The sequence below is a fragment of the Oncorhynchus nerka genome, linkage group LG27, assembly GCF_034236695.1.
Source record: "Oncorhynchus nerka isolate Pitt River linkage group LG27, Oner_Uvic_2.0, whole genome shotgun sequence".
NCBI classification, from domain to species: domain Eukaryota; kingdom Metazoa; phylum Chordata; class Actinopteri; order Salmoniformes; family Salmonidae; genus Oncorhynchus; species Oncorhynchus nerka.
The window spans coordinates 102204835-102308516 of NC_088422.1; the positions used below are offsets into that span (position 1 = coordinate 102204835).

General features: G+C 42.9%; 1 protein-coding gene and 1 pseudogene across 1 annotated transcript in view; one reads left to right on the plus strand and one right to left on the minus strand.

Moving 5' to 3' along the window:
- Positions 1–7875, plus strand: part of LOC115127130 (ras-related protein Rab-8B) — a 27795-nt gene extending 19920 nt beyond the window's left edge. Inside the window, exons 4-9 of the mRNA XM_065012490.1 lie at positions 2409–2486; positions 5792–5881; positions 6926–6989; positions 7053–7054; positions 7249–7299; positions 7441–7875. Coding sequence (XP_064868562.1) covers positions 2409–2486; positions 5792–5881; positions 6926–6989; positions 7053–7054; positions 7249–7299; positions 7441–7533 — 378 coding nt within the window. The 3' untranslated portion in view covers positions 7534–7875. The remainder of the gene's footprint in view (positions 1–2408; positions 2487–5791; positions 5882–6925; positions 6990–7052; positions 7055–7248; positions 7300–7440) is intronic.
- A 31449-nt stretch (positions 7876–39324) lies between these two features.
- Positions 39325–101688, minus strand: LOC135565440 (transient receptor potential cation channel subfamily M member 1-like; annotated as a pseudogene).
- Positions 101689–103682: the final 1994 nt, after the last annotated feature.

Here is a 103682-nt window from a genome sequence, read left to right on the forward strand (position 1 = left end):
GACCTCTACTAACTCTACTCTGTCTCCTCTCTGTTGTTCTACACTACATGACCTCTACTAACTCTACTCCGTCTCCTCCTCTCTGTTGTTCTACACTCCCTCTACTAACTCTACTCTCTGTTGTTCTACACTACATGACCTCTACTAACTCTACTCTGTCTCCTCTCTGTTGTTCTACACTACATGACCTCTACTAACTCTACTCTGTCTCCTCCTCTCTGTTGTTCTACACTACATGACCTCTACTAACTCTACTCTCTGTTGTTCTACACTACATGACCTCTACTAACTCTACTCTGTCTCCTCTCTGTTGTTCTACACTACATGACCTCTACTAACTCTACTCTGTCTCCTCTCTGTTGTTCTACACTACATGACCTCTACTAACTCTACTCTGTCTCCTCTCTGTTGTTCTACACTACATGACCTCTACTAACTCTACTCCGTCTCCTCTCTGTTGTTCTACACTACATGACCTCTACTAACTCTACTCTGTCTCCTCCTCTCTGTTGTTCTACACTACATGACCTCTACTAACTCTACTCTCTGTTGTTCTACACTACATGACCTCTACTAACTCTACTCTCTGTTGTTCTACACTACATGACCTCTACTAACTCTACTCTGTCTCCTCCTCCCTGCTGTTCTACACTACATGACCTCTACTAACTCTACTCTGTCTCCTCTCTGTTGTTCTACACTACATGACCTCTACTAACTCTACTCTGTCTTCTCCTCTCTGTTGTTCTACACTACATGACCTCTACTAACTCTACTCTGTCTTCTCCTCTCTGTTGTTCTACACTACATGACCTCTACTAACTCTACTCTGTCTCCTCTCTGTTGTTCTACACTACATGACCTCTACTAACTCTACTCTCTGTTGTTCTACACTACATGACCTCTACTAACTCTACTCTGTCTCCTCCTCTCTGTTGTTCTACACTACATGACCTCTACTAACTCTACTCTGTCTCCTCTCTGTTGTTCTACACTACATGACCTCTACTAACTCTACTCTGTCTCCTCCTCTCTGTTGTTCTACACTACATGACCTCTACTAACTCTACTCTCTGTTGTTCTACACTACATGACCTCTACTAACTCTACTCTGTCTCCTCTCTGTTGTTCTACACTACATGACCTCTACTAACTCTACTCTGTCTCCTCTCTGTTGTTCTACACTACATGACCTCTACTAACTCTACTCTGTCTACTCTCTGTTGTTCTACACTACATGACCTCTACTAACTCTACTCTGTCTCCTCTCTGTTGTTCTACACTACATGACCTCTACTAACTCTACTCTGTCTCCTCTCTGTTGTTCTACACTACATGACCTCTACTAACTCTACTCTCTGTTGTTCTACACTACATGACCTCTACTAACTCTACTCTGTCTCCTCTCTGTTGTTCTACACTACATGACCTCTACTAACTCTACTCTGTCTCCTCTCTGTTGTTCTACACTACATGACCTCTACTAACTCTACTCTGTCTCCTCTCTGTTGTTCTACACTACATGACCTCTACTAACTCTACTCTGTCTCCTCCTCTCTGTTGTTCTACACTACATGACCTCTACTAACTCTACTCCGTCTCCTCTCTGTTGTTCTACACTACATGACCTCTACTAACTCTACTCTGTCTCCTCTCTGTTGTTCTACACTACATGACCTCTACTAACTCTCCTCTCTGTTGTTCTACACTACATGACCTCTACTAACTCTACTCTCTGTTGTTCTACACTACATGACCTCTACTAACTCTACTCTGTCTCCTCTCTGTTGTTCTACACTACATGACCTCTACTAACTCTACTCTGTCTCCTCTCTGTTGTTCTACACTACATGACCTCTACTAACTCTACTCTACCTCCTCTCTGTTGTTCTACACTACATGACCTCTACTCTGTCTCCTCCTCTCTGTTGTTCTACACTACATGACCTCTACTAACTCTACTCTGTCTCCTCCTTCCTGTTCTACACTACATGACCTCTACTAACTCTACTCTGTCTCCTCTCTGTTGTTCTACACTACATGACCTCTACTAACTCTACTCTGTCTCCTCCTCTCTGTTGTTCTACACTACATGACCTCTACTAACTCTACTCTGTCTCCTCTCTGTTGTTCTACACTACATGACCTCTACTAACTCTACTCCGTCTCCTCTCTGTTGTTCTACACTACATGACCTCTACTAACTCTACTCTGTCTCCTCTCATGCACGATCGATTTTGTATTTCCACTTGATAACAGTCAAGACCCAAGCCCCTTACTTGACGACAGCACAGACATACAGACATTTCACCGGGTCATGTCTGGAATGGCGCTAGGTTGGGTCTTTTCCTGTTAATGTCACGGCGTGTCACTTCCTCTGACGTCACTTCCTGTCCTTTGTCCAACAGGGTATCATGCTAGTGTATGACATCACTAACGAGAAGTCCTTCGAGAACATCAAGAACTGGATCAGGAACATTGAAGAGGTATGAAGCTAGCCTGAAAACAAGTAGGTAGCCTGAAAACAAGTAGGTAGCCTGAAAACAAGTAGGTAGCCTGAAAACAAGTCAGGTGTGAAGCTACCGCAGCAGGTAGCCTAGAAACAATCAGGTGTGAAGCTACCGCAGCAGGTAGCCTAGAAACAATCAGGTGTGAAGCTACCGCAGCAGGTAGCCTAGAAACAATCAGGTGTGAAGCTACCGCAGCAGGTAGCCTAGAAACAATCAGGTGTGAAGCTACCGCAGCAGGTAGCCTAGAAACAATCAGGTGTGAAGCTACCGCAGCAGGTAGCCTAGAAACAATCAGGTGTGAAGCTACCGCAGCAGGTAGCCTAGAAACAATCAGGTGTGAAGCTACCGCAACAGGTAGCCTAGAAACAATCAGGTGTGAAGCTACCGCAGCAGGTAGCCTAGAAACAATCAGGTGTGAAGCTACCGCAGCAGGTAGCCTAGAAACAATCAGGTGTGAAGCTACCGCAGCAGGTAGCCTAGAAACAATCAGGTGTGAAGCTACCGCAGCAGGTAGCCTAGAAACAATCAGGTGTGAAGCTACCGCAACAGGTAGCCTAGAAACAATCAGGTGTGAAGCTACCGCAGCAGGTAGCCTAGAAACAATCAGGTGTGAAGCTACCGCAGCAGGTAGCCTAGAAACAATCAGGTATGAAGCTACCACAGCAGGTAGCCTAGAAACAATCAGTAGCAATACTCAGTCTTCTATTATTCTGTCTGTCTGCAGCAATACTCAGTCTTCTCATTATGTCTGTAGCAATACTCAGTCTTCTCTCATTCTGTCTGTAGTATTACTGAGTCTCCTACTTCTCATTATGTCTGTAGCAATACTCAGTCTTCTCTCATTCTGTCTGTAGTATTACTGAGTCTCCTACTTCTCATTATGTCTGTAGCAATACTCAGTCTTCTCTCATTCTGTCTGTAGCAATACTCAGTCTTCTCTCATTCTGTCTGTAGCAATACTCAGTCTTCTCATTATGTCTGTAGCAATACTCAGTCTTCTCTCATTCTGTCTGTAGCAATACTCAGTCTTCTCTCATTCTGTCTGTAGCAATACTCAGTCTTCTCTCATTCTGTCTGTAGCAATACTCAGTCTTCTCTCATTCTGTCTGTAGTATTACTGAGTCTCCTCCTTCTCTGTCTGTCTGTAGCAATAATCAGTCTTCTCTCATTCTGTCTGTTGCAATAATCAGTCTTCTCTCATTCTGTCTGTAGCAACACTCAGTCTTCTCTCATTCTGTCTGTAGTATTACTGAGTCTCCTCCTTCTCTGTCTGTCTGTAGCAATAATCAGTCTTCTCTCATTCTGTCTGTAGCAATACTCAGTCTTCTCTCACTCTGTCTGTCTGTAGCAATACTCAGTCTTCTCTCATTCTGTCTGTCTGTAGCAATAATCAGTCTTCTCTCATTCTGTCTGTAGCAATAATCAGTCTTCTCTCATTCTGTCTGTCTGTAGCAATACTCAGTCTTCTCTCATTCTGTCTGTAGCAATACTCAGTCTTCTCTCATTCTGTCTGTCTGTAGCAATACTCAGTCTTCTCTCATTCTGTCTGTAGCAATACTCAGTCTTCTCTCATTCTGTCTGTCTGTAGCAATACTCAAGTCTTCTCTCATTCTGTCTGTCTGTAGCAATACTCAGTCTTCTCTCATTCTGTCTGTCTGTAGCAATACTCAGTCTTCTCATTATGTCTGTAGCAATAATCAGTCTTCTCTCATTCTGTCTGTCTGTAGCAATACTCAGTCTTCTCATTATGTCTGTAGCAATACTCAGTCTTCTCATTATGTCTGTAGCAATACTCAGTCTTCTCTCATTCTGTCTGTAGTATTACTGAGTCTCCTCCTTCTCTCTGTCTGTAGCAATACTCAGTCTTCTCTCATTCTGTCTGTAGTATTACTGAGTCTCCTCATTCTGTCTGTCTGTAGCAATACTCAGTCTTCTCTCATTCTGTCTGTAGCAATACTCAGTCTTCTCTCATTCTGTCTGTCTGTAGCAATACTCAGTCTTCTCTCATTCTGTCTGTAGCAATACTCAGTCTTCTCTCATTCTGTCTGTCTGTAGCAATACTCAGTCTTCTCTCATTCTGTCTGTAGCAATACTCAGTCTTCTCTCATTCTGTCTGTCTGTAGCAATACTCAAGTATTCTCTCATTCTGTCTGTCTGTAGCAATACTCAGTCTTCTCATTATGTCTGTAGCAATAATCAGTCTTCTCTCATTCTGTCTGTCTGTAGCAATACTCAGTCTTCTCTCATTCTGTCTGTCTGTAGCAATACTCAGTCTTCTCATTATGTCTGTAGCAATAATCAGTCTTCTCTCATTCTGTCTGTCTGTAGCAATACTCAGTCTTCTCATTATGTCTGTAGCAATACTCAGTCTTCTCATTATGTCTGTAGCAATACTCAGTCTTCTCATTATGTCTGTAGCAATACTCAGTCTTCTCATTATGTCTGTAGCAATACTCAGTCTTCTCTCATTCTGTCTGTAGTATTACTGAGTCTCCTCCTTCTCTCTGTCTGTAGCAATACTCAGTCTTCTCTCATTCTGTCTGTAGTATTACTGAGTCTCCTCCTTCTCTGTCTGTCTGTAGCAATACTCAGTCTCCTCCTTCTCTGTCTGTCTGTAGCAATACTCAGTCTTCTCATTATGTCTGTAGCAATAATCAGTCTTCTCTCATTCTGTCTGTCTGTAGCAATACTCAGTCTCCTCATTATGTCTGTAGCAATACTCAGTCTTCTCTCATTCTGTCTGTCTGTAGCAATACTCAGTCTTCTCATTCTCTGTCTGTCTGTAGCAATACTCAGTCTTCTCTGTCTGTCTGTAGCAATACTCAGTCTTCTCATTCTGTCTGTCTGTAGTATTACTGAGTCTCCTCCCCCTCTGTCTGTAGTATTACTGAGTCTCCTCCTCCTCTGTCTGTAGTATTACTGAGTCTCCTCCTCCTCCTCTGTCTGTAGCAATACTCAGTCTTCTCTCATTCTGTCTGTCTGTAGTATTACTGAGTCTTCTCCTCCTGTCTGTAGCAATACTCAGTCTTCTCTCATTCTGTCTGTAGTATTACTGAGTCCCCTCCTTCTCTGTCTGTCTGTAGCAATACTCAGTCTTCTCTCATTCTGTCTGTAGTATTACTGAGTCTTCTCCTCCTCTGTCTGTCTGTAGCAATACTCAGTCTTCTCTCATTCTGTCTGTAGTATTACTGAGTCTTCTCCTCCTCTGTCTGTCTGTAGCAATACTCAGTCTTCTCTCATTCTGTCTGTAGTATTACTGAGTCTTCTCCTCCTGTCTGTAGCATGCCTCCTCTGACGTGGAGAGGATGATCCTAGGAAACAAGTGTGACATGAACGACAAAAGACAGGTGTCAAAAGAACGAGGAGAAAAGGTATGGAGGGTCTCCGAGTTTCAGGGTCTCTGTGTGTTTCAAATAAGCACCAACGAGTCTGAGATGTCTTGTTGCAGGCTGCGTTGGAAACAATGTGATAACGTTCCCGAGAAAAGAGAAACCCCCACACTGCTCTTCATAGTGTCTTTGGTGAAACCCCCCACACTGCTCTTCATAGTGTCTTTGGTGAAACCCCCACACTGCTCTTCATAGTGTCTTTGGAGAAACCCCCCACACTGCCCTTCATAGTGTCTTTGGTGAAACCCCCACACTGCTCTTCATAGTGTCTTTGGAGAAACCCCCACACTGCTCTTCATAGTATCTTTGGAGAAACCCCCACACTGCTCTTCATAGTGTCTTTGGAGAAACCCCCACACTGCTCTTCATAGTGTCTTTGGAGAAACCCCCACACTGCTCTTCATAGTGTCTTTGGAGAAACCCCCACAGTGCTCTTCATAGTGTCTTTGGAGAAACCCCCACACTGCTCTTCATAGTATCGTTGGAGAAACCCCCACATTGCTCTTCATAGTCTCTTTGGTGAAACCCCCACACTGCTCTTCATAGTCTCTTTGGAGAAACCCCCACATTGCTCTTCATAGTCTCTTTGGAGAAACCCCCACACTGCTCTTCATAGTCTCTTTGGAGAAACCCCCACACTGCTCTTCATAGTCTCTTTGGAGAAACCCCCACACTGCTCCTCATAGTCTCTTTGGAGAAACCCCCACACTGCTCCTCATAGTCTCTTTGGTGAAACCCGCCACACTGTTCTTCATAGTATCTTTGGTGTAAATGTACTCCCAGTTGTATGTTTGACAATACTCATAATATACAGTATGATCTATGTCTGTCAGAGTCAGCCCAGTTCTCCCTTCATGATGTAGTACAATTCCCTTTTGTAACAGAAAGGTAACATCACTTTTACGTTCTGTGCTATGCCTCTTGGAAAGTGTTGCATGTGGGGGTGGGGGGGGCTGCTGTTGATTCTTTTTAAAGGTACATCTGTTAATAACATGAATTGTTCTCATAATGTTTTATTTGTCACAGTTGGCGATTGATTACGGCATCAAGTTCTTAGAAACAAGCGCCAAATCCAGCCTGAATGGAAGAGGTGAGTTATGTTCCATTCTACTATTCATTTATACCTATTTATTCATTATTATGAATGTGGAAGAGGTGAGTTCTGTTCCATTCTATTCATTTATACCTATTTATTCATTATTATGAATGTGGAAGAGGTGAGTTCTGTTCCACACTATTCATTTATACCTATTTATTCATTCTTCTCTCAGTCTTTTTCCATTGAAAACAGGACATTTTTTCCTCTAATAAACGTGTTCATTATGTTTTGTTGTTGTTTTGAAACACAGTCCTTTTTCACACTGGGAAGAGACATAATGACGAGACTCAACAGAAAAATAGTGAGTTAATGTTTGTTGTTTTGCAGATGATGATGCTCATATGATGTGATGTATTCTTATCCAGAACGTAGGTTCCAACTGTTGTTGACAGCAATGGGATCTTAAGAGTGGTAATTGACCCTTTCCACCCCCCCGCTTTAGAACGACAACAGTCCTCCAGGAGGAGGTGGGCCGGTCAAGATCACAGAGACCCGGTCAAAGAAGAGCAACTTCTTCAGATGTTCACTGTTCTAGTGGATCCGTCCTCTCCTTTCCATTGGACTGATACAGCCTTTATCTGCCCTGCTGCTTCAACCTGGAGCTGAGCAGAATACACCCCCAACCCCTCACCTGGAACCAGGCTACCTACCTAGCACTCCTCCAACCCCTCACCTGGAACCAGGCTACCTACCTAGCACTCCTCCAACCCCTCACCAGGCCTGAAACCAGGCTACCTACCTAGCACTCCTCCAACCCCTCACCTGGAACCAGGCTACCTACCTAGCACACCCCCAACCCCTCACCTGAAACCAGGCTACCTACCTAGCACTCCTCCAACCCCTCACCTGGAACCAGGCTACCTACCTAGCACACCCCAACCCCTCACCTGGAACCAGGCTACCTACCTAGCACTCCTCCAACCCTCACCTGGAACCAGGCTACCTACCTAGCACTCCTCCAACCCCTCATCTGGAACCAGGCTACCTACCTAGCACTCCTCCAACCCCTCACCATGCCTGGTACCAGGCTACCTACCTAGCACTCCTCCAACCCCTCACCTGGAACCAGGCTACCTACCTAGCACACCCCCAACCACTCACCTGGAACCAGGCTACCTACCTAGCACACCCCCAACCCCTCACCTGGAACCAGGCTACCTACCTAGCACTCCTCCAACCCCTCACCAGGCCTGAAACCAGGCTACCTACCTAGCACTCCTCCAACCCCTCACCTGGAACCAGGCTACCTACCTAGCACACCCCCAACCCCTCACCTGAAACCAGGCTACCTACCTAGCACTCCTCCAACCCCTCACCTGGAACCAGGCTACCTACCTAGCACACCCCCAACCCCTCACCTAGAACCAGGCTACCTACCTAGCACTCCTCCAACCCCTCACCTGGAACCAGGCTACCTACCTAGCACTCCTCCAACCCCTCACCTGGAACCAGGCTACCTACCTAGCACTCCTCCAACCCCTCACCAGGCCTGGTACCAGGCTACCTACCTAGCACTCCTCCAACCCCTCACCTGGAACCAGGCTACCTACCTAGCACTCCTCCAACCCCTCACCTGGAACCAGGCTACCTACCTAGCACACCCCCAACCACTCACCTGGAACCAGGCTACCTACCTAGCACTCCTCCAACCCCTCACCAGGCCTGGGTACCAGGCTACCTACCTAGCACTCCTCCAACCCCTCACCAGGCCTGGTACCAGGCTACCTACCTAGCACTCCTCCAACCCCTCGCCAGGCCTGGTACCAGGCTACCTACCTAGCACACCCCCAACCCCTCACCAGGCCTGGGTACCAGGCTACCTACCTAGCACTCCTCCAACCCCTCACCTGGAACCAGGCTACCTACCTAGCACTCCTCCAACCCCTCACCAGGCCTGGTACCAGGCTACCTACCTAGCACTCCTCCAACCCCTCACCAGGCCTGGTACCAGGCTACCTAGCACTCCTCCAACCCCTCACCAGGCCTGGTACCAGGCTACCTACCTAGCACACCCCCAACCCCTCACCTGGAACCAGGCTACCTACCTAGCACTCCTCCAACCCCTCACCAGGCCTGGTACCAGGCTACCTACCTAGCACTCCTCCAACCCCTCACCAGGCCTGTTACCAGGCTACCTACCTAGCACTCCTCCAACCCCTCACCAGGCCTGGTACCAGGCTACCTACCTAGCACACCCCCAACCCCTCACCTGGAACCAGGCTACCTACCTAGCACTCCTCCAACCCCTCACCAGGCCTGGTACCAGGCTACCTACCTAGCACTCCCCCAACCCCTCACCAGGCCTGGTACCAGGCTACCTACCTAGCACTCCTCCAACCCCTCACCAGGCCTGAAACCAGGCTACCTACCTAGCACTCCTCCAACCCCTCGCCAGGCCTGGTACCAGGCTACCTACCTAGCACACCCCCAACCCCTCACCAGGCCTGGGTACCAGGCTATCTACCTAGCACTCCTCCAACCCCTCACCTGGAACCAGGCTACCTACCTAGCACTCCTCCAACCCCTCACCAGGCCTGGTACCAGGCTACCTACCTAGCACTCCTCCAACCCCTCACCAGGCCTGGTACCAGGCTACCTAGCACTCCTCCAACCCCTCACCAGGCCTGGTACCAGGCTACCTACCTAGCACACCCCCAACCCCTCACCTGGAACCAGGCTACCTACCTAGCACTCCTCCAACCCCTCACCAGGCCTGGTACCAGGCTACCTACCTAGCACTCCTCCAACCCCTCACCAGGCCTGTTACCAGGCTACCTACCTAGCACTCCTCCAACCCCTCACCAGGCCTGGTACCAGGCTACCTACCTAGCACACCCCCAACCCCTCACCTGGAACCAGGCTACCTACCTAGCACTCCTCCAACCCCTCACCAGGCCTGGTACCAGGCTACCTACCTAGCACTCCCCCAACCCCTCACCAGGCCTGGTACCAGGCTACCTACCTAGCACTCCTCCAACCCCTCACCAGGCCTGAAACCAGGCTACCTACCTAGCACTCCTCCAACCCCTCACCAGGCCTGGGTACCAGGCTACCTACCTAGCACTCCTCCAACCCCTCACCAGGCCTGGTAGCAGGCTACCTACCTAGCACTCCTCCAACCCCTCACCAGGCCTGGTAGCAGGCTACCTACCTAGCACTCCTCCAACCCCTCACCAGGCCTGGGTACCAGGCTACCTACCTAGCACTCCTCCAACCCCTCACCAGGCCTGGTACCAGGCTACCTACCTAGCACTCCTCCAACCCCTCGCCAGGCCTGGTACCAGGCTACCTACCTAGCACACCCCCAACCCCTCACCAGGCCTGGGTACCAGGCTACCTACCTAGCACTCCTCCAACCCCTCACCTGGAACCAGGCTACCTACCTAGCACTCCTCCAACCCCTCACCAGGCCTGGTACCAGGCTACCTACCTAGCACTCCTCCAACCCCTCACCAGGCCTGTTACCAGGCTACCTACCTAGCACTCCTCCAACCCCTCACCAGGCCTGGTACCAGGCTACCTACCTAGCACACCCCCAACCCCTCACCTGGAACCAGGCTACCTACCTAGCACTCCTCCAACCCCTCACCAGGCCTGGTACCAGGCTACCTACCTAGCACTCCCCCAACCCCTCACCAGGCCTGGTACCAGGCTACCTACCTAGCACTCCTCCAACCCCTCACCAGGCCTGAAACCAGGCTACCTACCTAGCACTCCTCCAACCCCTCACCAGGCCTGGGTACCAGGCTACCTACCTAGCACTCCTCCAACCCCTCACCAGGCCTGGTAGCAGGCTACCTACCTAGCACTCCTCCAACCCCTCACCAGGCCTGGTAGCAGGCTACCTACCTAGCACTCCTCCAACCCCTCACCAGGCCTGGGTACCAGGCGACCTACCTAGCACTCCTCCAACCCCTCACCAGGCCTGGTAGCAGGCTACCTACCTAGCACTCCTCCAACCCCTCACCAGGCCTGGGTACCAGGCGACCTACCTAGCACTCCTCCAACCCCTCACCAGGCCTGGTACCAGGCTACCTACCTAGCACTCCTCCAACCCCTCACCAGGCCTGGGTACCAGGCGACCTACCTAGCACTCCTCCAACCCCTCACCAGGCCTGGTACCAGGCTACCTACCTAGCACTCCTCCAACCCCTCACCATGCCTGAAACCAGGCTACCTACCTAGCACTCCTCCAACCCCTCACCAGGCCTGTGTACCAGGCTACCTACCTAGCACTCCTCCAACCCCTCACCAGGCCTGGGTACCAGGCTACCTACAAAGCACTGGGTCTTGGCCAGGCTAGGCTACTTATTGCTGCTGAACTGCCTGGCTATTCTGTAGGCTACAGAGGAAAGCGACTCGCCATTCCATTAAAAAAAATGACACGTTAGAGAACCGAAAACAATTCTGAAAAGAACAAGGAATGCCCCTCAACTGCACCCCTCTCTCTCCCTTCCCCAAAGGAGTTAGTCTAGGCATGCGTCCCAAATGGAACCCCACTATATAGTGCGCTACTCTTCACCAGAGCCCTATTATGCAGGCCCTGGTCAAAAGTAGTGCACTATATAGGGAATAGGGTGGCATTTTGGATGCAGAACATTTCTCCCCTCCCCCAACAGCTCTGATTGACAGTTGAACCCTGCGTTCTGTGTTCTTTAACTCACCCCTGGAAACACTTAGTTGTTTGTTCAGCTTCCTGTTTAGCTGAAGCTGCCTTCCCCCTGGCTTCCTGTTTAGCTGAAGCCGCCTTCCCCCTGGCTTCCTGTTTAGCTGAAGCTGCCTTCCCTGGCTTCCTGTTTAGCTGAAGCTGCCTTCCCCCTGGCTTCCTGTTTAGCTGAAGCTGCCTTCCCCCTGGCTTCCTGTTTAGCTGAAGCTGCCTTTCACCCTGTATTCACTCGATGCACAGTTAACTTTTTATTTTGTTGTCGCGTGTCTTGTCTTTCTTTACCTGCCTTTATCTTTCTAAGGGGAAAAAGATTGACACCTGAAGGATTGGAAGAGTTTGTTTGACGTGGATCTCGGGTTGGTTTGCTATTAGAGAAGAATATAGTCATTTTTTAAAGTGATGAATGAACATGACTGCAGGGAGAGATGGAGAGAAAAGAGAGTATTGTACTGCATGTTCTGCCCACACTAGAAAGGAAAACATAACTGTTGATTAGTGTTCTACCAAAGCTGATGACTTCATTGTGGTGGTTGTTTCACCAATGTCTTTATTTTTATTAATTTTTTAGTCTTTTAGTTTTATATAATCTTTATGATAATCGCACTGGAGATCGTTATGGATGTTTCAATGATTGTCAAAACACTGCCTCTGTCAAAAAGGACACTGGAGTCATTCGACGATGCATCCCTGGTCCAGAGCACTAAAGGCTAGATTCAGAGCCGCTCTTCAGAACCGCTCTTCAGAACCACTCTAAAGAGTTAAAGGATGCTCATTGCTTGGCACTTCAACTGATGACGGTCTCAGAATTGGCTTCACTCAATTGGACGTAATGAATGACTAGTTTTTCTGTTGTCACTTAGTCATGCACTTACAGAAGGTTTCTCAATTACTCCAATTTAAAACCACTGAGCAGTCTCTACTCAACTTAAACCCACTGAGCAGCCTCTACTCAACTTAAAACCACTGAGCAGCCTCTACTCAACTTAAAACCACTGAGCAGCCTCTACTCAACTTAAAACCACTGAGCAGCCTCTACTCAACTTAAAACCACTGAGCAGCCTCTACTCAACTTAAAACCACTGAGCAGCCTCTACTCAACTTAAAACCACTGAGCAGCCTCTACTCAACTTAAAACCACTGAGCAGCCTCTACTCAACTTAAAACCACTGATTAGCCTCTACTAAACTTAAAACCACTGAGCAGCCTCTACTCAACTTAAAACCACTGAGCAGCTTCTACTCAACTTAAACCCACTGAGCAGCCTCTACTCAACTTAAAACCACTGATTAGCCTCTACTCAACTTAAAACCACTGAGCAGCCTCTACTCAACTTAAAACCACTGAGCAGCTTCTACTCAACTTAAAACCACTGAGCAGCCTCTACTCAACTTAAAACCACTGATTAGCCTCTACTAAACTTAAAACCACTGAGCAGCCTCTACTAAACTTAAAACCACTGATTAGCCTCTACTAAACTTAAAACCACTGAGCAGCCTCTGTGGTTTGTCTTTTTAAAGCCTTGAATGTTGTTGTTGTGTGTTTTGAAGTTCAGACTTTCTTTAATTCTATTCACTGAAAACGGCCCTCAGTTTGCAGCACTGATTTGAGTTGACAGACCTTTCTGAAGAAACGACCACAACCACCACGGTAGCAGATACCGACTCATACAACGACCACAACCACCACGGTAGCAGATACTGACTCATACAACGACCACAACCCCCACGGTAGCAGATACTGACTCATACAACGACCACAACCCCCAGAGTAGCAGATACCGACTCATACAACGACCACAACCCCCAGAGTAGAAGATACCGACTCATACAACCCCCACGGTAGCAGATACCGACTCCTACAACGACCACAACCACCACGGTAGCAGATACCGACTCATACAACGACCACAACCACCACGGTAGCAGATACCGACTCATACAACCACCAGGGTAGCAGATACCGACTCATACAACGACCACAACCCCCACGGTAGCAGATACCGACTCGTACAACGACCACAACCACCACGGTAGCAGATACTGACTCATACAACGACCACAACCCCCACGGTAGAAGATACCGACTCATACAACGACCACAACCCCCACGGTAGCAGATACCGACTCGTACAACGACCACAACCACCACGGTAGAAGATACTGACTCATACAATGACTACAACCACCAGGGTAGCAGATACTGACTCATACATCCACCGGTAGCAGATACTGACTCATACATCCACCAGGGTAACAGATACTGACTCATACATCCACCAGGGTAGCAGATACTAACTCATACATCCACCAGGGTAACAGATACTGACTCATACATCCACCAGGGTAACAGATACTGACTCATACATCCACCAGGGTAACAGATACTGACTCATACATGCACCAGGGTAGCAGATACTAACTCATACATCCACCAGGGTAACAGATACTGACTCATACATCCACCAGGGTAACAGATACTGACTCATACAATGACCACAACCCCCACGGTAGCAGATACCGACTCATACAACCACCACAACCCCCACAGTAGCAGATACTGACTCATACAACGACCACAACCCCCACGGTAGCAGATACCGACTCATACAATGACCACAACCACCATGGTAGCAGATACTAACTCATACAATGACCACAACCACCAGGGTAGCAGATACTGACTCATACAACCACCAGGGTAGCAGATACCGACTCATACAATGACCACAACCACCAGGGTAGAAGATACTGACTCATACATCCACCACGGTAGCAGATACCGACTCATACAACGACCACAACCACCATGGTAGCAGATACCGACTCATACAACGACCACAACCACCACGGTAGCAGATACTGACTCATACAATGACCACAACCCCCACGGTAGCAGATACCGACTCATACAACGACCACAACCCCACGGTAGCAGATACTGACTCATACAACGACCACAACCCCCACGGTAGCAGATACTGACTCATACAACCCCCACGGTAGCAGATACCGACTCATACATCCACCAGGGTAGAAAATACTGACTCATACATCCACCAGGGTAGCAGATACTGACTCATACATCCACCAGGGTAGAAAATACTGACTCATACATCCACCAGGGTAGCAGATACTGACTCATACATCCACCAGGGTAGCAAATACTGACTCATACATCCACCAGGGTAGCAGATACTGACTCATACATCCACCAGGGTAGCAAATACTGACTCATACATCCACCAGGGTAGCTAATACTGACTCATACATCCACCAGGGTAGCAGATACTGACTCATACAAGTGCTTTTGAAAAGTAGCAACAAGCAAAAAACCTCTTGTGTTCTATCGTTGGTGCGTTCATGCAAATGTTGTTTATGGTGTTATATTTTTATACCGTATCCTATAAGACATTGGACATTGGCGTTTACTCCCAGCATGCTTTGTGAAACCACAAGGTAAACCACTTTCTACATGTTTCATTTTATTAGCTCTTTATTATCGCCAAACAAAAACATGTTGATTAGGACACTTTTTCCAGTTAATATCCTTATATCTGCTCTCTGCTGTTTCATCCTGCTCGTTCTGGTTTATAAAACCACTGTTGTATTATTCTGATCTGCTGCACTTTATCTTCTGTGTGTGTGTGTGTGTGTGTGTGTGTGTGTTCAGATTGAAGGTGCTTCTAACACATCTATATTTCATGTGAAGGGTCAGTAGTTTGATGAGGATTGTGTGTATTGAGGGTAAATTGATGTCTGTACCACTCCATGTCATGACAAAAGACACACCAGATAGGATTTAATTTATTTTTTATTTTAATTTACGGTTAGTCTAGCTGTCAAACCTAACTTTCTTTTTTTCTGAAAATACTTTTTTTGTGATGGAAAGAATTTGAAGGAGATCATACTCGGCACTGTAAAGTAAGCCGGGATGTTTATTTCCAGGTTGATTGTAAAAGATTGTAAAAGACGGTAGAAAGCAACTCCAATCCAGTTTCAACATATAACTGTTGTGTGTGATGCTCATCGTTGATTGGTCAAAACCATTCTTATTTAAAGTAACTGTCCAGTTCTGTTGTTAGGGTTACCTCCACACCGTTCTGTTGTTGGGGTTACCTCCACACCATTCTGTTGTTGGGGTTACCTCCACACCATTCTGTTGTTGGGGTTACCTCCACACCGTTCTGTTGTTGGGGTTACCTCCACACCGTTCTGTTAACTCACCGTTCTGTTGTTGGGGTTACCTCCACACCGTTCTGTTGTTGGGGTTACCTCCACACACCGTTCTGTTGTTGGGGTTACCTCCACACCGCTCTGTTAACTCACCGTTCTGTTGTTGGGGTTACCTCCACACCGTTCTGTTGTTGGGGTTACCTCCACACCGCTCTGTTAACTCACCGTTCTGTTGTTAGGGATACCTCCACACCGTTCTGTTGTTGGGGTTACCTCCACACCGTTCTGTTGTTGGGGTTACCTCCATACCGTTCTGTTGTTGGGGTTACCTCCACACCGTTCTGTTGTTGGGGTTACCTCCACACCGTTCTGTTGTTGGGGTTACCTCCACACCGCTCTGTTAACTCACCGTTCTGTTGTTAGGGATACCTCCACACCGTTCTGTTGTTGGGGTTACCTCCACACCGTTCTGTTGTTGGGGTTACCTCCATACCGTTCTGTTGTTGGGGTTACCTCCACACCGTTCTGTTGTTGGGGTTACCTCCACACCGTTCTGTTGTTGGGGTTACCTCCACACCGCTCTGTTAACTCACCGTTCTGTTGTTAGGGATACCTCCACACCGTTCTGTTGTTGGGGTTACCTCCACACCGTTCTGTTGTTGGGGTTACCTCCACACCGTTCTGTTGTTGGGGTTACCTCCACACCGTTCTGTTGTTGGGGTTACCTCCACACCGTTCTGTTGTTGGGGATACCTCCACACCGTTCTGTTGTTGGGGTTACCTCCACACCGTTCTGTTGTTGGGGTTACCTCCACACCGCTCTGTTAACTCACCGTTCTGTTGTTAGGGATACCTCCACACCGTTCTGTTGTTGGGGTTACCTCCACACCGTTCTGTTGTTGGGGTTACCTCCACACCGTTCTGTTGTTGGGGTTACCTCCACACCGTTCTGTTGTTGGGGTTACCTCCACACCGTTCTGTTGTTGGGGTTACCTCCACACCGTTCTGTTGTTGGGGTTACCTCCACACCGTTCTGTTGTTGGGGTTACCTCCACACCGTTCTGTTGTTGGGGTTACCTCCACACCGTTCTGTTGTTGGGGTTACCTCCACACCGTTCCAAACAGAAAAGCTGCTTTTCAACGTACTTAATTACCCATTTTTGGAAGGAAAACGAATACATTTTATAGGTCATATTTCATAGACATTTGTAAACACTGGACAGTTACTTTAAAAGGGTGAAGAATTGTAATTAAAAGTCATACAGCGTAACCTGTGTAGTGAGACGACGGGGGGCAGTGACTGACAGGGGGCAGTGACTGACAGGGGGCAGAGACGACCGGGGGGCAGTGACTGACAGGGGGGGCAGAGGCGACCAGGGGGGCAGAGAGAGACTGACGGTATAATAATCACTTGTTTTTTGTGGAACGATGCGTGAAGGCTTGAGTTACTACATGTAGTAGATATATCTGATAGAGAGCTGCTGTTGTTGTGATGCAGTGATGGCGAGGGACAGGAATTCTCATGGGAACGTCATGTAGCATCATGTCTGGAAATACAGATGTATGCAGACATTCTAGAATACTTTCTATCATGTTGGTGTAACAATGAAAGCATTCCTCCCATTTGTTTTCTATCACGTTGGTGTAACAATGAAAGCATTCCTCCCATTTGTTTTCTATCACGTTGGTGTAACAATGAAAGCATTCCTCCCATTTGTTTTCTATCACGTTGGTGTAACAATGAAAGCATTCCTCCCATTTGTTTTCTATCACGTTGGTGTAACAATGAAAGCATTCCTCCCATTTGTTTTGGCGTTCTTTCTCTTCAGATCTGAAAGACATGTTTAAATTGGTCTTTTCTCCTTATCAACGTACTTTGTACAAGCAGCTTGTTAATGAACTTTGTCTTCCGGCTCCTTTTTTGTCAACTCTGTAACATATCGATCTGATCAGTGTGAACTGATATTGTATAAAAATTAAATAACTTTTGTCTTTTTTTAAAATCCAGTGTGGGTGTTTTTTTGTTTGTTTGTTTGTTTCCTTCCTTATTATTTGTTATCTTCCTTATCGGAAGTTTACAAACACTGAGGTTGGAGTCATTAAAACTAGTTTACATACACTTAGGTTGGAGTCATTAAAACTAGTTTACATACACTTAGGTTGGAGTCATTAAAACTAGTTTACATCCACTTAGGTTGGAGTCATTAAAACTAGTTTACATCCACTTAGGTTGGAGTCATTAAAACTAGTTTACATCCACTGAGGTTGGAGTCATTAAAACTAGTTTACATACACTGAGGTTGGAGTCATTAAAACTAGTTTACATACACTTAGGTTGGAGTCATTAAAACTAGTTTACATACACTTAGGTTGGAGTCATTAAAACTAGTTTACATACACTGAGGTTGGAGTTATTAAAACTAGTTTACATACACTGAGGTTGGAGTCATTAAAACTAGTTTACATACACTGAGGTTGGAGTCATTAAAACTAGTTTACATACACTTAGGTTGGAGTCATTAAAACTAGTTTACAAACACTGAGGATGGAGTCATTAAAACTAGTTTACAAACACTTAGGTTGGAGTCATTAAAACTAGTTTACATACACTCAGGTTGGAGTCATTAAAACTAGTTTACATACACTTAGGTTGGAGTCATTAAAACTAGTTTACATACACTGAGGATGGAGTCATTAAAACTAGTTTATAAACACTGAGGATGGAGTCATTAAAACTAGTTTACATACACTGAGGTTGGAGTCATTAAAACTAGTTTACATACACTTAGGTTGGAGTCATTAAAACTAGTTTACATACACTTAGGTTGGAGTCATTAAAACTAGTTTACATACACTGAGGTTGGAGTTATTAAAACTAGTTTACATACACTGAGGTTGGAGTCATTAAAACTAGTTTACATACACTGAGGTTGGAGTCATTAAAACTAGTTTACATACACTTAGGTTGGAGTCATTAAAACTAGTTTACAAACACTGAGGATGGAGTCATTAAAACTAGTTTACAAACACTTAGGTTGGAGTCATTAAAACTAGTTTACATACACTCAGGTTGGAGTCATTAAAACTAGTTTACATCCACTTAGGTTGGAGTCATTAAAACTAGTTTACATCCACTGAGGTTGGAGTCATTAAAACTAGTTTACATACACTTAGGTTGGAGTCATTAAAACTAGTTTACATACACTTAGGTTGGAGTCATTAAAACTAGTTTACATCCACTTAGGTTGGAGTCATTAAAACTAATTTACATACACTGAGGTTGGAGTCATTAAAACTAATTTACATACACTGAGGTTGGAGTCATTAAAACTAGTTTACATACACTGAGGTTGGAGTTATTAAAACTAGTTTACATACACTGAGGTTGGAGTTATTAAAACTAGTTTACATACACTGAGGTTGGAGTTATTAAAACTAGTTTACATCCACTTAGGTTGGAGTCATTAAAACTAGTTTACATCCACTTAGGTTGGAGTCATTAAAACTAGTTTATATAAAATAAATTTGATTTGGATTTGATTTAGTGCTTAATGCCCAGTACATCACCAGGGGCAAGCTTCCTGCCATACAGGACCTCTATACCAGGCGGTGTCAGAGGAAGGCCCTAAAAATTGTCAAAGACTCCAGCCACCCTAGTCATAGACTGTTCTCTCTACTACCCCACGGCAAGCGGCACTGGAGCGCCAAGTCTAGATCCAAGCGGCTTCTAAACAGCTTTTACCCCTAAGCCAGAAGACTTCTGAACGTCCAATCAAATGGGTACCCATTATTACATCATTAGTATTTGCATATTAACCATCCCTGTATATAGTGTGGTATTAACTGACCCTGTATATAGTATGGTATTAACTGACCCTGTATATAGTATGGTATTAACTGACCCTGTAAAGTATGGTATTAAACTGACCCTGTATATAGTATGGTATTAACTGACCCTGTATATAGTATTAACTGACTCTGTATATAGTATGGTATTAACTGACCCTGTATATAGTATGGTATTAACTGACCCTGTATATAGTATGGTATTAACTGACCCTGTATATAGTATTAACTGACTCTGTATATAGTATGGTATTAACTGACCCTGTATATAGTATGATATTAACTGACCCTGTATATAGTATGGTACTAACTGACCCTGTATATAGTATGGTATTAACTGACCCTGTATATAGTATGGTATTAACTGACCCTGTATATAGTATGGTATTAACTGACCCTGTATATAGTATGGTATTAACTGACCCTGTATATAGTATGGTGTTAACTGACCCTGTATATAGTATGGTATTAACTGACCCTGTATATAGTATGGTATTAACTGACCCTGTATATAGTATGGTATTAACTGACCCTGTATATAGTATGGTATTAACTGACCCTGTATATAGTATGGTACTAACTGACCCTGTATATAGTATTAACTGACCCTGTATATAGTATGGTATTAACTGACCCTGTATATAGTATGGTATTAACTGACCCTGTATATAGTATGGTATTAACTGACCCTGTATATAGTATGGTATTAACTGACCCTGTATATAGTATGGTATTAACTGACCCTGTATATAGTATGGTACTAACTGACCCTGTATATAGTATTAAACTGACCCTGTATATAGTATGGTGTTAACTGACCCTGTATATAGTATGGTATTAACTGACCCTGTATATTATAGTATGGTATTAACTGACCCTGTATATAGTATGGTATTAACTGACCCTGTATATAGTATGGTATTAACTGACCCTGTATATAGTATGGTACTAACTGACCCTGTATATAGTATTAACTGACCCTGTATATAGTATGGTATTAACTGACCCTGTATATAGTATGGTGTTAACTGACCCTGTATATAGTATGGTACTAACTGACCCTGTATATAGTATGGTATTAACTGACCCTGTATATAGTATGGTACTAACTGACCCTGTATATAGTGTGGTATTAACTGACCCTGTATATAGTATAGTATTAACTGACCCTGTATATAGTATGGTATTAACTGACCCTGTATATAGTATGGTATTAACTGACCCTGTATATAGTATGGTATTAACTGACCCTGTATATAGTATGGTATTAACTGACCCTGTATATAGTATGGTATTAACTGACCCTGTATATAGTATGGTATTAACTGACCCTGTATATAGTATTAAACTGACCCTGTATATAGTATGGTATTAACTGACCCTGTATATAGTGTGGTATTAACTGACCCTGTATATAGTATGGTATTAACTGACCCTGTATATAGTATGGTATTAACTGACCCTGTACCCTGTATATAGTATGGTATTAACTGACCCTGTATATAGTATAGTATTAACTGACCCTGTATATAGTATGGTATTAACTGACCCTGTATATAGTATGGTATTAACTGACCCTGTATATAGTATGGTATTAACTGACCCTGTATATAGTATGGTATTAACTGACCCTGTACCCTGTATATAGTATGGTATTAACTGACCCTGTATATAGTATAGTATTAACTGACCCTGTATATAGTATGGTATTAACTGACCCTGTATATAGTATGGTATTAACTGACCCTGTATATAGTATGGTATTAACTGACCCTGTATATAGTATGGTATTAACTGACCCTGTATATAGTATGGTGTTAACTGACCCTGTATATAGTATGGTACTAACTGACCCTGTATATAGTATGGTGTTAACTGACCCTGTATATAGTATAGTATTAACTGACCCTGTATATAGTATGGTATTAACTGACCCTGTATATAGTATAGTATTAACTGACCCTGTATATAGTATGGTATTAACTGACCCTGTATATAGTATGGTACTAACTGACCCTGTATATAGTATGGTATTAACTGACCCTGTATATAGTATGGTATTAACTGACCCTGTATATAGTATGGTACTAACTGACCCTGTATATAGTATGGTATTAAACTGACCCTGTATATAGTATGGTATTAACTGACCCTGTATATAGTATGGTATTAACTGACCCTGTATATAGTATGGTATTAACTGACCCTGTATATAGTATGGTGTTAACTGACCCTGTATATAGTATGGTATTACCTGACCCTGTATATAGTATGGTATTAACTGACCCTGTATATAGTATTCTTACTTACTTATTGTGTTCTTCACATTTCTTCTTATTTGTCTTGTTTCTTTTCTTGTAATACATTCTTATTGATTATTGCATTGTTGGGTTTTTGGAAACAAGGCATTTCACTGTACTTGTGCATGTGACATAAAAACTTGAATGATTAGAAGTCACGTTCTGTTGTTGTCTGAAATGTGCTGTTCAAAACAACTTTCACCTTGGAAAAAACGAGCTCCGACTGGGGAAAAATAGGTTTGAGCGGTCATCCTACTGGGTCATCCTACTGGGTCATCCTACTCGGTCATCCTACTGGGTCATCCTACTCGGTCATCCTACTGGGTCATCCTACTGGGTCATCCTACTGGGTCATCCTACTCGGTCATCCTACTCGGTCATCCTACTGGGTCATCCTACTCGGTCATCCTACTGGGTCATCCTACTCGGTCATCCTACTCGGTCATCCTACTGGGTCATCCTACTCGGTCATCCTACTGGGTCATCCTACTCGGTCATCCTACTGGGTCATCCTACTCGGTCATCCAACTCGGTCATCCATCTCGGTCATCCTACTCGGTCATCCTACTGGGTCATCCAACTTGGTCATCCTACTGGGTCATCCAACCCGGTCATCCTACTGGGTCATCCAACTCGGTCATCCAACTCGGTCATCCTACTCGGTCATCCAACTCGGTCATCCTACTGGGTCATCCAACCCGGTCATCCAACCCGGTCATCCTACTGGATCATCCAACTGGGTCATCCTACTGGGTCATCCTACTCGGTCATCCTACTGGGTCATCCTACTGGGTCATCCTACTCGGTCATCCTACTGGGTCATCCTACTCGGTCATCCTACTGGGTCATCCTACTCGGTCATCCTACTGGGTCATCCTACTGGGTCATCCTACTCGGTCATCCTACTCGGTCATCCTACTGGGTCATCCTACTGGGTCATCCAACTCGGTCATCCAACTCGGTCATCCATCTCGGTCATCCTACTCGGTCATCCTACTGGGTCATCCAACTTGGTCATCCTACTGGGTCATCCAACCCGGTCATCCTACTGGGTCATCCAACTCGGTCATCCTACTCGGTCATCCTACTCGGTCATCCAACTCGGTCATCCAACTCGGTCATCCAACCCGGTCATCCAACCCGGTCATCCTACTGGATCATCCAACTCGGTCATCCTACTCGGTCATCCAACTCGGAATTCCAACTCGGGAACTCAGGCTTCTTCTAGAGCTCTGACTTTCCAACATTTTTTATGTGTAACCTTTATGTAACCTTTATGCAACCTTTATGTAACCTTTATGTGACCTCTATTTAACCTTTATGTAACCTTTATGTGACCTTTATGTGACCTTTATGTGACCTCTATTTAACCTTTATGTAACCTTTATGTAACCTTTATGTAACCTTTATGTAACCTTTATGTAACCTGTATTATCCTTTATGCAACCTTTATTGAACCTTTATTTAACTAGGCAAGTCAGTAAGTAATAAGAACAAATTCTTATTTTACAATGACGGCCTACCCCCGGGCCAAAACCGGACAACACTGGGCCAATTGTGCCCGCCCAATGGGACTCCCAATCCCGGCCGGACGTGACGCAGCCTGGATTTGAACCAGGGACTGCAGTGACGGCTCTAGCACTGAGATGCAGTGCCTTAGAGTTCCCAGTTGTCTTGAGCGCACCAATAGAATTCACAGCTGGCGACACCTCATCGTGATTGGTTATTTCCTCATCGTTTGCAACAATGTCAATGAGCGTCATCATTATCTTTCCTTGGCAGTACCTCAAACTGTCGTGATTACCAGCTGAGATCATCTTTATGAGTTGGTTTTTACTCCTGGCTCAGAGTCTGAGCAGTGTCTAACATCATCCTAAAACCTACTCTGAGCTGTGTCTAACATCATCCTAAAACCTACTCTGAGCTGTGTCTAACATCATCCTAAAACCTAATCTGAGCAGTCTAACATCATCCTAAAACCTAATCTGAGCAGTGTCTAACATCATCCTAAAACCAACTCTGAGCAGTCTAACATCATCCTAAAACCTACTCTGAGCTGTGTCTAACATCATCCTAAAACCTACTCTGAGCTGTGTCTACCATCATCCTAAAACCTACTCTGAGCAGTCTAACATCATCCTAAAACCTACTCTGAGCTGTCTAACATCATCCTAAAACCTACTCTGAGCTGTGTCTAACATCATCCTAAACCCTACTCTGAGCTGTGTCTAACATCATCCTAAAACCTACTCTGAGCTGTGTCTAACATCATCCTAAAACCTACTCTGAGCTGTGTCTAACATCATCCTAAAACCTACTCTGAGCTGTGTCTAACATCATCCTAAAACCTAATCTGAGCTGTGTCTAACATCATCCTAAAACCTAATCTGAGCAGTCTAACATCATCCTAAAACCTACTCTGAGCAGTCTAACATCATCCTAAACCCTACTCTGAGCTGTGTCTAACATCATCCTAAAACCTACTCTGAGCTGTGTCTAACATCATCCTAAAACCTACTCTGAGCTGTGTCTAACATCATCCTACAACCTACTCTGAGCTGTGTCTTAACATCATCCTACAACCTACTCTGAGCTGTGTCTAACATCATCCTAAAACCTACTCTGAGCTGTGTCTAACATCATCCTAAAACCTACTCTGAGCAGTCTAACATCATCCTAAAACCTACTCTGAGCAGTGTCTAACATCATCCTAAACCCTACTCTGAGCTGTGTCTAACATCATCCTAAAACCTACTCTGAGCTGTGTCTAACATCATCCTAAAACCTACTCTGAGCTGTGTCTAACATCATCCTAAAACCTACTCTGAGCTGTGTCTAACATCATCCTAAACCCTACTCTGAGCTGTGTCTAACATCATCCTAAAACCTAATCTGAGCTGTGTCTAACATCATCCTAAAACCTAATCTGAGCAGTCTAACATCATCCTAAACCCTACTCTGAGCTGTGTCTAACATCATCCTAAAACCTAATCTGAGCAGTCTAACATCATCCTAAAACCTACTCTGAGCAGTCTAACATCATCCTAAACCCTACTCTGAGCTGTGTCTAACATCATCCTACAACCTACTCTGAGCTGTGTCTTAACATCATCCTACAACCTACTCTGAGCTGTGTCTAACATCATCCTAAAACCTACTCTGAGCTGTGTCTAACATCATCCTAAAACCTACTCTGAGCAGTCTAACATCATCCTAAAACCTACTCTGAGCTGTGTCTAACATCATCCTAAAACCTACTCTGAGCTGTGTCTAACATCATCCTAAAACCTACTCTGAGCTGTGTCTAACATCATCCTAAAACCTACTCTGAGCTGTGTCTAACATCATCCTAAACCCTACTCTGAGCTGTGTCTAACATCATCCTAAAACCTAATCTGAGCTGTGTCTAACATCATCCTAAACCCTACTCTGAGCTGTGTCTAACATCATCCTAAAACCTAATCTGAGCTGTGTCTAACATCATCCTAAAACCTAATCTGAGCAGTATAACATCATCCTAAAACCTAATCTGAGCTGTGTCTAACATCATCCTAAAACCTAATCTGAGCAGTATAACATCATCCTAAAACCTACTCTGAGCAGTCTAACATCATCCTAAAACCTACTCTGAGCTGTGTCTAACATCATCCTACAACCTACTCTGTGCTGTGTCTTAACATCATCCTACAACCTACTCTGAGCTGTGTCTAACATCATCCTAAAACCTACTCTGAGCTGTGTCTAACATCATCCTAAAACCTACTCTGAGCAGTCTAACATCATCCTAAAACCTACTCTGAGCTGTGTCTAACATCATCCTAAAACCTACTCTGAACAGTCTAACATCATCCTACAACCTACTCTGAGCTGTGTCTAACATCATCCTAAAACCTACTCTGAACAGTCTAACATCATCCTAAAACCTACTCTGAACAGTCTAACATCATCCTAAAACCTACTCTGAGCTGGGAGTTTGTTGTTGTTGTTGTTGTTGTCTTCAACTTTGGCTGTTGTTCCCCGTCTCAGACTGTGTTCCGTCTGTTGTTCCCCGTCTCAGACTGTGTTCCCCGTCTGTTGTTCCCCGTCTCAGACTGTGTTCCGTCTGTTGTTCCCCGTCTCAGACTGTGTTCCCCGTCTGTTGTTCCCCGTCTCAGACTGTGTTCCCCGTCTGTTGTTCCCCGTCTCAGACTGTGTTCCCCGTCTGCTGTTCCCCGTCTGCTGTTCCCAGTCTGCTGTTCCCAGTCTGCTGTTCCCCGTCTGTTGTTCCCAGTCCGTTGTTCCCCGTCCGTTGTTCCCCGTCCGTTGTTCCCAGTCTGCTGTTCCCAGTCTGCTGTTCCCAGTCTGCTGTTCCCAGTCTGCTGTTCCCAGTCTGCTGTTCCCAGTCTGCTGTTCCCAGTCTGTTGTTCCCAGTCTGCTGTTCCCCGTCTGCTGTTCCCCGTCTGCTGTTCCCCGTCTGTTGTTCCCCGTCCGTTGTTCCCCGTCCGCTGTTCCCCGTCCGCTGTTCCCCGTCTGCTGTTCCCAGTCTGTTGTTCCCCGTCCGTTGTTCCCCGTCTGCTGTTCCCCGTCTGTTGTTCCCAGTCTGTTGTTCCCCGTCTGTTGTTCCCAGTCTGTTGTTCCCCGTCTGTTGTTCCCAGTCTGTTGTTCCCCGTCTGTTGTTCCCAGTCTGTTGTTCCCCGTCTCAGACTTTGTCTGTTGTTCCCCGTCTGTTGTTCCCCGTCTCAGACTTTGTCTGTTGTTCCCCGTCTCAGACTTTGTTCCCCGTCTCAGACTTTGTCTGTTGTTCCCCGTCTCAGACTTTGTCTGTTGTTCCCCGTCTCAGACTTTGTCTGTTGTTCCCCGTCTCAGACTTTGTCTGTTGTTCCCCGTCTCAGACTGTTCCCCGTCTCAGACTGTTCCCCGTCTCAGACTTTGGCTGTTGTTCCCCGTCTCAGACTTTGGCTGTCGTTCCCCGTCTCAGAAAGCTGCTGACACATAGTAGATATTACAACACCTGGATAGGGGAACGCGACCCATGATTAGTTGATTCTTAGAGTCAGGTTTACCAGCTTGGACTGGGCCAAAAGTGTGTTATAAATCAGGTCCAGAGGACCGGAGCTGCCCATCCCTGCTGTATGTTCTTCCCATGTGGATTGTTGATGTAATTAAGTTCCTTTTTTGTTTTCCTCAGCTGAGCTCTAGAGGGCGCTGTTACAACATTGTAAATCAAAGATAGACCGACATGCTGATACTCAACACAAGTATAATTCAAATAATTAAATTTTTTAATTTCAGAATTCAAAGTTATTCAATCTGTGTTCCAGAGGTCGTTATAATTGTCCCATTTTTAAGGATCAAAGAAATGTTTGGAAAAACTATGTCTTGTCTCTTGCCTTGTTTGTGTCATGATTTCCATGTTTAGATGAATACAAATATCCCTTATCTTTATAAGACGGCTGTCTGTATCTGCAATGTTATTTACCTGATTAATCAACATGAAATACATTTAATACAATAAACATTTAAAAACAAAATAAACATTTAACAACAACTCAAATAATCACCGCACTTTCGCCATTCGCTCGCTCAAAGCTGTCCCCATCGACTGGTATGATTTGGGAAAAAGAAAGATATGCAACGTTCCTGAGTCTCAGACAGTAGTTCAGCGCTGCTCTACCACACACCATTGGCTAGTTTATTCCATTCCACAGTGAGTCATGCCAGTCAGACATCATCAGAAGTCATTCACAGGTGTTCTGTCTTTGAGGCTTTTTGTCTTTCTGTCAGTCTCTATCTCTGTCTCCCCAGTCCTTCCTAACATAGCTGCTAGGTCTTTAATACTGTATGTCAGTCTCTACCTCTGTCTCTACCTCTGTCTCTACCTCTGTCTCCCCAGTCCCTCCTAACATAGCTGTTAGGTCTTTAATACTGTATGTCAGTCTCTACCTCTGTCTCTACCTCTGTCTCCCCAGTCCCTCCTAACATAGCTGTTAGGTCTTAAATACTGTATGTCAGTCTCTACCTCTGTCTCTGTCTCCCCAGTCCCTCCTAACATAGCTGTTAGTTCTTAAATACTGTATGTCAGTCTCTACCTCTGTCTTTGTCTCCCCAGTCCCTCCTAACATAGCTGTTTGGTCTTAAATACTGTATGTCAGTCTCTATCTCTGTCTCTGTCTCCCCAGTCCCTCCTAACATAGCTGTTTGGTCTTAAATACTGTATGTCAGTCTCTATCTCTGTCTCTGTCTCCCCAGTCCCCCCTAACACAGCTGTTAGGTCTTTAATACTGTCCGTCAGTCTCTATCTCTGTCTCTACCTCTGTCTCTGTCTCCCCAGTCCCTCCTAACACAGCTGTTATGTCTTTAATACTGTCTGTCAGTCTCTATCTCTGTCTCTACCTCTGTCTCTGTCTCCCCAGTCCCTCCTAACACAGCTGTTGGGTCTTTAATACTGTCTGTCAGTCTCTACCTCTGTCTCTGTCTCCCCAGTCCCTACTAACATAGCTGTTAGGTCTTTAATACTGTCTGTCAGTCTCTACCTCTGTCTCTGTCTCCTCAGTCCCTCCTAACATAGCTGTTAGGTCTTTAATACTGTCTGTCAGTCTCTACCTCTGTCTCCCCAGTCCCTCCTAACACAGCTGCTAGGTCTTTAATACTGTCTGTCAGTCTCTACCTCTGTCTCTGTCTCCTCAGTCCCTCCTAACATAGCTGTTAGGTCTTTAATACTGTCTGTCTGTCTCTACCTCTGTCTCTGTCTCGCCAGTCCCTCCTAACACAGCTGCTAGGTCTTTAATACTGTCTGTCAGTCTCTACCTCTGTCTCTGTCTCCCCAGTCCCTACTAACATAGCTGTTAGGTCTTTAATACTGTCTGTCAGTCTCTACCTCTGTCTCCTCAGTCCCTCCTAACATAGCTGTTAGGTCTTTAATACTGTCTGTCTGTCTCTACCTCTGTCTCTGTCTCGCCAGTCCTTCCTAACATAGCTGTTAGGTCTTTAATACTGTCTGTCAGTCTCTACCTCTGTCTCTGTCTCCTCAGTCCCTCCTAACATAGCTGTTAGGTCTTTAACCCTGTCTGTCAGTCTCTATCTCTGTCTCTACCTCTGTCTCTGTCTCCCCAGTCCCTTCTAACATAGCTGTTAGGTCTTTAATACTGTCTGTCAGTCTCTACCTCTGTCTCTGTCTCCCCAGTCCCTCCTAACATAGCTGTTAGGTCTTTAATAATGTCTGTCAGTCTCTACCTCTGTCTCCCCAGTCCCTCCTAACATAGCTGGTAGGTCTTTAATACTGTCTGTCAGTCTCTATCTCTGTCTCCCCAGTCCCAACTAACATAGCTGTTAGGGTCTTTAACACTACTGTCTGTCAGTCTCTACCTCTGTCTCTGTCTCCCCAGTCCCTCCTAACATAGCTGTTAGGTCTTTAATACGGTCTGTCGGTCTCTACCTCTGTCTCTGTCTCCCCAGTCCCTCCTAACATAGCTGTTAGGTCTTTAATACTGTCTGTCGGTCTCTTCCTCTGTCTCTGTCTGTCTCCCCAGTCCCTCCTAACATAGCTGTTAGGTCTTTAATACTGTCTGTCAGTCTCTACCTCTGTCTCCCCAGTCCCTACTAACATAGCTGTTAGGTCTTTAATACTGTCTGTCAGTCTCTACCTCTGTCTCTGTCTCCCCAGTCCCTCCTAACATAGCTGTTAGGTCTTTAATACTGTCTATCAGTCTCTACTTCTGTCTCTGTCTCCCCAGTCCCTACTAACATAGCTGTTAGATCTTAAATACTGTCTGTCAGTCTCTACCTCTGTCTCCCCAGTCCCTACTAACATAGCTGTTAGGTCTTTAATACTGTCTGTCAGTCTCTACCTCTGTCTCTGTCTCCCCAGTCCCTCCTAACATAGCTGTTAGGTCTTTAATACTGTCTATCAGTCTCTACTTCTGTCTCTGTCTCCCCAGTCCCTCCTAACATAGCTGGTAGGTCTTTAATACTGTCTGTCAGTCTCTACCTCTGTCTCCCCAGTACTTCCTAACATAGCTGTTGGGTCTTTAATACTGTCTGCCAGTCTCTACCTCTGTCTCCCCAGTCCCTCCTAACATAGCTGTTAGGTCATTAATACTGTCTGTCAGTCTCTACCTCTGTCTCTACCTCTGTATCTGTCTCCCCAGTCCCTCCTAACATAGCTGTTAGGTCATTAATACTGTCTGTCCGTCTCTATGTCTGTCTCTACCTCTGTCTCTGTCTCCCCAGTCCCTCCTAACATAGCTGTTAGGTCATTAATACTGTCTGCCAGTCTGTCTCTGTCTCCCCAGTCCCTCCTAACATAGCTGTTAGGTCATTAATACTGTCTGTCAGTCTCTACCTCTGTCTCTGTCTCCCCAGTCCCTACTAACATAGCTGTTAGGTCTTTAATACTGTCTGTCAGTCTCTATCTCTGTCTCTACCTCTGTCTCTGTCTCCCCAGTCCCAACTAACATAGCTGTTAGGTCTTTAATACTGTCTGTCAGTCTCTATCTCTGTCTCTACCTCTGTCTCTGTCTCCCCAGTCCCTCCTAACACAGCTGCTAGGTCTTTAATACTGTCTGTCAGTCTCTACCTCTGTCTCTGTCTCCCCAGTCCCTACTAACATAGCTGTTAGGTCTTTAATACTGTCTGTCAGTCTCTACCTCTGTCTCTGTCTCCTCAGTCCCTCCTAACATAGCTGTTAGGTCTTTAATACTGTCTGTCTGTCTCTACCTCTGTCTCTGTCTCGCCAGTCCTTCCTAACATAGCTGTTAGGTCTTTAATACTGTCTGTCAGTCTCTACCTCTGTCTCTGTCTCCTCAGTCCCTCCTAACATAGCTGTTAGGTCTTTAACCCTGTCTGTCAGTCTCTATCTCTGTCTCTACCTCTGTCTCTGTCTCCCCAGTCCCAACTAACATAGCTGTTAGGTCTTTAATACTGTCTGTCAGTCTCTACCTCTGTCTCTGTCTCCCCAGTCCCTTCTAACATAGCTGTTAGGTCTTTAATACTGTCTGTCAGTCTCTACCTCTGTCTCTGTCTCCCCAGTCCCTCCTAACATAGCTGTTAGGTCTTTAATAATGTCTGTCAGTCTCTACCTCTGTCTCCCCAGTCCCTCCTAACATAGCTGGTAGGTCTTTAATACTGTCTGTCAGTCTCTATCTCTGTCTCCCCAGTCCCAACTAACATAGCTGTTAGGGTCTTTAACACTACTGTCTATAAGTCTCTACCTCTGTCTCTGTCTCCCCAGTCCCTACTAACATAGCTGTTAGGTCTTTAACACGGTCTGTCAGTCTCTACCTCTGTCTCTGTCTCCCCAGTCCCTCCTAACATAGCTGTTAGGTCTTAAATACTGTCTGTCAGTCTCTACCTCTGTCTCTGTCTCCCCAGTCCCTACTAGCATAGCTGTTAGGTCTTTAATACTGTCTGTCGGTCTCTACCTCTGTCTCTGTCTCCCCAGTCCCTCCTAACATAGCTGTTAGGTCTTTAATACTGTCTATCAGTCTCTACTTCTGTCTCTGTCTCCCCAGTCCCTCCTAAAAGAGCTGTTAGGTATTTAATACTGTCTGTCAGTCTCTATCTCTGTCTCTGTCTCCCCAGTCCCTACTAACATAGCTGTTAGGTCTTTAATACTGTCTGTCAGTCTCTACCTCTGTCTCTGTCTCCCCTGTCCCTCCTAACATAGCTGTTAGGTCTTTAATATTGTCTGTCTGTCAGTCTCTACCTCTGGCTCTGTCTCCCCAGTCCCTCCTAACATAGCTGTTAGGTGTTTTACACTACTGTCTGTCAGTCTTTACCTCTGTCTCTACCTCTGTCTCTGTCTCCTCAGTCCCTCCTAACATAGCTGTTAGGTCTTTAATACGGTCTGTCGGTCTCTATCTCTGTCTCTGTCTCCCCAGTCCCTCCTAACATAGCTGTTAGGTCTTTAATACTGTCTGTCAGTCTCTACCTCTGTCTCTGTCTCCCCAGTCCCTCCTAACATAGCTGTTAGGTCTTTAATACGGTCTGTCGGTCTCTACCTCTGTCTCTGTCTCCCCAGTCCCTCCTAACATAGCTGTTAGGTCTTTAATACTGTCTGTCGGTCTCTTCCTCTGTCTCTGTCTGTCTCCCCAGTCCCTCCTAACATAGCTGTTAGGTCTTTAATACTGTCTGTCAGTCTCTACTTCTGTCTCTGTCTCCCCAGTCCCTACTAACATAGCTGTTAGATCTTAAATACTGTCTGTCAGTCTCTACCTCTGTCTCCCCAGTCCCTACTAACATAGCTGTTAGGTCTTTAATACTGTCTGTCAGTCTCTACCTCTGTCTCTGTCTCCCCAGTCCCTCCTAACATAGCTGTTAGGTCTTTAATACTGTCTATCAGTCTCTACTTCTGTCTCTGTCTCCCCAGTCCCTCCTAACATAGCTGGTAGGTCTTTAATACTGTCTGTCAGTCTCTACCTCTGTCTCCCCAGTACTTCCTAACATAGCTGTTGGGTCTTTAATACTGTCTGCCAGTCTCTACCTCTGTCTCTACCTCTGTATCTGTCTCCCCAGTCCCTCCTAACATAGCTGTTAGGTCATTAATACTGTCTGTCCGTCTCTATGTCTGTCTCTACCTCTGTCTCTGTCTCCCCAGTCCCTCCTAACATAGCTGTTAGGTCATTAATACTGTCTGTCAGTCTCTATCTCTGTCTCTACCTCTGTCTCTGTCTCTGTCTCCGCAGTCCCTCCTAACATAGCTGTTAGGTCTTTAATACTGTCTGTCAGTCTGTACCTCTGTCTCTGTCTCCCCAGTCCCTACTAACATAGCTGTTAGGTCTTTAATACTGTCTGTCAGTCTCTACCTCTGTCTCTGTCTCCCCAGTCCCTCCTAACATAGCTGTTAGGTCATTAATACTGTCTGCCAGTCTGTCTCTGTCTCCCCAGTCCCTCCTAACATAGCTGTTAGGTCATTAATACTGTCTGTCAGTCTCTACCTCTGTCTCTGTCTCCCCAGTCCCTACTAACATAGCTGTTAGGTCTTTAATACTGTCTGTCTGTCTCTACCTCTGTCTCTGTCTCGCCAGTCCTTCCTAACATAGCTGTTAGGTCTTTAACCCTGTCTGTCAGTCTCTATCTCTGTCTCTACCTCTGTCTCTGTCACCCCAGTCCCAACTAACATAGCTGTTAGGTCTTTAATACTGTCTGTCAGTCTCTATCTCTGTCTCTACCTCTGTCTCTGTCTCCCCAGTCCCTACTAACATAGCTGTTAGGTCTTTAATACTGTCTGTCAGTATCTACCTCTGTCTCTGTCTCCCCAGTCCCTCCTAACACAGCTGCTAGGTCTTTAATACTGTCTGTCAGTCTCTACCTCTGTCTCTGTCTCCCCAGTCCCTACTAACATAGCTGTTAGGTCTTTAATACTGTCTGTCAGTCTCTACCTCTGTCTCTGTCTCCTCAGTCCCTCCTAACATAGCTGTTAGGTCTTTAATACTGTCTGTCTGTCTCTACCTCTGTCTCTGTCTCGCCAGTCCTTCCTAACATAGCTGTTAGGTCTTTAATACTGTCTGTCAGTCTCTACCTCTGTCTCTGTCTCCTCAGTCCCTCCTAACATAGCTGTTAGGTCTTTAACCCTGTCTGTCAGTCTCTGTCTCTACCTCTGTCTCTGTCTCCCCAGTCCCTTCTAACATAGCTGTTAGGTCTTTAATACTGTCTGTCAGTCTCTACCTCTGTCTCTGTCTCCCCAGTCCCACCTAACATAGCTGTTAGGTCTTTAATAATGTCTGTCAGTCTCTACCTCTGTCTCCCCAGTCCCTCCTAACATAGCTGGTAGGTCTTTAATACTGTCTGTCAGTCTCTATCTCTGTCTCCCCAGTCCCAACTAACATAGCTGTTAGGGTCTTTAACACTACTGTCTATAAGTCTCTACCTCTGTCTCTGTCTCCCCAGTCCCTACTAACATAGCTGTTAGGTCTTTAACACGGTCTGTCAGTCTCTACCTCTGTCTCTGTCTCCCCAGTCCCTCCTAACATAGCTGTTAGGTCTTAAATACTGTCTGTCAGTCTCTACCTCTGTCTCTGTCTCCCCAGTCCCTACTAGCATAGCTGTTAGGTCTTTAATACTGTCTGTCAGTCTCTACCTCTGTCTCCTCAGTCCCTCCTAACATAGCTGTGCTAGGTCTTTAATACTCTGTCCTCTAGTCCCTCCTAACATAGCTGTTAGGTCTTTAATACTGTCTGTCAGTCTCTACCTCTGTCTCTGTCTCCCCAGTCCCTCCTAACATAGCTGTTAGGTCTTTAATACTGTCTGTCAGTCTCTACCTCTGTCTCTGTCTCCCCAGTCCCTCCTAACATAGCTGTTAGGTCTTTAATACTGTCTGTCAGTCTCTACCTCTGTCTCTGTCTCCCCAGTCCCTCCTAACATAGCTGTTAGGTCTTTAATACTGTCTGTCTCTAGTCTCTCCCTCCTACTGTCTCTGTCTCCCCAGTCCCTCCTAACATAGCTGTTAGGTCTTTAATACTGTCTGTCAGTCTCTCTACCTCTGTCTCTGTCTCCCCAGTCCCTACTAACATAGCTGTTAGGTCTTTAATACTGTCTGTCAGTCTCTAGTCTCTACCTCTGTCTCTGTCTCCCCAGTCCCTCCTAACACATAGCTTTTACACTACTGTCTGTCAGTCTTTACCTCTGTCTCTACCTCTGTCTCTGTCTCCCCAGTCCCTTAACATAGCTGTCTGTCTGTCAGTCTCTACCTCTGTCTCTGTCTCCCCAGTCCCTCCTAACATAGCTGTTAGGTCTTTTAATACTGTCTGTCAGTCTCTACCTCTGTCTCTGTCTCTGTCTCCCCAGTCCCTCCTAACATAGCTGTTAGGTCTTTAATACTGTCTGTCAGTCTCTACCTCTGTCTCTGTCTCCCCAGTCCCTCCTAACATAGCTGTTAGGTCTTTAATACTGTCTGTCAGTCTCTCTCTACCTCTGTCTCTGTCTCCCCCAGTCCCTCCTAACATAGCTGTTAGGTCTTTAATACTGTCTGTCGGTCTCTAGTCTCTCTGTCTCTGTCTCCCCAGTCCCTCCTAACATAGCTGTTAGGTCTTTAATACTGTCTGTCAGTCTCTACCTCTGTCTCTGTCTCCCAGTCCCTCCTAACACAGCTGTTAGGTCTTTAATACTGTCTGTCAGTCTCTAGCTCTGTCTCTGTCTCCCCAGTCCCTCCTAACATAGCTGTTAGGTCTTTAATACTGTCTGTCAGTCTCTTCCTCTGTCTCTGTCTCCCCAGTCCCTCCTAACATAGCTGTTAGGTCTTTAATACTGTCTGTCAGTCTCTACCTCTGTCTCTGTCTCCCCAGTCCCTCCTAACAGAGCTGTTAGGTCTTTAATACTGTCTGTCAGTCTCTACCTCTGTCTCTGTCTCCCCAGTCCCTCCTAACATAGCTGTTAGGTCTTTAATCAGTCTCTGTCTGTCTCAGTCCCTATCATAGCTGTCTCTCTCTGTCTCTGTCTCCCAGTCCCTCTAACATAGCTGTTAGGTCTTTAATACTGTCTGTCAGTCTCTACCTCTGTCTCTGTCTCCCAGTCCCTCCTAACATAGCTGTTAGGTCTTTAATACTGTCTGTCAGTCTCTACTCTGTCTCTGTCTCCCCAGTCCTTCCTAACATAGCTGTTGGGTCTTTAATACTGTCTGTCAGTCTCTACCTCTGTCTCCCAAGTCCCTACTAACATAGCTGTTAGGTCTTTAATACTGTCTGTCAGTCTCTACCTCTGTCTCTGTCTCCCAGTCCCTCCTAACATAGCTGTTAGGTCTTTAATACTGTCTGTCAGTCTCTACCTCTGTCTCTACCTCTGTATCTGTCTCCCCAGTCCCTAACATAGCTGTTAGGTCTTTAATACTGTCTGTCAGTCTCTACCTCTGTCTCTGTCTCCCCAGTCCTCCTAACATAGCTGTTAGGTCTTTAATACTGTCTGTCGGTCTCTACCTCTGTCTCTGTCTCCCCAGTCCCTCCTAACATAGCTGTTAGGTCTTTAATACTGTCTGTCAGTCTCTACTTCTGTCTCTGTCTCCCAGTCCCTCCTAACATAGCTGTTAGGTCATTTAATACTGTCTGTCAGTCTCTACTTCTGTCTCTGTCTCCCCAGTCCCTCCTAACATAGCTGTTAGGTCATTAATACTGTCTGTCAGTCTCTATCTCTGTCTCTGTCTCCCCAGTCCCTCCTAACATAGCTGATTATGTGTCTTTACACCCTACTGTCTGTCAGTCTTTACTCTGTCTCTACCTCTGTCTCTGTCTCCCAGTCCCTCCTAACATAGCTGTTAGGTCTTTAATATTGTCTGTCTGTCAGTCTCTACCTCTGGCTCTGTCTCCCAGTCCCTCCTAACATAGCTGTTAGGTCTTTAATACACTACTGTCTGTCAGTCTTTACCTCTGTCTCTACCTCTGTCTCTGTCTCCCCAGTCCCTCCTAACATAGCTGTTAGGTCTTTAATACGTCTGTCAGTCTCTATCTCTGTCTCCCCAGTCCCTCTAACATAGCTGTTAGGTCTTTAATACTGTCTGTCAGTCTCTACCTCTGTCTCTGTCTCCCCAGTCCCTCCTAACATAGCTGTTAGGTCTTTAATACTGTCTGTCGGTCTCTACCTCTGTCTCTGTCTCCCCAGTCCCTCCTAACATAGCTGTTAGGTCTTTAATACTGTCTGTCAGTCTCTATCTCTGTCTCTGTCTCCCCAGTCCCTCCTAACATAGCTGTTAGGTCTTTAATACTGTCTGTCAGTCTCTACCTCTGTCTCTGTCTCCCCAGTCCCTCTAACATAGCTGTTAGGTCTTTAATACTGTCTGTCAGTCTCTTCCTCTGTCTCTGTCTGTCTCCCCAGTCCCTCCTAACATAGCTGTTAGGTCTTTAATACTGTCTGTCAGTCTCTACCTCTGTCTCTGTCTCCCCAGTCCCTCCTAACAGAGCTGTTAGGTCTTTAATACTGTCTGTCAGTCTCTATCTCTGTCTCTGTCTCCCCAGTCCCTCCTAACATAGCTGTTAGGTCTTTAATACTGTCTGTCTGTCTCTACCTCTGTCTCTGTCTCCCCAGTCCTCCTAACATAGCTGTTAGGTCTTTAATACTGTCTGTCAGTCTCTACTTCTGTCTCTGTCTCCCCAGTCCCTCCTAACATAGCTGTTAGGTCTTTAATACTGTCTGTCAGTCTCTATCTCTGTCTCTGTCTCCCCAGTCCCTTCCTAACATAGCTGTTAGTCTTTAATACTGTCTGTCAGTCTCTACCTCTGTCTCCCCAGTCCCTACTAACATAGCTGTTAGGTCTTTAATACTGTCTGTCAGTCTCTACCTCTGGCTCTGTCTCCCCAGTCCCTACTAACATAGCTGTTAGGTCTTTAATACTGTCTGTCAGTCTCTACCTCTGTCTCTGTCTCCCCAGTCCCTCCTAACATAGCTGTTAGGTCTTTAATACTGTCTACAGTCTCTACCTCTGTCTCTGTCTCCCCAGTCCCTTAACATAGCTGTTAGGTCTTTAATACTGTCTGTCAGTCTCTACCTCTGTCTCTGTCTCCCAGTCCCTCCTAACATAGCTGTTGGGTCTTTAATACTGTCTGCCAGTCTCTACCTCTGTCTCCCAAGTCCTTCCTAACATAGCTGTTGGGTCTTTAATACTGTCTGTCAGTCTCTACCTCTGTCTCTGTCTCCCAGTCCCTCCTAACATAGCTGTTAGGTCATTAATACTGTCTTTCTCTACACCTCTGTCTCTGTCTAGCTGTTAGTCTTAATACTTCTGTCTGTCTCCCTCCTATGTCTCTACCTCTGTCTCTGTCTCCCAGTCCCTCCTAACATAGCTGTTAGGTCTTTAATACTGTCTGTCAGTCTCTACTGGCTCTGTCTCTCCCTACTAACATCTGTCTTTAATACTGTCTCTGTCTCCGTCTCTGTCTCCCCAGTCCCTCCTAACATAGCTGTTAGGTCTTTAATACTGTCTGTCAGTCTCTACCTCTGTCTCTGTCTCCCCAGTCCCTCCTAACATAGCTGTTAGGTCTTTAATACTGTCTGTCAGTCTCTACCTCTGTCTCTGTCTCCCCAGTCCCTCCTAACATAGCTGTTAGGTCATTAATACTGTCTGTCAGTCTCTACCTCTGTCTCTACCTCTGTATCTGTCTCCCCAGTCCCTCCTAACATAGCTGTTAGGTCATTAATACTCTACCTCTGTCTGTCCGTCTCTATGCTCTGTCTCTACCTCTGTCTCTGTCTCCCCAGTCCCTCCTAACATAGCTGTTAGGTCATTAATACTGTCTGCCAGTCTGTCTCTGTCTCCCCAGTCCCTCCTAACATAGCTGTTAGGTCATTAATACTGTCTGTCAGTCTCTACCTCTGTCTCTGTCTCCCAGTCCCTCTAACATAGCTGTTAGGTCTCTGTCTGTCTCTCTACCTCTGTCTCCCCAGTCCCTACTAACATAGCTGTTAGGTCTTTAATACTGTCTGTCAGTCTCTACCTCTGTCTCTGTCTCCCCAGTCCCTCTAACAAGGCTGTTAGGCCTTTAATACTGTCTGTCAGTCTCTACCTCTGTCTCCCCCAGTCCCTACTAACATAGCTGTTAGGTCTTTAATACTGTCTGTCAGTCTCTACCTCGGTCTCTGTCTCCCCAGTCCCTACTAACATAGCTGTTAGGTCTTTTACACTACTGTCTGACTTGGTTCTCTGTGCCCAGTCCCCTCTGGCCTTCACTTTTCTGGGGTTGGTGTTCAGGCTCTTAGACCTCAGTGATGGATACATCCTGTCCTCTGCCACAAGCAGAAGGCCTCCACCAGTATCTTTAGCCTCCGCTTCCTGCTTCTCCTCACCTCCATCTTGGTTGCTCTCTGGCTGGCTCTTCCCTGGCTCCTGTGGTTCACCGTCTGTCTCTTTGGCCTCTGCCTCGTCCTTTGTATCTGTGGTGGTGGGGACTAGCTTCTCCATGGAGACTTTGGGCATGTGGCCGAACGAGCAGGGGTGGACTTTGTACTCGAAGCGCGCTGCCCAGTGACCCATGGTCGGAGATCTGGAGGTAACCGTTTCCTGTTCCCCTGTGAGGGGGTTGTTGACGTCTGTGGCCCAAGTAGCCCCCTCATCTCCCCATCCGCTGGGTTGTACACCATAGTGCTCCTGGATCTGGGCCTGGAGGTGAGACAGTCACTGTGGGTCTCTGGTGACTGGTACTGCAGGGACCTGACCCTCTCCAGAGGGTATGAGATGGCTGCTTCTAGCTTGATCTTCTCCGTGGTCACGCCTGCCTTCTCCAGGGCCGCGTCCATCGAGGCTGCAGGGCTGCAGGGCGGTGGAGAAGGCTCTGTAGGAACCTCAGGCCTCTGGGTTGGGGTTTCCTTCACTCCTTCGCAGACAGAGACACTGGAGCTGGAATGATTCCTCTCTCTGGGGCCCACCACGTCTAACGTGGCTCCGTACTCCTTCACAGAGGCCGTGATGCTGGTCGTGGTTTCTCTCATACTCGTTTCCTCTCAACCACCTTCCTCTGGCTCCCCTTCCTCTCAGGGCTCCTGATGTCCCCAGTCTCAGAGCGGGTGTCATCTCCCATCTCCAGGTGGTACCGGTACAGACTGTAGCCGTCAGAGCTGATGGACAGACAGACACACAGACAGATCAGTAAATATCATCCTTAATAAACACTAGACTACTGTACTGATCATCAGTAAACATCATCCTCTCATCATCCTTATTAAACACTAGACTACTGTACTGATCATCAGTAAACATCATCCTTATTAAACACTAGACTACTGTACTGATCATCAGTAAACATCATCCTCTCATCATCCTTATTAAACACTAGACTGCTGTACTGATCATCAGTAAACATCATCCTTAATAAACACTAGACTACTGTACTGATAATCAGTAAACATCATCCTTATTAAACACTAGACTACTGTACTGATAATCAGTAAACATCATCCTTATTAAACACTAGACTACTGTACTGATAATCATCCTTATTAAACACTAGACTACTGTACTGATCATCAGTAAACATCATCCTCTCATCATCCTTATTAAACACTAGACTACTGTACTGATAATCAGTAAACATCATCCTCTCATCATCCTTAATAAACACTAGACTACTGTACTGATAATCAGTAAACATCATCCTTATTAAACACCAGACTGCTGTACTGATAATCAGTAAACATCATCCTCTCATCATCCTTAATAAACACTAGACTGCTGTACTGATCATCAGTAAACATCATCCTTAATAAACACTAGACTACTGTACTGATAATCAGTAAACATCATCCTCTCATCATCCTTATTAAACACTAGACTACTGTACTGATCATCAGTAAACATCATCCTTATTAAACACTAGACTGCTGTACTGATCATCAGTAAACATCATCCTTATTAAACACTAGACTACTGTACTGATAATCATCCTTATTAAACAGTAGACTACTGTACTGATAATCATCCTTATTAAACACTAGACTACTGTACTGTACATGACAGAGCAGACCATTCAGTCTTAAACACTAGACTACTGTCCTGTACATGACAGAGCAGACCATTCAGTCTTAAACACTAGACTACTGTCCTGTACATGACAGAGCAGACCATTCAGTCTTAAACACTAGACTACTGTCCTGTACATGACAGAGCAGACCATTCCGTCTTAAACACTAGACTACTGTCCTGTACATGACAGAGCAGACCATTCCGTCTTAAACACTAGACTACTGTCCTGTACATGACAGAGCAGACCATTCCGTCTTAAACACTAGACTACTGTACATGACAGAGCAGACCATTCAGTCTTAAACACTAGACTACTGTACTGATAATCATCCTTATTAAACACCAGACTACTGTACTGATAATCATCCTTAATAAACACTAGACTACTGTACTGATCATCAGTAAACATCATCCTTATTAAACACTAGACTACTGTACTGATCATCAGTAAACATCATCCTTATTAAACACTAGACTACTGTACTGTACATGACAGAGCTGACCATTCCGTCTTAAACACTAGACTACTGTACTGATAATCATCCTTATTAAACACTAGACTACTGTACTGATAATCATCCTTATTAAACACTAGACTACTGTACTGATCATCATCCTTATTAAACACTAGACTACTGTACTGATCATCAGTAAACATCATCCTCTCATCATCCTTATTAAACACTAGACTACTGTACTGATAATCAGTAAACATCATCCTCTCATCATCCTTAATAAACACTAGACTACTGTACTGATAATCAGTAAACATCATCCTTATTAAACACCAGACTGCTGTACTGATCATCAGTAAACATCATCCTCTCATCATCCTTAATAAACACTAGACTACTGTACTGATCATCAGTAAACATCAACCTTATTAAACACTAGACTACTGTACTGATAATCATCCTTATTAAACACTAGACTACTGTACTGATAATCATCCTTATTAAACACTAGACTACTGTACTGATAATCATCCTTATTAAACACTAGACTACTGTACTGATAATCATCCTTATTAAACACTAGACTACTGTACTGATAATCATCCTTATTAAACACTAGACTACTGTACTGATAATCATCCTTATTAAACACTAGACTACTGTACTGATAATCATCCTTATTAAACACTAGACTACTGTACTGATAATCATCCTTATTAAACACTAGACTACTGTCCTGTACATGACAGAGCTGACCATTCAGTCTTAAACACTAGACTACTGTCCTGTACATGACAGAGCAGACCATTCAGTCTTAAACACTAGACTACTGTCCTGTACATGACAGAGCAGACCATTCAGTCTTAAACACTAGACTACTGTCCTGTACATGACAGAGCAGACCATTCCGTCTTAAACACTAGACTACTGTCCTGTACATGACAGAGCAGACCATTCAGTCTTAAACACTAGACTACTGTACTGTACATGACAGAGCAGACCATTCAGTCTTAAACACCAGACTACTGTACTGTACATGACAGAGCAGACCATTCAGTCTTAAACACTAGACTACTGTACTGATAATCATCCTTATTAAACACCAGACTACTGTACTGATAATCATCCTTAATAAACACTAGACTACTGTACTGATCATCAGTAAACATCATCCTTATTAAACACTAGACTACTGTACTGATCATCAGTAAACATCATCCTTATTAAACACTAGACTACTGTACTGTACATGACAGAGCTGACCATTCCGTCTTAAACACTAGACTACTGTACTGATAATCATCCTTATTAAACACTAGACTACTGTACTGATAATCATCCTTATTAAACACTAGACTACTGTACTGATCATCATCCTTATTAAACACTAGACTACTGTACTGATCATCAGTAAACATCATCCTCTCATCATCCTTATTAAACACTAGACTACTGTACTGATAATCAGTAAACATCATCCTCTCATCATCCTTAATAAACACTAGACTACTGTACTGATAATCAGTAAACATCATCCTTATTAAACACCAGACTGCTGTACTGATCATCAGTAAACATCATCCTCTCATCATCCTTAATAAACACTAGACTACTGTACTGATCATCAGTAAACATCAACCTTATTAAACACTAGACTACTGTACTGATAATCATCCTTATTAAACACTAGACTACTGTACTGATAATCATCCTTATTAAACACTAGACTACTGTACTGATAATCATCCTTATTAAACACTAGACTACTGTACTGATAATCATCCTTATTAAACACTAGACTACTGTACTGATAATCATCCTTATTAAACACTAGACTACTGTACTGATAATCATCCTTATTAAACACTAGACTACTGTACTGATAATCATCCTTATTAAACACTAGACTACTGTACTGATAATCATCCTTATTAAACACTAGACTACTGTCCTGTACATGACAGAGCTGACCATTCAGTCTTAAACACTAGACTACTGTCCTGTACATGACAGAGCAGACCATTCAGTCTTAAACACTAGACTACTGTCCTGTACATGACAGAGCAGACCATTCAGTCTTAAACACTAGACTACTGTCCTGTACATGACAGAGCAGACCATTCCGTCTTAAACACTAGACTACTGTCCTGTACATGACAGAGCAGACCATTCAGTCTTAAACACTAGACTACTGTACTGTACATGACAGAGCAGACCATTCAGTCTTAAACACCAGACTACTGTACTGTACATGACAGAGCTGACCATTCAGTCTTAAACACTAGACTACTGTACATGACAGAGCTGACCATTCAGTCTTAAACACTAGACTACTGTCCTGTACATGACAGAGCAGACCATTCAGTCTTAAACACTAGACTACTGTCCTGTACATGACAGAGCAGACCATTCCGTCTTTCTCATCTGGAGTCATTACAGTTGTTATTGAACCTGTTGATTGAGCTGTGACGGAGCAGAGAGGACGTGTCGCAGACCGAGGAGACCCCCGACTGGGTTCTGACCAGGTCGTTGTGGTCCACCCCGGCCAGCTTCTCCAGGGCGTTCATCATACGTCCAGAGAACTCCTCCAGCTGACCCAGTCGTAGGTCCACCGTCTGCAGGGAAGCCTTCATGGAGTGCTCCCTCTCGTTCACCTCCTCCAGACGCATCGACATGTTCTCCACCCTGAGAGGAGAGAGAGTCAACGGTACCACAACTCTTTACTCACCCTGCCGATCACACCAAATGTGTTGTGATTAGACCAAATGTGTTGTGATTACACCAAATGTGATTACACCAAATGTATTGTGATTACACCAAATGTATTGTGATTACACCAAATGTGTTGTGATTACACCAAATGTGTTACTAAATGATTACACCAAATGTATTGGGATTACACCAAATGTATTACTAAATGATTACACCAAATGTGTTGTGATTACACCAAATGTATTACTAAATGATTACACCAAATGTGTTGTGATTACACCAAATGTATTGTGATTACACCAAATGTATTACTAAATGATTACACCAAATGTATTGTGATTACACCAAATGTGATTACACCAAATGTATTACTAAATGATTACACCAAATGTATTGTGATTACACCAAATGTGTTGTGATTACACCAAATGTATTGTGATTACACCAAATGTATTGTGATTACACCAAATGTATTGGGATTACACCAAATGTATTGGGATTACACCAAATGTATTGGGATTACACCAAATGTATTGGGATTACACCAAATGTATTGGGATTACACCAAATGTATTACTAATAAATATGAATAACCGTAGCGAATACTGAGACAGTTCTACAAGGCTAATTTAAATGTAAGTAGTTCCCCCAAAGAGGAAAGACCATAGCTGTCCGGTCTCTGACCTCTCCGATGTGATCCGGATGCGTTCGTTGCTAGACGACTGCTCCTCGTCCTCCTTCTCTCTGAAATACTCCTCCACACACTGCTCCTCGAAGTCATACAGAGCCTTCAGCTCGTCAGCGTTCAGCAGCAGCTCTGTCAGAGAGAGAAACACACGTGACACGCTGGAGCCCGGGGTTGGTGGAGTTCAACTGCTTCTGAAACCTGGTAGAACGCACTGACATCAGTCTCGGAAGGACCAATCAGTCACCCCAGACAACCAACCAGACAACCAACCAGACATCCAATCAGTCACCCCAGACAACCAACCAGACAACCAACCAGTCATCCAATCAGTCACCCCAGACAACCAACCAGACAACCAACCAGTCATCCAATCGGTCAACCCAGACAACCAACCAGACAACCAACCAGACATCCAATCGGTCAACCAATCAACCAGTCATCCAATCAGTCAACCCAGCCAACCAACCAGACAGCCAACCAACCGGCTGGCCAGCCAGAATACCATTTCAGCCAGATAACCAGCTACCTAATCAATCAACCAAGTCATCCAATCAGTCAACCAATCAACCAGCCATCCAATCAGTCAACCAATCAACCAGTCATCAATCAGTCAACCAATCAACCAGTCATCAATCAATCAACCAATCAACCAGTCATCCAATCAGTCAACCCATCAACCAGTCATCCAATCAGTCAACCAATCAACCAGTCATCCAATCAGTCAACCAATCAACCAGTCATCCAATCAGTCAACCAATCAACCAGTCATCCAATCAGTCAACCAATCAACCAGTCATCCAATCAGTCAACCAATCAACCAGTCATCCAATCAATCAACCAATCAACCAGTCATCAATCAATCAGCCAATCAATCAGTCAACCAATCAACCAAGTCATCAATCAGTCAACCAATCAATCACTCAACCAATCAACCAGCCATCCAATCACTCAACCAATCAACCAGCTACCTAATCAATCAACCAGTCATCCAATCAGTCAACCAATCAACCAGTCATCAATCAGTCAACCAATCAACCAGTCATCCAATCAGTCAACCAATCAACCAGTCATCCAATCAGTCAACCAATCAACCAGTCATCCAATCAGTCAACCAATCAACCAGTCATCCAATCAGTCAACCAATCAACCAGTCATCCATTCACTCAACCAATCAACCAGTCATCCAATCACTCAACTAATCAGTCAACCAATCACTCAACCAATCAACCAGTCATCCAATCAGAGTCAACCAATCAATCAACCAGTCATCCAATCAGAGCCAACCAATCAACCAGTCATCCAATAAGTCAACCAATATCCCGAACACCACTGACGTAGTCCCTTTGTTGTCCCCGTCGTCCTGCTCTCCCTCTGTTCTCCTCTTGCAGCGACGACAGACGTATTTCAGAACGATGTAGATGTGGCTGAAGATGATGAGGGGCGGAGGGAGGAGGGGCCGGTCGTGGAACTTCATGATCAGCTGGTAACGCTGGAACTTCCAGATCTGGTTGGAGACGGACTTGACCTCTAAGAAGGTGTTGCTGTTGGTCAGAGGTCAGGACGGAAAAAGCGGATCAATCAGGGAGCTGTTTTTTACCAACAGGGTTAAATCTTCACAACACCACAACACAGTCAACTACATAGATGAACCAGGTTAAATCCCAATGTCTCCTACACAACACCACAACACAGTCAACTACATAAATGAACCAGGTTAAATCCCAATGTCTCCTACACAACACCACAACACAGTCAACTACCTAAATGAACCAGGTTAAATCCCCAGGTCTCCTACACAACACCACAACACAGTCAACTACATAAATGAACCAGGTTAAATCCCCAGGTCTCCTACACAACACCACAACACAGTCAACTACCTAAATGAACCAGGTTAAATCCCCAGGTCTCCTACACAACACCACAACACAGTCAACTACATGCATGAACCAGGTTAAATCCCCAGGTCTCCTACACAACACCACAACACCACAACACAGTCAACTACCTAAATGAACCAGGTTAAATCCCAATGTCTCCTACACAACACCACAACACAGTCAACTACATGCATGAATCAGGTTAAATCCCCAGGTCTCCTACACAACACCACAACACAGTCAACTACATAGATGAACCAGGTTAAATCCCAATGTCTCTGCACAACACCACAACACAGTCAACTACCTAAATGAACCAGGTTAAATCCCCAGGTCTCCTACACAACACCACAACACAGTCAACTACCTAAATGAACCAGGTTAAATCCCCAGGTCTCCTACACAACACCACAACACAGTCAACTACATGCATGAACCAGGTTAAATCCCCAGGTCTCCTACACAACACCACAACACAGTCAACTACCTAAATGAACCAGGTTAAATCCCCAGGTCTCCTTCACAACACCACAACACAGTCAACTACCTAAATGAACCAGGTTAAATCCCCAGGTCTCCTACACAACACCACAACACAGTCAACTACCTAAATGAACCAGGTTAAATCCCCAGGTCTCCTACACAACACCACAACACAGTCAACTACATAGATGAACCAGGTTAAATCCCCAGGTCTCCTACACAACACCACAACACAGTCAACTACATAGATGAACCAGGTTAAATCCCCAGGTCTCCTACACAACACCACAACACAGTCAACTACATAGATGAACCAGGTTAAATCCCCAGGTCTCCTACACAACACCACAACACAGTCAACTACATGAATGCATAATGCATGATGTAATGACTGTAGCTGTCTGTAATGTCTGTAATGACTGTGATTATCGCACCCTGAATGGAGAGGGTTTTCATTGGACCGACTGCTCGCCACAAAGTTATGACTTCATTTCAGACCTCGTGCTGCTCCCTACCGTTCCGTTACGCTGGTGTCAGAAGTGGGATCCACGACTTACTTGAAGACAGCGATGAGTAAGTTGACCAGGAGGATGTTGGCAACCAGCAGGTAGCAGGCCATGATGGCTGGAGTGAGCCAGGCTCCGGGGATACAAGGAGGAAGCTTCTTCCCATCCTCATCGTACATGTTATCACCACATGGTGCTGGAAACAGGCTCAATGTCAGTCCACAGTACTACTACTGATACTACTACTACTACTACTGATACTACTACTATTACTACTACTGATACTACTACTACTTCTACTACTGATACTACTACTGACTACTGATACTACTACTACTACTACTACTACTGATACTACTACTACTACTACTACTACTGATACTACTACTACTACTACTACTACTACTACTACTACTACTAATACTACTACTACTACTGATACTACTACTACCACTAATACTACTACTACTACTGATACTGCTACTGTCTACTGATACTACTGGACTACTGGTCGATAACAGCTAATACTACTACTACTACTACTGATACTACTACTACTACTACTGATACTACTACTACTATTGATACTACTACTACTACTACTACTACTACTACTACTACTACTACTGATACTACTACTACTGATACTACTACTACTATACTACTACTACTACTACTGATACTACTACTACTACTACTACTGATACTACTACTACTACTGATACTACTACATTTAACATTTACATTTAAGTCATTTAGCAGACGCTCTTATCCAGAGCGACTTACAAATTGGTGCATTCACCTTATGACCTCCAGTGGAACAGTAGTGCATCTAAATCTTTTCAGGGGGAGGGGGGGTGAGAGGGATTACTTTATCCTATCCTAGGTATTCCTTAAAGAGGTGGGGTTTCAGGTGTCTACTACTACTACTACTACTGATACTACTACTACTACTACTGATACTACTACTACTGATACTACTACTACTACTACTACTACTACTACTACTACTGATACTACTACTACTACTACTACTGATACTACTACTACTACTACTACTGATACTACTACTACTGATACTACCGATACTACTACTACTATACTACTACTACTACTACTGATACTACTACTACTACTACTACTGATACTACTACTACTACTACTGATACTAGTACTACTACTACTGATACTACTACTATTACTACTAATACTGATACTACTACTACTACTACTACTACTGATACTACTACTACTACTACTGATACTACTACTACTACTACTGATACTACTACTACTACTACTACTGATACTACTACTACTGATACTACTACTAGTACTACTACTACTGATACTACTACTACTACTACTACTATTACTACTAATACTACTACTGATACTACTAGTACTACTACTACTACACTACTAATACTGCTACTGCTGCTAATATTACTACTAATACTACACTACTACTACTACTGCTACTGGTACTACTACTACTACTACACTACTCCTACTGCTACTAGTACTACTACTACTACTACTACTACTACTACTACTAATAATACTGCTACTACTACTACTACTAATACTGCTACTACTACTACTACTAATACTGCTACTACTACTACTACTACTAATACTACTACTACTACTGTTACTACTACTACTATACTACTACTACTACTAATACTGCTACTACTACTACTAATACTACCGTTACTACTACTACTACTACTACTTCTACTAATACTACTACTAATACTACCAATACTGCTGCTACTACTACAACAACAACGACTACTACTACTACTACTACTAGATAGTACTTTGCCATGAAAATACTCTTTAAAAGTATTTTCATGGTAATCGAAGAATTTCTAAAAAAGTTTTACTTAAGCAAAGCAGTGAAATATAGTCAAAGTGAAATATATTAAAATATCTGGTCTGATTACTTCGATAGGCTACTATGGCAACTTTAAAAATACTTTTTTTTTTTACAATTTATTCTTACCACTCTTTTCCAAACCCCAAAGGGCCCTTCCAGCAGGGAATTAATAATACCAGAATGAATGGCTAAAACAACTTGTACATTTGCTGTATAAAAGCAAAAAGGTGGTTTTGTCCAGTATATTTTGTACTGCGGTAATACATCATGTAGGATTGTATGAGTGTACAATTAGATACTTACGATTGATTTCCATTGCATAGACTACCAATCAACCATGTGACGGAAGTGGAAAATGGAGAGAGAGAGGAATAAAGATAGAGAGACAGGGAGACAAAGAGAAAGAAGGAGAGAGAGAGAGAGACAGAGACAGAGAGAGAGAGACAGAGACAGAGACAGAGAGAGAGACAGAGAGAGAGAGAAAGAAGGAGAGAGAGAGGGGGCAGAGACAGCGAGAGAGAGAGAGAGAGAGAGAGAGAGTCTGACAGAGACAGAGAGAGAGAGAGAGAGAGAGAGACAGAGAGAGACAGAGAGAGAGACAGAGAGAGAGACAGAGACAGCGAGAGAGAGAGAGAGAGACAGCAGAGAGAGACAGCGAGAGAGAGAGAGAGAGAGAGAGAGAGAGACAGAGAGAGACAGAGAGAGAGACAGAGACAGAGAGAGAGAGAGACAGAGAGAGAGACAGAGACAGCGAGAGAGACAGAGACAGAGAGAGAGAGAGACAGAGAGAGAGACAGAGACAGAGAGAGAGACAGAGACAGAGACAGAGAGAGACAGAGACAGAGAGAGAGACAGCGAGAGAGAGAGAGAGAGACAGAGAGGAGACAGAGAGAGACAGAGAGAGTCTGCCGAGAGGAGAGACAGAGAGAGAGAATGCAGAGACAGAACATTGAGAGAGATTACAGAGACAGAGCTTGGACAGCGAGAGAGAGAGAGAGAGTTTTATAGAGAGAGACAGAGAGAGACAGAGAGAGTTTTATAATGGACAGAGACAGATAATGGAGAGAGAGTTTTATAATGGATTGGTGTCAGAGAGAGGGCAGAGACAGAGATCTCTGGTTTTATAGAGACAGAGAGAGAGAGAGAGAGAGAGAGACAGCGAGACAGAGAGAGAGAGAGAGAGAGAGAGAGAGAGAGAGAAAAAACATCAGAGCAACAGAAGAGAACAACAATACAACAACCCAAACTAATAATCAATAACCAACATGAGTCTGCCGAGAGGAGGACCCTGCCTCTCCGTTGAGTAGGATTTGATTCAAATCATTTGGATTAAATTGAATGCAATGTAATACAAAATAATTATAATCATCCCTTCAGTTTTCACTTCAGTAACATTGATTGGTTGCCATTAGTTTGCTCACCAATCACACCGATTAACTATAGAGAAGTTCCATTGCCATAGAATGCTTGGATCCCATCCAATATGTCAGATCAGTAGCTAAATGGATTGGTGTCTGATCTCTGGTCGATGTTGTTGTGTCTATACTGTCTATAGAGTTTTATAATGGATTGGTGTCTGATCTCTGGTCGATGTTGCTGTGTCTATACTGTCTATATAGTTTTATAATGGATTGGTGTCTGATCTCTGGTCGATGTTGTTGTGTCTATACTGTCTATAGAGTTTTATAATGGATTGGTGTCTGATCTCTGGTCGATGTTGCTGTGTCTATACTGTCTATAGCGTTTTATAATGGATTGGTGTCTGATCTCTGGTCGGTGTTGTTGTGTCTATAGAGTTTTATAATGGATTGGTGTCTGATCTCTGGTCGATGTTGTTGTGTCTATACTGTCTATAGCGTTTTATAATGGATTGGTGTCTGATCTCTGGTCGGTGTTGTTGTGTCTATACTGTCTATAGAGTTTTATAATGGATTGGTGTCTGATCTCTGATCGATGTTGTTGTGTCTATACCGTCTATAGCGTTTTATAATGGATTGGTGTCTGATCTCTGGTCGATGTTGTTGTGTCTATACAGTTTTATAATGGATTGGTGTCTGATCTCTGATCGATGTTGTTGTGTCTATACCGTCTATAGCGTTTTATAATGGATTGGTGTCTGATCTCTGGTCGGTGTTGTGTCTATAGAGTTTTATAATGGATTGGTGTCTGATCTCTGGTCGGTGTTGTTGTGTCTATAGAGTTTTATAATGGATTGGTGTCTGATCTCTGGTCGATGTTGTTGTGTCTATAGAGTTTTATAATGGATTGGTGTCTGATCTCTGGTCGATGTTGTTGTGTCTATACTGTCTATAGAGTTTTATAATGGATTGGTGTCTGATCTCTGGTCGATGTTGTTGTGTCTATACTGTCTATAGAGTTTTATAATGGATTGGTGTCTGATCTCTGGTCGATGTTGTTGTGTCTATAGAGTTTTATAATGGATTGGTGTCTGATCTCTGGTCGATGTTGTTGTGTCTATACTGTCTATAGAGTTTTATAATGGATTGGTGTCTGATCTCTGGTCGATGTTGTTGTGTCTATAGAGTTTTATAATGGATTGGTGTCTGATCTCTGGTCGATGTTGTTGTGTCTATAGAGTTTTATAATGGATTGGTGTCTGATCTCTGGTCGATGTTGTTGTGTCTATAGAGTTTTATAATGGATTGGTGTCTGATCTCTGGTCGATGTTGTTGTGTCTATACCGTCTATAGTATTTTATAATGGATTGGTGTCTGATCTCTGGTCGATGTTGTTGTGTCTATAGAGTTTTATAATGGATTGGTGTCTGATCTCTGGTCGATGTTGTTGTGTCTATACCGTCTATAGTATTTTATAATGGATTGGTGTCTGATCTCTGGTCGGTGTTGTTGTGTCTATAGAGTTTTATAATGGATTGGTGTCTGATCTCTGGTCGGTGTTGTTGTGTCTATACCGTCTATAGTATTTTATAATGGATTGGTGTCTGATCTCTGGTCGGTGTTGTTGTGTCTATACCGTCTATAGTATTTTATAATGGATTGGTGTCTGATCTCTGGTCGGTGTTGTTGTGTCTATACTGTCTGATAGCGTTTTATAATGGATTGGTGTCTGATCTCTGGTCGGTGTTGTTGTGTCTATACCGTCTATAGTATTTTATAATGGATTGGTGTCTGATCTCTGGTCGGTGTTGTTGTGTCTATACTGAGTTTTTATAATGGATTGGTGTCTGATCTCTGGTTGGTGTCTGATCTCTGTGTTGTTGTGTCTATACTGTCTATAGAGTTTTATAATGGATTGGTGTCTGATCTCTGGTCGGTGTTGTTGTGTCTATAGAGTTTTATAATGGATTGGTGTCTGATCTCTGGTCGATGTTGTTGTGTCTATACTATACGTCTATAGTTTTATAATGGATTGGTGTCTGATCTCTGGTCGATGTTGTTGTGTCTATACCGTCTATAGTATTTTATAATGGATTGGTGTCTGATCTCTGGTCGGTGTTGTTGTGTCTATACTGTCTATAGCGTTTTATAATGGATTGGTGTCTGATCTCTGGTCGGTGTTGTTGTGTCTATACCGTCTATAGTATTTTATAATGGATTGGTGTCTGATCTCTGGTCGGTGTTGTTGTGTCTATAGAGTTTTTATAATGGATTGGTGTCTGATCTCTGGTCGGTGTTGTTGTGTCTATACTGTCTATAGTATTTTATAATGGATTGGTGTCTGATCTCTGGTCGGTGTTGTTGTGTCTATATTTTATAATGGATTGGTGTCTGATCTCTGGTCGATGTTGTTGTGTCTATACCGTCTATAGATTTTATAATGGATTGGTGTCTGATCTCTGGTCGATGTTGTTGTGTCTATACCGTCTATAGTATTTTATAATGGATTGGTGTCTGATCTCTGGTCGATGTTGTTGTGTCTATACCGTCTATAGTATTTTATAATGGATTGGTGTCTGATCTCTGGTCGGTGTTGTTGTGTCTATACCGTCTATAGTTTTATAATGGATTGGTGTCTGATCTCTGGTCGATGTTGTTGTGTCTATACCGTCTATAGCATTTTATAATGGATTGGTGTCTGATCTCTGGTCGGTGTTGTTGTGTCTATAGAGTTTTATAACGGATTGGTGTCTGATCTCTGGTCGGTGTTGTTGTGTCTATGTCTATACCGTCTATAGTATTTTATAATGGATTGGTGTCTGATCTCTGGTCGATGTTGTTGTGTCTATACCGTCTATAGTATTTTATAATGGATTGGTGTCTGATCTCTGGTCTGTGTCTATACCGATGTTGTTGTGTCTATAGTATTTTATAATGGATTGGTGTCTGATCTCTGGTCGGTGTTGTTGTGTCTATAGTATTTTTTATAATGGATTGGTGTCTGATCTCTGGTCGGTGTTGTTGTTGTGTCTATAGTCGGTGTTGTTGTACCGCTATTTTATAATGGATTGGTGTCTGATCTCTGGTCGGTGTTGTTGTGTCTATACCGTCTATAGTATTTTATAATGGATTGGTGTCTGATCTCTGGTCGGTGTTGTTGTGTCTATACCGTCTATAGTATTTTATAATGGATTGGTGTCTGATCTCTGGTCGGTGTTGTTGTGTCTATACCGTCTATAGTATTTTATAATGGATTGGTGTCTGATCTCTGGTCGGTGTTGTTGTGTCTATACCGTCTATAGCGTTTTATAATGGATTGGTGTCTGATCTCTGGTCGGTGTTGTTGTGTCTATATAGTTTTTATAATGGATTGGTGTCTGATCTCTGGTCGGTGTTGTTGTGTCTATACCGTCTATAGTATTTTATAATGGATTGGTGTCTGATCTCTGGTCGGTGTTGTTGTGTCTATACCGTCTATAGTATTTTATAATGGATTGGTGTCTGATCTCTGGTCGGTGTTGTTGTGTCTATACCGTCTATAGTATTTTATAATGGATTGGTGTCTGATCTCTGGTCGGTGTTGTTGTGTCTATACCGTCTATAGTATTTTATAATGGATTGGTGTCTGATCTCTGGTCGGTGTTGTTGTGTCTATACCGTCTATAGTATTTTATAATGGATTGGTGTCTGATCTCTGGTCGGTGTTGTTGTGTCTATAGTATTTTATAATGGATTGGTGTCCGTCTATAGTATTTTTATAATGGATTGGTGTCTGATCTCTGGTCGGTGTTGTTGTGTCTATACCGTCTATAGTATTTTATAATGGATTGGTGTCTGATCTCTGGTCGGTGTTGTTGTGTCTATACCGTCTATAGTATTTTATAATGGATTGGTGTCTGATCTCTGGTCGGTGTTGTTGTGTCTATACCGTCTATAGTATTTTATAATGGATTGGTGTCTGATCTCTGGTCGGTGTTGTTGTGTCTATACCGTCTATAGTATTTTATAATGGATTGGTGTCTGATCTCTGGTCGGTGTTGTTGTGTCTATACCGTCTATAGTATTTTATAATGGATTGGTGTCTGATCTCTGGTCGGTGTTGTTGTGTCTATACCGTCTATAGTTTTATAATGGATTGGTGTCTGATCTCTGGTCGGTGTGGATTGTTTTTATAATGGATTGTCTGATCTCTGGTCGGTGTTGTTGTGTCTATACCGTCTATAGTATTTTATAATGGATTGGTGTCTGATCTCTGGTCTCTATTTTATAATGGATTGGTGTCGGTGTTTGTTGTGTCTATACCGTCTATAGTATTTTATAATGGATTGGTGTCTGATCTCTGGTCGGTGTTGTTGTGTCTATACCGTCTATAGTATTTTATAATGGATTGGTGTCTGATCTCTGGTCGGTGTTGTTGTGTCTATACCGTGTATTTTATAATGGATTGGTGTCTGATCTCTGTGTCTATACTCGTCTATAGTATTTTATAATGGATTGGTGTCTGATCTCTGGTCGGTGTTGTTGTGTCTATACCGTCTATAGTATTTTATAATGGATTGGTGTCTGATCTCTGGTCGGTGTTGTTGTGTCTATACCGTCTATAGTATTTTATAATGGATTGGTGTCTGATCTCTGGTCGGTGTTGTTGTGTCTATACCGTCTATAGTATTTTATAATGGATTGGTGTCTGATCTCTGGTCGGTGTTGTTGTGTCTATACCGTCTATAGTATTTATAATGGATTGGTGTCTGATCTCTGGTCGGTGTTGTTGTGTCTATACCGTCTATAGTATTTTATAATGGATTGGTGTCTGATCTCTGGTCGGTGTTGTTGTGTCTATACCGTCTATAGTATTTTATAATGGATTGGTAATGGATTGGTGTCTGATCTCTGGTCGGTGTTGTTGTGTCTATACCGTCTATAGTATTTTTATAATGGATTGGTGTCTGATCTCTGGTCGGTGTTGTTGTGTCTATACCGTCTATAGTATTTTTATAATGGATTGGTGTCTGATCTCTGGTCGGTGTTGTTGTGTCTATACCGTCTATAGTATTTTATAATGGATTGGTGTCTGATGGTCGGTGTTGTTGTGTCTATAGATTTTATAATGGATTGGTGTCTGATCTCTGGTCGGTGTTGTTGTGTCTATAGAGTATTTTATAATGGATTGGTGTCTGATCTCTGGTCGGTGTTGTTGTGTCTATACCGTCTATAGTATTTTATAATGGATTGGATCTCTGGTCGATCTATACCGTCTATAGTATTTTATAATGGATTGGTGTCTGATCTCTGGTCGGTGTTGTTGTGTCTATACCGTCTATAGTATTTTATAATGGATTGGTGTCTGATCTCTGGTCGGTGTTGTTGTGTCTATACCGTCTATAGTATTTTATAATGGATTGGTGTCTGATCTCTGGTTGTGTCTATACCGATGTTTTATTGTTGTCTCTATACTGGTCGGTGTTGTTGTGTCTATACCGTCTATAGTATTTTTATAATGGATTGGTGTCTGATCTCTGGTCGGTGTTGTTGTGTCTATACCGTATAGAGTTTTTATAATGGATTGGTGTCTGATCTCTGGTTGGTGTCGATGTTGTTGTGTCTATACCGTCTATAGTATTTTATAATGGATTGGTGTCTGATCTCTGGTCGATGTTGTTGTGTCTATACCGTCTATAGTATTTTATAATGGATTGGTGTCTGATCTCTGGTCGATGTTGTTGTGTCTATAGAGTATTTATAATGGATTGGTGTCTGATCTCTGGTCGGTGTTGTTGTGTCTATAGTATTTTATAATGGATTGGTGTCTGATCTCTGGTCGGTGTTGTTGTGTCTATACCGTCTATAGTATTTTATAATGGATTGGTGTCTGATCTCTGGTCGATGTTGTTGTGTCTATAGAGTTTTATAATGGATTGGTGTCTGATCTCTGGTCGGTGTTGTTGTGTCTATAGTATAGTTTTATAATGGATTGGTGTCTGATCTCTGGTCGGTGTTGTTGTGTCTATACCGTCTATAGTATTTTATAATGGATTGGTGTCTGATCTCTGGTCGGTGTTGTTGTGTCTATACCGTCTATAGTTTTTTATAATGGATTGGTGTCTGATCTCTGGTCGGTGTTGTTGTGTCTATACCGTCTATAGTATTTTATAATGGATTGGTGTCTGATCTCTGGTCGGTGTTGTTGTGTCTATACCGTATTTTATAATGGATTGGTGTCTGATCTCTGGTCGGTGTTGTTGTGTCTATACCGTCTATAGTATTTTATAATGGATTGGTGTCTGATCTCTGGTCGGTGTTGTTGTGTCTATACCGTCTATAGTATTTTATAATGGATTGGTGTCTGATCTCTGGTCGGTGTTGTTGTGTCTATACCGTCTATAGTATTTTATAATGGATTGGTGTCTGATCTCTGGTCGGTGTTGTTGTGTCTATACCGTCTATAGTATTTTATAATGGATTGGTGTCTGATCTCTGGTCGGTGTTGTTGTGTCTATACCGTCTATAGTATTTTATAATGGATTGGTGTCTGATCTCTGGTCGGTGTTGTTGTGTCTATACCGTCTATAGATTTTTATAATGGGGTGTCTGATCTCTGGTCGGTGTTGTTGTGTCTATACCGTCTATAGTATTTTATAATGGATTGGTGTCTGATCTCTGGTCGGTGTTGTTGTGTCTATACCGTCTATAGTATTTTATAATGGATTGGTGTCTGATCTCTGGTCGGGTGTTGTTGTGTCTATAGTATTTTATAATGGATTGGTGTCTGATCTCTGGTCGGTGTTGTTGTGTCTATAATGGATAATGGTTGTGTCTGATCTCTGGTCGGTGTTGTTGTGTCTATACCGTCTATAGTATTTTATAATGGATTGGTGTCTGATCTCTGGTCGGTGTTGTTGTGTCTATACCGTCTATAGTATTTTATAATGGATTGGTGTCTGATCTCTGGTCGGTGTTGTTGTGTCTATACCGTCTATAGTATTTTATAATGGATTGGTGTCTGATCTCTGGTCGGTGTTGTTGTGTCTATACCGTCTATAGTATTTTATAATGGATTGGTGTCTGATCTCTGGTGTTGTTGTGTCTATACCATCTATAGTTTTTATAATGGATTGGTGTCTGATCTCTGGTCGGTGTTGTTGTGTCTATAGTATAGTTTTATAATGGATTGGTGTCTGATCTCTGGTCGGTGTTGTTGTGTCTATACCGTCTATAGTATTTTATAATGGATTGGTGTCTGATCTCTGGTCGGTGTTGTTGTGTCTATACCGTCTATAGTATTTTATAATGGATTGGTGTCTGATCTCTGGTCGGTGTTGTTGTGTCTATACCGTCTATAGTATTTTATAATGGATTGGTGTCTGATCTCTGGTCGGTGTTGTTGTGTCTATACCGTCTATAGTATTTTATAATGGATTGGTGTCGATCTGGTCGGTGTTGTTGTGTCTATAGTATTTTATAATGGATTGGTGTCTGATCTCTGGTCGGTGTTGTTGTGTCTATACCGTCTATAGTATTTTATAATGGATTGGTGTCTGATCTCTGGTCGGTGTTGTTGTGTCTATAGTATTTTATAATGGATTGGTGTCTGATCTCTGGTCGGTGTTGTTGTGTCTATACCGTATAGTATTTTATAATGGATTGGTGTCTGATCTCTGGTCGGTGTTGTTGTGTCTATAGTATTTTATAATGGATTGGTGTCTGATCTCTGGTCGGTGTTGTTGTGTCTATACCGTCTATAGTATTTATAATGGATTGGTGTCTGATCTCTGGTCGTCGGTGTTATAGTATTTTATAATGGATTGGTGTCTATACCGTGTTGTTGTGTCTATAGTATTTTATAATGGATTGGTGTCTGATCTCTGGTTGTGTGTTGTTGTGTCTATACCGTCTATAGTATTTTATAATGGATTGGTGTCTGATCTCTGGTCGGTGTTGTTGTGTCTATACCGTCTATAGTATTTTATAATGGATTGGTGTCTGATCTCTGGTCGGGTGTTGTTGTGTCTATACCGTCTATATTTTATAATGGATTGGTGTCTGATCTCTGGTCGGTGTTGTTGTGTCTATACCGTGTATTTTATAATGGATTGGTGTCTGATCTCTGGTCGGTGTTGTTGTGTCTATAGTATAGTTTTTATAATGGATTGGTGTCTGATCTCTGGTCGGTGTTGTTGTGTCTATAGTATTTTATAATGGATTGGTGTCTGATCTCTGGTCGGTGTTGTTGTGTCTATAGTATTTTATAATGGATTGGTTGGATTGTACAGTTATGAAAATGTGATGAGACTCTTCCATGCGGACTGGTTTGTCTTCCTCTGGGCAGAGACTAAAACCACAACACCTCTTACTATCTGAAGCAGTGACATCATCCCAAAGAGGCACCCTATTCCCTCATTGCCTCTGGTCAAAAAGAGTGCACTGGATAGGGAATAGGGTGCACTTTGGAATACCACACAGTATCTCTAGCAGGCAGATGATCACTGGAAAAAAAGAGGACCAATCCTTTTCCATTTGTTAAGAGAAAAAACACACTTTCTTGTTAGTGGGATCACTTATTAAGGATAAATTAAGGATACATCATCCCAAAGAGGCACCCTATTCCCTCATTGCCTGTGGTCAAAAAGAGTGCACTACATAGGGAATAGGGTGCACTTTGGAATACAAGACAGTATCTCTAGCAGGCAGATGATCACACATATTATTAAGGATAAATCAATATGTATCTTTGGTCATTTTATTTACACAAACAATACATGGAGAGTTAGTCTTAATGCTAGTAATAATTCATGGAATACTTTACCGTTTTAAATACTATACCGTTTTAAATACTTTACCGTTTTAAATACTATACCGTTTTAAATACTTTACCGTTTTAAATACTTTACCATTTTAAATACTATACCGTTTTAAATACTATACCGTTTTAAATACTATACCGTTTTAAATACTTTACCATTTTAAATACTATACCGTTTTAAATACTATACCGTTTTAAATACTATACCGTTTTAAATACTTTACCGTTTTAAATACTATACCGTTTTAAATACTTTACCGTTTTAAATACTTTACCATTTTAAATACTATACCGTTTTAAATACTATACCGTTTTAAATACTATACCGTTTTAAATACTATACCGTTTTAAATACTTTACCGTTTTAAATACTTTACCATTTTAAATACTATACCGTTTTAAATACTATACCATTTTAAATACTTTACCATTTTAAATACTATACCGTTTTAAATACTATACCGTTTTAAATACTATACCGTTTTAAATACTAAACCGTTTTAAATACTTTACCGTTTTAAATACTTTACCGTTTTAAATACTTTACCATTTTAAATACTATACCATTTTAAATACTATACCATTTAAAATACTATACCATTTTAAATACTATACCATTTTAAATACCTAACCATTTTAAATAAACCTGTCCTGAATGTCTTTCATTTTAGTCCAATTGATTTAACTCAGTGGCTGCATGTGACCAATCAAATCATTATGAGGCCATTACACACTGTCACCAACACACTGTCACCAACACACTGTCACCAACACACTGTCACCTGTCACCAACACACTGTCACCAACACACTGTCACCAACACACTGTCACCTGTCACCAACACACTGTCACCAACACACTGTCTCCAACACACTGTCACCAACACACTGTCACCTGTCTCCAACACACTCACCTGTCACCAACACACTGTCACCAACACACTGTCACCTGTCTCCAACACACTGTCACCAACACACTGTCACCTGTCTCCAACACACTGTCACCTGTCTCCAACACACTCACCTGTCACCAACACACTGTCACCAACACACTGTCACCTGTCTCCAACACACTGTCACCAACACACTGTCACCTGTCTCCAACACACTGTCACCTGTCTCCAACACACTGTCACCAACACACTGTCACCTGTCTCCAACACACTGTCACCTGTCTCCAACACACTGTCACCTGTCTCCAACACACTGTCACCAACACACTGTCACCTGTCTCCAACACACTGTCACCAACACACTGTCACCAACACACTGTCACCAACACACTGTCACCAACACACTGTCACCTGTCTCCAACACACTGTCACCAACACACTGTCACCAACACACTGTCACCTGTTACCAACACACTGTCACCAACACACTGTCTCCAACACACTGTCACCTGTCTCCAACACACTGTCTCCAACACACTGTCTCCAACACACTGTCTCCAACACACTGTCACCCTTCTCCAACACACTGTCACCAACACACTGTCACCTGTCTCCCAACACACTGTCTCCAACACACTGTCACCTGTCTTCAACACACTGTCACCAACACACTGTCACCTGTCACCAACACACTGTCACCTGTCTCCAACACACTGTCACCAACACAATGTCACCTGTCTCCAACACACTGTCACCTGTCTCCAACACACTGTCACCAACACACTGTCACCTGTCTCTAACACACTGTCTCCAACACACTGTCACCAACACAATGTCACCTGTCACCAACACACTGTCACCTGTCTCCAACACACTGTCACCTGTCTCCAACACACTGTCACCTGTCTCCAACACACTGTCACCTGTCTCCAACACACTGTCACCTGTCTCCAACACACTGTCACCTGTCTCCAACACACTGTCTCCTGTACATCAAGTCTTTAACATGTTATTAAACCAATACGTGACTGTATTTTGATTGTGGATATTATTATAGTGTGACACGGGTTATATCATTAGGAATTAAACCGTGTTAGTGACCAAGGTTATATCACTAGGAATTAAACTGTGTTTGTGACCAAGGTTATATCACTAGGAATTAAACTGTGTTAGTGACCAAGGTTATATCACTAGGAATTAAACTGTGTTAGTGACCAAGGTTATATCACTAGGAATTAAACTGTGTTTGTGACCAAGGTTATATCACTAGGAATTAAACTGTGTTAGTGACCAAGGTTATATCATTAGGAATTAAACTGTGTTAGTGACACAGGTTATATCATTAGGAATTAAACTGTGTTAGTGACACAGGTTATATCATTAGGAATTAAACTGTGTTAGTGACACAGGTTATATCATTAGGAATTAAACTGTGTTTGTGACACAGGTTATATCATTAGGAATTAAACTGTGTTAGTGACACAGGTTATATCATTAGGAATTAAACTGTGTTTGTGACACAGGTTATATCATTAGGAATTAAACTGTGTTAGTGACACAGGTTATATCATTAGGAATTAAACCGTGTTAGTGACACAGGTTATATCATTAGGAATTAAACTGTGTTTGTGACACAGGTTATATCATTAGGAATTAAACTGTGTTAGTGACCAAGGTTATATCATTAGGAATTAAACTGTGTTAGTGACCAAGGTTATATCACTAGGAATTAAACTGTGTTAGTGACACAGGTTATATCATTAGGAATTAAACCGTGTTAGTGACACAGGTTATATCATTAGGAATTAAACTGTGTTAGTGACCAAGGTTATATCACTAGGAATTAAACTGTGTTAGTGACACAGGTTATATCATTAGGAATTAAATGGATTGTTATTGTGTTCGTGACCAAGGTTATATCACTAGGAATTAAATTGAGTGTTATTGGGTTAGTCAACCAGCAGAGGAAGTAAAGGACCACGCACACACACACACACACACACACACACACACACACACACACACACACACACACACACACACACACACACACACACAAGATCAGACTAGAACACCAGGTTTGTTCCTCTGGGATTGAGACTACAGAGATTAGGACCAGAACACAAGGTTTGTTCCACTGGGATTGAGACTACAGAGATTAGGACCAGAACACCAGGTTTGTTCCACTGGGAATGAGACTACAGAGATTAGGACCAGAACACAAGGTTTGTTCCACTGGGAATGAGACTACAGAGATTAGGACCAGAACACAAGGTTTGTTCCTCTGGGAATGAGACTACAGAGATTAGGACCAGAACACAAGGTTTGTTCCTCTGGGAATGAGACTACAGAGATTAGGACCAGAACACACGGTTTGTTCCACTGGGATTGAGACAACGACAACACACCACCATCACAACCATCATGGGATTAGGATTGAATTGATCATCCGCCCATGAAACAGGAAACAGAATCTTACTATTAATGCTACTCTTACGGTCTATGGAGTCAGCGAACACTTCCCCATAGATCATCCAGTAAGGCATGTAGAAGATGTTCCTGGCCAGACGCCATGTTGGGATCTCATCAGGGTGCAGGATGGCCTGCCGCGCCACACCGAAACTCATCAACACCACCAGCATGATCACCACGAAGTACAACATGTCAATCATCTAGAGGACATAGAACACAACATGTCAGTCATCTGGAGGGCATAGAACACAACATGTCAGTCATCTAGAGGACATAGAACACAACATGTCAGTCATCTGGAGGGCATAGAACACAACATGTCAGTCATCTAGAGGACATAGAACACAACATGTCAGTCATCTGGAGGACATAGAACACAACATGTCAGTCATCTGGAGGACATAGAACACAACATGTCAGTCATCTAGAGGACATAGAACACAACATGTCAGTCATCTGGAGGGCATAGAACACAACATGGACATAGAACACAACATGTCAGTCATCTAGAGGACATAGAACACAACATGTCAGTCATCTGGAGGACATAGAACCCAACATGGACATAGAACACAACATGTCAATCATCTGGAGGACATAGAACACAATATGTCAGTCATCTGGAGGACATAGAACACAACATGTCAGTCATCTGGAGGGCATAGAACACAACATGTCAATCATCTGGAGGACATAGAACACAACATGTCAGTCATCTGGAGGGCATAGAACACAACATGGACATAGAACACAACATGTCAATCATCTGGAGGACATAGAACACAACATGTCAGTCATCTGGAGGGCATAGAACACAACATGTCAGTCATCTAGAGGACATAGAACACAACATGGACATAAAACACAACATGTCAGTCATCTAGAGGGCATAGAACACAACATGGACATAGAACACAACATGTCAGTCATCTGGAGGACATAGAACACAACATGTCAGTCATCTAGAGGGCATAGAACACAACATGGACATAGAACACAACATGTCAGTCATCTGGAGGACATAGAACACAACATGTCAGTCATCTAGAGGACATAGAACACAACATGTCAGTCATCTGGAGGACATAGAACACAACATGTCAGTCATCTGGAGGACATAGAACACAACATGTCAGTCATCTAGAGGGCATAGAACACAACATGTCAATCATCTAGAGGACATAGAACACAACATGTCAATCATCTAGAGGCATAGAACACAACATGTCAGTCAGCTGGAGGACATAGAACACAACATGTCAGTCATCTAGAGGACATAGAACACAACATGTCAGTCAGCTGGAGGACATAGAACACAACATGGACATAGAACACAACATGTCAGTCATCTGGAGGACATAGAACACAACATGGACATAGAACACAACATGTCAGTCATCTGGAGGACATAGAACACAACATGGACATAGAACACAACATGTCAGTCATCTGGAGGACATAGAACACAACATGTCAGTCATCTAGAGGGCATAGAACACAACATGGACATAGAACACAACATGTCAGTCATCTGGAGGACATAGAACACAACATGTCAGTCATCTAGAGGACATAGAACACAACATGTCAGTCATCTGGAGGACATAGAACACAACATGTCAGTCATCTGGAGGACATAGAACACAACATGTCAGTCATCTAGAGGGCATAGAACACAACATGTCAATCATCTAGAGGACATAGAACACAACATGTCAATCATCTAGAGGGCATAGAACACAACATGTCAGTCAGCTGGAGGACATAGAACACAACATGTCAGTCATCTAGAGGACATAGAACACAACATGTCAGTCAGCTGGAGGACATAGAACACAACATGGACATAGAACACAACATGTCAGTCATCTGGAGGACATAGAACACAACATGGACATAGAACACAACATGTCAGTCATCTGGAGGACATAGAACACAACATGGACATAGAAGACAACATGTCAGTCATCTAGAGGACATAGAACACATCATGTCAGTCAGCTGGAGGACATAGAACACAACATGGACATAGAACACAACATGTCAGTCATCTGGAGGACATAGAACACAACATGGACATAGAACACAACATGTCAGTCATCTAGAGGGCATGGAACACAACATGTCAGTCATCTGGAGGACATAGAACACAACATGGACATAGAACACAACATGGACATAGAACACAACATGTCAGTCATCTAGAGGGCATGGAACACAACATGGACATAGAACACAACATGTCAGTCATCTAGGGCATGGAACACAACATGTCAGTCATCTAGAGGACATAGAACACAACATGTCAGTCATCTGGAGGACATAGAACACAACATGGACATCATCTGGAGGGCATAGAACACAACATGTCAGTCATCTAGAGGACATAGAACACAACATGTCAGTCATCTAGAGGGCATAGAACACAACATGGACATCATTTGGAGGACATAGAACACAACATGTCAATCATCTAGAGGACATAGAACACAACATGTCAGTCATCTAGAGGGCATAGAACACAACATGTCAATCATCTAGAGGACATAGAACACAACATGTCAATCATCTAGAGGACATAGAACACAACATGTCAGTCATCTAGAGGACATAGAACACAACATGTCAGTCATCTAGAGGGCATAGAACACAACATGGACATCATCTGGAGGACATAGAACACAACATGTCAGTCATCTAGAGGGCATAGAACACAACATGTCAATCATCTAGAGGACATAGAACACAACATGTCAGTCATCTGGAGGACATAGAACACAACATGTCAGTCATCTGGAGGACATAGAACACAACATGTCAGTCATCTAGAGGGCATAGAACACAACATGTCAGTCATCTGGAGTGCAAGGAACACAACATGTCAATCATCTAGAGGACATAGAACACAACATGTCAGTCATCTAGAGGACATAGAACACAACATGGACATAGAACACAACATGTCAGTCATCTGGAGGACATAGAACACAACATGTCAATCAACTGGAGGGCATAGAACACAACATGTCAGTCATCTGGAGGACATAGAACACAACATGTCAGTCATCTGGAGGGCATAGAACACAACATGTCAATCATCTAGAGGATATAGAACACAACATGTCAGTCATCTGGAGGACATAGAACACAACATGGACATAGAACACAACATGTCAGTCATCTGGAGGACATAGAACACAACATGGACATAGAAGACAACATGTCAGTCATCTGGAGAGGACATGGAGAAACATGTCAGTCATCAGAGGACATCATCATGTCAGTCAGCTGGAGGACATAGAACACAACATGGACATAGAACACAACATGTCAGTCATCTGGAGGACATAGAACACAACATGGACATAGAACACAACATGTCAGTCATCTAGAGGGCATGGAACACAACATGTCAGTCATCTGGAGGACATAGAACACAACATGGACATAGAACACAACATGGACATAGAACACAACATGTCAGTCATCTAGAGGGCATGGAACACAACATGGACATAGAACACAACATGTCAGTCATCTAGAGGGCATGGAACACAACATGTCAGTCATCTAGAGGACATAGAACACAACATGGCAGTCATCTGGAGGACATAGAACACAACATGGACATCATCTGGAGGGCATAGAACACAACATGTCAGTCATCTAGAGGACATAGAACACAACATGTCAGTCATCTAGAGGGCATAGAACACAACATGGACATCATCTGGAGGACATAGAACACAACATGTCAATCATCTAGAGGACATAGAACACAACATGTCAGTCATCTAGAGGGCATAGAACACAACATGTCAATCATCTAGAGGACATAGAACACAACATGTCAATCATCTAGAGGACATAGAACACAACATGTCAGTCATCTAGAGGACATAGAACACAACATGTCAGTCATCTAGAGGGCATAGAACACAACATGGACATCATCTGGAGGACATAGAACACAACATGTCAGTCATCTAGAGGGCATAGAACACAACATGTCAATCATCTAGAGGACATAGAACACAACATGTCAGTCATCTGGAGGACATAGAACACAACATGTCAGTCATCTGGAGGACATAGAACACAACATGTCAGTCATCTAGAGGGCATAGAACACAACATGTCAGTCATCTGGAGTGCAAGGAACACAACATGTCAATCATCTAGAGGACATAGAACACAACATGTCAGTCATCTAGAGGACATAGAACACAACATGGACATAGAACACAACATGTCAGTCATCTGGAGGACATAGAACACAACATGTCAATCAACTGGAGGGCATAGAACACAACATGTCAATCATCTAGAGGATATAGAACCCAACATGTCAGTCATCTAGAGGGCATAGAACACAACATGGACATAGAACACAACATGTCAGTCATCTGGAGGACATAGAACACAACATGTCAGTCATCTGGAGGGCATAGAACACAACATGTCAATCATCTAGAGGATATAGAACCCAACATGTCAGTCATCTAGAGGGCATAGAACACAACATGGACATAGAACACAACATGGACATAGAACACAACATGTCAGTCATCTAGAGGGCATAGAACACAACATGTCAATCATCTAGAGGACATAGAACACAACATGTCAATCATCTAGAGGGCATAGAACACAACATGTCAGTCATCTGGAGGACATAGAACACAACATGTCAATCATCTAGAGGGCATAGAACACAACATGTCAGTCATCTAGAGGACATAGAACACAACATGTCAATCATCTAGAGGACATAGAACACAACATGTCAGTCATCTGGAGGACATAGAACACAACATGTCAGTCATCTGGAGGACATAGAACACAACATGTCAGTCATCTAGAGGGCATAGAACACAACATGTCAGTCATCTGGAGTGCAAGGAACACAACATGTCAATCATCTAGAGGACATAGAACACAACATGTCAGTCATCTAGAGGACATAGAACACAACATGGACATAGAACACAACATGTCAGTCATCTGGAGGACATAGAACACAACATGTCAATCAACTGGAGGGCATAGAACACAACATGTCAATCATCTAGAGGATATAGAACCCAACATGTCAGTCATCTAGAGGGCATAAAACACAACATGGACATAGAACACAACATGTCAGTCATCTGGAGGACATAGAACACAACATGTCAGTCATCTGGAGGGCATAGAACACAACATGTCAATCATCTAGAGGATATAGAACCCAACATGTCAGTCATCTAGAGGGCATAGAACACAACATGGACATAGAACACAACATGGACATAGAACACAACATGTCAGTCATCTAGAGGGCATAGAACACAACATGTCAATCATCTAGAGGACATAGAACACAACATGTCAATCATCTAGAGGGCATAGAACACAACATGTCAGTCATCTGGAGGACATAGAACACAACATGTCAATCATCTAGAGGGCATAGAACACAACATGTCAGTCATCTAGAGGACATAGAACACAACATGTCAATCATCTAGAGGACATAGAACACAACATGTCAGTCATCTGGAGGACATAGAACACAACATGTCAGTCATCTGGAGGACATAGAACACAACATGTCAATCATCTAGAGGACATAGAACACAACATGTCAGTCATCTGGAGGACATAGAACACAACATGTCAGTCATCTGGAGGACATAGAACACAACATGTCAGTCATCTGGGGCCGATTCAGACTGAGGAAATCTATTCCTTTTTGACTCCTGTTGATCTAAGCACTTCTCAGTAGTTGGTATTCAGACTGAGGAAATCTATTCCTGTTGATCTCAGCACTTCTCAGTAGTTGGTATTCAGACTGAGGAAATCTACTCCTGCTGATCTAAGCACTTCTTAGTAGTTGGTATTCAGACTGAGGAAATCTACTCCTGCTGATCTAAGCACTTCTCAGTAGTTGGTATTCAGACTGAGGAAATCTATTCCTGTTGATCTAAGCACTTCTTAGTAGTTGGTATTCAGACTGAGGAAATCTATTCCTGTTGATCTAAGCACTTCTCAGTAGTTGGTATTCAGACTGAGGAAATCTATTCCTGTTGATCTCAGCACTTCTCAGTAGTTGGTATTCAGACTGAGGAAATCTACTCCTGTTGATCTCAGCACTTCTCAGTAGTTGGTATTCAGACTGAGGAAATCTATTCCTGTTGATCTCAGCACTTCTCAGTAGTTGGTATTCAGACCTACCGTATGCAGGTGCTTAACAGGATTTGCAGGCATGGTTCCCCTGCACGCACCTATATATATACACACATTTACCTATATATACACACACATTTACCTATATATACACACACATTTACCTATATATACACACACATTTACCTATATATACACACACACATTTACCTATATATACACACACATTTACCTATATATACACACACATTTACCTATATATACACACACATTTACCTATATATACACACACATTTACCTATATATATACACACATTTACCTATATATATACACACATATTTACCTATATATATATACACACATTTACCTATATATACACACACATTTACCTATACACACACATTTCATATTACAATAGCCAGCCAAGACAGTCAAAACCAAACCAAAGCCTCACCATTTTCCCGATCATCATGACGTAGGGTCCCAGGTACTTGTTGACCCCGAAGATGTCGAGCACCCTGATGTACCAGAAGATAATGTCCACGCAGTAGATGACCCGTCCGATGCCCAACAGGGGCTCGTTCTGCAGCCTCAGCATCAGGCCCAGGAGGAAGGTAAAGATGGCCGCCGCGTCTGTGATGTTCCAGTACTCTTCGGCCCAAACGTTGATCTTCTGCTTCAACTTCCCCGGCTCTGACATCAGGATCTGTATTGGGGCAGCAACAGCAGGGACGGACTAGGATCAGAACTGAGAAATCGGGCCTGGGCGTAAGACCCCTACATCGACTCATATTTTCCCTGGAGGCCCTCACACCGGTCTTTTTTTTAAAACTTGAGGGCCCCACATACTGTACATATTCTTCAATTGTTCTAGACATTCCCTTTCTAATTATCTCCAGTCGCAGGGTGATGGTGTGAGACGCTACCTGTCTGAGACGTTACCTGTCTGAGACGTTACCTGTCTGAGACGTTACCTGTCTGAGACGTTACCTGTCTGGGACGTTACCTGTCTGACTGTGATGATGCGAGACGTTACCTGTCTGAGACGTTACCTGTCTGAGACGTTACCTGTCTGACTGTGACGATGTGAGACGTTACCCGTCTGACTGTGACGATGTGAGACGTTACCTGTCTGAGACGTTACCTGTCTGACTGTGACGATGTGAGACGTTACCTGTCTGACTGTGATGATGTGAGACGTTACCTGTCTGACTGTGATGATGTGAGACGTTACCTGTCTGACTGTGATGATGTGAGACGTTACCTGTCTGACTGTGATGATGTGAGACGTTACCTGTCTGAGACGTTACCTGTCTGACTGTGATGATGTGAGACGTTACCTGTCTGACTGTGACAGTGTGAGACGTTACCTGTCTAACTGTGATGGTGTGAGACGTTACCTGTCTGACTGTGATGGTGTGAGACGTTACCTGTCTGAGACGTTACCTGTCTGACTGTGATGATGCGAGACGTTATCTGTCTAACCGTGATGGTGTGAGACGTTACCTGTCTGAGACGTTACCTGTCTGACTGTGATGATGTGAGACGTTACCTGTCTGACTGTGATGATGTGAGACGTTACCTGTCTGAGACGTTACCTGTCTGACTGTGACGACGTGAGATGTTACCTGTCTGACTGTGATGATGTGAGACGTTACCTGTCTGACTGTGACGATGTGAGACGTTACCTGTCTGAGACGTTACCTGTCTGAGACGTTACCTGTCTGAGACGTTACCTGTCTGGGACGTTACCTGTCTGACTGTGATGATGCGAGACGTTACCTGTCTGAGACGTTACCTGTCTGAGACGTTACCTGTCTGAGACGTTACCTGTCTGGGACGTTACCTGTCTAACTGTGATGGTGTGAGACGTTACCTGTCTGACTGTGATGATGTGAGACGTTACCTGTCTGAGACGTTACCTGTCTGAGACGTTACCTGTCTGACTGTGATGATGTGAGACGTTACCTGTCTGAGACGTTACTTGTCTGAGACGTTACCTGTCTGACTGTGACGATGTGAGACGTTACCTGTCTGACTGTGACGATGTGAGACGTTACCTGTCTGACTGTGATGATGTGAGACGTTACCTGTCTGACTGTGATGATGTGAGACGTTACCTGTCTGAGACGTTACCTGTCTGACTGTGATGATGTGAGACGTTACCTGTCTGACTGTGACGGTGTGAGACGTTACCTGTCTAACTGTGATGGTGTGAGACGTTACCTGTCTGACTGTGATGGTGTGAGACGTTACCTGTCTGAGACGTTACCTGTCTGAGACGTTACCTGTCTGACTGTGATGATGTGAGACGTTACCTGTCTGAGACGTTACCTGTCTGACTGTGATGATGTGAGACGTTACCTGTCTGACTGTGATGATGTGAGACGTTACCTGTCTGAGACGTTACCTGTCTGACTGTGACAACGTGAGATGTTACCTGTCTGACTGTGATGATGTGAGACGTTACCCGTCTGACTGTGACGATGTGAGACGTTACCTGTCTGAGACGTTACCTGTCTGACTGTGACGATGTGAGACGTTACCTGTCTGACTGTGACGACGTGAGATGTTACCTGTCTGACTGTGATGATGTGAGACGTTACCTTTCTGACTGTGACGACGTGAGACGTTACCTGTCTGACTGTGATGATGTGAGACGTTACCTGTCTGAGACGTTACCTGTCTGACTGTGATGATGTGAGACGTTACCTGTCTGAGACGTTACCTGTCTGACTGTGACGACGTGAGACGTTACCTGTCTGACTTTCTCCATTCCCAGAGTGATGATGTAAGAGATGACGATCCACTCCTGCAGGGACGGCCAGCGTTCCATCTTGACCAGGATGATGTAGTTGTACAAACACAGGTAGGCCAGGTAGGAGATCTGAGGAGACACGGAAAACAGCTCGGAGCTTTTAGGAGAACATGTACACAAGACCAGAGGTCGGGGCAGCAGTGGTGTTTTAGGCCACAAGACCAGAGGTCGGGGCAGCAGTGGTGTTTTAGGACACCAGACCAGAGGTCGGGGCAGCAGTGGTGTTTTAGGCCACAAGACCAGAGGTCGGGGTAGCAGTGGTGTTTTAGGACACAAGACCAGAGGTCGGGGCAGCAGTGGTGTTTTAGGCCACAAGACCAGAGGTCGGGGCAGCAGTGGTGTTTTAGGACACAAGACCAGAGGTCGGGGTAGCAGTGGTGTTTTAGGACACAAGACCAGAGGTCGGGCAGCAGTGGTGTTTTAGGACACAAGACCAGAGGTCGGGCAGCAGTGGTGTTTTAGGACACAAGACCAGAGGTCGGGGTAGCAGTGGTGTTTTAGGACACAAGCCCAGAGGTCGGGGTAGCAGTGGTATTTTAGGACACAAGACCAGAGGTCGGGGTAGAAGTGGTGTTTTAGGACACAAGACCAGAGGTCAGGGCAGCAGTGGTGTTTTAGGACACAAGACCAGAGGTCGGGGCAGCAGTGGTGTTTTAGGACACAAGACCAGAGGTCGGGTCAACAGTGGTGTTTTAGGACACAAGACCAGAGGTCGGGTCAACAGTGGTGTTTTAGGACACAAGACCAGAGGTCAGGGCAGCAGTGATGTTTTAGGACACAAGACCAGAGGTCAGGGCAGCAGTGGTGTTTTAGGACACAAGACCAGAGGTCGGGGCAGCAGGGGTGTTTTAGGACACAAGACCAGAGGTCGGGGCAGCAGGGGTGTTTTAGGACACAAGACCAGAGGTCGGGCAGCAGTGGTGTTTTAGAACACAAGACCAGAGGTCTGGCAGCAGTTGTGTTTTAGAACACAAGACCAGAGGTCGGGCAGCAGTGGTGTTTTAGGACACAAGACCAGAGGTCGGGCAGCAGTGGTGTTTTAGGACACAAGACCAGAGGTCGGGTAGCAGTTGTGTTTTAGGACACAAGACCAGAGGTCGGGCAGCAGTTGTGTTTTAGGACACAAGACCAGAGGTCGGGTAGCAGTTGTGTTTTAGGACACAAGACCAGAGGTCGGGCAGCAGTGGTGTTTTAGGACACAAGACCAGAGGTCGGGGCAGCAGTGGTGTTTTAGGACACAAGACCAGAGGTCGGGGCAACAGTGGTGTTTTAGGACACAAGACCAGAGGTCGGGGCACCAGTGGTGTTTTAGGACACAAGACCAGAGGTCGGGGCAGCAGTGGTGTTTTAGGACACAAGACCAGAGGTCGGGGTAGCAGTGGTGTTTTAGGACACAAGACCAGAGGTCGGGGTAGTAGTGGTGTTTTAGGACACAAGACCAGAGGTCAGGGCAGCAGTGGTGTTTTAGGACACAAGACCAGAGGTCGGGGCAGCAGTGGTGTTTTAGGACACAAGACCAGAGGTCGGGTCAACAGTGGTGTTTTAGGACACAAGACCAGAGGTCGGGTCAACAGTGGTGTTTTAGGACACAAGACCAGAGGTCAGGGCAGCAGTGGTGTTTTAGGACACAAGACCAGAGGTCAGGGCAGCAGTGGTGTTTTAGGACACAAGACCAGAGGTCGGGGCAGCAGGGGTGTTTTAGGACACAAGACCAGAGGTCGGGGCAGCAGGGGTGTTTTAGGACACAAGACCAGAGGTCGGGGTAGCAGTGGTGTTTTAGGACACAAGACCAGAGGTCGGGGCAGCAGTGGTGTTTTAGGACACAAGACCAGAGGTTAGGCAGCAGTGGTGTTTTAGGACACAAGACCAGAGGTCAGGCAGCAGTGGTGTTTTAGGACACAAGACCAGAGGTCGGGGTAGCAGTGGTGTTTTAGAACACAAGACCAGAGGTCGGGCAGCAGTGGTGTTTTAGAACACAAGACCAGAGATCGGGCAGCAGTGGTGTTTTAGAACACAAGACCAGAGGTCAGGCAGCAGTGGTGTTTTAGAACACAAGACCAGAGGTCAGGCAGCAGTTGTGTTTTAGAACACAAGACCAGAGGTCGGGCAGCAGTGGTGTTTTAGGACACAAGACCAGAGGTCGGGGCAGCAGTGGTGTTTTAGGACACAAGACCAGAGGTCGGGGCAGCAGTGGTGTTTTAGGACACAAGACCAGAGGTCGGGGTAGCAGTGGTGTTTTAGGACACAAGACCAGAGGTCGGGCAGCAGTGGTGTTTTAGGCCACAAGACCAGAGGTCGGGCAGCGGCAGCAGTGGTGTTTTAGGACACAAGACCAGAGGTCGGGCAGCAGTGGTGTTTTAGGACACAAGACCAGAGGTCGGGGCAGCAGTGGTGTTTTAGGACACAAGACCAGAGGTCGGGTCAACAGTGGTGTTTTAGGACACAAGACCAGAGGTCGGGGCAGCAGTGGTGTTTTAGGACACAAGACCAGAGGTCTGGCAGCAGTGGTGTTTTAGGACACAAGACCAGAGGTCAGGGCAACAGTGGTGTTTTAGGACACAAGACCAGAGGTCGGGCAGCAGTGGTGTTTTAGGACACAAGACCAGAGGTCGGGGTAGCAGTGGTGTTTTAGGACACAAGACCAGAGGTCGGGGTAGCAGTGGTGTTTTAGGACACCAGACCAGAGGTCGGGGCAGCAGTGGTGTTTTAGGACACCAGACCAGAGGTCGGGGCAGCAGTGGTGTTTTAGGCCACAAGACCAGAGGTCGGGGTAGCAGTGGTGTTTTAGGACACAAGACCAGAGGTCGGGGCAGCAGTGGTGTTTTAGGCCACAAGACCAGAGGTCGGGGCAGCAGTGGTGTTTTAGGACACAAGACCAGAGGTCGGGGTAGCAGTGGTGTTTTAGGACACAAGACCAGAGGTCGGGCAGCAGTGGTGTTTTAGGACACAAGACCAGAGGTCGGGCAGCAGTGGTGTTTTAGGACACAAGACCAGAGGTCGGGGTAGCAGTGGTGTTTTAGGACACAAGCCCAGAGGTCGGGGTAGCAGTGGTATTTTAGGACACAAGACCAGAGGTCGGGGTAGAAGTGGTGTTTTAGGACACAAGACCAGAGGTCAGGGCAGCAGTGGTGTTTTAGGACACAAGACCAGAGGTCGGGGCAGCAGTGGTGTTTTAGGACACAAGACCAGAGGTCGGGTCAACAGTGGTGTTTTAGGACACAAGACCAGAGGTCGGGTCAACAGTGGTGTTTTAGGACACAAGACCAGAGGTCAGGGCAGCAGTGATGTTTTAGGACACAAGACCAGAGGTCAGGGCAGCAGTGGTGTTTTAGGACACAAGACCAGAGGTCGGGGCAGCAGGGTGTTTTAGGACACAAGACCAGAGGTCGGGGCAGCAGGGGTGTTTTAGGACACAAGACCAGAGGTCGGGCAGCAGTGGTGTTTTAGAACACAAGACCAGAGGTCTGGCAGCAGTTGTGTTTTAGAACACAAGACCAGAGGTCGGGCAGCAGTGGTGTTTTAGGACACAAGACCAGAGGTCGGGCAGCAGTGGTGTTTTAGGACACAAGACCAGAGGTCGGGTAGCAGTTGTGTTTTAGGACACAAGACCAGAGGTCGGGCAGCAGTTGTGTTTTAGGACACAAGACCAGAGGTCGGGTAGCAGTTGTGTTTTAGGACACAAGACCAGAGGTCGGGCAGCAGTGGTGTTTTAGGACACAAGACCAGAGGTCGGGGCAGCAGTGGTGTTTTAGGACACAAGACCAGAGGTCGGGGCAACAGTGGTGTTTTAGGACACAAGACCAGAGGTCGGGGCACCAGTGGTGTTTTAGGACACAAGACCAGAGGTCGGGGCAGCAGTGGTGTTTTAGGACACAAGACCAGAGGTCGGGGTAGCAGTGGTGTTTTAGGACACAAGACCAGAGGTCGGGGTAGTAGTGGTGTTTTAGGACACAAGACCAGAGGTCAGGGCAGCAGTGGTGTTTTAGGACACAAGACCAGAGGTCGGGGCAGCAGTGGTGTTTTAGGACACAAGACCAGAGGTCGGGTCAACAGTGGTGTTTTAGGACACAAGACCAGAGGTCGGGTCAACAGTGGTGTTTTAGGACACAAGACCAGAGGTCAGGGCAGCAGTGGTGTTTTAGGACACAAGACCAGAGGTCAGGGCAGCAGTGGTGTTTTAGGACACAAGACCAGAGGTCGGGGCAGCAGGGGTGTTTTAGGACACAAGACCAGAGGTCGGGGCAGCAGGGGTGTTTTAGGACACAAGACCAGAGGTCGGGGTAGCAGTGGTGTTTTAGGACACAAGACCAGAGGTCGGGGCAGCAGTGGTGTTTTAGGACACAAGACCAGAGGTCAGGCAGCAGTGGTGTTTTAGGACACAAGACCAGAGGTCAGGCAGCAGTGGTGTTTTAGGACACAAGACCAGAGGTCGGGGTAGCAGTGGTGTTTTAGAACACAAGACCAGAGGTCGGGCAGCAGTGGTGTTTTAGAACACAAGACCAGAGATCGGGCAGCAGTGGTGTTTTAGAACACAAGACCAGAGGTCAGGCAGCAGTTGTGTTTTAGAACACAAGACCAGAGGTCGGGCAGCAGTGGTGTTTTAGGACACAAGACCAGAGGTCGGGGCAGCAGTGGTGTTTTAGGACACAAGACCAGAGGTCGGGTCAACAGTGGTGTTTTAGGACACAAGACCAGAGGTCGGGGCAGCAGTGGTGTTTTAGGACACAAGACCAGAGGTCTGGCAGCAGTGGTGTTTTAGGACACAAGACCAGAGGTCAGGGCAACAGTGGTGTTTTAGGACACAAGACCAGAGGTCGGGCAGCAGTGGTGTTTTAGGACACAAGACCAGAGGTCGGGGTAGCAGTGGTGTTTTAGGACACAAGACCAGAGGTCGGGGTAGCAGTGGTGTTTTAGGACACAAGACCAGAGGTCAGGGTAGCAGTGGTGTTTTAGGACACAAGACCAGAGGTCGGGCAGCAGTGGTGTTTTAGGACACAAGACCAGAGGTCGGGCAGCAGTGGTGTTTTAGGACACAAGACCAGAGGTCAGGGTAGCAGTGGTGTTTTAGGACACAAGACCAGAGGTCGGGCAGCAGTGGTGTTTTAGGACACAAGACCAGAGGTCGGGCAGCAGTGGTGTTTTAGGACACAAGACCAGAGGTCGGGGCAGCAGTGGTGTTTTAGGCCACAAGACCAGAGGTCGGGGTAGCAGTGGTGTTTTAGGACACAAGACCAGAGGTCGGGGCAGCAGTGGTGTTTTAGGCCACAAGACAAAGTGCTGTCGATCAATAATCACACATCTTCAGATCACCATTAGCTGATATCATATTATCATTATATTAAATAGTAGTATATTATCTGTGGATAAGGTCTATTTGTCACCTCTGTGCTGATAGTCATTTCAAAACAACAAAACCAAGGATTCACAAAAGTAAATTTCCAAAGTCTGTGGTGTTGAGAAATGCTTCCTAAATAACATTTTTGTTGTTGTTTGTATTAAAAGTCTACTTGCCGTGTTGAACCAGAATTTGGTGAAAGGAGTGTTGTAGAATTCATAGATCTTCTTTCCGATTGGAACTCTTCTCTTTTTACGGAGCTTTCTTCTTCATCCCCTTTCTGGACACCCCATCAGCATTCACTTCCTGAAAGCATGGTCGACAGAAACAACCGCCATGAATTTACATTCACTTCCAGAAAGCATGGCCGACAGAAACAACCGTCATGAATTTACATTCACTTCCTGAAAGCATGGCCGACAGAAACAACCGTCATGAATTTACATTCACTTCCTGAAAGCATGGTCGACAGAAACGACCGTCAGGAATTTACATTCACTTCCTGAAAGCATGGTCGACAGAAACGACCGTCATGAATTTACATTCACTTCCTGAAAGCATGGTCGACAGAAACGACCGTCAGGAATTTACATTCACTTCCTGAAAGCATGGTCGACAGAAACAACCGCCATGAATTTACATTCACTTCCTGAAAGCACGGTCGACAGAAACAACCGTCATGAATTTACATTCACTTCCTGAAAGCATGGTCGATAGAAACAACCGCCATGAATTTACATTCACTTCCTGAAAGCATGGTCGACAGAAACAACCGTCATGAATTTACATTCACTTCCTGAAAGCATGGTCGACAGAAACAACCGTCATGAATTTACATTCACTTCCTGAAAGCATAGTCGACAGAAACAACCGCCATGAATTTACATTCACTTCCTGAAAGCATGGTCGACAGAAACGACCGCCATGAATTTACATTCACTTCCTGAAAGCATGGTCGACAGAAACAACCGCCATGAATTTACATTCACTTCCTGAAAGCATGGTCGAAACACAGAAACAACCGCCATGAATTTACATTCACTTCCTGAAAGCACGGTCGACAGAAACGACCGTCAGGAATTTACATACAGGACTTTACAGTACATTTGAATGTAGTATTAAATGTAAAGTAGTATTAAGTATTATAAAAAAAACAGATAAACCAATCAAGCAATCCACTGATGACCGACCGACCAATCAATCAATCAATCAATCAACCAATCAGATTGCTTGACTGTCAGCGTTCACCTTGCTGGATTTATTGTCATCGTCTTTGTCCTTCGCTTCTTCTTCGTTCTCCGCTGGGGCTTGACATGTCACTTCCTCCCCCGAGTCGAAAATCCATGAGGAGAATCGAAGGTGGGAAAATTATGCCAAATATCACCTGTGGGACACAGAGATGAGAAAGAAGGATTTCAGTTGAACTGCTATTTGTCTCAAGCACCAAAATGACACAAAACCACACATTCTCGACCAGTTATTAGTGTATTACATATTTATAAACCATCTATACACCAATTATTAACGGGCTATAAACTCCTTATAAATAATTTGCAAACCTAGTATAAAGTATACCTTATACTCAAATACTTTACATTGAGTATACTTTAATGTAAAATGTTACCAATATGTTAGCTTAATGTAAAATGTTACCAATATGTTAGCCTAATGTAAAATGTTACCAATATGTTAGCCTAATGTAAAATGTTACCAATGTGTTAGCCTAATGTAAAATGTTACCAATATGTTAGCCTAATGTAAAATGTTACCAATATGTTAGCCTAATGTAAAATGTTACCAATGTGTTAGCCTAATGTAAAATGTTACCAATATGTTAGCCTAATGTAAAATGTTACCAATGTTTTAGCCTAATGTAAAATGTTACCAATGTGTTAGCCTAATGTAAAATGTTACCAATGTGTTAGCCTAATGTAAAATGTTACCAATATGTTAGCCTAATGTAAAATGTTACCAATGTTTTAGCCTAATGTAAAATGTTACCAATATGTTAGCCTAATGTAAAATGTTACCAATATGTTAGCCTAATGTAAAGTGTAACCAGTGTGTTAGCCTAATGTAAAATGTTACCAATGTTTTAGCCTAATGTAAAATGTTACCAATATGTTAGCCTAATGTAAAATGTTACCAATATGTTAGCCTAATGTAAAGTGTAACCAGTGTGTTAGCCTAATGTAAATGTTACCAATATGTTAGCCTAATGTAAATGTTACCAATGTGTTAGCCTAATGTAAAATATTACCAATATGTTAGCCTAATGTAAAATATTACCAATGTTTTAGCCTAATGTAAAATGTTACCAATGTGTTAGCCTAATGTAAAATGTTACCAATGTTTTAGCCTAATGTAAAATGTTACCAATGTGTTAGCCTAATGTAAAATGTTACCAATGTTTTAGCCTAATGTAAAATGTTACCAATATGTTAGCCTAATGTAAAATGTTACCAATGTGTTAGCCTAATGTAAAATATTACCAATATGTTAGCCTAATGTAAAATATTACCAATGTTTTAGCCTAATGTAAAATGTTACCAATGCGTTAGCCTAATGTAAAATGTTACCAATGTTTTAGCCTAATGTAAAGTGTAACCAATGTGTTAGCCTAATGTAAAATGTTACCAATGTTTTAGCCTAATGTAAAGTGTAACCAGTGTGTTAGCCTAATGTAAAATTTTACCAATATGTTAGCCTAATGTAAAATGTTACCAATATGTTAGCCTAATGTAAAATTTTACCAATATGTTAGCCTAATGTAAAATGTTACCAATATGTTAGCCTAATGTAAAATGTTACCAATATGTTAGCCTAATGTAAAGTGTAACCAGTGTGTTAGCCTAATGTAAAATGTTACCAATATGTTAGCCTAATGTAAAGTGTAACCAATGTGTTAGCCTAATGTAAAATGTTACCAATATGTTAGCCTAATGTAAAGTGTAACCAGTGTGTTAGCCTAATGTAAAATGTTACCAATATGTTAGCCTAATGTAAAATGTTACCAATGTGTTAGCCTAATGTAAAATGTTACCAATGTGTTAGCCTAATGTAAAATGTTACCAATGTGTTAGCCTAATGTAAAATGTTACCAATGTGTTAGCCTAATGTAAAATGTTACCAATGTGTTAGCCTAATGTAAAATGTTACCAATATGTTAGCCTAATGTAAAATGTTACCAATGTGTTAGCCTAATGTAAAATGTTACCAGTGAGTTAGCTTAAAAGATCTGACCCTTCTTTTCAATTTTCGCCTAAAATGACATGAAAGCATTTGACATAGACAAATCTAACTGCCTGTAGTTCAGGACCTGAAGCAAGGATATGCATATTATTGATACAGTTTGAAAGGAAACACTTTGGAGTTTGTGTAAATGTCAAATGAATGTAGGAGAATAAAACACATTAGATCTGGTAAAAGATAATACAAAGAAAAAATGTGTTTTTAAAATATTTTTTTTTGTACCATCATCTTTGAAATGCAAGAGAAAGGCCATAATGTATTATTCCAGCCCAGGTGCAATTTAGATTTTGCCCACTAGATGGCAACAGTGTATGTGCAAAGTTTTAGATGGGTCCAATGAACCACTGCATTTCAGTTCAAATTGTTGTATCAAGCCCAAATGTGCCAAATTGGTTTATTAATACATTTTTAAGTTCATAAGTTCATGTGCAGTCTCCTCAAACAATAGCATCGTATTATTTCACTGTAATAGCTACGGTAAATTGGACAGTGCATTTAGATTAACAAGAATTTAAGCTTTCTGTCAATATCAGATATGTCTATATCCTGGGAAATATTCTTGTTACTTATAACCTCATGTTAATCACATTAGCCTAGATTAGCTCAACCGTCCTGCGGGGGACCCACAGATCCTGTAGAGGTTTTAACCCCTTAAGGTCAATGTCTGCACCCTGCGGAAATCCAATAGGAGTAATACAAAAATCCCAATAAAAATCTGTCAGTTTAAACTAGAGATACACCACATACACCAGCAGTATGTGGATTTGGCTTTTTCAGCCACACCCATTACGGACAGAGCTCAGTGACTTTCAATGTGGCACCGTCATAGTATGCCACCTTTTCAAGCAAGTTATTAGTTCATTACATTTCTGCCCTGCTAGGCCCCGATCAGCTGTAAGTGCGGTTATTGTGAAGTGGAAACGTCTAGGAGCAACAACGGCTCAGCCGTGAAGTGGTAGGCCACACAAGCTCACAGAACGGGACCGCCGAGTGCTGAAGCGTGTAGTGAGTAAAAATGGTCTGTCCTCGGTTACAACACTCACTACCGAGTTCCAAACTGCCTGAGGAAAAAACGTCACAAGAACTGTTCGTTGGAAGCTTCATGAAATTGGTTTCCATGGCCGAGCAGCCGCACACAAGCCTAACATCATCATGCGCAATGTCAAACGTCGGCTGGAGTGGTGTAAAGCTCACCGGCATTGGACTCTGGAGCAGTGGAAATGCGAGACAAATCTGGGTTTGGCAGATACCAGGAGAACGCTACCTGACCCAATGCAATAGTATCAACTGTGAAGTTTGGTGGAGGAGGAATAATGGTCTGGGGCTGTTTTTCATGGTTCAGGCCCCTTAGTTCCAGTGAAGGGAAATCTTAACACTACAGCATACAATGACATTTGAGACAATTCTGTGCTTCCAACTTCGTGGCAACAGTTTGGGGAAAGCCCTTTCCTGTTTCAAAATAACAATGCCCCCGTGTACAAAGCAAGGTCCATACAGAAATGGTTTGTCAAGATCTTTGTGGATGAACTTGACTGGCCTGCGAGGAGCCCTGACCGCAACCCCATCGAACACCTTTGGGATGAATTGGAACGCCGATTGAGAGTCAGGCCCAACATCAGTGTCCCCTCAGCAATGTTCCAACATCTAGTGGAAAGCCTTCCCAGAAGAGGGGAGGCTGTTATAGCAGCAAAGGGGGGACCAACTCCATATTAATGCCTTCCCAGAAGAGGGGAGGCTGTTATAGCCGCAATGGGGGGACAAACTCCATATTAACGTCCATGATTTTGGACTGAGATGATCGACGAGCAGTGTATCTGTTTTTGCATTGGATGCATCTCAACCCACCGCGTCCACGGTGAAAGGTGACAGAGCTGCCACAGTGTTTGTCAGACCATGAGACAACCCATCTGCGGTGAAAGGTGACAGAGCTGCCACGGTGTTTGTCAGACCATGAGACATCCCATCTGCGGTGAAAGGTGACAGAGCTGCCACGGTGTTTGTCAGACCATGAGACAGCCCATCTGCGGTGAAAGGTGACAGAGCTGCCACGGTGTTTGTCAGACCATGAGACCACCCATCTGCGGTGAAAGGTGACAGAGCTCCCGCAGTGTTTGTCAGACCATGAGACATCCTGAAAATCAATCTTCTCATAAAATTGTCTGTGGCCTACAAATCTTGCTATGGAAAGATGAGTCTCTCATGAACAAGATGGTGTTCTCCGATTTACTCTATGACCCCTAAAAGCCTCTTGGGAATTTTTTAAGTTGGTACAGCTGATCTGCCAACTTCTGTCTGTAGCCTCCGAACCGTTTGGGATGCACACTAATCTGACCCATCTGTGGAGACTCTCACAAACACGTAGATGTTGGTTGTTTTGCTCTAGGATGCCCACAAGCCTCACAAGACTCATCTAAGGCCTGGTCCACTGGTACCAATTGAAAAAATGAATGGAAGTACTGTATACACACCATATACTCACACTACACAGTCACTCCCACACAAATCCCTCACACATTCAAACGTTACACACACACAGATGTTTTTATTATTATAACTTTTTAAATTCTGCATCTTTGGAGAAGGTTCATAAGAAAGCATTTCAATGTAAAGTCTACACCAGCTGTATTCGGAGCCTGTGATAAAGTACCATTTGATTTGATTCCAGGTTCAACGTTTGACATGACTGAGTTAGCTGAAGTTGTCTAGCTAGCTAGCTAGCAAGTGACAAGAACGTTATCCAGCCTGCATAGCAACCATTTTGTTCAGAACGGATGATCAGTCCTTTTGCATAGCAACCATGCAAAAAATAATTAACGACTGGGTGGCGTCTGTAGCAACTTGACCAAAATAACTAACATCCAGGATTTTTGTCTGGACTATATCTTCTGGTGAAATAATGACATTTTATGAATTTACTTATCTAAAAAAAAGGAGAAATATGTAATTTATTGTTAATTTGTTGGTATGTTGGTAACAGTTTTATGAAAGCAATAAGACACGTGAGGCAGTGATGTATCATGAATACAGTCACAGGTAAATGGGTTGATTGGCTCTCTGCTATCGCTTGGCCATGTTCAGGTCTTTAACCCACCTTGAACCCGTTCCTCTTGCCCATTCTCAGACATCCCATCCACATATCAGTGAGCAGCATCTGACTGCAGGTGTGGGCGATGAAGTCTCTGTGCTTGGCGGCTACAGCCAGTTTCAGGCAGGTAGAGTCGCTCCAGTTCTTTAGCTGATAGGTCAGTAGTTTCATGGCCACCTGCTCATCGTGCTTATAGGACTGGTCTAGGAGCTCGTAGGCCAGCTGGCCAAACTCTCTGAGGAGGGAAGAAAGAAGACGTTGTGCTTAGGGGTCAATTCCATTTACAATTCCAATTTTCTTATTTGGAATTTGAGTTTGCTTCCTGAATTTCCTCACTAACGTGAACCTTTCTGCTAGCTAGTCCCTCACTAAGGTGAACCTTTCTGCTAGCTAGTCCCTCACTAAGGTGAACCTTTCTGCTAGCTAGCCCCTCACTAACGTGACCCCAACGCTGTTAAACCTTTCTGCTAGCTAGCCTCTCACTAACGTGACCCCAACGCTGTTAAACCTTTCTGCTAGCTAGCCCCTCACTAACATGACCCCAACGCTGTTAAACCTTTCTGCTAGCTAGCCTCTCACTAACGTGACCCCAACGCTGTTAAACCTTTCTGCTAGCTAGCCTCTCACTAACGTGACCCCAACGCTGTTAAACCTTTCTGCTAGCTAGCCTCTCACTAACGTGACCCCAACGCTGTTAAACCTTTCTGCTAGCTAGCCTCTCACTAACGTGAACCTTTCTGCTAGCTAGCCTCTCACTAACGTGAACCTTTCTGCTAGCTAGTCCCTCACTAACGTGAACCTTTCTGCTAGCTAGTCCCTCACTAACGTGAACCTTTCTGCTAGCTAGTCCCTCACTAACGTGAACCTTTCTGCTAGCTAGTCCCTCACTAACGTGAACCTTTCTGCTAGCTAGTCCCTCACTAACGTGAACCTTTCTGCTAGCTAGCCTCTCACTAACGTGAACCTTTCTGCTAGCTAGTCCCTCACTAACGTGAACCTTTCTGCTAGATAGTCCCTCACTAACGTGAACCTTTCTGCTAGCTAGTCCCTCACTAACATGAACCTTTCTGCTAGCTAGTCCCTCACTAACGCGAACCTTTCTGCTAGATAGTCCCTCACTAACGTGAACCTTTCTGCTAGCTAGTCCCTCACTAACATGAACCTTTCTGCTAGCTAGTCCCTCACTAACGTGAACCTTTCTGCTAGCTAGTCCCTCACTAACGTGAACCTTTCTGCTAGCTAGCCTCTCACTAACGTGAACCTTTCTGCTAGCTAGCCTCTCGCTAACGTGAACCTTTCTGCTAGCTAGTCCCTCACTAACGTGAACCTTTCTGCTAGCTAGCCTCTCACTAACGTGAACCTTTCTGCTAGCTAGTCCCTCACTAACGTGAACCTTTCTGCTAGCTAGTCCCTCACTAACGTGAACCTTTCTGCTAGCTAGTCCCTCACTAACGTGAACCTTTCTGCTAGCTAGTCCCTCACTAACGTGAACCTTTCTGCTAGCTAGTCCCTCACTAACGTGATCCCCACAATGTTGGACTGAAACCTTTCTGCTAGCTAGTCCCTCACTAACGTGATCCCCACACTGTTGGACTGAAACCTTTCTGCTAGCTAGTCCCTCACTAACTTGATCCCAACACTGTTGGACTGAAACCTTTCTGCTAGCTAGTCCCTCACTAACGTGATCCCAACACTGTTAGATTGAAACCTTTCTGCTAGCTAGTCCCTCACTAACGTGATCCCAATGCTGTTGGACTGAAGCCTTTCTGCTAGCTAGTCCCTCACTAACTTGATCCCAACGCTGTTAAATCTTTCTGCTAGCTAGTCCCTCACTAACGTGAACCTTTCTGCTAGCTAGCCTCTCACTAACGTGAACCTTTCTGCTAGCTAGCCTCTCGCTAACGTGAACCTTTCTGCTAGCTAGTCCCTCACTAACGTGAACCTTTCTGCTAGCTAGCCTCTCACTAACGTGAACCTTTCTGCTAGCTAGTCCCTCACTAACGTGAACCTTTCTGCTAGCTAGTCCCTCACTAACGTGAACCTTTCTGCTAGCTAGTCCCTCACTAACGTGAACCTTTCTGCTAGCTAGTCCCTCACTAACGTGAACCTTTCTGCTAGCTAGTCCCTCACTAACGTGATCCCCACACTGTTGGACTGAAACCTTTCTGCTAGCTAGTCCCTCACTAACGTGATCCCCACACTGTTGGACTGAAACCTTTCTGCTAGCTAGTCCCTCACTAACTTGATCCCAACACTGTTGGACTGAAACCTTTCTGCTAGCTAGTCCCTCACTAACGTGATCCCAACACTGTTAGATTGAAACCTTTCTGCTAGCTAGTCCCTCACTAACGTGATCCCAATGCTGTTGGACTGAAGCCTTTCTGCTAGCTAGTCCCTCACTAACTTGATCCCAACGCTGTTAAATCTTTCTGCTAGCTAGTCCCTCACTAACGTGACCCCAACGCTGTTAGATTGAAACCTTTCTGCTAGCTAGTCCCTCACTAACGTGATCCCAACACTGTTGGACTGAAACCTTTCTGCTAGCTAGTCCCTCACTGACGTGATCCCAACACTGTTGGACTGAAACCTTTCTGCTAGCTAGTCCCTCACTAACGTGATCCCAATGCTGTTGGATTGAAACCTTTCTGCTAGCTAGTCCCTCACTAACGTGATCCCAACACTGTTGGACTGAAACCTTTCTGCTAGCTAGTCCCTCACTAACGTGATCCCAATGCTGTTGGATTGAAACCTTTCTGCAAGCTAGCCCCTCACTAACTTGACCCCAACACTGTTAAATCTAAACCTTTCTGCTAGCTAGCCTTGAAAAGCTTTCTGCTAGCTAGCCCCTCACTAACGTGACCCCAACACTGTTAAATCTAAACCTTTCTGCTAGCTAGTCCCTCACTAACTTGACCCCCACACTGTTAAATCTAACCTTTCTGCTAGCTAGCCCCTCACTAACTTGACCCCCACACTGTTAAATCTAACCTTTCTGCTAGCTAGTCCCTCACTAACTTGACCCCCACACTGTTAAATCTAACCTTTCTGCTAGCTAGTCCCTCACTAACTTGACCCCAACACTGTTAAATCTAAACCTTTCTGCTAGCTAGTCCCTCACTAACTTGACCCCCACACTGTTAAATCTAACCTTTCTGCTAGCTAGCCCCTCACTAACTTGACCCCAACACTGTTAAACCTTTCTGCTAGCTAGCGCCTCACTAACTTGACCCCCACACTGTTAAATCTAACCTTTCTGCTAGCTAGCCCCTCACTAACTTGACCCCAACACTGTTAAATCTAAACCTTTCTGCTAGCTAGCGCCTCACTAACTTGACCCCCACACTGTTAAATCTAACCTTTCTGCTAGCTAGCCCCTCACTAACTTGACCCCAACACTGTTAAATCTAAACCTTTCTGCTAGCTAGCCCCTCACTAACTTGGAATTGTTTTCCAGGTCCTGGAAGATGTCGTCCACCAGTTCACTCTGAGACGACTCGTGGGCCATGGCCTTGTACAGCTTACAGGCCACCAGAGCTTTGGCCATGGCCTCTTCCCCCCTCTTCCACAGGAACAGAGCCATCTTCTGACGCTTCATGAGAACGGCCCACACCATCAGCTCATGGAACGGGTACTGGAAGCGGCTGACCTCCGGGTCGTCCACATCGATGTCGATCTCTTCCTCTTTCTTCTTCTTCTTCTTCTTCCCTTTACTGTTGCCTTTTCCTCCTGGCTCGTCGTCCTGGTATGAATCAGATGGACATTAGAAATATGAAGTATTGGATGTAGGGCGAATCTTAACTTCACTTCACTGAAGTCAAACGTTTGCTTAGACATGCATTGATACCAATGGGAGACTAAGTGGATTCTCCCTGTATACAGAAATGAATTCAAGTGGTTATTGTATTGGTATGGATGATATTGTAATGAAACAGGCAGGAGCAGGCCTCGAACCCTCAACCTTCTTAACCCGAAGTCAGCGTGCTATCGACTGTGCCGCAAAAGCATGCTCGTGCGGCAGTGTCGATTTCCGCGCTTATAAACTCAGGGTCATTACAATATGTAAATGTAAAATGTTGCTAAGTAGAACAACGGTGCTAAGTGAAAGACGAGACACTCACCTCCAGTCCTAACATTTTTAAAGCTTTCGGCTGGGAAACAAAACAAGGGGAGGAGACAGCATTTAATTAGCATGATTAACATTAGCATTCATGTTAGCATTAGCATTAGCATTTTATATATTATTATTATTAAAGTTATTATTACACTGAACAAAAATATTTAAACGCAGCACGCAACAATTTCAAATGTTTTACTGAGTTACAGTTCATATAAGGAAATCAATCAATTAAAATAAATTCATTATTTATTTTCAAATAATGTGCTTCTACGTCTGTGTTGCTTCCTGTTTGGGGTTTTAGGTTGAGTTTCTGTACTTTGTGACATAGGCGGATGCAAAAGGACTTTATAAATACATTTGATTTGATTTGATTCATTAGGCCCTAATCTATGGATTTCACATGACTGGGAATACAGGCATGCATTGGTCAGTATCTGGTGTGACCGCCATTTGACTCATGCAGCGAGACACATCTCCTTCGCATAGAGTTGATCAGGCTGTTTATTGTGGCCTGTGAAATGTTGTCCCACTGCTCTTCAATGGCTGTGGGAACCGGAACAAGCTGTCGTACACATCGATCCAGAGCATCCCAAACATGCTCAGTGGGTAACATATCTTCCATGGAAGAACTGGGACATTTTCAGCATCCGGGAATTGTGTACAGATCCTTGTGAACGGGGCAGTGCATTATCATGTTGAAACATGAGGTGATGGCGGCAGATGAATGTCACGAAAATGGGCCTCAAGATCTCGTCATGGTATCTCCATGCATTCAAATTTCCATAGATAAAATTCTATTGTGTTAGGAGCTTATGCCTGCCCATACAATAACCCCACTGCCACCATGGGGCTCTCTGTTCACAACGTTGACATCAGCAAACCGCTTGCCCACACAACACCATACACGCTATCTGCCATCTGCCCGGTACAGTTGAAACCGGGATTCATCCGTGAAGAGCACACTTCTCCAGCGTGCCAGTGGTCATCGAAGGTGAGCATTTGCCAACTGAAGTCGGTTATGACGCCGAACTGCAGTCAGGTCAAGACCCTGGTGAGGACGACAAGGACGCAGATGTGCTTCCCTGAGACGGTTTCTGGCAGTTTTTGCAGAAATTCTTTGGTTGTGCAAACCCACAGTTTCATCAGCTGTCCGAGTGGCGGGTCTCATACGATCCTGCAGGTGAAGAATCTGGATGTGGAGGTCGTGGTCTGGGGTTGTGATGCCGGTTGGACGTACTGCCAAATTCTCTAAAATGACGTTGGAGGCGGCTTATGGTAGAGAAATGAACATTCAATTCTCTGGCAAGACCTTCCTGCAGTTTGCGTGCCAATTGCACGCTCGTTCAAAACTTGAGACATATGTGGCATTGTGTTGTGTGACAAAACTGCACATGTTTGTCCCCAGCACAAGGTGCACCTGTGTAACGATCATGCTGTTTGATATGCCACACCTCTCTGGTGGATGGATTATCTTGGCAAAGGAGAAATGCTCACTAACCGGGAAGTAAACAAATGTATACACACCATTTATTAAGAGAAATAAGCTTTACGTGAGTATAAAAACATTTCTGTGATCTTTTATTTCAGCTCATGAAAAATAGGAGCAACACTTTACATGTTGGCGTGTCCAGTGTATTATATTCAGATCTGTAAAGGGAGTGTTTCTCCTCACTCTTTTTAAACCGTAGAGGTTGTTGTAGAGGGTGCGGAACTGTTTCCTGGTGTAGTTACAGCGATAAGCCCCGCCCATCAGGAACTCCAGGACCAATCCGATATCGATCAAGGTGATCTGGTAATCCGGTGGAAGATTTCCCTGAAACACCAAACAACCATCATCATTATACTGTTACTGTTTTCACGTTACTATAGGGGGTCAATGTTAGGTAACACTTTACTATAGGGGGTCAATATTAGGTAACACTTTACTATAGGGGTCAATATTAGGTAACACTTTACTATAGGGGTCAATATTAGGTAACGCTTTACTATAGGGGGTTAATGTTAGGTATCACTTTACTATATGGGAGTCAATATTAGGTAACACTTACTATAGGGGGTCAATATTAGGTAACACTTTACTATAGGGGGTCGATATTAGGTAACACTTTCCTATATGGGGTCAATATTAGGTAACACTTTACTATAGGGGGTCAATATTAGGTAACACTTTACTATAGGGGTCAATATTAGGTAACACTTTCCTATATGGGGGGTCAATATTAGGTAACACTTTACTATAGGGGGTCAATATTAGGTATCACTACTATATGGGGTCAATATTAGGTAACGCTTTACTATAGGGGGTCAATATTAGGTAACACTTTACTATAGGGGTCAATATTAGGTATTACTTTACTATAGGGGGTCAATATTAGGTAACACTTTACTATAGGGGGTCAATATTAGGTATTACTTTACTATAGGGGGTCAATATCAGGTAACACTACTATAGGGGGTCAATATTAGGTAACACTTTACTATAGGGGGTCAATATTAGGTATCACTTTACTATAGGGGGTCAATATTATATATATACATAACACCTTAATGAAACCAGTCATAACACCCTAATGAAACCAGTCATAACACCCTAATGAAAACCAGTCATAACACCTTAATGAAACCAGTCATAACACCCTAATGAAACCAGTCATAACACCTTTATGAAACCAGTCATAACACCCTAATGAAACCAGTCATAACACCCTAATGAAACCAGTCATAACACCCTAATGAAACCAGTCATAACACCTTAATGAAACCAGTCATAACACCCTAATGAAACCAGTCATAACACCTTAATGAAACCAGTCATAACACCTAATGAAACCAGTCATAACACCTTATGAAACCAGTCATAACACCCTAATGAAACCAGTCATAACACCCTAATGAAACCAGTCATAACACCTTAATGAAACCAGTCATAACACCCTAATGAAACCAGTCATAAGTCCTTTGTATTGTTGATGGATATTGTAAACATGTCATTGACTCCCTGTCCACATAAAGGTTGAATAATAGAAGGAAACGGTACCTTTAACGTCTCTAACTACAAAGTGCAGAGTATTCGTTGGGCCCAGCCTCTGTAAAAACAATCAACATAACAAACAGAGATGGACTTTCTATTCAATCCAACGGGCTTTATTGGCATGGGAAACATGTTTTAACATAACAAAGCAAGTGAGGTAGATAATAGTCTCTCTCTCTCTCTCTGTCTCTCTCTCTCTCTCTCTCTCTCTCTCTCTCTGTGTCGATCTGTCTCTCTCTCTCTGTCTCTCTCTCTCTCCCTCTCTCTCTCTCTCTCTGTCTTCTCTCTCTCTCTCTCTCGGTCTCTCTCTCTCTCTCTCTCTCTCCTCTCTCTCGCTCTCTCTCTCTCTCTCTCTCTCTCTCTCTCTCTCTCTCTCTCTCTCTCTCACTCTCTCTCTCACTCTCTCTCTCTGTCTTTCTGTCTCTATCTTTCTCTCTGTCTCTCTCTCTGTCTTTCTGTCTCTCTCTCTGTCTCTCTCTGTCTCTCTGTCTCTCTCTCTATCTCTATCTCTCTCTAGTTTTCTTTGGATTATGGAAAGGGCATTATGAACCTGTTCTTTGAAAGACTTCCCCCAAAATATTGATTCTGTAATCATTAATGAAATTGAACACATAAAACACAGTGGCAATGATTTTTCTCATCAGATGTATTGATCTGGTTTTGCCACGTAAAAATCCAATTCTCAACAATATACTTCATGGATTTTTGTATATACTACTAACATGTATTTAGAAGCAAGGTTGGGGTCAAGTCCACTTAAATCAATTCTGGAAGTTAACAGAAATGGAATTGAACCCAACCCTGTTAATAAAGTTTTCATTTAGGAGAAATCAAAAAGTCATCTATCTATCTATCTATCTATCTATCTATCTATCTATCTGTCTATCTGTCTGTCTGTCTGTCTGTCTGTCTGTCTGTCTGTCTGTCTGTCTGTCTGTCTGTCTGTCTGTCTGTCTGTCTGTCTGTCTGTCTGTCTGTCTGTCTGTCTGTCTGTCTATCTCACCGTGTTGTAGAGTTCCTCCAGACGAGGGATGGTGAGGAAGTGGTGGATGTTGACACCGTTCTCTATCAGCAGCTTGACGAAGTCCACCCTGTCCAGCACCAGGGCATCCATCATGGCCTGCTCCAGAGAGTTCACCTACAGTAGAGAAACACATTCAACTTCTTAGGGCTAGGTCCCTTTTTTTCTCCACTTCCTGTCTGAATGACGTGCCCAAAGTAAACTTCCTGGAGTTCAGGCCCAAAGTAAACTGCCTGTTGCTCAGGCCCTGAAGCCAGGATATGCATATAATTGGTTTGTAGTTTGTAGAAATGTAGAAATAATGTAGGAGAATATAACACAATAGATATGGTAGGAGAAAATCCAAAGAAAAACCAACCAGATTTTTGTTGTTGTTAAGAGACCATCCTCTTAGAATGGATAGTATAAGGGCATATTGCAAATTAGCTCCCAGGATGCAATTCCTATGGCTTCCACATGGTGTTAGCAGTCTATGTTCAAGGTTTCAGGCTTGTAACTTCCAAAATTAATAAGAAATATCCATTTTAGTAGAGTGACACAGTCTTGGAAATTTGTGTTTGAGCGCCATGAAGACAGGACGCTCCTGCTAAAATCGGTTTCCTATTGAACATACTTCTTTCCGTAAGAAATATTATCGTTTGATTACATTTTAGGGTATCTGAGGAGTTAATAGAAACATATTTTGACTTGTTGAAACAAAGTTTAGGGGTAGATTTTCAGATTCCTTTCTCTGCATTTTGAACAAGTGATTTACTCAAATCGATGGCGCCAACTAGACTGACTTTTGGGATATAAAGAAGGATTTTATCTAACAAAACGACACTGTTAAATGTTAAAGCTGGGACCCTTTGGATGACAAATCAGAGGAAGATTTTCAAAAAGTAAGTGAATATTTAATCGCTATTTGTGAATTTATGAAACTATTTTGAAAAAAATATTTTGAAATTGGGCGCCATCCTCACATAATCGCATGGCATGTTTTCGCTGTAACAGCTACTGTAAATCAGACAGTGCAGTTAGATTAACAATAATTGAAGCTTTCAACTGATATAAGACACTTGTATGTACATAAATGTTTACTATCCATAATTTTTATGAATATTTATTTGAATTGCGCGCCCTCCAGTTTCACCAGAAGTTAATCCCGCTACCGGGACCCCTAGCCCTAAGAAGTGCCATAACCCTGTTCAGCACCAGGGCATCCATCATGGCCTGCTCCAGAGAGTTCACCTACAGTACTGGAGGAACCCAGGAAGACAGTAGAGGAGACAGTAAGGCTATGGATTACCACCACTGACAAGTGGGGTCCAGCAGGGGGCAGCATTACAGAACGTTAAGGTCCAATACAGCCGTTTTTTTTTCTCAATATCAAATCATTTCAAATCATAAGTTGATAAAAAAATGATCAGAAATGAACAAAATTAGCTTCTTAGCAAAGAATAATTTCAAACACTAGAATTTAGCGAGGACTGTCTGGGAGTGGTCTGAGTGGGGAGGGGGAAAACTGAATACTTGCTGTTATTGACAAGAGAGGTTTGGGAACTCTCTTTCTTATTGGTCTATGAACTCAGTTACCGCCTGGTGATGTCACCAGACAGGCCCAAAACTCCATCACACCAAAACACGCTGAATTTTCAGGCGGTCTTTTCAAACTGCTCTGTACACTAAAAGGGCATTATCACATGTATTTTTTTTCTACATTTCCCAGTTTTATTCCAACTGCAAAGTGTGTAAATAAATATAAAACACCTTTAATATCAGTGTTGTCGTGGTAATGAAAGGTGGGTAAACCCTGACGCCACGATTCAGGAAGAATAAGCACTCATTAAAATATGAATTAAAGAGGTGACTTGCATTATCCTCTACATAACTGCTTCAGATAGAAATGATAGAAATGATATGATATAGTGTATTGATGTGGTTGAATATAGTGTATTGATATGGTTGAATATGTGTATTGATATGGTTGAATATAGTGTATTGATATGGTTGAATATAGTGTATTGATATGGTTGAATATAGTGTATTGATGTGGTTGAATATAGTGTATTGATGTGGTTGAATATAGTGTATTGATGTGGTTGAATATAGTGTATTGATGGTTGAATATAGTGTATTGAATATGGTTGAATATAGTGTATTGATGTGTTGAATATAGTGTATTGATATGGTTGAATATAGTGTATTGATATGGTTGAATATAGTTGAATATAGTGTATTGATGTGGTTGAATATAGTGTATTGATGTGGTTGAATATAGTGTATTGATGTGGTTGAATATAGTGTATTGATGTGGTTGAATATAGTGTATTGATATGGTTGAATATAGTGTATTGATATGGTTGAATATAGTGTATTGATGTGGTTGAATATAGTGTATATGTGGTTGAGTGTATTGATATGGTTGAATATAGTGTATTGATATGGTTGAATATAGTGTATTGATATGGTTGAATATAGTGTATTGATGTGGTTGAATATAGTGTATTGATATGGTTGAATATAGTGTATTGATATGGTTGAATATAGTTATTGATGTGGTTGAATATAGTGTATTGATGTGGTTGAATATAGTGTATTGATGTGGTTGAATATAGTGTATTGATATGGTTGAATATAGTGTATTGATATGGTTGAATATAGTGTATTGATGTGGTTGAATATAGTGTATTGATATGGTTGAATATAGTGTATTGATATGGTTGAATATAGTGTATTGATGTGGTTGGTTGAATATAGTGTATTGATATGGTTGAATATAGTGTATTGATGTGGTTGAATATAGTGTATTGATATGGTTGAATATAGGATGTTGAATATAGTGTATTGATATGTTGTTAGTGATTGGGGTTGAATATAGTGTATTGATATGGTTGAATATAGTGTATTGATGTGGTTGAATATAGTGTATTGATATGGTTGAATATAGTGTATTGATATGTTGGTTGAATATAGTGTATTGATATGGTTGAATATAGTGTATTGATATGGTTGAATATAGTGTATTGATATGGTTGAATATAGTGTATTGATGTGATATGGTTGAATATAGTGTATTGATGTGGTTGAATATAGTGTATTGATATGGTTGAGGGTTGAATATAGTGTATTGATATGGTTGAATATAGTGTATTGATATGGTGTTGAATATAGTTGATAATTGATATGGTTGAATATAGTGTATTGATATTGAATATAGTGTTGAAATATAGTGTATTGATATGGTTGAATATAGTGTATTGATATGTGTATTGATATGGTTGAATATAGTGTATTGATGTGGTTGAATATAGTGTATTGATATGTGTATTGAATATAGTGGATATGGTATAGTGTATTGATGTGTTTGAGGGTTGAATATAGTGTATTGATATGGTTGAATATAGTGTATTGATGTGGTTGAATATAGTGTATTGATATGTGAATATAGTTGAATATAGTGTATTGATATGGTTGAATATAGTGTATTGATTGAATATAGTGTGATATGGTTGAATATAGTGTATTGATGTGTTTGAGGGTTGAATATAGTGTATTGATATGGTTGAATATAGTGTATTGATATGAATATAGTGTTTGAAATATAGTGTATTGATAATGGTTGAATATAGTGTATTGATATGGTTGAATATAGTGTATTGATATGGTTGAATATAGTGTATTGATATGGTATAGTGTATTGATATGGTTGGTTGAATATAGTGTATTGATATGGTTGAATATAGTGTATTGATGTGGTTGAATATAGTGTATTGTATTGAATGTGTATTGATGTGGTTGAATATAGTGTATATGTGCTGTATTGATGGTTGAATATAGTGTATTGATGTGTTTGAGGGTTGAATATAGTGTATTGATATGGTTGAATATAGTGTATTGATATGGTTGAATATAGTGTATTGATGTTGAATATAGTGTATTGATTGGTTGAATATAGTGTATTGATATGGTTGAGGTTGAATATAGTGTATTGATGTGGTTGAATATAGTGTATTGATGGGTTGAAATATAGTGTATTGATGTGGTTGAATATAGTGTATTGATATGGAGGGTTGAATATAGTGTATTGATATGGTGTTTGATGGGTTGAATATAGTGTATTGATATGGTTGAATATAGTGTATTGATATGGTTGAATATAGTTGATATAGTGTTTGATGTGGTTGAATATAGTGTATTGATGTGGTTGAGGGTTGAATATAGTTGATATGGTTGAATATAGTGTATTGATGTGTTTATAGTGTAGGGTTGAATATAGTGTATTGATGTGGTTGAATTAGTGTATTGATATGGTTGAATATAGTGTATTGATATGGTTGAATATAGTGTATTGATGTGGTTGAATATAGTGTATTGATATTGGTTGAATATAGTGTATTGATATGGTTGAATATAGTGTATTGATATGGTTGAATATAGTGTATTGATGTGGTTGAATATAGTGTATTGAATAGTGTATTGAGTGTATTGATATGGGTTGAATATAGTGTATTGATGTGGTTGAATATAGTGTATTGATATGGTTGAATATAGTGTATTGATATGGTTGAATATAGTGTATTGATATGGTTGAATATAGTGTATTGATATAGTGTATTGATATGGTTGAATATAGTGTATTGATGTGGTTGAATATAGTGTATTGATGTAATATAGTGTATTGATATGGTTGAATATAGTGTATTGATATGGTTGAATATAGTGTATTGATATGGTTGAATATAGTGTATTGATGTGGTTGAATATAGTGTATTGATGTGGAGGGTTGAATATAGTGTATTGATGTGGTTGAATATAGTGTATTGATATGGTTGAATATAGTGTATTGATGTGTTGAATATAGTGTATTGATGTGTTTGAATATAGTGTTGAAATATAGTGATATTTGAGGGTTGATGTGTATTGATATGGTTGAATATAGTGTATTGATGTGAATATAGTGTATTGATGTTGAATATAGGTTGAATATAGTGTATTGATATGGTTGAATATAGTGTATTGATGATGGTGTTTGGGGTTGAATATAGTGTATTGATATGGTTGAATATAGTGTATTGATGTGGTTGAATATAGTGTATTGATGTGTTTGAGGGTTGAATATAGTGTATTGATATGGTTGAATATAGTGTATTGATGTTGAATATAGTGTATTGATGTGTTGAATATAGATTGATATGGTTGAATATAGTGTATTGATGTGGTTGAATATAGTGTATTGATGTGTTTGAATATAGTGTATTGATAGTTGAATATAGTATTGATATGGTTGAGGTTGAATATAGTGTATTGATGTGGTTGAATATAGTGTATTGATGAATATGTTTGGTTGAATATAGTGGTTGAATATAGTGTATTGATGTGTTTGAGGGTTGAATATAGTGTATTGATGTGGTTGAATATAGTGTATTGATATAATATAGTGTATTGATGTGGTTGAATATAGTGTATTGATATGTTTGAGGGTTGAATATAGTGTATTGATGTGGAGGGTTGAATATGAATATAATATAGTGTATTGATGTGTTTGAATATAGTGGATTGGTTGAATATAGTGTATTGATGTGTTTGAGGGTTGAATATAGTGTATTGATGTGTTTGATTGGGTTGAATATAGAATATAATATAGTGTATTGATGTGTTTGAGGGTTGAATATAGTGTATTGATGTGTTTGAATATAGTGTATTGATTGAATATAGTGTATTGATGTGTTTGATTGATGGTTGAATATAGTGTATTGATGTGTTTGAGGGTTGAATATAGTGTATTGATATGGTTGAATATAGTGATTGAATATAGTGTATTGATGTGGTTGAATATAGTGTATTGATGTTGATGGTATTGATTGGGTTGAATATAGTGTATTGATGTGTTTGAGGGTTGAATATAGTGTATTGATATGTTTGAGGGTTGAATATAGTGTATTGATGTGGTTGTATAGTGATTGATATGGTTGATTGATATAGTGTTTGAATATAGTGTATTGATGTGTTTTGAGGTTGAATATAGTGTATTGATGTGTTTGAATATAGTGTATTGATGTGGTTGAATATAGTGTATTGATGTTGTTTGAGGGTTGAATATAGTGTATTGATGTGTTTGAGGTTTGAGGTGTTGAAACAGGGTTGAATATAGTGTATTGATGATATAGTGTATTGATAGTGGTTGAGGTTGAATATAGTGTATTGATGTGGTTGAGGGTTGAATATAGTGTATTGATGTGGTTGAATATAGTGTATTGATATGGTTGAATATAGTGTATTGATATGTTTGAGGGTTGAATATAGTGTATTGATATGGTTGAATATAGTGTATTGATGTGTTTGAGGGTTGAATATAGTGTATTGATATGGTTGAATATAGTGTATTGATATGGTTGAATATAGTGTATTGATATGGTTGAATATAGTGTATTGATATGGATGGTTGAATATAGTGTATTGATATGGTTGAATATAGTGTATTGATATGGTTGAATATAGTGTATTGATATGGTTGAATATAGTGTATTGATGTGGTTGAGGGTTGAATATAGTGTATTGATGTGGTTGAGGGTTGAATATAGTGTATTGATATGGTTGAATATAGTGTATTGATATGGTTGAATATAGTGTATTGATGTGGTTGAGGGTTGAATATAGTGTATTGATATGGTTGAATATAGTGTATTGATGTGTTTGAGGGTTGAATATAGTGTATTGATGTGGTTGAATATAGTGTATTGATATGGTTGAATATACTATATTGATGTGTTTGAGGGTTGAATATACTATATTGATATGTTTGGGGGTTGAATATAGTGTATTGGTATGTTTGAGGGTTGAATATAGTGTATTGGTTATTGATTTACCCAGTTGCGTAGCTCCAGCTTCCTGGGGTCCGTTTCTTCCGGAGGTTCAGGTTTGGCCTTGCCTCCTTTGCCCTTCTTGACCCTGGCCTTGCCCTTCCCTGCCCCACCACCTCCACCGCGGGCTGGGACCGGGCTCTTGGTCTTCTCCTGGGATGCCGTGGTGTTGGCCGCCTGGAAGGTAACACAGAAGGGGTGAAAGCCCCTTGTTGACCCAGTTCACATGGAGCTGTTACAGTACCTGCAGTGGAGGTTGTTGTCTCACCATCACCGTTGGTTAGAGCTTCAGGTTGTGTCCCAAATGGCACCCTATTCCCTATATCGCGCACTAGTTCTGACCAAGTCCCATAGGGCTCTAGACAAAAGTAGTGCACTATGTTTAGGAATTTGATGCCTTTTGGGGTCAGGTAAAATATTTATTTTGGAATATGGGCAGTTGTTCTGACTTGAGGTCTGCAAGCTGAACTCTATTTCAGCCGTATTGTGCAAACTGTACTCTAACCCACTGATGCCAATTAATGATTTAGGTCAAAGGTCAAGTTGCACGTGCTTATCTGATCTCTGAATTCTCTGAATCAGATCTCTGAATCATTTCCATTACAACTCTGACCCAATGTCCATTACAACTCTGAATCAGATTGAATCAGATGTCCATCAACTCTGAATCAGACCCTGTTAGACCAGCATGGTGATGTTCTCTGAATCAGACCCTGTTAGACCAGCATGGTGATGTTCATTACAACTCTGAATCAGACCCTGTTAGACCAGCATGGTGATGTACATTACAACTCTGAATCAGACCCATGTCCATTACAACTCTGAATCAGACCCTGTTAGAATCCAGCATGGTGATTGATGGTGATCACAACTCTGAATCAGACAGACCTGTGACCATGGTGTTGTTCATTACAACTCTGATCAGACCCTGTTAGGACCAGCATGGTGTTGTTCATTACAACTCTGAATCAGACCCTGTTATGGTGTTGTTCCAACTTGAATCAACTCTGAATCAGACCCTGTTAGACCAGCATGGTGATTGATTACAACTCTGAATCAGACTCTGAATCAGACCCTGTTAGACCAGCATGGTGTTGTACATTACAACTCTGAATCAGACCCTGTTAGACCAGCATGGTGATGTACATTACAACGCTGAATCAGACCCTGTTAGACCAGCATGGTGATGTACATTACAACTCTGAATCAGATCGCTGAATCAGACCCATGTACATTACAACTCTGAATCAGACCCTGTTACAACTCTGAATCAGACCCTGTTAGACCAGCATGGTGATGTACATTACAACGCTGAATCCCCTGTTAGACCAGCATGGTGATGTACATTACAACTCTGAATCAGATCGCTGAATCAGACCCATGTCCATTACAACTCTGAATCAGACCCTGTTAGACCAGCATGGTGATGTTCATTACAACTCTGAATCAGGCCCTGTTAGACCAGCATGGTGTTGTTCATTACAACTCTGAATCAGGCCCTGTTAGACCAGCATGGTGATGTGTTCATGTTACAACTCAGACCCTGAAGCATCAGAATCAGCCCTGTTAGACCAGCATGGTGATGTTCATTACAACTCTGAATCAGACCCTGTTAGACTGATGTTCATTACAACTCTGAATCAGGCCCTGTTAGACCAGCATGGTGTTGTTCCAGCATGGTACAACTCTGAATCAGACCCTGTTAGACCAGCATGGTGATGTTCACTCTGATTACAACTCTGAATCAGACCCTGTTAGACCAGCATGAATCAGACCCAGTGACCAGCATGGTGTTTGTTCATTACAACTCTGAATCAGACCTATTAGACCAGCATGGTGATGTTCATTACAACTCTGAATCAGACCCTGTTAGACCAGCATGGTGATGTTCATTACAACCCTGTTAGACTGTAATTACAACTCTGAATCAGATGTTAGACCAGCATGGTGATGTACCAACTCTGAATCAGACCAGCATGGTGATGAATCAGACCCTGTTAGACCAGCATGTACATTACAACTCTGAATCAGACCCTGTTAGACCAGCATGGTGATGTTCATTTAACTCTGAATCAGACCCTGTTAGACCAGCATGGTGAATCATTACAACTCTGAATCCCTGTTAGACCAGCATGGTGTTGTTCATTTAACTCTGAATCAGACCCTGTTAGAGCCAGCACCAGGCCCTGTTAGACCAGCATGGTGATGTCATTCACATCTGAATCAGACCCAGTTATGGTATTGTCCACAACTCTGAATCAGACCCTGTTAGACCAGCATGGTGATGGTTACAACTCTGAAGATGTTAGTGGTGTTTATTCATTACAACTCTGAATCAGACCCTGTTAGACCAGCATGGTGTTGTTCATTACAACTCTGAATCAGACCCTGTTAGACCAGCATGGTGATGTTCATTGTGTATCCATGGTGATGGCCACGTGTTTCCCAAGTTGTTCATAGACTTACGCTGCCACTCATGGGCCAGTGGTGACCGTGAGCGAGATCTGGCTCCTAGCGATGTCCACTCTGTTCCAGGCCAGGGCTAGACTCAGCTGGTCAGGGGCAGAGGCGTTGGTGCCTACAATCAAACACCAACAAGGCTTTTTGGTTTAAGCTTGAAACACTTCACAGCTGTTCAATAGGCTATGACTGGGATTCAAATCAAATGTCTCAATCCCAGCATTCATCTGTTTATAGGCTATGACTGGGATTCAAAATCAAATGTCTCTCCCAGCATTCATCTGTTCTATAGACTATGACTGGGATTCAAATCAAATGTCTCAATCCCAGCATTCATCTGTTCTATAGACTATGACTGGGATTCAAATCAAATGTCTCAATCCCAGCATTCATCTGTTCTATAGACTATGACTGGGATTCAAATCAAATGTCTCAATCCCAGCATTCATCTGTTCTATAGACTATGACTGGGATTCAAATCAAATGTCTCAATCCCAGCATTCATCTGTTCTATAGACTATGACTGGGATTCAAATCAAATGTCTCAATCCCAGCATTCATCTGTTCTATAGACTATGACTGGGATTCAAATCAAAGGTTTCAATCCCAGATTCAAATCATTCCAATGTCTCAATCCCAGCATTCATCTGTTCTATAGACTATGACTGGGATTCAAATCAAATGTTTCAATCCCAGCATTCATCTGTTCTATAGACTATGACTGGGATTCAAATCAAATGTTTCAATCCCAGAATTCATCTGTTCTATAGACTATGACTGGGATTCAAATCAAATGTCTCAATCCCAGCATTCATCTGTTTCTATAGACTATGACTGGGATTCAAATCAAATGTTTTATCCCAGCATTGTGAAATATCCTCTGCAAAGACAGTGGTGTTAATCCCAGTGATGTAAACTATGACTGGGATTCAAAAGAACAGTGGAGTGTCCTTCCCAGGTTACCTTTATGAGCAAGGCTGTCAATGGACATCTCGATATCCTGCTGGCCAAACAAATGATCTCAGCCCATGAACTAACACAGTGATCTCAAATGTCTCAATTCATCTGTTCTAAAGAACAACAACAAAGACACGTGTAAATGACTGGGATTTAAATGTCAGGGATTCAGGGATTCAGTACATACTTTTAAGTGTATACTTTGAGACAGTTCGGAGGGCCTTGAAATCCCAGCATTATACTATAGAAATACTAATACTAACTCATACTAATAAATGACTAATACTAATAAATACAAATACTAACAAAATACTAATATTCAAACAAATAATAATACTAATAAATTCAAATAAATGTCTCAATAGCTTCAATAAATACTAATAAATGTCTAATCAAATTCACTAATACTGGGAATAAATATCTAATACTAATAAATACTAATCTCAGTGGTGTTAATGATGTAAAACAGAAGAACAGTACCTTCCCAACTAAAGGCTGTCAGTAACATCTCGACTAAGCCCATACGAAACACAGTGATCTAACAGGCCCATGAAGAACAACAACAAAGACACGTACATACTAATTCAACTAATAAATTTGGACTTCGGAGGGCCTTGAAAAGCTATACTAACAAATACTAATACTAACTCATACTAATAAATACTAATACTAATAAATACAAATACTAACAAATACTAATACTAAAAATAATACTAATACTAATAAATACTAATACTAATAAATACTAATACTAATAATACTAATACTAATACTAATAAATACTAATACTAATAAATACTAATACTAATAAATACTAATACTAATAAATACCAATACTAATAAATGATAATACTAATACTAAATACTAATACTAATAAATACTAATACTAATAAATACTAATACTGATAAATACTAACACTAATAAATACCAATACTAATAAATGATAATACTAATAAATACTAATACCAATAAATACTAATACTAATAAATACTAATACTGATAAATACTAATATTCTAGTAATGATACTAAATGTGTTTTGAGGACATATGGCACTCTCTCTTCAGGCATTTCTTCTATGTTAAATGAAGGAGTGGGTCATTAAAACGGCATTACTGGGGAACGTGTCAAAGGTCAAGCACGGTTTACAACTCTATCACTCGTCAGGAGACAGTCAGCAGCGTGTGTGTGTGTGTGTGTGTGTGTGTGTGTGTGTGTGTGTGTGTGTGTGTGTGTGTGTGTGTGTGTGTGTGTGTGTGTGTGTGTGTGAGCGTGTGCATGTTAAGTGAAGTCAGAAGCCTCTCATTGTGAATTGTGTCTCTGAATAACAGGAGCTGCCCTTATAAACCACAGACACACCCTGCAGTACATAACAAGCCCTTCAGAGTTAAACAACCCTCTTAGTAAGATAACAGTATCGTCCTTGTTGTTGCCCAGACCATCCCAAATGCAATAAGACTGCAGGCCTGTCACATGCCAGCAAGGAATGCACTGCTAATAGCACAATTATGTCTGTTGAAACTTTTCAGAACCGAACCAATCAAAGATTCACTGATAATGAGCTACGTGTCGCAGCTCCATGACTGATAGCTCCACCACCAGGCCCACGTGATAGCTCCACCACCAGGCCCTCGTGATTGCTCCACCACCCAGGCCCTTGTGATAGCTCCACCACCAGGCCTCGTGATAGCTCTACCACCAGACACTTGTGATAGCACCACCACTAGGCCCTCATGATAGCTCCACCACTAGGCCCTCTTGATAGCTTCACCACTAGGCCTCGTGATAGCTCCACCACTAGGCCCTGGTGATAGCTCCACCACCAGGCCCTTGTGATAGCTCCATCACCAGGCCCTCGTTATAGCTCCTCCACCAGGTCCTCATGATAGCTCCACCAATAGGTCCTGGTGATAGCTCCACCACTAGGCCCTGGTGATAGTTCCACAACCAGGCCCCGTGGATACAATTCTCTGTTTGTAATCAATCGGAACCCGTCCATCTCCATGATATCTAGTTGTACCTGACTAATTTCCCCGCAACCCCCAGTCTAGTTATCAATCTATATA